This window comes from Chrysemys picta, chromosome 9, assembly GCF_011386835.1.
Source record: "Chrysemys picta bellii isolate R12L10 chromosome 9, ASM1138683v2, whole genome shotgun sequence".
NCBI lineage: Eukaryota > Metazoa > Chordata > Testudines > Emydidae > Chrysemys > Chrysemys picta.
Genome location: NC_088799.1, coordinates 99,931,824 through 100,071,979, shown reverse-complemented (window position 1 = coordinate 100,071,979; position 140,156 = coordinate 99,931,824). Strand labels below are relative to the sequence as shown.

Sequence of the window (140,156 nt, the reverse complement as noted above, 5' to 3'; positions counted from 1 at the left end):
TATGAGGAGAGATTAAAGAGGCTAGGACTTTTCAGCTTGGAAAAGAGGAGACTAAGGGGGGGATATGATAGAGGTCTATAAAATCATGAGTGGTGTGGAGAAAGTGAATAAGGAAAAGTTATTTACTTGTTCCCAAAATATAAGAACTAGGGGCCACCAAATGAAATTAATGGGCAGCAGTTTTAAAACAAATAAAAGGAAGTTCCTCTTCACACAGCGCACAGTCAACCTGTGGAACTCCTTCCCTGAGGAGGTTGTGAAGGCTAGGACTATAACAGGGTTTAAAAGAGAACTGGATAAATTCATGGAGGTTAAGTCCATTAATGGCTATTAGCCAGGATGGGTAAGGAATGGTGTCCCTACCCTCTGTTTGTCAGAGGGTGGAGATGGATAGCAGGAGAGAGATCACTTGATCATTACCTGTTAAGTCCACTCCCTCTGGGGCACCTGGGATTGGCCACTGTCGGTAGACAGGATACCGGGCTAGATGGACCTTTGGTCTGACCAGTATGGCCATTCTTATGTTCTTTTGTTCATCTGGTGCTGACGCTATTGGAGGCTAGACTGAACACAGGGATGATTCAGTCTGGCAGAAAATAACATATTGCCTTTATATAAATTCATGGAACGCTCACATCTTGAATACTGCGTGCAGATGTGGTTGCCACATCTCAAAAAAGATATATTGGAATTGGAAAAGGTTAAGAAAAGGGCAACAAAAATTATTAGGGATATGGAACGGCTTCTGTATGAGGAGAGATTAATAAGACTGGGACTTTTTGGCTTGGAAAAAAGACATCTATGATAGAGGTCTATAAAATCATGACTGGTGTGGAGAAAGTAAATAAAGAAGTGGTATTTACTCCTCGAAATACAAGAACTAGGGGTCACCAAATGAAATTAATAGGCAGCAGGTTTAAAACAGAAGGAAGTATTTATTCACACAACACACAGTCAACCCATGGAACTCCTTGCCAGAGGATGTTCTAAAGGCCAAGACTATAACAGGGTTCAAAAAAGAACTAGATAAATTCATGGAGGATAGGTCCATCAATGGCTATTAGCCAGGTTGGGCAGGGATGGTGTCCCTAGCCTCTCTTTGCCAGAAGCTAAGAATGAGTGACATGGGATGGATCACTTGATGATTCCCTGTTCTGTTCATTCCCTCTGGGGCACTTGCCATTGGCCATTGTCAGAAGACAGGATACTGGGCTAGATGGACCTTTGGTCTGACCCAGTATGGCCATTCTTATGTTCTTATGGCAGTTCCTATATTACTGTTTCCAGTTGGTACAACTGAGGGTCACTTACCCCTTCCTCCTTGGCTTTCTCTATATGTCATTCAGGAATCTTCTCTGCAGCTCCTGCCTCCCATGATACTCACGAATATCCTCAGAGCCCAGCTCAGAGGCAGGTGTGGGAGGATCACTTTGAACCCAGCAGTTGAAGTACTCGGGATGTGGGAAACCGAGGTTCAACTCCACCCCCTTTACCTGAGGGCTGGATGGGATTTTGAACAAGGGTCTTCCACCTTCCAGGAGAGTGCTCTAACCACAGAACCAGGTGATAGTCTGAACTGAAGTGAACAAGGTATTGGAGCTGTAGCTGGAACAATACGCTCTAATGGTGGTTACTCCTCTCTTAACTCCCAGCTCCTGAACAGGCCCTAAATAGTGCCAGAGCACTCTGGTGACATAAACTACAAGTGCAAAGCAATGTGATCTATGTCACCCTGGGAGATTGCAGTCTCACGGCCACAATTCTGACCCAGTTTCCCTCCTTGTGTCCCCTTGTCTGTACCTGGTAACTCTCTTGAATACCGTGCTGCCCGTATCTCCATCCATCAAATCAGATTGACAAACAACCAACTGGAGGGACACCTGGGTTTTTTTTATTGTGCCTAACAATTTGTTTTGAATGACAGTTTTTCTAATCACAAAAGCCATGTGTTTGACTCCAGGGCGTTTCGTGTCCGTTTTATAAGTGGCTAGTGGGGATGTTTGTAACTAACGTAAATCCTTGATTCTGGACTATTTCCTGTTGCCACATTCCACGTCCCCTGCACCAGCTGTATGCTCAAAATCTGTAGATACCTTGAGTGACTTTAGTTTTAGTGAGCCAGTGACCAGCTGCCATCACCGAGGGCTTGGGAAGATTTACCGAGGAGGCACTTTGTACAACTCGCCTGCCTATGGGTCTCCTTAGCAAAGCCACAGACAGCAAGCAAAGTTTTTTTCCTGATTCCCTCCATTTGTTGGAAAGTGGGATTATTCTCTTGTCAGGACTCTGAGCCAACTATAACTCTTACGTCAGTGCTAAGGAGGCAGAAAGGTACACGGACACAATAGCCATATATATATGTATATATATCTCCTCAATATATGTTCCATTCTATATGCATCTGAAGAAGTGGGCTGTAGTCCACGAAAGCTTATGCTCTAATAAATTTGTTAGTCTCTAAGGTGCCACAAGTCCTCCTGTTCTTCTTTTTACAATAGCCATGGCAACAGCCTGTTCAGGGAGATAGAAATAGGACTTGACACGCAGCACAACTGGTCCATCATGCAGTATTTACAACCCCAAGACCCCGGCTAGTATTTGTGGGTACAACCCACGCACAAAAGGAAGCACTTTAGCAGTTGGACTAATGCTTTATTAGATGTTTTTATTCTTGCAGACCCTCTGAAGGAGCACAGCATGTCCCTTACGCGGACATTTCAACTCAACAGAACTTGATTTTAACTGTGTAACATAAACCTGTTTAAAAATGTTGTCAAGGCAAGTCGGACTGAAGTTAGATGTCAGCGGTGTGGGAATACACAGCCGCATTCATGCATACTGCACTGTCTCTCCACTCTCTGTGCTGTTCTGCAGAACAGAAAAGATAATGAAACATACAAGGCTCCTGCTCCCTGAATCAATTTTATTATCTATTTCAGTACCTGGTCTGCATACAAAAGCAGGGCAGCTAGCCACCCAAACTTAGCCTTGGGGATTTGTAAAACAGCCCACATCTCACTAGTTGCAGCTCTTGTTTGGGGGAGGCAGGAGGCTAAGATAACTACCAGCATCAGGAGGGGAAAATGTTAAGGTAGAATAAGTTATTGTATCTTGCCAACTTCCCCTCCTTGGAATTTGCAGTAGCTTAAATAAATAGAAATATATGGAGATATACCTATCTCATAGAACTGGAAGGGACTCTGAGAGGTCATTGAGTCCAGCCCCCTGCCTTCATTAGCAAGGCCAAGTACTGATTTTTGCCCCCGATCCCTAAGTGACCTCTCTCAAGGATTGAGCTCACAACCCTGGGTTTAGCCCGCCAATGCTCAAACCACTAAGCTATCCCTCCCCCTGTAGCATTCCTCTCAGTGCTTGTCTACAGGTGGAGTTGCACTGGTTTGCACGTCAGAGAAGGTATGGTTTTAAACCGATGTAGTGAAACTGGTGCAAAAGGCCGCGTGGATGTTCTTATTTCGGTTTGAACCAAGCTTCTTTCAGTTTAGTTTAAGCTGCTTAGGAAGAAGTTTAAGCTACCGGTTACATAACTCTTAGGCCTGCTCTGTGCTTAACAGTTAGGTCGACATCGCTAGGTCAAAAAATCCACCCCCCTGAGCGATGTAGCTATGCTGACCTCACCCCCAGTGTAGACACAGCTGGGTCAACGGAAGAATGCTTCTGTCGGCCTAGCTACCATTGCTTAGGGAGGTGGAGTTCCTACAGCAATGGACACACCTGTTCGGTCACTGTTGGAAGCATCTACACTGGGGGCTCCAGCAGAATAGTTACAGACCCGTAGCTCTGCCCCGATAACACCTGCAATGTAGATGTGACCTCAAACCAACATAATAGTTTCCATATAAGGGTTTGCACTGGTTTAACTAAACTGGTTTAATTAAAGTGTTGCAAGTGAGTGTGTAGACGAGGCCTTACACTGCAGATTAAGGTGCCTAGTGTTTGCTGTCTCAAAGTTATTCAGGATTATTAATCAGAACACTCCTGTATTTTAATGCTCAAGCAGTTGGCAATCCTGAGAGCCTGCGTCTCATCTTGTCTACCAGGCCAAAAGCCTTTGAGTGGAGCAAAAAAAATCAAGCTACTTAATCATCTTGCATTTCTTGCCATTTCTCTGTCTGAACTGTGGGCGTCCTTCCTGGGTGCACTAGATGGTGCTCTTGCAACAGAGACCAACTGCACAGACCTCGATCTTCCCCTCCCAATCCTGGGCAGGTGTGTGCTTCGCAGGTCGTGCCCTGCATGACGAGAAAGCTGTGGGGAGGCAAATGTATGTCCCTGCTTTTGTCCCCGAAACTCAATTCCATTGGCATCCCTGTCACAATGATTGTGGCGGTAGCATTCACAATGCCTTATGCCCTGAGTGGCTAAGACATTTATTACTTTCCCATCAATTAGCAGGTGCTCGTTCTCCTGGCCTTTGCGTTTATGGGAAGTGCGATGCACCACCCCCTGACTACAACACCTATCTGCCTATACAGTTTGCCTTTCTATGGAGAAGCCTGTTGAAATCTGCTATATTGTGAGTGATACATTTTCACAGTGACTGCCCCTTTGCTTTTTGGGGCTGTGGTTACATTGAGTCAGTGGGTATTTTTCCGCAGATAACTAAGGAACAGAGGCCAAGGCCTTAGTGCAGCCTGGATCTGGTTATTTCTGAGCTGGGTGCCTGTGTGTGTGTGAGAGAGAGAGTTTATGGAGGGTTCCAGGCTGGATCAGCACCTGATTTATTTCTCAGCGTTCTGCACCTGTTTGGTGAATCTTGCCTTTCCCTTCCCTCATCCTGCTGCTTTTCTCACTTGGGCTGGCTTTTTCTTCTAGACCAGAGATTAAAAAAGAAAGAAACCAGCAGTTTGTGAATGGGCAAGACAAGCTGATGGTGTCACCAATTTTAACCACTTACAGTGGGATTTTCAACCGCACTCCGTATTCGCCAAACTCTGCTCCCATTGGCGCTGCTGACCAATTGTTAGCTCTTTGACCACCTTGGACGCTTTCAGAGAACTATCCATGGTGACTCCAAGATCCCTTTTTGAGTGGTAACAGCTAATTTAGACCACACCATTATATATGTTAGTCTTAAAGGTGCCACAGGACCCTCTGTTGCCTTTTACAGATTCAGACTAACACGGCTACCCCTCTGATACCTGACACCATTATATATATGTACTTGGGATTATTTTTTTTAATGTGAAATACTTCGCACTTGTCAATGTTGATTTTCATCTGCCATGTTGTTGCCCATCACCTAGTTTTGTGAGCTCCCCTCTTCACAGTCGGATTTGGATTTACTATCTTGAATAATTTTGCATCATCTGCAAACTTTGCCACTTCACTTGTCACTCCCTTTTCCTGATAATTAATGAATATGTTGCACAACACTGCTCCCAATACAGGTCTCTGGGAGACCCCACTCTTTACCTCTCTCCATTGAGAAAACTGACCATTTATTCCTACCATTTGTTCCCTGTTTTTAACCAGTTACTGATCCATGAGAGGACCTTCTCTGTTATCCCATGACTGCTTAATTTATTTAAGAGCCTTTGGTGAAGGACCTTGTTCAAGGCTTTCTGAAAGTCCAAGTACCCTATATTGACGAGAATCACCCTTATCCACATGCTTGTTGGTACCCTCAAAGAATTCTAATAGATTGGTGAGCTATGACTTCCCTTTACAAAAGCCATGTAGACTCTTCCCCAACAAATGGTGTTTATCTATGTGATAAGTCTGTTCTTTACTATAGTTTCTACCAATTTGTCCGGTACTGAAGTCAGGCTCACCACCCTGTAATTGGCAGGATCACCTCTGGAGCCCTTTTTTAAAAATTGTGTTGCATTAGCTACCCTCCAGTCATGTGCTAGAGAGGCTGAGTTCAGCAATAGGAGTTCCATAATTTCATACCTGAGTTCCTTCGGGACTCTTGGGTGAATACCATCTGGTTCTGGTGCCTTATTACTGTTTAATTTATCCATTTGTTCTAAAACCTCCTCTATTGACACCTCAGTGTGGGACAGTGTTTTAGATTTGTCACCCAGAAAGAATAGCTCAGGTGTGAGTATTGCCCTCACATCCTCTGCAGTGAAGACTGATGCAAAGAATTCATTTAGCTTCTCTGCAACGGCCTTGTGTTCCCTGAGTGCTCCTTTACCACCTTGGTCGTCTAGTGGCCCTACTGCCTGGTGGGCAGGCTTCCTGCTTCAGATGTACTTAAAACATTTCTTACTGTGGGATTTTGGATCTTTAGCAAATGGCTTCTCAGATTCTTTCTGGGCCTGCCTTATTATACATTTACACTTAACCTGCCAAGGTTGTGCTCCTTCCTCGTATCCTCACGAGGATCTGACTTCCAAATTTTAAAAGATGCATTTTTCCCTTCTACCGGCCTCCATCATTCTGCTGTTCAGCCACCGTGATCCCCTTATTGTCTTTTCCGATTTACATTTTGTGTGAGCCTCTCTTATGGTGTTTCTAATAGTCCCCAGGCTGCTTGCAGGCACTAACCCTTGTGACAGCTCCTTTTAATCTCCATCTAACAAGTGTCCTCATTTTTGTGCCATTCCCTTTTTTAAAGCTAAATCTCACCATGGTGGGGTTGTTTGTTTGTTTGGTTTTTGGTATTATCCCTCCTGTGAGGATGTTCAACTGAATTCTATTATGGTCACCGTTACTGAGTCACCTCTTGGACCAGACCCTGTGCTTCACTTAGGACTAAATCAAGCATGGCCTCTCCCCTTTCGTGGTTGGAGGGGCTGTGTTGGTTCTGTTTTAAGGTTGCTTCCCCTCGCTCCCCTAAGCTCTTGGGCAAATCAGTGTTTGTCACAGAGATGGGGAATATTTAGGAGGAAACATCTTGACAGTGTCTCTCTAACACAGCAGTGGGGGGAAATGTGATACTGTTTCAGATATTTAGGGTGCTGAGTGTATTTGTAAATATAAACTGCAGGAATGTCTAGTTTCATCTATCTGTAACTAGGAAATAATTGGACCATGAGATGATGGGAGAAAAATGAAGAGACTGAATTCTCACTAAGTGCTGTAATGAAATCTGTCAGGCGAGTGAGATAGTGCAGACAAGCTGGGAATATTTGTGTATTCTGTGTGTCCAGTGCTGACATAGCAACAATGCATAGTAACAGGCCTGCATTTGGTTAGACCCAGAAACACCACATTTCCCAGATGTGCAGATTGGCCATTACTTGACAGGATTCCTTCGGCTTCCTGTGTGAGCCCTGAACAGCGCTGTGGCCACTAGCATAGCACCTTTCAGCTGAGGATCTCAAAGTGCTTGACAAACATTAAGTAATTAAGCTTCTATGTACATCAGGTAGATAAGGACATGGAGACTAGGGGACTTGATCAAGGTCATTGAGCAACTTGGTGGCAACATTAGGAATGTTCTGGACTCCCCATCTCCTGTTCTAAGCCGTAAGTGACTCTGCAAGAAGAATTTTCCCATTGACCCTCCACCCTTCTCTATTACAGTGCCCCAGTTCTGGTTTGCTTATGGCAAAAAATAACCAATGCAGCGCTGCTGTGAATTTCTGGGGGGAAGGGATAGCTCAGTGGTTTGAGCATTGGCCTGCTAAACCCACAGTGGTGGGTTCAATCCTTGAGGGGACCATTTAGGGAACTGGGGTAAAAATGTCTGGGGATCAGTCCTGCTTTGAACAGGGGGTTGGACTAGATGACCTCCTGAGGTCCCTTCCAACCCTAATAATTCTATGACCTTTGGAAAGTCCCTCCCATCTAGGGTGACCAGATGTCCCAATTTTATAGGGACAGTCCTGATTTTGGGGTCTTTTTCTTATATAAGCTCCTATTACCCCCCACCTCCATCCCGATTTTTCACACTTGCTGTCTGGTCACCCTACTCCCATCTCAGAGGAGCCTGATGAGAAATGAAGTAGGCTCTCAGCAACCTGGCTGCTTCAGAGAGGTGAAACCCCACAAGTAACCCTGAACCATGGGATCCTTCAGTGGATTGAGAGAAAACTAGCTAAAGCCTGGGAGACAAAATCAGAGCTTGTTCCTGTTTGGGGAATAGCACCAGAATAGCATCAAATTTGTTCCTGGGTTCTTTCCAGATCTAGCTCCAAAGACCTTCTAATCTATAAATAAGAGTTTGGGGAAGTGATTTCACCATGGGGTAAGTTCTGCCCCTGGAGGTTCAGGAGTGTAACTGAGGCCCATGGTATATAGTGCTTCCTATAGTTGATAGCTGGTCATCCTCCTGAACAGAGACAATTCAATACTTTAATTTGTCCTGGAGTTTTAGTAAATCTTGGGCATTGAGGGCATGATCCTGTGATATGCTAAATTTCTGCAATTCCCATTAACATCTCTGGAAGAACCTCTCAGGATGAGGCCCTTTAGAAAGTAAAGTCTTTTTAATGCATCATCAAATATTTAGACAGACGTTTATACAGGGAATTTTGTGTTTCTTAATCACCCTTTTGTAAGAAATTCCACTAGCCTCTTCCGTTACGAGAGAGGTAGGAAGATGCAGCCAACAATCTGGAGTGCCATATATGGTCATAATCCCCTGGGTGTTTCATAGAATAGTATGGTCATTGGTCACATCCACTTTTAAGGTTGTGTGTGAATATTTCTTCCCTTTATGTCTGCTTAAGCACTCGGGAATGTAGAACTCAAAATCTTAAAATGTATAAATTAAAGTAGTCATCTTTGTGCATCATGTCAGCTTTATTAATGGCTGTGACTAGGTTCTTTATTCTTTGCTATTACTATGTATTACATCCAACTGGAAGGGCAGAGCAATGCTGAGGATAAAATGTCAGTGTTATGAAGAAGAGAAAATCAACCTGCTCTGACTACTGAATTGGGTCACATAGAAATGGAGCCCAGTCTTAGACAGTAGAAGACGGTAATAGTTGTGGAATTCCCCCCACCAATACTGTATGAGGCCGACGTTTTGCCAACTCTTAGATGCATGCATTGGAGGCCTGTTGGATTGAGAGCTGTGCCCATCCTAGCCTCCTGTTGGGTCAGTGCACATCAACCCTGCCATGCAGCACCCTGTGCTGTTCCAGTCTTGGGCCCCTCGCACAGCTCAGTCATGGCCTATCCCCCCTGCTGTCCCAACGAGCCCCCAGCCCAGTTCTGCATGTGCATCTCCTTTGCTCTTCCTGTTTTGGGAACACCAGCTGTCCCAAGGCACCTCATGTCTGCCTAGTAGAACTTCCTGCTGCTCCATTTGTGGGCCTCCCAACGCAGCTCTGCAAATGCACTTCCCTCCTGGCCTGCAGGCCCTTGTTCTGCACAGCATGTTGGGGGTGTTTTTATGCAATATGATCATGGATGGCTAGACCAGTTATTTTTGTTGCTGTTATAACTTCTAGTTAACACTGGATGAGCTAGAACAGATGAGGGGCATTTTAAATGCAATGTCTTTGGGGGTGCGGGTGGTTTCCACCCAGACAGTTGCAGGGAGATCATTGACATTTTCAGGACATCTTGTGCAAATCTTCCTATACTTTGTAGGTCCCTCTGCAATCTGTAGTAAGAAAGAATTGAAAAAACGGCTGGCATGGGCCACTGGATATCTGTGCAGAAGGTTGTCAGATGTAATGGAAATTTTCCCCTCCTCCTCAGATTTTATGGACACTTCTGGAAAACCTGCAGGAGTTTTTTTTTTGTTTAAACAAATACCCATGAAAACTCAAATAAGTTGTGCAGTTAAATTATTTGTGTCTTTGAGCAGTTTAAAATAACGGTTTCATCAACACATATTTGCCCTGGTCTCTGCTGTGAGAGGTGGAGACAGAATTTCTCCAGGACAGAGTTGTTCACAAACTGGGTTTTTCCAGAATTAGTGCTGGGTGGATCCTACGAAGATGCAGTCAGGAACCCTTCAGTAGAATTACACGAGGGATAAACCTGGCTCAGGACTTCCAGGGTCTTCATTCTCTGTGGCCAGTATCTCCCAGTTTCTCTGATGCGGGAAACACAAGCCTTGATCCTGTATTAGGATACATAAGAGAATTGTGTAAGCCTCAAAACTAGAAGGCTTAGCGGGATGGAACTCTCAGCTCCCTCTATAGGGAAGAAGTGAAAAACCAGCTCTGGCCAGCACCATTGACATGAATTATACTGGTGGTTACCCATAGTTCCACACACTGTATTTTGTTGCATTAGCTGGGATTTGTCAGTGTTCCAATTGCACAGCTAATAATAGATTGTTACTATGAATATATTTGTGAAAGGGCATTGGAATTGTGGAAGATACATCCAGAGTAAGTGGGTCACCCTGACTTTATAGGAAGTGGACCCTGGTTTGGGAATGGGATTCAAACTCAACAGAAGAGAGTAGAGAGGTCTGCTTTAAAGAGCAGGGGCTCTTGTCTCAGGGAGCAAAGAGGCTAGCCCGGTGTCCTGTTCTGCCCCCGGAAGGTTCTGAAGTCTGTGTGGAATAATTCTGACAGGGAGGGTGGGCCACCAGTAATGGACAGATGGCTTCAGAGGGTGGAGGTGATTGGACCTGCAGCAGTAATACACAGCTGTCTGTGCAATGAGGCCCTCCTGTCCACTTGACAGCTGCTTTTGTAGCAAGGTTCAACTGGACCAGCAGCAGTGGTGCAGAACCAGCCAGGTAGCTGCTTATCGGAGCAGGACCTAGTGGTGCGGCTGTGTCTAGACTGGAGGAGATGACTCAGAGCTGTGAGTTGGCTTTTCGGTGGGTGGCGATTATTGTGCCATTAAGAGTTCTGGACCTCAACAAACCAGACAATTCCTACCTGGCCCTGGGGTTAGTCACTCTGCTTGTACACTAACAGGGTTTGCTCGTGCTGGTGTATGTAAATATTGGCAGTGTGGTTCTCACATGTCTCTTGTTTGTTTTTTCCTTTTCCTTCTAGCCGAAGAGATGTGTGGTTCTGTGTTCCCAAGGACTCTGGGTGCTGGTGAACAGGGAAGAACCATCTTGATCGGGGACCAGGGAGGTTCTCTTTTAGTTCCCCAGAGGCAGAAGTCGGAGTTTGGCTCTGCACGGGGGCTTGAGCCATTGTTTTATTTATTGTAGACGTGGGCCCTTAAACCGACTGAACCAGGCCCTTGTTGCTGCCATTAGCACCTAGCCGAAGAGTCACAGTTGGAGGTTGTTCTGGGTGTACAACTGAGACCTGTGTGCACCAGAACCCAGAGGGATGTGCTGGCATGAATTTCCATGCCCTGTGCTCTGTTCTGACCAGTGGTCAGTCAGTCTTTGGTTGTAGCCTCCCACCCCTTCTGCCCTCCCTCTCTGCCTCTAGGGTCCTTTCCTCTGGGAGGTGGGGGGTGGAAGGGAGACCAGCCCCAATGGTCAGCTCTAGTAGCCCAGCTGGCCTGTGTGTGGGTGTGAGAGGGGTTAAGACCTGGCAGAGTCCTCAGCGCCCTGCACACCTGCTCCCTTACTCGCAAAAGAGGGGGGCAGGGAAGGGGTCGATCTGAGGAGACAGGCACAGCCGAAGTGCAATTCTCATCTCAACAGAGAGGCCTCCGCTAGATGCGCTCCACTTCAGCCTCACCTATGCTACCCTAGCTGGCAGTCTACCCCGGTGCTCCCACCAGGGCGGTGCCCACAAGCAGTGCAATGGTGGGAGAAGTTCAGAAAATGTGTAGGCCCAGCTTCAAGCCCTACTCCTGCACTTAGGCAGAATCATATTATTAGACTCACAGAATCTTTAGGACTGGACCTTGAGAGGTCATCTAGTCCAGTCCCCTGCACTCATGGCAGGACTAAGTGTTATCTAGACCATCCCTGACAGGTGTTGGTCTAACCTGCTCTTAAAAATCTTCAGTGATGGAGATTCCACAACCTTCCTGGGCAATTTATTCCAGTGCTTAACCACCCTGACAGGAAGTTTTTCCTAATGTCCAACCTAACCCGCCCGTGCTGCAATTTAAGCCCATTGCTTCTTCCCCTATCCTCAGAGGTTAACGAGAACCATTTTTCTCCCTCCTCCTTGTAACAACCTTTTATGTACTTGAAAACTGTTATAATTCTCTCCCCCCGCCTCCCTGCAGTCTTCTCATCTCTAGACTAAGCAAACCCAATTTTTTCAATCTTTCCCCACAGGGCATTTTTTCTAAACCTTTAATATTTTTTGTTTCTTTTCTCTGGACTTTCTCCAATTTGTCCAAATTCTTCCTGAAATGTGGCGCCCAGAACTGGACACAATACTCCAGCTGAGGCCTAATCAGCGCGGAGTAGAACGGATGAATTACTTCTCGTGTCTTGCTTACAACACTCTGCTAATACATCCCAGAATGATGGTTTTTTTTTTTTTGCAACAGGGTTACACTGTTGACTCATATTTAGCTTGTGATCCACTCTGACCCCCAGATCCCTTCCCGCAGTTCTCCTTCCTAGGCAGTCATTTCCCATTTTGTATGTGTGCAACTGATTGTTCCTTCCTAACTGGAGCACTTTGCATTTGTCCTTATTGAATTTCATCCTATTTACTTCAGACCATTTCTCCAGTTTGTCCAGATAATTTTAATCCAATTCTCCAAAGCACTTGCAACCCCTCCCAGCTTGGTATTGTCCACAAACTTATAAGTGTGTGCCATTATCTAAATCATTGATGAAGATATTGAACAGAACCTGACCCAGAACGAATCCCTGTGAGACCCCACTCGATATGCCCGTCCAGCTTGAGAGAACCACCGATAACTAGTCTCTGGGAATGGTTTTCCAACCAGTTATGCACCCACCTTATCGTAGCTCCATCTAGGGTGTATTTCCCTAGTTTGTTTATGAGAAGGTCATGTATCAAAAGCCTTACTAAAGTCAAGATATACCCCATCTAACGCTCCCCCCATCCAAAAGGCTTGTTACCCTGTCAAAGAAAGCTATTAATTTGGTTTGACATGATTCATTCTCAAGAAATCCATGCTGACTGTTACTTATCACCTTATTATCTTCCAGGTGTCTGCAAATGGATTGCTTAATTATTTGCTCCATTATTTTTCTGGGTACAGAAGTTAAACTGACTGGTCTGTAATTCCCTGGGTTGCCTTTATTCCCCTTTTTATAGGTGGTGTCAGGGTTCCCTCCCTACTCTGAACTCTGGGGTACAGATGTGGGGACCCGCATGAAAGACCCCCTAAGCTTATGTTTAACAGTTTAGGTTAAAAACTTCCCCAAGGCACAAATCCTTCCTTGTCCTTGGATGAATACTGCTGCCACCACCAAGTGAGTTAGACAAAGATTCAAGGAAAAGAACCACTTGGAGTTCCTGTTTCCCCAAAATATCCACCCAAGCCCCTTCTCCCCCCTTTCCTGGGGAGGCTTGAGAATAATATACTAACCAAATAGGTTAACAAAGTGGGCACAGACCAGCCCTTTGGTTTTTAGGACACTAAAAACCAATCAGGTTCTTAAAAGCAGAACTTTATCATAAAGAAAAAAGTAAAAGAAGCACCTCTGTAAAATCAGGATGGAAGGTAATTTTACAGGGTAATAAGATTTATAACACAGAGGATTGCCCTCTAGGCAAAACTTTAAAGTAACAAAAAAACAGGAATAAACCTCCCTCTTCGCATAGGAAAATTCACAAGCTAAAACAAAAGATAACCTAACGCATTTCCTTCCTATTACTTACAATTTGTAATCTTAGAGGCCGTTAGTTCAGGTCTGGTTTTGGGAGATGTATTTTCCCTGCCCTGCTTCCTCGCTGACCCAGAGAGAACAACACAAAGAGACAAAACAAAAACCTTCCCCCACAGATTTGAAAGTATCTTCTCCCCTCATTGGTCCTTTTGGTCAGGTGCCAACCAGGTTATTTGAGCTTCTTAACCCTTTACAGGTAAAGGAGGGATTTTATGCTACCTATAGCTGTATGTTTAGGACAGGTGGGCACTACATTTGCCCTTATCTCACCTGTCTTCCATGACTTTTCAAAGAGAATCGCTAATGGCTCTGATATCTCCTCAGTCAGAAGCACTCACTGGCTACCTGGCAGCACTCTCACCAGCGCAGGATCCTCCTGTCACCACCCTTCCCCTGCTGCTACCCGCACTGGCCATACTCAGGCTCACAGTTAGCAAAGGCAGAAGCATGTTCTGCTTCAGCTAATCCTTTGCCATGTGGCTTTACTCATTCCCAACGGACGATCATTTGTCAAAATCAGACCAGACTGTACATAACTCCTGCATTCTTCTGAGGGCCTCAGGCCTCCACTGCCAATCTTCTTTTTCCCACTGTTGGTTCTGTTCTTTCCTCTCTGCCCACATTCCCAACCTTGGCGTGGGACTGCCTGAGGAAAATCACCATTGTCTATTTTTATCAGCGACAATTTACTCCAGTAAGTGGCAGGGAGAGGTGTTCTCTGTATCCACAGCCAGATCTCAAGTCAATCTCTTTGGCCTTGTCTATACGCAGTAGTTCCACCAATTTAACTTCAAATTATTTTTTTAATTGGTTTAGTTCAGACACTGAAAATCACTGAGTGGACCCTGTTACTTCAGTTCCAGAGCATCTTATTTCAGGTTAGTGTAAGTCTAATTATTCCCAAAATGAGCCTGGTTTAAACCAATGTAAGAATGTCCACTTACCTTTTTGCTCCAGTTAAACTAAAGCAATTTAAAACTTCACACCTGAAGTTAAAATAGAGCAACTTTCACATGTAGACAAGCTCTTACACAAGGTTAAAGAGGGTTGCACTCCAAGTACCTTCAGAGCCCATTGTTACAGCGCCAAGAATGCTTTAGCCAGGAAATGGCATTCATAATTTCTTTTGTGCCAAATCTTCTGTAGTTTTCCCACGGCTATGTATTTTTTGTATGTGAAATAAAGCCTGTGAAAAGCACAAACAGGTTTAGTTTCTGCATAACTATGAAACTAAAATGAATCACGCTGTTTAAAGAGCCATGGTCAAGTTGATTTGTTTGGAACTAATGTGTGGTTTTTTTAAAATCCAGTTTCTGATTACGGGCTTCTGTAAATAATGTTTGTTATGTGATTTGTATTATTTACAGGAGGTGCAGTCAGAGACCTGATTTTTTTTAAATCCAATCATTCTTTTTTGTAAAATGATATTTTTAATAAAGGCTTTTTGAGCAAGGGAGATGTTGACTCCAGGGGAAAGTGAAAGGACTAGACACAAAGTGCTGTCGAATGCAAGAAGTAAACAACAAAAAATAAGAATTTTCCCTCACATCTTTCAGCTGTAATCATCTTAGGAGTTACATTGGGTACACACAGAAATGTGATTTTTTCAAGATGATGATTATGCCCCTTTAGAACCTAGCAATCACTGATTGTGTCTCTCTTCTCCCAGGTAGACGCCCCTTCCAGGAAGGGGGTCACCCATAAAAATCATGCAATGATGAAAAAAACCTGAGAAGAGTTACAAAATGCTTTGAATTGCATAGACGCTGCAGCCAATCTGACACCGGGTCAGTGGAGCCTATTTCCTCAATGCCCGTGTCTCTTAAACTAGCATTCAGAACCAACCTTGCCCCTCAGAGACTAGTGATCTCAGTTAATGCAGGCAGCTACCTTATGTTTGGGTTAGGGCAATTGTGAGGTAGATGGCATGGACCGGGAGGAGTGACAAAAGAGTAGTCTTCTTTATTATCATTCTAACATCAAAGACTTTGGGGCTATTGCCATACTTTAGCAAAAGGCAGCGTGGTCTAGTGGATCGGGCGCTGGCCTGGGAGTCAGGAGGCCTGAGCTGTGTTCCTTACTCTGCTACTGATCTCCCGTGTGACCCTGAACAAGTCCCTTCATTAAGCCCACGGCCAAATTTAATTATGTGAGTAGTCCCGTTAAGTCAACTACCTTAACTACCTCACTGAATTTGGGCACTAGACCCTTGGATTACTGAGCGTGGAAGTGTGAACACTTTCCTCATAGTTAATACCAACCTAATGCCACCTAGTTGGTTGGGATTAATAGTAAAATGTTGTTTTAAGAAGTTTGAATACTTAGTAAAGTGGTTGATTTTGAAAAACATCTTGGTGCCTAAAGTTCATCCATGCACAAATTCAGTGACAGTGTGCTGCAGGGGCAAATCAGACCTGCTGCTTAGATCCCGTCCTTCTCCTTGCAGGATCAGGGCCTAAGAGCTTCCTACAGTAATGAACATCTGCCTGTCTGAGTTGGGTGTCTCCATCAAGGCTATAAATCTGACACTTTTCCCAACTTGTTGCTATCTATCTAGATATCTAGATTGTTATGTGGTCTCCATTACCATGGTATCTGAGCACCTTGTTTTATTTATACTCCCAATACCTCTGTGAGCCGCATTGTACAGCTGGGAAACTGAGGTACAGCAAAAGTAAGTGACTTACCCGTGATAACCCAGGCAGTCCATGGCAGAGTCCAAGCACCCTAATTGCTGGATCAGCCTTCCTCTTTCATGCCTGTTGCTCATTTCAGTTTTCATCCCAGTTGTATTTGTTTTTCCACCATCCTCAGTTTTTGAATTGATTTGATTTTAGCTGAAGACTAAACAAAAATACATTTGTCATCCTTTGGAACCTTCTTTGTTCCAATATTTATTATACATAAGTTAGCCCCGGGTGGTACCTTGCAGCAGTGTTGTCCAAAAACAAAATCTAAAGCAAAAGTTAATAAAATAGTCTGTTTAAATTTAATTTGATGCCTGGAAGTCCTCTTTTCAAAACCGGATAAATGAAGTTCGAGTGGAAATATAGATAGTAATGTATAGGCATGCTGTTAGGGTAAAATCATACCGTAAGGCTAAAAAGCAACGTATGAATAGATTTTTAAATCCCTTATCTGTGTTAACAGTAAAACCTTAGACTAATAAAACTGGTTTCAAAACATTTCATTACCTTGTCATCATTAATACTCTTTTTTTTACTTTAACTCTTTCAGACAGGTGTCCATCCAATAATATAGCTTTGCAGATAACGATCAAGAAGTGATTGGGTAATCATGGGACCTTATGCTTTGTCTACTTTGCATATTCAAATATTTTATGGAAAGTTTTAATTATTCAGATGACTGAGATGTTTGCTGAAACCAAGGGCCCAATCCTGCAAACATTTAAGCATGGGCCTGATCCAGCACTTATTGAAGTTAATAGAAAGACTCTAGCTGACTTCAACAGACAATGGATCAGGTCCTAGGTGCGCAACTTTATTCACAGGGGTAGTCCTGTGTGTGTAAAAACTGCTCACGTGCTTAAGAGTTTGCTCGATCAGGTCCTAAATTAAAGACATTAATTACACTGGCTGCTCCCCCCCCCCGGGTTTAGTTTGTGGGGTTCTGCCAGGCATCCCAGGATTGTATAAATTGTCTTGGTCCAGCAAGCTCCTGTGGGTATCTGCTATCTTAATCTCTCCTTTTAAGCTAAGGGTTCTCAAACTTCATTGCTCTGCGACCCCCTTCTGACAAATAAAATTACTATACAACCCCAGGAGAGGGGACGGAAGCCTGAGCCCGCCCGATCCCTGCCACCACGGGTGGGGGGGGCCAAAGCCCCACTGCCCCGGGGCTGAGGGCAAAGCCGAAGCCCTTGGGCTTCAGCCCCAGACAGTGGGGCTTGGGCTTTGGCTTTAGGCCCTGTCCCCAGCAAGTATAAGCCAGCCCTGGCGACCCCATTAAAACGGGGTCCTGACCCACTTTGGGGTCCCGACCCACAGTTTGAGAACCGCTGTTCTAAGCAGTAACCTGGTCAGAAATGCTAGGACTCTAATGACCATATAAGAGAAACCAAAAAAACCAAACCTTTGCAGAAAATCTGTAGAGTCTGAATAACCTCCTGGAGGTTGGGAGATGAATAGTTGGGGAGACTGCCAAAATTCCCTGCAGATTTATATTAACTTGGAGAGCATGGGTGGAAACCTGGGTTTGTGTTGCCCTTTCAAAATGTAGGATAGCTGAGGCAAGAAAGATACCAGCTGAGTAACTCTTTGTTGGGGGTCTGATGCATCATCATCTTTATAAGTGGAGGTCATTTTAGTAATTTTCCATGCCCAGGGAGAGCAGCTTGTACTTAGAGAAATATTTATGGCATATGCCAAAGGGTGCCACATACAGGATACTGCTGCTTCCATTAATCTAAAATCTGAGCAATCCCTGCCTATTGTTTTTTTAGGTGTGAACTATATCCTTTCTTGCTATACAAATGTCCATAATGATGTGATCAGATTAATAGCTCAATGTATTAACTAACCCCCTTAATCCTTTTAGCTGGTGACTTCCCAAGTGCTCGGAAAACATTTGCCCCCGGAGTCTGGGATTTCTCTTTAGTGCATTGTGTAGGTAATGCTACACTACATTTGTGTTTTGACATCATGTGGTAGGAAGTTGATTTATTTTATGGGCAGACCATACCTTTACTTTCCATGTATCTTTTTATTTTGCCCAGTAAATACAGGGGAACTTCATCAGTTCATCCTGTGCTAATTACACACTTGTGAGCTTAGGCAGAATCCTTTCTTGGCTCCCCACTTCTCGCCAGAGTTTCCAAAGCAGAGCGCTGCAGTGAAGTTTGATATTAATTATTAATGTCCCATTCCTGCAATGATCTCTATGCGGACAGATGCCTGGGGCTCTGTGAGGGTGCAGGAGTTCATATGCATGGAGCTCATTGCAGGGTTAGGGCCGGCACTACTCTTCTAGACTAAATTAGAGAACTTTCACAGGTGAGGTCTGTCCTGACCTGTTACCCAGGGTTTTTCAGAACGCAAAGCAGTGTCAATTTAACTGTTTCTCTCCAGTTGGTGTCAGGAATAAATCAATGGGAATACAGCACTTCTGTCTAATCAGTGATTGATACAAGCAAGTGTGCTCTTATCTAAAACTACTATTTATTAGATATTACGCACACACATGCACACACACACACACACACACACACACACACACACACACACGCAATAGGTTTAGGACATCCCAGATATAGTTACCCACAGTCTGAGATGGTTTCCAGTGACCACCAGCCGGGCTTCCAGCCGGGTGCTCTTTCCATCCAGCTGATGGGCAGTTTAGATGTCAATTCCTTGCCCGAAGAAAAGCTTCCTCTGACTGATCCAAGGTATTTATTTTCACCTACTCATTTATAGCTAACTCTAACAAAGCACATACCCTATAACGACTCCTAGTGGGTCAGCATAATAACCTCTACTGGGTCACCAATTCTCCTAATTTCAACAAACTACTCATTATCTCAAAACATTTCTAGTATTTCCAGCTATAACAATGATGTATCAGGGATACCTAAAACCAAGGTTGCTAGTCACTCACTCTCTTCCCTAACTTTCTGTCCCATCCTCCCATTCTGATTAACAAACTGCAAGTATGCAGCCGTCTGACTTTGTCTCACAAAGGCCGAAGATTATTCCTAGCTATGTGATGTTTGGTTTTCAGCGGGCAGTGGCTGAACATAGAAAATGGCTGACTGCAGTACTGTCAAGTTCTGGGGTACATGCAGGAATGTCAAATTACGGGGTAATAGACCCACAATTATGAAAATTATGGGGGTGGGCTTTGGTGATGTGATAAACTTACTTTTATAATTGTTTGCTCCCTTAGGGTTAAACCCTACTTTCATTTGCAGCCAGTTACACCCTACTGAAGAGAACATACAGGGTGTTGTTGTTTTTTTAAATCCCAGCTCCTGGAGTCATGTGATGACTTGAGACTCTCAGCTTTCATTTAAAAAAAATAGTACCTGGTGGTTGCAGAGAAAAGCTTGAGCATGTCAATCCAAAGGGCTCAGATACCAGAAGGCAAATAAAATGAAACCCAATGTTTATTTAATTCTTAGGATTTTCAAGAAGCCAATCTCTTGATTTTTAGCACTGGAATGTGGGCAAGATACGATTTTAGCTCTGTCTAATTCACAAACGTTGTAATTTGTGGTGCATCACACAGACATTATTGCAAACTAGCAAGGTTCTGCCAGTATCATGGTAACTGCTATTATAAACTTACATGTGACATGATTCCTTAGCTGACTGTGGGGGGTGAAGGGGGTGGGGTGGAGGACGGAATCTTGCTTCTCTTGCCTATGCTAAAATTCAGGGCCCAAAGCAGCTCCCATTGAAATCCATGCGTATTTAGCCATTGACTTAAATGAGAGCAGGATATGGCTGTCCAGTCTCTGCTTTGCATTATCCCCAGGGAAGATGTCACCGAATTGCCTTTGTTTTACAGGGCGCTGTATGTCATTAAATCATAGCGAGGTCATCTGGGTATTTCCAAGGGTGAATCTATATCTCTTAAATAGGCTGAATAGTCAAAACTGAACATATAATCTTCATGATAGTAGTTCTTTGCACTTAGGCAGTTTAACCCCTCTCATTTGAGGATCACAACATCCCAGTAAAAAGCAACAGAGGGTCCTGTGGCACCTTTAAGACTAACAGCAGTATTGGGAGCATAAGCTGTCGTGGGTAAGAAACTCTTAAAGGTGCCACAGGACTCTCTGTTGCTTTTTACAGATTCAGACTAACACGGCTACCCCTCTGATACTTAACATCCCAGTAATACATGATTTACAAGCTGTGATACACTAGCTTAGAACAACCTGGGAAACAGTGTGCTTATGTGTTTAAGCTCCATGGAAAAAGTGTTACATCACTGATGCTTTAACCACAATGTCATAAAACCAAACAACCCCACCCTTGGTCCCTGTGAGAAATGACTCTGAAATGTTTCCTTTCAGCTTTTCCAGCAAATTGCCTGCTTGGTAAATTTGGCTAATGACCTGAAAGGTAATCAGTTTGTCTCCTAGGAGTTTTGTATATGTATTTCCATGGCAGTGTGACTTAGTCCACAAATGTTGTCATGTTGGCTATCCTCCTCTTCCTGCAATAAAGAAAATGGCAGGATAGTTCAGGGGTTCACTGGTTTTATTCTGATTGTCCCTTGAGCCTGGTCAGTGTTTGATACCGACCAGGCCAAAAGGAAGGTGGTACTGTGGTTTTGTCCTGGGCAGGTTTGGTATTATAGGTAGGGTGACCAGACAGCAAGTGTGAAAAATCAAGTCACCTTTTTGGGGGGGTATGGGAGGGACAAAGTCCCTAATATTGGGATGGTCCCGATAATATCAGGACGTCTGGTCACCCTCGTTATAGGAGGTCTGAGAAATAAGGGTGAAATTCCTGAAGAAGTGCAGAGACAAAGGGAAGTTCAGATTGTTTCTCTGAGATCTCAGGAGACCAGGTGGCACGTGCTGCTACTTGGGGTTCCGTGTAACACTTTGTAGAAAAGCAACTTCCTTTGCCATCTTTCCAAGCTCCAGGATTTCCAAATAAAGTGTTCTCCTGCAGTTAGCACCTCAGTGACTCAAACAACTGAATCAGTGTCAAGTCGCTGTGCTCAGAGCTCATTCTTGTTTGGTTAACAAGTCAAGGATTCATTTGTCTCCATTTTTATTATGTTGGCCAAAAATCAGTAAACACAACGAATGATTATTTTTCGGCACCATAGCACCAGAGTGACTCAGAGCTGTCTTAATACATCTGAAATCTACTGTGCAGTTTTTACTATTTATTCCTCTCGAGTATAATTCACTTACAGAGGTTTCTCTGGCATCATAGTGTATGTGAAACTGTAATAGGAAAATATTTCCTATTTAAAATTAAAAGATGATTCACCTACCTGCCTTTTCTTTATTTTAGCTGTTTGCTGTCTCTCGCTAAATCAATTCGTGTCTTGTCAAAAAGCAAATTAAGATCACAGGAATAGATTAATTTATAGTATGAGTATTTAAATATTTCTTCTTGTCAGATCTATTAGCTATTTCAGCTTACAGATTTAGGGTCAGATCCTGCAAACCTCCATTTACAATCACAAATTGTCCAACTCAAGCAAGTGAGTGGGGCTACTGGCAGTTGTACTACGCCTGGGCGTAGGTGGTTCCGGGACTGGATTCGTAGACCTTGCAATTGTTTCAGTGTGGGTGGGCCCTCACACCAGTGACGCTGTCCAATCAAATCAATGGGAGTGGATGTAGGCATCAGGGTCCACCCATGTGCATCTGATTTCAGGATTGGGGCCTTAAACATAAACCTGTGAGGAACAATGAATAAATCAAAAGTAACATTTCAATCAGAGGTAATCACCAGCAAGCTGTGATATTAACATCTAGTATGTTACGTAGATCCCCTAAATAGCTATCTGTTATCCCATTACTCCAGCAAATATGATTTTAAGTTAAACAGCTGGAAACAGTTCTGCTCGATATAAAGACAGGATTTTACTCCCCTAAAACTACAAATCTGATGTATAATACTCCGAATAAAGCAAAGAACCCATCAACAGGCCAGCTATGCCCCCCACACTCACAGAGGTAACTCTGAATATGTTGCGAGCATACTGAAGATATCTGCTGAGCAGACACATTGTGTTACGAATGGAATCGTCTACAGCTTAACATTTACAATTTAAGATTGCCATCCAGAGATGATGGAGGCAAGGGAGCAGGGAAGGGTATAATGAACTGAGACATGAGATTCTGTTTCATATTGGTTTTTATACCACACTCATGACGATAGTGTCTGAGTGCATTCCAGTCATGCATTGAGCAAAGTGATTAATATCTGTCACTTATTATTTGTTCTCTCATCCTTTTCCCAGGATGAGAAGTGTGTGGAGTGGACTTTCTTGTTTTTGTGGGTGTTTTTTTTTTTCATGTACATGCGGCTATGTATTTATGTTAGAGAAGCCAAAGTCAAAGCAATGTGCCTTGAACTTGGCGTGGAAGGTGGTGAGGTTTGTGATGGTCCCTCATTCCTTGGGGAGTTCATTGGACCAGCCCTCGAGAAAGTTCTGTTTCCCACACAGACGAGTTTTACCCTTACAGTGGAGAGTTCCATGGTGCCAGAGGAGGGACATTGTTCACCAGAGTTTTCATCCCAGAGATCTAGCTGATCGTTTAGATAGCTTTGGCCCAGGTCATTGGGCGACCTGAAGCTAAGGACCGAGACCGTGAACTCGATTGGATATTCTATGGGAAGCCAGCATAAAGAGAGGAGGACAGGTCTGGTGTGCTCATGGTAGCCTGTGTTGCTGAGGAGATGTGCTGCAGGGAACTCAGTTTCCTAAGTGCTGCAGGCTTCATGCCCAGCTATATCGCATTGCTGTAGTCCAGCTGAGAGGTGACAAAGGAGTGAATAAACGAGGCCAGGTCATTGTCTGCCAGCAAGGAATGGTGTCTCCTAGCCAATGGGAGATGGTAGAAAGCATTACTACTGAATGCTGCTATGTGAGAGCTTAGTGTCAGTAAGGAATCCAGGAGCACCCCAAAACTATGGCTGCGAGACCCTTCAAAATGCTTTCCTTTGTCCACCAGCATCACCTCTGTCTTGCTCGGGTTCAGTTTGAGCCAGCTGTTCTTCATCCACAAGCTGATCTCATCCAAGCATTGGGACATCTTGGTGGTACTGATATAGTCATACGTGGTGAAGGATAGGTAGAGTTCTGTGTCATTGGCATATTGCTGGCCCTGGAGTCCGTGGTGTCTGAACCGTTCAGCTAGTGGTTGTACATAGATGTTGAAAAGGGTGGGAAAGAGAATTGAGTCTTGTTGGATTCCATAAGTGAGGGGTCTGGTTGTGGAAGTGCAGTTTCTCAGCAATACTCATTGGGTGCTTCCTCCCAGCTTCGCACGTGTTAACACTGGGTCTAGACAAGCCCACAGTCGGGATTCTACGTTATCGGTAGAGCAGGTTCGAATATCTTCAATGAAGTTTTGATTAAATGTATTGGTTTTGACAAGGTTCAGGGCAAGTCTACCAGGGAGTGACTCCATAGTGCAGTGATTAGGGCACTGCCCTGGGATGTGGAAGACCCAGGTTCAAGTTCCTGCCTGATCTCGAGTGATTTGGGATGGGAAAAACTCTGCTCTGATTCAATCATGAAGTTGGATCAGGCTAGTACCGTAGCAATGAGGCTGGGCTCTTGTCTGAAGTGACCCAAACCTGGAAAACCTCCCTGAATGGAAAAACTCAGCAGTTAGTCTGAAAACAGATATTTTGACACAATTTCATTTCCGTGAAAATGTTGGAAAGGTTTTTATTTTCATTCCACATTGGAATGAAAAACAAATTTTGAAACCTTGAAAATTGTTGCTAAATGGGATTGTCCTGCAGACACTGCGGGTCACCGAGTAATTTTCCTGTACAGCATCTGGTGTAGATAATCTTTTGGTGTAAGTATGGAAAAAGCTAAGTCAGTCGGGGAGTTCCCTGTATGTAACCCTGTAAGAGTTCCAGACTGGTTCTTTGTCTGCTCATTGACCTCGCCAGCTGGGACACGCCTTCTGCCAGGGGATCGCATATCTTTCCAAATCCATTAACCAAAGGATAACAAAGCATTGCCTTCCATTTCAATTAAGGGTCTGGTTCTGCACTCCTTCTGCACCCAAAACATTCAGTGACTTCGGAAGGAATTCTGGGTGCACTAGGAATGCAGCATCCACTCCGAAATGTTTCATAGCTTTGTGACTCAGGCAGGGTCACTAGGTGGTCTCCGTGAAACAAGGTGTTAACCTCAGCTCAGTTTGTGCAGATGTCCATGGGGAAGGATTATAAACTGGCCGCATGGGAGACACAGCGATTGCTGTATTGGATCAGACCAGAGGTCAATATTGTCCACTGATGATGGCCAGTGCCACCAGTTCAGAGGAAGAAATGCTGCCAGCAGTGGAGGCAGTAATGGGATAAACCGCCCATGGAGAAAGAACCTAAGAACGGCCATACTGGGTCAGACCAATGGTCCATCTAGCCCAGTATCCTGTCTTCCCACAGTGGCCAATGCCAGGTGCTTCAGAGGGAATGAACAGAATAGGTGATCACCAAGTGAGCCACCCAACTCCCGTCCAATAGCTAGTTTGGCTTATGCCCCAAAACTTGAACATTTATATCCCTTCCAGCGTGAGTAGGTGTTTTTTTTATCTTATAACCCTGGATGTTCCTGTTGTCCATTTAGATGTTTAATCCTTTTTTAGAATCCCGCAAGGGTCTTGGCCGCAGTGATATCTTGTGGCAGTGAGTTCCACAGGGTAATTGTCCATTGTGTGAAAAAGCAATTCCTTGTAGTAGTTTTGAGTGTGTCAGCTGCTAGTTTAATGTAATTGTCCCCTTGTTCTTGTATTGTCAGGAAATGTTCCCCAACTACCAGAGAGATAATGGAGGCTGCTTTTGCCTGTGCAAAGACAGCCGGGGTCATAAGATGGCATCGTGCCCCAGGCTATGGGAGTTTTCTGTTAATTTTTTTGTTTTGTTTTGACTTCTCATCAGCCAGTAATCGTTGAGAAAAGCCCCTTGCTGACTACATATTCCTTTTGTTCCTGCTGAGTTATTCCACCGTGTTACAAGTTAAAATACAAATTTTTGACCCTACAGAATATTAAATTTCAACTAATCTATGGTATGAAAAATGTTGGTATTTCAAACACTTGTATTTTATGTATGTGTGACAAAAGCTTTTCTCGGCAATGATAATTTGGGCCTTGAACCATCAATCATCACAACCAATGCATGTTCTCTAACATGCTAGGCATCGTTAAATCGGGACTGTGTGGGTTAGTAGACCCTGAGAAAGTCCCCTGCTTTTATGGAGAATTATAGTAAAATGAAGAAGGGCTTGGAAAATGCAAATGCTACTCTGAGGAGTGTGTTTTGACAGTATGGCAATGTTTCAGTTTCCTTTTCCTAGATGAACAAACATCCCTCCAGGGAAACCTGGACCCTGATCCTTGAATGGTCCCCTGGGTCCCAGCCCTAGCCAACAGGCCCCCCCTGCCATCCTCTTGATTTGTCAGAAGGCCCATGACTCCCTGTGGCACTGAAAAAGCTTTTTCAAAAGGATGAAACACTAAGTTCCATGCACCCTGCCACCCAGCAAAATGAGATCCACAAAGGGAAGCTTTCACAAAAGTGAATGTGACAAATGTATTTTTATAGCCCAACTTGGGTGAAAGGCAAGTAGAAAACAAGCAGAATAAATAGCAAAAAGCAGATGTCGATATTTTCAGATTTAACGATCAAAGGTGGTGTCAGTAACATGGGTAAGGAGATTTGTTTAAACAGACACAATCTTTTTAAACCTGATACTGTTCCTTTTAATGAGCTAAGTATACCATTTGAAATAATATCCCTTCTTCTCAGAGTTTTGTTTATGCTGTACTCTCTTTTGTCTGGATTTGTTCATTCCCTACAGGCTTCTTATTTAAACAACACATATTTCTCTGTACTGGAAACTCTGAATACCAATCCAAGGATGAAACATAATGCAACTACACCATCAATAAAAGCTTTAGTGTATGTTTGGATGGGCAGTGGAGGCTGATGGCTGAGACAGATGAATTCCCCTCAGAGAGGGAATATGCTGTTTGTTTGCACTGCATCTCCTTGCAAAACAGTGCTAGGAAAATAAGTACTTGGGAATAGTAGAAAATTAATGTATTCCAGTTCTAGTAGGACCGATGGGTTTGACTCCTACTGTAAGTGAATTAGCTAAATGGTCCCCAGCGTTATGGCCAATGTGCCTGTGCTACCTTGCTGAATAACCAACCTAGAATCACGCAGCCTGAGCACAGATGCCGAGACTGTGTCTGTTAAATACACGGAATCTGTTTAATGATATTTAATGCCTGTTACAGCAGCCCGGGCAGACACGCACAATCTAAAACACCAGCAAGTCACGGGCATATTCTGTGGCAAGCAGGTACCCAGCAGCGCCCAGTGGTGGGATGGGCTTCAAGGCTGGCTAACTTCCCCGATCTGGCATGATGATGGGTCAGCAGGGAACCTGTGTGACTTGGGGCCAGGACCGACTGCCACTTTATTTGTCTTGTGGTAGCATCTAGGCGCCCTAGGCAGGGAGCTGGTCCCCACTGTGTCAGGTGCTGTACAGAGGCAGACCTAGCTTGCTTTCCTGTGTCACTGCTCCTGGAGGCTGCTCACAGTTTAAGCCTGTGAGGAGCCCACTGCTCCTCCCACCCAGCACCCTGTGCCCTCTCTAGGGGGTGCCCTCCTTGCCCCCCCCATCTAAGGGTCACTGACCCCTGCTTGCAGCCTGCGCTCCCCACCACCACCACCACCCCCCCACGGCCAAGGGGAGCCTGCTCAGAGCAATCACCTCCTTAGCCCTGCGCCTGGGGGTGCAACCAGCCCGCCCCGCCCCGCGCCCTTTGCAAACCCCGGGGCTCCCCGCGCGCGCCTGGAGGCGGCACCCGGCCCAGAGCAGCCGCGCGCGCGCCTCCCGCCCTCCCCTGGCTCCGCGCGCCCCAGCGCTCAGTCCCACCGCCGCCCTCCTGCAGGCAGCCGCCGCCGCGCGCCGCTCCCGGGCTCTGCCGCCAACCAGTAAGAGGGTGCACGGGTCTCTCCCATCCCCGCGGTGCAGAGGGGCCGGGCGCGCTGGGGAAGGGACTAAAGCAGAGGGGCTGGGGGAGCTGGGAGGTTTTCTGCCTAGGCTGGCTGGTTTCAAGCGCAGGAGCTTTGTGGGCTTCTCTTGAAAGACTCTTCCGGGCAAGCAGGTCCTTCAGCAGTAATAATCACCTGGGAAAGGTTTCAGAGCCGCAGCCCTGTTAGTCTGTATCCAAAAAAAGAACAGGAGAACTTATTTGAGCATAAGCTTTTGTGGGCTACAACCCACTTCATCGGATGCATGCAGTGGAAAATACAGTAGGGAGAGAGAGAGAGAGATACACACACACTGTATTTTCCAGTGCATGCACCTGGGCAAGTGACTCCAAGGGTCTCTGTGCTGGTGGTGGGTTTAGGCAACTGAGCGTTCAAACATTTGCTGCTCTTCTCCCCGTCTCCTGCGGCATCCTTCTTGTCTCGTAACTCAGGTCAGCCTCTTGCGAGGCGGTAGCGTTGCAAGCCAAGATCACGTTTGTTGGGTATCAAGCTTTTTCTTGATTTGACAGTAAATTGTGTGTTTAGCAAGTATTTCAACCTGCTGCTTTGCAGCAATGCCTGGCACATAGGGCTGGCTTCCTTCGTTTCTGTAGGAAAGGGGCAAAAGGGTGGTTGACTTGCCTGAAACATCTAATCATACCTGTGTGTGGAACCCCAAACCCATTGTCTTTTCAGGGATGGTATGATAATTGTTTTTGTTAGATACAGGGTAATGCAGCCGAGTGAAACCTAGAAGTAAGTTGTGAAAACTAGACCTGGTTATATATGTGACTATATAATTGTGATGCTAATGCAGGTAATAATTTTAAAAAGTCAGTCAATGTCTGTTGTACCCCCCTTTCTGCTCCCCACATTATAGAGGTAGATACTTACACAGTCCGGCTAATTGGAGACATGTTCATGGTTTTGATCCTGCAAACACACCTGAGAATAACTTTACACCTAGGCAGTGTAGTCCTAGCCGTATTGGTCCCCGGATATTAGAGAGACAAGGTTTGTCATCTTGACTTCAAAGGGATTACTCACATGAGTAAAATTATTCATAGATGTATTTGCAGGATTGGGGCTTCTATTTCCAGTCTTTAGTAAGCAGGCAAAAGGTGTGTTAATGAATATGATTTCTGTCTTGTTCACATTTTATGGCTGCAGCATCATGTTTTGCTCAGGAGTGCAAGTATGAGTCTGTTTGCCATCTATAAATTGATCTTGCGGTTGTGTTAATATATAACCAACTTAATTTGAATTCATCAGACTCTAGCCTGTAACAAGAACATTAACAAGTCAGACTAAAACTGTTTGTTCACCGATCTATTTTTTTACCTTCATTCTGAAAAGTTCTTACTAAGAGATGGATTTTTACAGAAGAGGAAATTGATTACATTGTTAAGCCGTGATATGTGCAAACCACCTCTGAGTAAATAGATGATACATGTAACCAAATATGGCTTCAGAATTTATAACTTCTAAGTTGTTTTTTTAAAGAAGTGAGACAACAGCCTTTTTTTTCAAGTCTGCATTCCTGAATACAGCCCAATTCCAAATTTCTGCTCAAAAACTTCAGTAAATAAAAATTCAATCTTGTGCAATAACTGCTAAAAAAATGCAGTAAGGGGTTTCTACAGCTAACATCATACATGCAAAAATAAAAAAGCCAGTGGAACCAAAGAATGCCTTGCTCAGTTCTTAGCATGAATCTGTTTAGGCTTACGTGCCAATTCTGGGCTTGACGGTGCAGTCCATTTCTTATCCACACTACCATTGTCTTCACTGGGAGATTCGGCTGAGCAAGGACTGTTGGATTGGGCTCTTTACGTGTTTCTACAGAAGTGCTATTTTTGCAGTGAATTATGGCAACCATCCATATATGCTGGTGCAAGTCTCCCACAGAGTGTAAATATTGGCACTTGTCCAGAAAAGAGATAATGTGTAAGGTTTTCAAGCTCTTGAAAATAAACACACTAAAATCTGTCATTTATTTTGGAAACTGTATCTTAATTAAACCATACCCACCTACATTATCCAGCTGTGTGGCATGAACAAGCTCAGGAGATGTGTCGTTAAGTGTAGCACTGAACAGCTGGATACTATAGGAATAGACCTGCCTGGGACTGATGCTGATATGAATTTTAGGGCAGTACTTTATAAATTGTCATGTATCTGTTTTGAGGTAGTGCTGATCCACCAACCCCTATCGCACTAGGGTCTGTAGAAAGCTATAACAAATGTACACTTTTGAAAAACTCCCTCTCTCGCCAAGAAACTCCTGTTTCGGGCTCCGAATGCTTACGTTAAAAGGGGCTTATTCCATCTTAGGGTGTACAGCTCCCATCACTGTTTCTGTGTGACATGTGAATTGCTGAGAAACTTGTGTCCTTTAGAAAGGACTTCAGGGTTCTGAAGGCTGTGGACACCCTTCCCCTGAAAACAATCATTACAGGGACTGCTAATGTGCTGTGTTTGTAGTGCGCCTACTGACTTGGGGTGCTGATCTGGGACTGTGGATTCTAGACTATACTGCAATATAGATCTCTAATGCTGCAGGCTGGATATGGTCTTGGAGCCTAGATTGTACCCTCCCATCAGCAATAATTTAGGCTACTGATGCACTTTTAGGCTGGGATTTTCAAAGGTGTTTCCATGGGATTTAGGCACTTAATTCCCCTTTAAATTCCTTTGAAAACTCCAGCCTTAATCACTTGAGTTATAGTCCTTTGCTGAAGTTTTAATATCCTGGGTGGTACATTATTCTCTCAGCACTTTCCACTGCAGTGGGACTGGGATCCCGCGGGTCCCACAGGACCCATTGCTATAATAGCAGAAGAGGGTAAAATGTACTTTATTCTGGGTGGGATTGAGTGGGGGGAAAAACCAACAGACGGTGGTAATTTGCAAGAAAACACTAAATCTCTTGTCAGTTTGTCATAAATAGAATTGCAGCAACATAAATCAAGTTTTTCTTGTTTCTTTTTAAATAAAGTTTTTAATACTTACATTTAAGCGAGGAATATAAAGAGATTAAATGTCTGTTATTGCAGGAGTTAAAGTATTTTTTACATGGTTTAAGCAAGATTTGTGTTATTCTTTTAGTGGTAAAAATTGTGTCTGAATTCTGTATATATTTATATAAACTTTTTTAAAAATAACATGGGGGAATCTGTGTCTCTTATGGGATTTGTGGGATCTAAGGTTTTTACAGGTGGAAGTGGGATAAACAATGCAGGAGCAGGTGGGAGTAGGTATTGCGGAGTGGGATTAAAAAAACAGTCCTGCAAACTGCTCTACTTTCCACTCTCATCGTGATGGACACACACTGAACTCACAAGACAAGTGCGTATTACCATGCACATTTCATACGTGGGGAAACTGAGGCATAGACCACACAGTGAGTCCATTTCAGAGCTGGCATTAAAGGAGACTATGTTGCCTCTTACAGCAAGTTGACTGAACTGAATAGACAGTTTATAGCTGGAATCAGGGTGGACCCACGGCTCTGGACCCTACGTGCCACAGGAGTTCTAGGGAACAGCATTTGTATCGCGCCAGGATATTGAAAAGTTATCATGTGGCATCCTGTTGAGATGCAAACATTGCAGCATCGTCCCCTGTCCTTGTTTAAGGTGACCCTGAGTTAGTGCGTTGGCAGCTTTGAAAGCATACCCCTTATCCCGCCATGCTCCTAGCCCATAGACTTCTCTGGAGCTACTGTAGTTATGTATAGAACTTAAAAGCAGTGATGTTTTGTGTAGCTCTCCGCTGTATTTATGTAACTTTTGGATACATGGCAGCATTTTTGTTTGCAAAGGTAATGGAAGTACTTTTGTTATTGTAAACCTTACCAAATTGGGGCTTGTGATGTTGCAAAAGGAGACATTTTATGCTTTACAAACAAAACCGTTGAGTTCACGTTATTGATGTGTTTCATCTAGTTATAAAAGAAGGGGCTGGAGAAACCACAACAGAAATGTCCAAGTTCAGTCGCTCCCGTTCTGATTTTGGCAGAGTGACTATGGGAGGAAGAAACACCTCATGTTTCATTTAGATTACTTTGATTTGGAAAGGAATTTTAACCAGATGGCTCTTGAGATGCCAGGATTCTGAAGGATTAAATGTTCAGATAAAAAATGCATGTTTCTATTTTCACCGCATATTTCTGGAGGGCGGTGCCATATTCTAGCCTTGATCCAACTGTCCCTGCTTCCACAGCATTGCCTCTGAAGCCAGTGGATGCTTTGCACAAGTAAGGGTTGTCACCCCTCTACCCCATATATACCGAAATCATGTCATTTCTGGACCAATAAAAGCACCATATGATTTCACCTGGAGTTAGATCTCTCAAAAGTCACCATGCAATTGGGGGGGTGATTTTGAGGGAGGAAAGATTGCCTAGTGGTTAGGATGCTGCTCTCAGGCTTGGGAGACGTGAGTACAAGTACCTGTTCCACCAAAGACTTTCTGTGAGACCTTGGGCAAGGAATGTAGCTTCTCTGGGCCCTCAGCCCCCACCCCCGATGGGGATAATAGCACTTCCCTACCTCACAGGGGAGAGGTGAGGATAAATTAAAGATTGTGAGGTGTTCAGATGCTGTGGGGTTAAGGGCCAGATAAGTACGTAAGATAGCTAGGTTCTGCAAAGCTTGGAATGCCCCCAACTGCTATTGCCTTTAAAGGAACATAGAGGTGCCCAGCAGGTTCGGACTGCAGATTCCCTAAGGCCCTGAGCCTGCAAAGACTTACTCATGTGCTTAACTTTACACCCCACGTGTTGTCTCATTAAGTATGTGCTTAAATCTTGCAGATTGCAGGTTAGCGAGAATAAGCTATTCACCAGAGATCTGAACTCTGGGGGAAAAGACCCTCCAGATTCTCACTTGGCAAAGGTCACCAACTTCCTGGCACTCACCCATAAAGTTCAGTGTGAAAAGCAAACCTGGAAGCTGCCAATGTTTATGCACTAATGTTTGGCGAGTCAGATACTTTTTCTGAGAACAGCCAAATGTTTACTTTCCTTTACTTTGGAAATTTATGCCATGAGCTAATTAAAGTTGCAGGAATTTCCCTTGTAATAGAAATTCACTTTCACATCCCGGGCCCTGTTCTGCAACCCCTGCATGTGGAGAGCGCCTGTAGAATTTAACCGTTTGAGGGATCAGGCCCCAGTTGGGAAGTGAATGACACAATTATGCTTTCCAATTATTTTCTCCTCTCATGGGCTTACTGCTATTTCAACTCACTGAATGATTTTGCTACTTTGCACTTTCCCATAATCTAAATAAATCAATCTATATTCCTTAAAGAGAAAAATGAGCCCCTCCCCCCAACTGCCTCATGTTAAAATCAACTTCCTGACCCAGTCTCCTTCATCCTCCACATGCACTCCCACTTGTGTGTATGCTGCTTCGTTATTGTAGGATTGCTAATTGTTTTGAGGGAGTGGGCATTGATTAAAAAAGCGAGACATTAAATGACCCCAGAACAATGCAAACACCAAGAATTAAGGGCCCAGTCCTGGGCACTGCAAATCCCATTGCAGTCAATTTATTCAATAGGAGTTGCGGGGGCTCAGTACCACTTTGGGGGTGTATGGCCCCTGGCGGATTTGGCGCTTTAATGGCCTTTTGCAGATCCATAAGATAAAGCTCTGAGAAATATTGGCCCTAACTACTTGGATGGCTAAGCTGGTGAAAAAGGGTTCAAATGAGCAGAGAGGCTGTCTGCAAAGCTCCCCATCTGCAGCTTGTTCTTGGTTCCCACTTAGTAAATGTTTTACCTCTTCTGCAGACTCCACTTGTCTAGCTCATTGGCCTCAGAAGCTATATCTGACCCAGTGCTTATTTTGTAATGAAAAAGGTGCCAGAGCTCAAGCAGTTTTTTTACTTTCTAACTGATGTGGCAAGCCCAGAGGTGCTGGGCTCTGAACTGCCAGGCCCAGAGGTGCTGGGCTCTGAACTGCCAAGCCCAGAGGTGCCGGGCTCTGAACTGCCAAGCGCCAGAGATGCCGGGCTCTGAACTGCCAAGCCCAGAGGTGCCGGGCTCTGAACTGCCAAGCGCCAGAGGTGCTGGGCTCTGAACTGCCAGGCCCAGAGGTGCTGGGCTCTGAACTGCCAAGCCCAGAGGTGCCGGGCTCTGAACTGCCAAGCGCCAGAGATGCCGGGCTCTGAACTGCCAAGCCCAGAGGTGCCGGGCTCTGAACTGCCAAGCGCCAGAGGTGCTGGGCTCTGAACTGCCAGGCCCAGAGGTGCTGGGCTCTGAACTGCCAAGCCCAGAGGTGCCGGGCTCTGAACTGCCAAGCGCCAGAGATGCCAGGCTCTGAACTGCCAAGCCCAGAGGCGCTGGGGCTGTGAACTGCCAAGCGCCAGAGGTCTTGGCGTCAGATTGCGGAAAGAAAGTGTATTCCTGTGTGCACATGCACTTTGCAGGTATTCAGAATGCAGTCTCCCTGGTTGAATGTGTATGACTTGCACTTGTGCTGGCATTTATCTGCTGATGGGCAAACTCAAATCCAGTTCAGAAAATCAAAACGTGGGCTAAAATTTAGTGTGGGACTAAAAGACAATCAGATATTGATGCATGCTTCTCAGCCTGCCGTGCCCCGTGCAGAACACAACGTGTGACAAAGACCAAAAATGAGGCTCACCAAAATATTCAAGCAGGAAATTTATTATGCTGTGTGCTTCATCCCTTTTTAGTGTGTATAGATCTCTCTCGTCCATGAGTGTTTATTTCTAATATAAATGGTTTCAACAGTAGAAGCGAGGAGACAGAAAACTGGCATGGAACCTAAGTAACTTTACATAAGAACGGCCACACTGGGTCAGACCAAAGGTCCATCTAGCCCAGTATCCTGTCTTCCGACATTGTCCAATGCCAGGTGCCCCAAAGGGAATGAACAGAACAGGTAATCATCAAGTAATCCATCCCCTGTCACCCATTCCCAGCTTTTGGTAAAACAGAGGTTAGGGATACCATCCCTCCCCGTCCTGGCCAATATCCATTAATGGACCTATCCTCCATGAATTTATCTAGTTCCTTTTTGAACTCCATTATAATCTTAGCCTTCACAACATCCTCTGGCAAGGAGTTCCACAGATTGACTTTGGGATTAAGCTGAGAGGCACTTGAGAGGCATGTGCAGGTGTTTAATGGCACATTTGCACAATAAATATTTTACAACCAAATTAATTGTGGACAGAGTGAACTGCAAAGCTAAAATGCGACTGAAGTCAGTCCTGACTTCTGCACTCAACCTTCCCTGCTGACATGGCAGAGCAGGGCCCATAGGAGCATGTTTTAGCTGATTTTTTTTTTAAGTATTTTTCTCATTTTGTAAAACCCTTCTGGTTCACCGCATCATTTTGTGACATCACATAATACCAAGCTTCTAATGATATAGTGACTGGTATCCATGATACCTAGACTGATGCATTCTGGGATAGGAAGTACCAAAGGATTTAATGAAAAAAGGTAATGTAAAAGTTCTGTCTGTGCTGAAATGTTCCTGTGGTCTAGCTGGGGGTGGGGAGGGAGGAAGGGAAGGGGGCATTCAGCACAGAAATCTAGATACACTCCATTTTCATGGGAGCTTTGTTGTTTTCCTTAAATAAGACAAGTGGCTTGGTTGGTGCATGGATTTGTTTGCATCACACAAGAGTTTAAATAGCAGAGAATGCTAGCCAGTTGCTGTTAAGTGTTTGTTTTGCGGCACAATTGTCTGGGCAGAATCTAGAAACCACTCAACAGAGCCCCAGTGCCTACCTCAAAAACAGTGTGCGGCGGTCGGCCTTGCTGCCCTCCAGTGAAACGCAACCCCGTTCCCCCCCCGGCCCCCCATGGTGTTCGTTGATTGGCTACCAAGCTGGGATCTGGCTTTGGAATCTTCCCCAGTACTCTGATTTGGGAATGATCAATCTTTGGGTGCTTCCAGCAGTCTCAGGCCAACCCCCCACTTCCTACTATGAGTAGCCATAGAGGGCACCAACACTGTAGCTTATCCATGGATGAAGGGAGATTGGAGTAGGAGGGAAGAATTAATGCAATTTCCTTTAAAGAAAAGCCCAAAGTTGTGGGAACCATTCAAACTTGGCAGGATTATCAGCAAACAGCCCCTATTTGTTTAACTTGGGACTGGCTGTCCCTGTCAACTAGTACTCTATCAGCCGCCTTCTTTATCTGTTTTTTACATGAAAAATTAGATGAAATTTGATAAGGACAAATGTAAAGGAAGGAACAATCAGTTGCACACATACAAAATCAGAAATGACTTCCTAGGAAGGAGTACTGTACTGCGGAAAGGGATCTGGGGGTCAGAGTGGATCACAAGCTAAATATGAGTCAACAGTGTAACACTGTTGCCAAAAAAAGCAATCATCATTCTGGGATGTATTAGCAGGAGTGTTGTAAGCAAGACTGTTCCTGCTAAAGTGTTGACATTTCTATTGTAATCAATAGGGTTTGAGCTGCTGTTAGGTGTGTGTCTTGTTACGGTCAACTAGCTTTCTTTCCTTCTCCCTTCCTACCAGCCCTCTGTCTTCCCCTCTCGCCACATACCCCAGCCCCACTCCCTTGCCTCTGCTGCCCCCTTTCCACCTTTCCCAACCGCTGGGGTTTATACAGTTTGTTATGGGGGGAGTGGGACAGCCAGCTGCATGGAGCCCATGTTCACGAGAATGTCTGCAGGCTGTGTGTGTGTTGCGGGGGACGGGGAAGGGGTGAGGAGCACTTCCACATGGCCTCTGATCCTCCTGGCATTGTCAGTTCCTGCTAGTCACTCCCTCATCCCCTTGGTGGGTGAGACACAGAGGGGACTATTTGGTTCAAAGCTAGCATTAGTCCTCCCCAGGTGACCTCTCAAGTCTGAGGCTTGGTCTACACTAGAAACTTTTGCTGGTGTAAATCCACACCCTTGAGCAACTCAGTTATACCAACCTAGCTCCAAGTGTAGACAGCGCTGTGTCGGCAGGAGGGCGTCTCCCCTCGACATTGCTCCTGCCTCTCGGGGAGGAGGAGGACCTGTGCTGATGGGAGAAGCTCTCCCGTTGGCGTAGTGAGTGGCTTCATTGAGCACTCAGCGGTATGCTGCAGCACTGTGAGTGCAGACCAGCCCTCTCTGAACTCTGACACCCATCCCCAGTCCTGCTAGAGCGTAGCGCCTACCCCTGAGACATACCCGCAGGCAGCCTGCGCCTTGCTAGGTGTGGATTTCAGGCAGAAGTATGTAGGCAGACTTACTCGAACCGAAACAGGACCAGGCCAACGAGCAGCAGGGGAAAATGGGAATTTAAATAGCTATAGATCGTTAGCACACATCTTAGTAGGGAGAAGCACAACAGCAGGGCGTGGGGAAGGGAAGGCATTTGCCCTTCATTGAACCATCCAGCTGCTACAGTGGAGGAGTGAGGAGCTGTTTAAAAAATGCCTTTAACAGGATGCATGTGCAATCGGAATCCTTCCCGCACTGTCAGAGATCACTTACGGGATGGGTGAGGTTCTGCCATCCCTGTCTGGCCTGGGTCTGGCCTGGGTCTCGCCTCAAATTCGGAGCTAGAGCGGCAGTTGCCAAAGTCACGATCATCCTGCTCATTGAAACATGTTGTCCTAGGACAGGGGTGGCCAACCTGAGCCTGAGAAGGAGCCAGAATTTACCAATGAACATTGCCAAAAAGCCACAGTAACACGTCAGCAGGTCCCCATCCGCTACCCCCCTCCAGCCCCCAGCGCCTCCCGCCCACCAGCAACCCCGTCAATCAGCACCTCCCCACGTCTCCCGTCCGCTGTAATCAGCTGTTTTGCAGTGCGCAGGAGGCTCTGATGGAGAGGGGGGAGGAGCGAGGGCATGGCAGGGGTAGGGGTCTTGGGGGAAGGGGTGGGGTGGTGGCAGGACCTGGGGCACAGCAGGGGGTGGAGCAGTGAGCACCCCACAGCACATTGGAAAGTTAGCACCTGTCGTTCCAGCCCCGGAGTCAGCACCTATGCAAGGAGCCGCGTATTAACCTCTGAAGAGCCGCGTGCAGCTCCGGAGCCACAGGTTGGCCCCCCTGTCCTAGGAGGTGGACATTGCCGTTGCATGCACAATAAGCAATGCACAAAATAGTAACAGATTTAAAAGTCATCTTCAGGCACAGCTGAGCCTCTTGACAGCCACCTAGAACAAGGAAGCCGCATGAAGTGAGCAAAGGCCTGTAGGGCAGGGCATTGACTAGTTCACAGGGATAGCTCCTGTCAATAGACCTGCAGGCAACACTAGGTGTCACTAGCACCTGCAGTAGTGAGGGGAAGGAGCAAACTCTGCTTTAGTTCACTTGTGCTGAGATACCCGAGCCCTGCCTTCTGCTCTGCCTACCAGAGCCAGCCCACTCTGAGCTCAAGAAGAGCAAAGCAGGACAGACCTAGAGGGTCCCTCTGTGGGGAACGGAGTGAGGTACTGCTCATCCCTCCCCGTTGGGATAATGTGGGGAGAAAGAAGTAAGGGCCTCAGGGGGAGGGATAGCTCAGTGGTTTGAGCATTGGCCTGCTAGACCGAGGGGTGTGAGCTCAATCCTTGAGGGGACTATTTAGGGATCTGGGGCAAAGAATCTGTCAGGGATGGTACTTGGTCCTGTTAGTGAAGGCAGGGGACTGGACTCAATGACCTTTCTAGGTCCCTTCCAGTTCTATGAGATAGGTTTTTTCTAAGATGACATTGGTTGGGAGGGGGAGAAAGAGAAGCTGCAGGAGGAGTGGTCAGTTCCTTTGTCGCCCTCCCCACTTGTTTTGACACCCCACTCCCCTGTGTGCTGCTATTGCATGCTCTGTTGTAAAGAGCACCGCAATGCATCACAATACATGACTTCACTGGCAGTTGTCCCAATGAAGCAGATCAGAGGGCTCATTAGTGCATTCCACCGAACTCCTGGAAACAGTTACCCGGTGATATAAAACATGCAGCAATGATCATTGGTGCAGCTGTGGACAAAATCTGGACACTTAAAACAGATGTCAAGGAATGTACACTCACTGTCTATAAATAAAATGACTTCTTTGGATAAACTGCCTAGCTCATGCAAACTCTCTCTCAGCAGCACCAGCGGGGCAAAGATGGTTTCTATGAAAAGTGTGCGGTTTCAGCTGTGCTTTTTGGAAGTGCCGGTCTTTTATTACAGTTCATAAATATCATAATGCTCATACCTTGGAATTCCTCCAGCTGGCTCCCTTCTACAATGAACCATTTGGCAAAATGAGCAACATAATCCAGTACAATAACCCCCCGGTTAACGATGAACTTCATATACCCAAAGGCCTGAACAGGGATCGTCCAGTGCACAGTGAGGGTTATGTGAAATGAACATAAGCTTGAAGTCTGTCAATATCATGTATTATAAAGAATGTTTATGTTACCAAATTATTTTCATGCAAGATTTATAATTAATGATATGATTGTAAACAAAGATATTTGCTAGCCTGTGCGTATCACCCTTCTATATCTGATGAGCTGGGGTGATGTTTTGGAAGATGTTTTCTTTAAAAGGCATAATAAAATAACATCCCTTGCTGTGTCTTTTCATGAGTTCCTGAAGCATCCTGGTGAATAACATATATTGGGGATTGTCTGAAATCTCACTCTTCTTTCCTGTGGTTCCGTGCATGCCTTCTAGAGAACAGCTGAGCTCTCCTTCGATAGGGTTGGAGTGTCTTTTTTTTATTGTTGTAAGTTAGGTTATTTATTTCATATCTGTTTTAGCTTTTTGCCTGTTTCCTTTGGCACTTGCAGGGCTGTTTTGTCACACGCAGCTGACTCTAACAGATTGATTTGGACAGTAGTTTGAGAGCTAGCTGCAGTTGTGTTTAATGAGTTTGTGTTGTTTCCCTAATGTCCCTCTCCAGTCTATGCCTGTTCTTTGTCCCTGAATTTACTACCCCGCTGCTCTCCATTCTGGTGACTTTTTGGTCATGTTACCATTTTAGGCCCCGATCCAGCCCTGGAGAACGGGTTTAACTTTCAGCACATGAGTAGTCTCATGGACCTCAATGGGATTACTCATGTGCATAAAGTCACGCATGTGCTCCCGTGCTTTTCTAGCTCTGGGATCACATGTAGTAATTGCTACCATTCCTGCCTGGTCTCTTCTCCAGAAGCCTGTCCACGCCCTGTGGTTGTCCTGTGTCTTGTCTCCGCGTGGTTTGTGACAGCGCCGGGGGGATTGCTGGCAGTGAGTCATGAGAATAATGTGCGCGCATGAGATGCTCTGTACAAAGCATATATTGACTGGTGCTAGCAGAGGCTGCTTACGACAATCTGCTTCCATCGGTCTAACCGCGGTGTGCCGCCCCCTCCTACCGCACAGTGTGCGCCCTGCACATCTGAACCGTTCCGTCACGTAGGCACTGGGTTCGTAACATTTTGGGGGGGACCTAGGGGTCAGAGGACAAACGGAGCCCCTGAAGTCTGATCCCACTGACTGGCTCCAGCTGTGGCACTAAACCTGGCTATGGCCTGGCCTGGGTGGGTAAGTGACCCCCCCCCCCCCGCCTCCCAGCATGGGTGGGACCTGAGCAATTCTTTTAAATCAGCTCCCATATTTCAAGGGGATGCCTCAGGCAGACAAGAGAGACCCCCTGCGACTTCCTCCTCTCCTCCCCCAGGTCAGTTCCCTCTTTGGGGGGACAGAGTGGCAAATATAGCAGTGTGTTCCTCCATTAACAGGCTTCCCTGGAAGGACCCCCTTGAGCAGCATCTGCTGGGACTTGCAGCGTGGGGCTCCATCTGCTCCCCCAGTTGGGCTCTGCCCTCCCCATCCCAAGCAAACCCCTCTGGGTGTCAATCTCAGGGGGTGGGGGGAGCTGCACCAAGCTGGGTGGGGGATCCCTAATATGAGGTGGGGGGAAGGAAGCATACTCTATCTGGTTGGAACAGTGGGGGTGGATTATACAGGGGACTGGAAATTGGAAACAGGGTGGGGATGGGGGCCAGGACTCAGGGAGAGACCAGGACACAGGGGACGGATGGGATAAGGTTCAAGACATTGTGGAGGGACAAATAGGGTGGGAGGACTAAGACATGTGGGGGAAATAGGGGACTAGGAAAACAGGGGGAAGACGGGGCAGGACATTTAAGAGGGAAGCCGTGGCACTGGTGGAGGCAGGACCCCAGGGGCAGATAGGGTAGCAGGCAGGACATGGTCGGGTAGGAGGACTGGGGAAAGAGACAGACCAGGGGCAGATGAGGTGGGAGATAGATGGGGAGCAGGACCGCATGTGGCAGATGGGCTAGGACATAGGAGGGAGATGGGGGGCAGGAACCCACTGGGAAGGGACAGCTTGTGTGGGGTAGGATTTGGGGGACAAAGAGGGGCAGGAAGACTAGGCAAGGGGCAGATGGAGGGCTGGGGGTCTCACTTCCACGGTCGCCAGCCACCCCAGAGGACCCTTGTCCTCAGGTTTGTCCAGCAAGAGGCCGCTGGTGGCCAGGTTATGGGCTCCCACTGGACCGGGACCTCCAGCTGCATGGTCCATGCTGAGGCCTCTGCAGGGATGTTAATGCACACGAGGGTACGCACCGTGCGCACCCTGCTGACACACACTGAGTTTGTTAATGCACTTTGATCTAGACCTGTTTCAAAGAGAACGACTTCGAAGCACATGAAGGAATGGCTCATGCACGCAGGGTGCACATGGACAATCAGCGGGGTACATCACGCTCCACAAATCTTGCCAACCTAGACAACTGCCTAGCTTACCTATCCCTAGAGCAGCCTCTGGATGACTGACTAGTTCTCTATTTTAGCTCTTCTGCTGTTTCTTTCACCGACTGGAGGAGTCCATGGCGCTTGACAGCTCAGAGCAGAGCATTGGCTTTGATATTTGAAGGAGACAGTCCTGTTATGTGCTTCTCCTCTGGAAATTGAGCCCCACACATGAGGTGAAGGCAGAAGGACTGGGTCCCTGGGATGGATGGTAGGTGTGCTTCACCCAGTGCACATAAAAGGTCAGATTTTTCTTCACTGGTTGCCCAAGTTTTATTCTCCTCTGACTTGACGGAGGCCCATGTATGTGATCCGTGAGCGCTGGGTTTTGCATTTTGGGGGCTGGGAGGGGAGGGCTGGAGCCAAGGGAGTTGCAAACTTTGCTTCATCTCCTTCCAAGAGAATGCTGACAGTCTCGCTACAAATGTAGGAACATCAGTGGGTTTCCTGGGCCTCGCAGTTTTTCTGTGGTGGGCGGGGTGTAGCCAGTAGTTTTTGGTTGGGAGCTAGAGGGGTTTTTAATAGAAAGATGAAGCATGAACTGTTTTGAAAAAAATGCTCTAAAATAAAATTTAAGCTAAAATTATTACTCGGGGTCAGAGTGCAGCGAAGGCCCTTTTCAACACCCGGAGTCAAACTTGTGAAATGTTGGTTTGTTGTGTTAACATTTTCAGCTATAAAGAAGGCAAAAATATTCTCTCATTTTGTAATCCAGATTAGGGTAATGCTTTAATCTGACCGGTCAAATTAAATTTAGCAACGTCAAAAACTCTGGCACTCTGTGAAACTGCTGTCTATGCCGTGGTTTATCTACCACAGATCTAGGTACAATTTCCAAAACCGCGGAACTGCTGCAGCAATTTAAATCCTCATTTCAAAAGTCATTAAGTGCTTAGGAGCCTAAATCTTACTGAAAGGCAGGCTCCTAAGAAGGCAAGTATGTTTTGGAACTGGCTCCTAAATCACTTGGACCCTTTTGAAAATGTAACCCCTTCTTTCTACTAAAAGTTCACATGCATTTTAACCCCTTTATTGGAAATTTAAACTTCAGCATTTCGCTCACTTAACATTGTCCTGTATCCTGTATCGGTCTGGGGATTGGTCCTGCTTTGAGCAGGGGGTTGGACTAGATGACCTCCTGAGGTCCCTTCCAGCCCTGATTTTCTATGATTCTATGATTCTATATCGGGACTGTCCCTATAAGACATCTGGTTACCATACAGCTGGGTAAAGTGTGGGATAACCTTTGGGAAGGTTACAGTAGCAAGGGTCTGAATGCAAAAGAACAGCTGTAGGTCTGGGGCTCTTCAACACTGTAGCTAACAATTGCCAAGTGTCACACGATTGTGAAGATTGTGTTTCTGATTCCAGTTCCCATGTCCTATTCATCCAAGTACTCATGTGCATATGTTACATGTTTAGAGGTTTGTTTTTTAACTAACAAGCACAGGGGTCTAAAAGCAGGTGAGCATATACTTAAACCACCATAAAAGGGAAAAGTTGTCGAGGGGATCTGAGCTGGCGTGAGATGATAGGAAGGTGTGATCAGCACTAGGAAAAAAAGGTATGTAGCTGGACTAGGAGACCTTTCTAAAGGTCTCAGCTGCTGGCAAGCAGCCCAGCTATGCAGCCCATTGCTACTGCAAGCATGCTTCATAAAAAATGTAGTGGTTTATGGCAGGCTTTTGCGATAATATGGTCTCCTCCGTGACTGTGCATGAAAACTTTTCAAAGCAGCCGTACTCCTTGTCATTGCAAACAAAAGCAGGTTATTTTTAAAATCTGTTCCTCTTCTGAACTAAAGGAGCCAGGAAATGAGTCTGCATCACGGTGCATTTGGCTTTTAACCCACAAGATGTCTTGCATCTCTGCCGTTGTCCAAGTGATAATCCATAAGGGGAATTATAGGCATTTACCCTCCAGTGGTTGGAGGGTTGGGAATTCTTACAGGAACTCCCCCTCCCACTCCCACCCCTGTCCAGGATAGAGACATTAAATACAAACGATGCTTGCTGAATTGCTCGCTGTTTGTTCTGCACACCCTTCCCTTTTGAAGTGAGGCTGTATTTCCCCTCAAGCTCTTGAAGCCCTGTGGCCTCCCGTTTTGGCTCATTCTCAAGCCCTGTTGGGCAGTTGTTCTCCTGGTGAATGGGTCTGCACCTGGCTCCCTTCAGAGCCTCTCCTCACCATCACTGACTCTGCTGGAGGGATCAGTAAGGAGTGGGAAAGGCCCTCGGTCCTCCTGTACTGGCTCCAGAGCTCTCCATAGGTGCCAACTTTTACTTTTCCCCGGGGGAGGGGGTGCTTCATCCCTGCTCTGCCCAAGGCCCTGCCCACACTCTGCTTCTTCCCGCTCCCACTCCACCCCCTTCCTGAGACCTCCGCCTGCGGATTGCTCACCCCCTCCACCCTCCCAGCTCCCGTTGGACTGGCGTGAGAGACCCGGGCTTCAGACCCAGCATGGCAGCGTGTGGTGTTCCTGCTAACCACACGGAGGTGTGACAAGGCACTGGGAACTTATTTTGTTAGGTAATTTTCTGCGGGTATTAATAGAGTGAATGGGAAATAAAAACAATTCACTGGCAGCATTGCCTCTCCAGAGTACATCCCCCACCATGGAGCCAGACAGCGTTTTTCAGAGGCTGTGGCTCTCAAGCGTTCTCATAGGGTGGACCCCGTCTTGTAAGGGAGTGTGTGACTCATAGGCCACCGCTCTGCCCGCTCAGGACAACGCGGACCAGCTCCTCTCCTAGTGGCAGTGCCGGAACACCCCCATGGCGCCTACAGTACCTGCTCACGTGGTGGAGTGATGCCAAGGAAATATTCATGTACATTTAGCTTCTTTAATTGCAACTTGGGAGGAGCCAACAGCAGGTGATCAGGTCTCGGTGGACCCAGACCACAGCTTGGGAACCACTGGCTCAGATGATACCAGCCTAAAGGAAGTGTCTTCAGGCTGCATGTATGATTCATTGATTTGTGTTCCAGTAAGGCCTAGGGCAACCGATCGTAGGCCAGGCCCTCATTGTCCTAGGCACTGTACAAACCCAGAGCAAGAAGATGGGCCCTGCCTCAAGGAGCGTACAGTATAAGGATGAGATGAGATGAGGGATGCATACAGACAGATGGGGGGTACGAGGAAACAGTGAGACAATATTGGTCAGCATAATAGACAGCAGTCTCAGTACACCAGTGGCCTACCTGTTGTCAAGTTTTTTGAAGGCATCATAGCTTGTTTTTCCTGGTGCAGGAATCTTTGCACAGTTCTGTGGTAGAAAATCACGTTTTGTTGACTGGAGATAAGCTTTTGTGGCTCACTCACATACAGCAGTTAAATAATACAGTCGTTATCACTTCCAAGTCGGTAACAAAAGACTGAATTATCTCAGCTAAGCCGCTTAACAAGCACCACTGAGTAGCATTGAGGTGCCAGAGCAGTCTGGAGAATGAGTTCAGTTAGTAATAACGAGTTATTCATGAAAATGAAATGCATGACCCGGTAGGCTGCTCTAGCGCTGGTAGAAATAAACACTGGTATTTCGGTTTAATTACTCGGTTTGGACAGCAACAAGTCCAGGGGCAATTGACATTTGATCTTGTTCTGTGTGTTCTAAGTTACCATCCGAACACCATGGAAATTAAGCCCCTGCGCTGGCTGTGTGACAAAGGGATTAGTGCCCTTCTTCAAGTTGTTACTAAATATTAGCCTGTCCTTTATCGTGAAAAAAGGAGACCGCCTAGTTCATTTCAAAACAAACTTCTCTCAAGTTAGAAATGAAAGCAGCCATATCCACCCAGGGAGTGACCTTTGCGTCTGATCCACCCAACTGGGTCCCACTAAGGTGGGCTTTGCAGCTATGTTTTTCCTTGTAAAGAATGCAGGACATACATGCTGACAATTGTTTAGGGCAACCAAAAATACACTGTCAACCCTGCAGGCTGATCCCTTTTGACTACCGGAGCAAAGATAGCCCAGGATACATATGGTGAGGCTTTGGGGCTGGTTATTTTTAATGTGGAGTCATAACTTCCAGTCACCACTGCTACCTAACAACTGAAAATATAGTCATCAGAGGGCTAGCTGCCTTCGCCTTGCTTGTTCCATTGGGCCAGTTCCAGGCTGGCAGTACAGTACTCAAGTGCTGCTCCACTAAAGACCGTGGCGTGGGACCTACGTATGCCAGGTCTGAATAACAATAATTTATTATTGATATGGTGGTAGCAGCCCTGATGATAGACCAGAGCCCCAGCGAGCTAGACACTAGGCAAACACAGAACATAAAGATGGTCCCTGCCTATTGATTATTCACATAAGCCAGCAGGATTCGGCCCCGTACGTGATAAAGTCCTTTTGTAAATTGTAACTGTACAGTGATAAGTTTAATGAAGTCCAAAGGGGTGTGTCTTGGGGAGGGGGAGGTGCCAAAAACAGGGGGAGGCAGATGCTGCACTTCACAGATGCACCAGGCATATGATACGGTGCTGAAATCAATGTAGATTTATGAGCCAAGAATGGTGGAGAATTCTGTCGTTAGACTGTGGTGCCTTTTCTAGCTTGGGGCTCTAAGGTCAGTGCAGTGACTCAGAGCAGTGCAATAGATCTGTGACATGCATCAGATCAATGGTACCAGCAGAACAGCATACAGTGCCCTCGCTCAGTTTATGTGACAATTACAGAGACCAAATTGCACGAAAAGAACACGGTTAAGGCTGCAATGTCAAGCCCTCAAAAATTAGCAAATGCCAGAATTAAGGTTGCCTGTGCAATCCTAATTCTGACCTCTTGGGTGTATGCATGTTCACACAGTCGTCTTTAATTACATGAGAACATGCTGTCTTTTCCACAGGACCCCACCCTCATTCAGGATTAGGGTGACCAGATGTCTCAATTTTTTAGGGACAGTCCCGATATTTGGGGCTTTTTCTTATATAGGCTCCTATTACCCCCCACCCTCATCCTGATTTTTCACACTTGCTGTCTGGTCGCCCTATTCAGGATGGATGGTGCTCAGGGTCTGAATCAGGGTTGTATGGTTAATGAGGCTTCTCTCTCTAGGTGCCCTGCTTATCCCAGTCTCTTTCACAAACCACCTTGGCTCCTCATCCCAGGCCCAGTCCACAGCCCGCTTCAGCTTCTTACCCCATTCTCATCTGCTGCCCCTAGGCTGAGATCTTCATCCGTCTGCGCTCCAGTATGGCTGCCTCCTCCTTCTGTTCCTCCCTGCCTGGGTACCAGCAGGGGGCACTGTGCTTAGGACAGAGGGCATCTTTAGCAAATGTAGCTGGAAAGCTCTATCAACCTTCTACTGAGCATGTGCATGTTGACATTGTTAGAGGCTCATAAATTGACCAGATTTGGGCGTTTCTTCACGGGGACAGCAAGAGGCATATCCCGGACACCGTGGACTCTGCTGCCAAATTTCAAGCCTCTGCTCTAAAGCCTGGGGACACTAGAGCTTCTCAGTGAAATGGTTGGAAAGCCATTTAACACTGGGAAAAACAGTGTATTTTCCCCTATCCTCAGTCTGAGAAAAGACTAGACTGCGTTGGACATTTTCCAAAAATTATTCAGCCTGACGGAGGCACCCTTGGAAAATTTCAGCTCCAACGATTAAAATCTGGCAAACTTATATTAGCAACTCAAAATAGGGTTTTATAAATAGAAATGTCAGGCAACCCGAACTATCGGTAGCGCAGCCTGCTCCACCTGCAATAACCAACCCTCTGCTGAACTCCGTTGGTCCCAGACTGATAAAACCAGAATGGATTTTAGAAACCTAGAAGTGGTTGTGTCCTTCCCTTTGTAGAGGCCAAGGATTGAATGGGCATGGAGACTTCTCATCCCTAGAGCAGGTCTCTCCATGTCAGAGGTGACACAGCGTGGGGGAAACTTGCATGGTTCGCAATTCTTCTATGGAGAGAGTAATTGCGTCTTCAGAGCTCAGTTTAACCGGAAACCCCCCTAAGCCCAAAGTGTTATCCTACTCATGGAGGAAATATATGGGCAGGGCCGCCCAGAGGATTCAGGGGGCCTGGGGCAGAGCAATTTCGGGGGCCCCTTCCATAAAAAAGTTACAATACTATAGAATACTATATTCTATGTTCTACAGGCGGCCCTGTATATGGGAAATAACCAACATCAGCAATTTGACTGCCGCGACCTTCATATGATCACACTCTGACCGGCTGGTGTGGTACGGGAGCAGCATTGTGTACTGACACATGGGTTTGTGAGGTTAGGAGAAGATGTAATCCCTGAATCTTATTGCACTGGTGTCAGTTCCCAAGGAAACTGACTTGCCCAGTTTTCTATTTGAATATAAATTCATATCTGAACTTCCTTCATTGACCCTTTCAGTGAACTGTATAAATCCACCAAAGGGAAAGCCTTATACAGCAGGCACACATGCTTATGAAAATTAACTGAATGCAGTTAAGAGTGTGGGGTGTGAATTGGGAGGCATGATAGATTATTTCAATAACCGTTTCAGTAGTAACATGTGTGGTGGGAGCACACGAGTGGTTCTGTGGCTGCACATCAAACCTGCTTCTCCTGTAGGAGATTCCCCTGGGGGTCGTCCTGCCAGGATCTGTGTGTTACTGGATTGACAGGGAGTCATGCCACTTTTGCTGATCCCGGAAGTTTTAATTTCCAAAGGTAAGTGGAGCTGGTGGCTGGGTCCAGGGGGACATGTAACTGATTAGTCCCTCAGCCCATGGCTGGGCTTCCTGAGTCTTCTACATGTTAATGCAGCTAAGACTCAATCAAGGATCCTTGTAATCTACTGCATTAGCTCTGCGAGGTGAGTCAGAATGGAGCATTGTCCCGGCTAAGCCGTAGGGCGCTGTGCTGCACTTGCCTGTTGCCTCTGCAGGAAGATATCTAACAATGAAGGGCACAGTCTGCAGGCACCAAGCTGTGCTGTGGTCACATCTCAGCAGAGTGGAGTTGGTTTAGTCAGGGGATGGGATAGCTCTAAGGAACACAGTGCAGGCGATACAGAAATTGGCTCTCTTCTCTCTCAGTCGTTTCAAAGCTGCTGCCTTGGCGTGGGGTTGGGGGTGCTGTGCGGCTGAATTTTTTTGGGTGAGATATAAAGCTCCAGTCCTGAGCCTTGTGGTAATCAAATATCCCCTGGCACTTCTCTCAAGCAGAAAGTGTTAAATCCCATGTCTTGGTCAAACAGAAACTTAGGTACAGTAATTGCATCATTGGGGACCCCAAGTTGCTAAATGACTCTCGTTCAGATTTGCTCAGGTTACTAGTGAAAACATGACTTTTGGAACCCTGTGATCTGAAAGTCAAGCTGGGTTTTCTCTGCCTGGCCCATCATCCCCAGTAACAGACCTTCTGCAGGCCAGCCTCTACCCTCAGCTGCTTTGAACAAATCCACAGTGTATTACTCTCTGCGAGGAGGGATAGCTCAGTGGTTTGGCCTGCTAAACTCAGGGTTGTGAGTTCAATCCTTGAGGGGGCCACTTAGAGATCTGGGGCAAAAATCAGTACTTGGTCCTGCTAGTGAAGGCGGGGGGCTGGACTCAATAACCTTTTGAGGTCCCTTCCAGTTCTAGGAGATAGGTATATCTCCATATATTATTATTATTATTACTGTTTGCTGCAGGGTTTGGTGGTGCCCTTGGGTGGCATGCAGGCACCCTGCCTGTCTGGGGCGCCGGAAGGCACAACCCCTCCTGCGGCTCCCCAGGACTCAGTGGGAGCATGCAACTACAGCCCTGGCAAGGGTTCAGCCTGCTGGCCCCTGTGAGTCCAGCCAGCTCCATGGTGTAGTGCAGAAGGAAGTGGAGTTGTAGTCCTGCCCTTCAGGGCTGTAGCCACTGTGGGACAGGGAGCCTGAGAAGGGAGGACTCCTTTTACCATGGCCTCCCATCCCTCGGTCAGAGCCGGGGCACATTCTGGGCTCTGGTGGTCATTAGAACAGGCCACGCTGGGCCTGCATGTTGTGAGGCATGTCTGGCAGCGGGCAATGTTACCAATGCTCGCGATTTTATTGCACTCTGTGACAGAGTGCCAGGAGTCGAGAGCTCCTTAAGGGACCAGCTATGCTCCCGGGAGTGGACTTCACTGGGAGATGGTGCTCAATGGCTTAATTAGGCTGGAGGCTGCTGAGCTAATGAGAATGATCAGCCCATCAGCGGGACACAGGTAAAGGCAAGGAAGGAAGTGCAAGAGAAGAAGGCTGACCGGGGATACAGGATGAGGAGAACTTTCTTCTTCCTCCCTGGAGAAGTTTATGTCCACTTGTATGTTGCTGTACAGGGCTGTCCTGATGGAGGGGACCTAATAAAGAACACCCTGGTGGTTCTCAACGTGAAGGCATCCAGCCTCTTTGTATCCAAAGGCAGAGAGGGGAGCCCTGTCACATGCTCTTATGTCACTCAGTGTTTTCCTTAAAAGCCCCGTCTCCCGGAGGCATTGGGTTAGGCAAGAATCGTGGCTTTCATTTGAAAAACGTAAGTTTCCAGGCCTCACGGTTGCAGAGAAAAGTTTGAAAAGGTTCCCTGAGTTTAAATTAAAGGCTCAGAAACCAGAAGGCAAATAAAAAGAACGCCACATTTATTTATTTATTTTCAAATCTCATGATTTTTCAGTCAGTCTCGTGATTTATTTAGGGTGGTGATTTGGGGTGATTTTTAAGGCTTGAGATTGACAATGCTGTGCCTGACGTACCCGAGTCCTGCAGGTGAATCCTCCTCACGCACCATCCTGCAGACTTATATCCTGAAGTGTAAAGGGTGCCCATAGGCACACAGCTAGTCCTGAATCTGTTCCAGACACAGTATCTGGGCAAGCACTTTGCAGAGTTCCATTCTCAGTGCTCCAGAACTGGGCATTGAGGCTCATTAACTAACGATGCACTTTAAGCAATAAAAATAAACTATTTTAAAGCGTGTACTATACAGCAAACTCATCCTCACCACACAGACCATGAGCTGTACCAAGTGGCCTCGCTGGAGTGAGATGACCACTATTATTTGTTCTTTTTGAGTCTTTATAAAGAGCCACTGGAAAGACATAGTGCACTGGAAATCAAGAGAACTTGACTCTCTTGGTTCCACTGCTGACTTGGGGCCCGATGTGAAGAATTACATCAATGGGTGTTGGATCCAGCCTTGCTGTGTGACTCTGGGTAAGTCACTTAAATCAGAGACTTGCCTCTCGTTGCCTCGGTGTCCAGCTCTGAACACTAAGGGTAAAAATATGGCCCTTTGCCACGGGAGCATGTTCACGAGAGTTCACAATTCAAGCAGTTCCGTTTGAGATCCTTGAGTGGAAGGAAACAATGACAAAAATATCAAGATGATCAACTAAAAGGAAAATCTTAATGATCTTTCTGGGCTTTGTCTTATGTAGGCCTAGAGCCGTGGGGCGGGTTGTGGGTGGTCCCAGGGATGGACAGTCCACCTGCTGCCCTGAGGAGAATTCTTAGGGGAGAAAAGTAACCGTAATACAAATGAACAGATTTCAAATGCACTGTCTTACATGAGTGTTCTCAGTAACTACAAATCCCTTGATTCAGGGTGGGTTTGCTGTAGTGTTTCCCTCCGCCCCACACATGCTCTGCTTTATTTGGGAAGCTCTCCTGGCTTTGGTTCTCTTCTCCAAGCCCGAAATAGAAAAGAGGGATTGAACAAAAACTTGGATGCACAAAGCAGCATCTGATTTATAGCCCCCACCCGAATCTCTATGTCAGTCGGCTATCAGCAACCAGTCAAAGGTTTGCAATGTCCACAACAGGTGGAGCGAATGGGTGCCGGGCGGAAAGCGTGCTTGGAAAGGGCTTGGGAGCAGAGCAGGTGGTGGCATGGAAGTAAAATGGGACTATCTCCGCTGGCTGAGGGGCAGAGTCCTGACAATATTCCAGTGGAGTAAGACAGAGGGATAGACGTTACAGTTCCCCCTCTTTCCATGTTTGCTATTTTTCCACTTTCCACGCTCTTTCCTTCCAATGTCCCGCCGGCCCATTCCATCCTTACTTCTAGTCACGTCCCATCCCAGTTTGGCTTCCCTCCCTTTTCCTTTGTTCTTACGTTTTTACTCTCCCCTCGCCCCAGTACTTCAAGTAGTTTGAAAAAAGTGTGTGTGGGGGGTCCTACCGTAATCCAGGAGTAGCAGATTGTTGGTGAACCAGCGCTTAAAGTGCGTCCCAGCAGTCCGGCTCAATTTTTACTGATTTATTTATTTTGCCGGCCCTTTGCAACCCCTCCTGCACCATTCCCTTTAAGCACTGAGTCTCCCACATTCATATCTAGGTTCTTAGATGGCATCTGACCCTACAGTCTTCCGGTACCTCCCCCAGATTTGGTTCTAAAAGCATCCCGTGACTGTCTTGGGTGCCTTCTGACTCCCTTCACACAGCCGGCCACGCTCTGGATCTAGTGGGATTGGAGGCAAGGGAAGTGTCATGGGCTGATCATTGCCTTCTGCCATGGGAGGTGAAGCACACCTGTCCTGCAGATGTGAAGGAGCTGTAGTGTAGGGACGCTGTCCTAGCTGGATGGAGTCTGAAGGATTCCAGATGGCTCAGAGGAAGAATGTAGTCTAACCCACAGACTGCTCTATTCGTGGTTTAGTACAGCTGTACAAACATCTGTACTGCAGCTGGCTTTGCTCCCATGTGTCACCATGGTTTATGTATGGCTTTCTACGGCTGAACAGAGGGATAGCTCAGTGGTTTGAGCATTGGCCTGCTAAACCCAGGGGTGTGAGTTCAATTCTTGAGGGAGCCACTTAGGGATCTGGGGCAAAATCAGTACTTAGTCCTGCTAGTGAAGGCAGGGGGCTGGACTTGATGATCTTTCAAGGTCCCTTCCAGCTCTAGGAGATAGGAAGATAGATGGCAGGGGTGGATAGCTAGGATTGAATCGGATTGAGTGCAGCATAGATAAGGTTTATAGTGGGCTGTGGAGGAGGCAAAGAAATGCAGTTTTGCCTTTGCTGTATCATCCACAAGGTCTCCTGCAGCAGGACTCGGACTAGGTGGTTTTTGCCTGGTGAGTCTGCGCTGCCTCTGGTCTGTTACGGAGTCCAGTCCTCATTCTCAGGAAGAGTTTTCATGATACTTTGTGGCTAACACCACTCACAGCTGGATTGATCTGGCTTCTTCCATGTTGACCGCACATGGAGACACCACCATTGTGCCATGACCATGACAGGAGAAGGCTAGTTCTTGTGCTAGAGCCCCCATCAGTCTGTTCACTGAGGCTCCAGAAGTGCTAGGTGTGTTTTGTGCCACACCCTTTGGAGTTGGGTGCATGTTCTCCTGGCTGGCGAAGGCCAGCGGGGAGGTGCTGGCTTCTCTTTTGGTGGGTTTTGGGGTAGGCACCGCATTGGCTGCTGGGGTGGATGGTCTTCTGCTAGAACTGGATGAGAACCAGGAAGGCGTCACTGCTGGTTCTGTGGGATTGGGCAGCCTCCTTTGTGGCTGCTGACCATGAGATTTTGTTGGGATGTTTGCAGTTCCTGGTAGGGCTGGGTAAGTTACTCTTGAGTGGTTCTGTTCAGCCCTTTCTGGGAGTCACCAAAAGGAAGTTTGGGACAATTTTCCCTCCACTCTGGAAGTCCGTGTGGGGCTCTGCAGAGGTTGGTTTTGTCCCTCCTCCTCCTCCAGTTCAAGGCCATAGGAAGAATCAGTCCGGACCCTTGGCTAGCAGTGAGCTCAACATACCGATGGCACTCAGTGTGTCCATCACATCCAAACTGGCTGGGGCCGTGGAGGGAATCACCCAGCATTTGATGGCCTTGCAGAATGGGCGAGGGTGGGCTGGCTGCGAGAACTGTGCTGCTCCCCTCACCTTTTGGGTGGAGTTCAAGGGGCTGAGCTTATACATCCTAGACTGGTTTGGAGCCCGGTGACTGGGAGGTACCCCACTGACGCAGCTGAGATTACCAGAGATGCCCTAGCTGGAGCTTCTTCCATTTGAGTGAGGGGGAGCTGCTGGCAGGGCAATTCCCATGAGGGCTCCATGACCCTGAGCACCCTTCCCTCTTCCGGAGCCCTGGTCCTTTCACCTTCCAGGCATGCTGCAACGTTCATCTTTCACTGCAGCCGTAAAAGGGATGTGAGGGAAGGACTGAAAACTGAAGGGATGTTTCCCAGGAGATCTTTGGCTGAAAGATGTGTTTTCTCTTGTGGGCGAGTATAAACTGGCCTTTGTGGCAATGGCAATTTGAATAAAAACACTGCATTGATACATATTTTTGTTTCAGTTCTGTGAGTACATTTTGGGAGGCACCAAGCACTGTGCATGGGCCCCTGATACACTGAATAAAGAAGCATAATGTTAAGCACTAAATTCCCTCTTAAATGTTCACTGCCTGAAATGACAACCCTCGGGCACGTTTACTGCACCTGTCCTCTGCTGTCACAGATGATTCCCAATCAGGGGGCAGAATTCCAAAAACTAGCTGGAGGGAAGAGAAACGATTGTGGGGCAATATGCGATTGGAGGAGGCTGAATTTGTCCAGGAGTCCAAGCCATCAGTGTATCCTTATTTGTTTATCAGCCACTTCGCAGTACTCTGTGTAGCGCAGTCAACCTACACGGAGCTTTAAAGTAAAACGTTACTCTGAAATGTAGGCATGATGTCCTGCCACCTCTCTATATTTATTGCTGCTCAGTTGTCTCTGATGATGGTGACTAATAGTTCATCAATGCCGGGCTATCTCCTGTCTCTATTTAAGTGGCTGTTTCTGTCATGTCGAGTGACAGATGGACATGTGAGAAGCCTGAAGCTGCTCAGGCCTTTTCTGGCAGGATGATTCAGGTCAAGAAAATACTCTGGAAAACACAATGTTGAATCACTCTTTATTCAGGTACATGACACGATCCCGTAATCCTGCTGCCTGCTCGACAGCCACCACGCTGATAAAAAGTTAACTTTGGGGGAATGTCTCTTTGAGTAACTCCTGTATTAGCTGAAAAAAATAAAGAAATTTAGGACGAAACTACCAACGTTAAAAATGCCTAGGGTGCCCAGACAGCAAGTGTGAAAAATCAGGACGGGGGTGGGGGGGGGGGGGTAATAGAAAAAGCCCCAAGTATCGGGACTGTCCCTATAAAATTGGGACATCTGATCACCCTAAAAATGCCACAGGTGCAGCTCAAATCCTCATCCTTGCGCCAGCAGACCAGTGCCTAGTGCGACAGTTTTCAACTCTTCCTGAATTCAGCAGGCAGGATTAATACACAGAAGGAGAAAGAAGTGCCCAGGGCTGAAGGTGAACTCAGAACTCCTGTACCATGAATTCCGGCCCCTGATTGCTTTGGGGTGTAAGGACCTGCGTCCACTGCCCTTCGAAATGCTGCTGGTATTTGATTCTCCTGGCAGGATTGATAGGGAACGCAGGTTGGACTGGCTTCTCCACTTTTCAGTGTAAACGCCAGTGTCTCCCTGGAGCTTAGTATAATGTGGCCTTCTGGGCTCTATCATAATATACATAACAATAATCATAACAATAATACCAGAAAGTACCAGAATAGCAGTAAATGAGGTGGAAAGGGGTCCTGGTGATCACTGGGGCGAAACACGGGTCTGGAGTGAAGTGTGAAATTGCCTAAGGCCCGCAGGGATCGTCTGGTCTAACCCCCTGCCAAGATGCAGGATTGGTTGTGTCTAAACCACCCAAGACAGGTGGCTCTGTCCAGCCTCCTTTTGAAAACCTCCAGTGAAGGAGCTTCCACAGTCTCCCGAGGCGTCTGTTCCATTGTCCTGCTGTTCTTACAGTTCGGAAGTGTTTCCTGAGATTTAATCTAGATCTGCTGTGCTGTCATTTGAACCCTTGTCCTGCCCTCTGTGGCAAGAGGGAACAACCGTTCTCCATCTTTTTTATGGCAGCTTTTCAAGTATTTGAAGACGGCTATCGCGTCCCCCCTCAACCTCCTCTTTTCCAGCTAAACATAGCCAGTTCCTGCAGCCTTTGCTCGTATGGCTTGCATTCCATCCCGTTGATCATCTTTGTCGCTTGCCTCTGGCCAATTTCTCCACATCCTTTCTATACATTGGTGACCAAAATTAGACACCGAACTCCAGGTTAGGCCTGACCAGCACCAAATAGAGCTGTGATTTGCATGCTGTGCCTCTGTTAAGGCAACCTAAAATTGCATTTGCTTTTTTTGCAACAGCATCACATTGCTGACTCCTATTGAGTGCTCCACCACAACACCCAGATCCTTCTCAGCAGTGCTGCTGCCAAGCCGGTTATCCCCCATTCTGTATTTGTGCATTTGATATTTCTTCCCTCAGCGTAGCCCCTTACGTTTGTCTTTGTTGAATTTCATGTTGTTGTCTCTAGCCCAGTTATACTAGGACTACCAACCAGGGAAACAGCTATGCCACCACCTCTAGAGTGAGGGAGCTGTGCTCCAGACCATGTTGTTCTGTATTGTGCCACATAAGAGGCAACACATTGGGGGAGGGGTCACGTCTCCTCTCCCCCCCCCCCCCGATTTGCTGCTTGGTTTGTATTGAGCATACTCTGACCCCCTCCACCCCCAAGTATCGGTAGACATGGGTCGTCTCTGTGCCACATGGTGATAACTTTACATTTAGGGGCTTACTATTATACACTGTTGCAAACTACACTCCTGGGATGAAATCCTCTGGCCTGTTGAAGTAAATGGCAAAACTCCCATTGAGTTCAGTGGGGCCAGGATTCCACCCATTCTGTTCTCCGAACCTCTGCCTGTCCCTTTCTCCCTGTTTCTCCTCTTCTCCCTCTCCATTGTGTGTGTGTCTCTGGGTGCGAAATACTCTCACACCCTCACAGTCTCTCTCGCTAGTATACCCACAGAACACTTCCGTGTGTACATAATGCTTGTCCCATCCCATTCATGAATCTCTTCACGCCCATTGAAATGCAGCCATCTCTGGGGTGGAACGTGATAGCTGTTTAACATTGCACAGGAATGTTACACAGCTCTTTAGGCCAGGAAGTGAAGAATACCAAATCTGTTTGAAATTACAGAGGACATTTTAGGGAGGCTATAATTACTCAAGCTGGAATGTGGCAAGAACCACCAGCACTCACATACCCTATGGGGAGTGGTATGCCAGAGAGTTACTAAAACAGTAATAAGAATGGTTATCCATGTGAACACCACACACCTTGCCAAAACAATCTCTCTGTATACTGTTTATATGGAAGGAGACCGGCTCAGTTAAAAATGCCAATTGTTCTGATTCCCACGGCGTCGTGAACCACAAGAACAATTTGCTAGAGTTTGATATGTTGACTGGGAGAATTTTCTTAGCCAGAGCATTTTAGTTTCTTATGAACAATCTGCTGGATCAACAATAAGAGGATCCACTCTTTTTGCCATTCTGGAAATGAATGTTTTCAAGCCTGGTCATTTCAAGCAATCTGATGAAACTTTTAGACGTAAATGACAGTTGGGAAGAAGGCTGGTTACGGTACTGTATCTTTGCAGCCTGGAAGCTCCCGGCAGAGGAGAGCTGACTGGTGTGACTATTGTACGCATCAGTGTGGTACTTGGCCAACCTTCCTGTAGTTAAAATAGGAGACTTTCCAGATATTTGCAGCACACCTAACAATACCGGCAATGATACTTAGCACTTTCTAGTCCAATTGCTGTGCAAAGTGCAGGGGCCACAGAGATGGGCCTTGTTGAAAGGAATTGCAATGTTAGCTCCCTGATACTCACAGCTCCCTCTGAGTAGGTGAGAGGGGAAAGTTGAGCTTGAGAGGTTAACAGACTTTCCCACGGCCCCGCAGTCAGTCAGTGTCATAAACAGGATTAGAATTCAGGAGTTCCTGGCTTCCAGCCCCGAGCTCAGACCACTGATCACCCTGTCTGTCTGCCATGCCTGGAAAGAAACAGCTGTTCCTGTGGTGTTCGGGCCTCTGCTAATGTAGCTTCCTGCCACTTCCCACTGTAAACTAGTGGGTAATACTTGAGAAATGGGGCTTATTATAAAGACAGTAGCAGGCCAGCCTCAGCTGTGGTTGTGAAAACTAATTGCATTAAGTTATGCAGGATTTTAAATACCAGAAGTAAATCTTCAGTGCATGTAAATTCCCCCTATTTGTGCCCTATTCACTGTTAAGGGGCCTTGGGTTCTGGCATGCCTAACTGTGGTTTCCCCCCTCGACCTAGCAGAGGTAATGGGGATCTACGAATGGCATTTTTAACTAATTCTGTTTTTTTAGCTGGCCCTTAAATATTTTGCAGTCAGCCTATTTTTTTTTTTTTTAAATAAAGAACAACTCAGAATTAGTATAGCTGAGGCAGCATGGCCCCAAACCGTTTGGGTCTGTACATTAGGTTAACATGTTCTAACAGTTGTAAGCTATTGCTAAAGCCAAGGCCAAATTGTACTTTAGCAGAGAGGTCAAGTTCCTATAGTGCTTCTCTGCCTTTAAAACTAATTTGGATGCTGAAGTAGTGGTGCAGGTATTTATATGTTGTTTATGGTACTTTCACTAGATCCTATTCTTCTCCCTTGGATCACCTAAAATGGTAAGAGTTTTTGACTGGGATTAATCTGTGATCTCTGGGGAGGGGACAACTGCGGGTGGGTCTTTCTGTATTAATAGCCTCCCCTTAAATGTATGTTATCAAACGAGACACATTCTTATCAGCCGAGAAACTCTTGAACTCAGTTGTCTAAGGGGCTGCCTGTGAATTTGTTCCCGTAATAATGGCTTACCACAGACATTCAGGTAAAATGGAAATATCATAGGCTATTTAATAAGTGCCAGTCCTGTGTTTAAAATACCTTTATATTGTGCAACTTGTTTTGGTAGCAGGATATTGTATCATAACAGTGATTCTTTATTTAGTACATTCTTAGTGGTTTGAACAATTGGCAAGCTGTAATTAATGATAACCATTTAGGATTGCAACAATAGATGTTATTACACTGTGTAGCCAAAGATATTGTTGATTAAGCTCTTTTGAAATGGTTTAAAATAGTAAATGCTTTGCTATACAGTACAGTGGGCAGCCTGCGGTTCGACTGTGATTTTAGTAAAGCTATCAAATGATCCCCAAATGTGGGGCGGGAGGGAGGGGAATGGCTTGTGGATATTAACTATGGAATGTGCTGGCTTTGGCATTATCATTGGTAGTAGGGGAAATGTATAGCAGCGGAGAATGGAGGGAGGTAGAGAATATAACCACAGATGGGTTGCTACACTTTAGGGGAAGGATTGTTTTCTTTCAATGCTTTCAAATACTTTGCATTTCTTCTCTGTGTTAGTGGTAGCCTCCTTGATCAAACAGAGAGACCCTCTGCATTAGCCAGAAAGAGTAGGGTTCTCGCTCCCATGTACATTGATGGGAGTTAAGCAAGCACGTTTAGTGTGTACCCCTTAGCATACACATATTTCATGGCTTACAGCCTGAGGTGAGGAGCTCACTGAAAATGCCCTACCTAAACCGGCTGGCCGCTGTTTGGGATTTTGATGGGTGTTAGACATTTTAATAATTTGGTCAATTTCCTCAAGTTAACTGATTTTTTTTAATGGTCCAGTGCATTGTTACACCCACAGTCTAAAGATGACAACTGCTTTTACCATTCTGACTCTCATCGTAAGTGGCTCGGCTCTGGGAATATATTGTATTCTGTTTGTAGCCCAGCTCCTGTTGACACCAATCTGAACTGCACACATGGAACAAATGGAGTTCACGGCCCTTTAAGAGTTAATTCGATGAGAATACAAGATCCTTTCAAACTTAGAGGGGAAAGGTATGCAATGTAGCCCAGCTCATGCCCAGAGTCTCAGCTGTCCTTTGTGTAGTACACGTACAATATTCCTACAGAGCGAAGTATTGGTACTTCGGATTTTTTATACTAAAGTAAAAATTAATGTAGGTGGCATCACTTTGAGCACCTCTGAGTTAACAGAGCCACTTGTTTCATTTAGATTTTAGCAAGACATTTATATTTTGTTAACTAGCAATTTATTATTAAAACACACACTCAATAGTGAAGACGGTTCCAAGTATGCCACATGTTACTATATGGTAGGTTCTTCTTACTGGGCTTGTGGACGAGAGACACTGGTGTGGGACTCAGGAGATCTGGCGTCAATTTTCTGCTCTGCCACAGATTCCCTGCATGACTGTGATCAAGCGGCTTAGGTCCTGATCCTGTAAGTGCTTGTGCATGTCAGGAGCCCCATTAACTTCAGTGGGGCTTCTCACATGTCCAAAGTTAAGAGTTTGCAGGGTTATGGCCTCAGTGACTCTGCCTCAGATCCCCATCTGTAAACCTGGGTTACTAGCACTTCCCTACCTCAGAGAGGTGTTGTGAGGGACCAATGTTATACCTGTGAGGTGCTCAGATCCTGTGGTGATGGGGCTGCATAGATCTTGCAAAATGCGTGAGGAACTTGCAGTAGCCCATGTCTTAATAAAAGCACCTCTCGTTTATCAACATAGTAGCTTGTAGAGTGTGCTGGGTGAGAACACACACACACACACACACACACTTTGAAATGGAAGAACGCTGCTCACACACACACACACACACACACACACACACACACACACACACACGCTTTGAAATGGAAGAACGCTGCTTTTGGCTAGTCTCCTTGCACAAATGAACCTTAAGTGCTTCTTTTCTCTCTCTTTCCGGTTTGCCAGGGGTCCGTACCACCAGCCTGCAATCCCCTTTTACAAGAGGAGCTATTAACTTCATGCCTCATGACCGATGAAGGGAAGGGTCCTTCCTTTCAAGTGTATTCTTTTGGCACCTTTGCGGTTCATAGCAAACCAGATGGCATTGCATGAAGGGATTCAGAGTACAGTAGCTGAGATCCTACACCTGGGGCCAGATCCTTAGCTGCCGTACCTCAGCCTAGCCCCATTGCCGTCATTGAAACTGCACTGATTGACGCTAGCATTGAAAGAAAACATCCTCAGCAGCCAGAGAATACTGTTTGCAGTGTTGTTATAGCGGTGTTGGTCCCAGGCAGGTCAGGTAATATCCTTTATTGGACCAGCTGCTGTTGTGGAAGCTTTTGAGTTTCACAGAGCTCTTCTTCAGCCTCCTTTGAGAGCCTCAAGTAATAACAAGAGTCCAAGATATCCAGTGACACCTGTAATCCCCTTCTTGTTACTCTTCCAAGAGCTCAGACTTCACTGGGAGCAGCAGCACCGATTTTCCTAAAGCAGCTCCAGAAACTAACCCCGTCTTAAGCTAGGTATTGAGTTCCCAGCAGCTCTGGCAATGTAATGCCCAGACCTCGCTCCCTGGTGAGCTGGGCTACTGTTACTGAAGAGCTCTGTGAAGCTTGAAAACTTGCCTCTTCCATCAACAGAAGTTGGCAATAAAAGAACTGAGACTATGTCTGTAATGTATCAACATACCAAGAGAAGGTTAGTAGGTTAAGGTCTCATCTTCCTTCCTAAGTGGCAAACAGGTTAATAAAGTTTAAGCGCAGTTTCCCTATTCATTTTTACAGCCCAACCTTTGAGTTCCTGTCTAAAGCTTTATCACATGTGTACATGCTCCCTGGAGACATTAACACACCTCCTATGCTAAGTGCTCTGCTTATCGGTTATGCTTAAGTTTCCTCTGTTAAATGTGGTCTGCAAATCATTGCTATGACGTGTTGCTTTATATAGCCAGACTGAATTCCAGGTAATCAAGCTGGAGGCCAGGAAAGCCAGGAAAACGAATGTTCTTGTGTTTGGGGGGAGAGAGAGGGCCTTGCAGAAGGGTTTAGAAATTAATGTTCACAGAGAGAAGTTGATTACCCAGCCCTGGATATTGTGTATTGCTCGCAGATAGAGCTTGTTTATTTGTAGGACTGCAATCGTCCTTGCACCCAATTTCAAACGACGTTGTAAGTAATGCTTTTTGGCGTTGTGTCCTTTGGAGGGAACGTATTAAGAAATACAGAGCTGTTTACCGTATTGTAGAATTATTGCTGATGATAAAGCCAAACAGAACGCTCACCCTGGAAGCTGAGGCATGCTTAGCACAGTGACCAGGGCCGGCTCCAGGCACCATCTTACCAAGCAGGTGCTTGGGGCGGCCACTTCGGAGAGGGGCGGCACGTCCAGCTGTTCGGCGGCAATTTGGCAGACGGTCCCTCACTTCTGCTCGGAGCAAAGGACCTCCCACCAAATTGCCGCCGCAGATCGCGATCGCGGCTTTTTTTGTTTTTGTTTGTTTGGCTGCTTGGGGCGGCCAAAACCCTGGAGCCGGCCCTGACAGTGACAGTGCCCAAGACGTTCTAGAGGGTGAAAAGGATTGGTGTGTATGAAATGAGGGGTGGCGGTGGAAAAGGAGCAGATGCTCTTTTTGCACAATCAGCTAATTGGCACCTTTTTGGTCAGGTGGATTTACAGCTGAATTGTAACTTGTTTTCACATCAATTTGCTGACATGTGAGAAGGTCATTGGTGTGGCCTGCTGCCCTGCAGCGGTAGCCCAGCTCATCAGGGAGTGAGGTCTGGGCATTGCATTGCCAGAGCTGCTGGGAACTCAATACCTAGCTTAAGACGGGGTTAGTTTCTGGAGCTGCTTTAGGAAAATCGGTGCTGCTGCTCCCAGTGAAGTCTGAGCTCTTGGAAGAGTAACAAAAAGGGGATTACAGGTGTCACTGGATATCTTGGACTCTTGTTATTACTTGAGGATCTCAAGGGAGTTTGAGGAGTTGGCAGGTAGTGTAGCAAATCCTCTTCTGGCAGTTCACACCCCCACACGTCTACACATAGCTTATCCCTCCCCTCATGGAGATCAGCCCAGGTGGGAAAGTCATTCAAGTCAGGTTTCAGAGAAGCAGCCGGGTGAATCTGTATCTGCAAAAAGAACAGGAGTCCTTGTGGCACCTTAGAGACTAACAAATGTATTTGAGCATAAGCTTTCGTGGGCTACAGCCCACTTCTTCGGATGCATGCAGTGGAAAATACAGTAGGAAGATATATATATACACAGAGAACATGAAACAATGGGTGTTACCATACACACTCTAACGAGAGTGCCTGTTTCCCAATCAGTATTTTCTTGCCTCAGTGATTGGTTTATATGTAAAGCTGAAGGAAAATATGGATTGCAATATATTCTGATGATGCGTGTGTGATACTTCTGAAGTTAAACAATGCTGCTCAAACCCCCTTCAGCTAGACACCATGGTCAGCTTGTAGAACAGTTGCATCCCAAGAAGACATGTTCGAGGTTATTTCAAGCTAGAACATATTTGGGATCGGGAAGGAATTTTCCTCCAGGGCAGATTGGCAGAGGCCCTGGGGGTTTTTCGCCTTCCTCTGCAGCGTGGGGCATGGGTCACTTGCTGGAAGATTCTCTGCACCTCGAAGTCTTTAAACCATGATTTGAGGACTTCAATGGCTCAGACACAGGTTTGATACAGGCGTGGGTGGGTGAGATTCTGTGGCCTGCGTTGTGCAGGAGGTCAGACTAGATGATCATAATGGTCCCTTCTGACCTTAAAGTATGATTCTATGAACACATGCACCACACTGTCTTGCTCTTGAAGTATGTACTGCGCCTGTGACGTTATTGTATCCTGTGATTAGTGCTTGCTTTGACGTGTGGAGAGCTACTTTGCATTGCTATAGGATATGTGTTGCCCTGGCATTGGTCCATACTGTACACTGGAGAGCCGCTGAGCAACTTGTGTAATGCAACTCTGTGAAGCTGTGTGCTGAAATAAAGACAGGTGAAGGAAGACAGAGACCAGGAGAGGAGGGAATCCTGGTATTTCCCTACATCCAGCCTGGGGTTTGCGATCGATGACATGGGATTACTTTCCAGACAACAGGGTCAGGGTTGAAGTCCCTGGAAGTTCGGGCACCTTTAGTGGTGGGGATTGTAATGGGGCAAGTGACTAAGGGGAAACAAATCTCTCTTCTCCAAAATACTGAACTGCTGTGGCTGCTGCCGAGTCTCCAGTCGAGTACGGGGCAGGGCGGGGGTGGGGGGTGTCGGTCATCCATGCTATGGCACTGTGCCTCCTCCCAGAGCCCGCCAGCTCCATGGCAGCCTAGGAGCCATGCTACTGGGGACTCCCTCGGTCCACAGTGGCCCTGGGGAGTGGGGACTCCGTGGGAAAGGTCATACAGCCTCAGGATAGGCCCAGTTCCACACAGAGAGGCTCTGCAGAGGTGCCTGGGTTTCTTTCTGTGTATGTGTGTGTGTGCGCGCGCATACGCCTGTGCACAGGGGATGTGCTCCATATGTGGGTTGGGGGATGGCTGGGAATGCTCCAGGCCATAAATAGTCCCTCGGTTTACAAAAAACGGAACCTCTGGTAGCTAGACTCTGGCAGGAGTTGTGTGCTGGTGCCTTTGCTTTTGTGTGCCAGGACTAACTGGTGCCGTGTGTGTCGTTTGCAGACACTAAAGCTGGGACGGGAGCACTGTTGTCTGTTGTTAGTACATGATGCATTAAGGTTCAGCGACGCGGTTGCAAGGAAGGGCCATAGGTTTGTAGTTATGTGGTCTTGCTCAAGGGGATCATAAAACTAAGATCAAGAAATGATCGAATGCTGCCTGCCCTGGACTGCACTTAATTCAATTTCTTTCAAATAAATCCTGTTCGGCTGACAAGGCCGCACATAGTTGGCCATTGTCAACATAGTTCCCATATTTCTCATCGGTTTACAAGTTTCGGTTTGGCTCAGTTCCAGGATGTGCATGGGCTCGACGCTGCATTGTCAGCAGGAGTTCGCTGTCCCTCTGACCTTGGCAAGGCAGTGTTTCCAGACAGGAAAACTGGCCTTGGTCCCAATAAAAAGCTGTTCGCCCAGTTACTTGGGCTTTATTTTATGAAAATGGAAAGAGAACAGAGACGGGGGAAGCTCTCTTGTAATCACTGCCACTGGCTCACTGTGCAGTGCCCATCTCTCGGTGTGCATCAGCTCCCCTCCCCTCTCAAACAAGGGAGGGGACTGTCTGATGGGAATTCTCGGAGCGCGCCGCGCATGCGTCATGTGTGTTCTAGATTAGTCAGGGGGGTTGCACAGATGGGACTGGGAGCAGAATGTTACCCAAAGCTGGAGGAGCCCAGAAACCAAATAGGAGACAAAAAGGAGGTTTCTCCCTCTTGAAAACCTAGGCAGCACGAATGAGTGCGAGCCCACCCCCTCCGCCTCCTACGTTTATATTTCAATGTGTTAATAACATCAGAAGAAATTGAATCCAGTGTGACCCGATGGCCACCTACATGAATGTGCGGCCTGAGCAGGGAGCATCAGGCAAGGATGAAGGAAACAGCAGGTTCACTCCAGAGAGGCCCCTCCGGAGCTTGGCAGCCAAGGAGCGTTCCTTTCAACACTGCTCTGTCTCCTTTGGTGAGGAAAGTAACTTTTGCTGCTGGTTGGTTTGTAGTTAATGAGACACAACAGACCAACCGACCTGCTGGTGTTAAGCTGATGTTGATGGCTAGGGCCTGCTCCTGCTCCAACCGAAACCAAAGGCAATGCTCCCTCAGTAGACTAGGATTCAAGCCCTTAGCTTGTCATTTCTGATAGTGCAATTAGTGGAAAATTACCAGTCACTTGGGACTGGCGAGTGGCCAGAGAGAAAGGGGCACAAACAAGTCCTCTAGCTGTCAAAACACTGTCATCTGCTGCCCTCAGAGCACTTCAGCAATAAATAGCAAGGGTCAAAGGGACCCCCTGCTGCCTGATTGCCATGGAAACTCCACTGCCTTGAAGGCTTGCACCAATCTGAGAGGTTTGCCTACCTCTTCTGCCCCCACCTAGTCCTGCCCGCTCCCTGTGGGCCCCGTCTGTGACCCAGAATAGGAGCAAAGAAGCCATAAGGGAAGCTGGGTCTGTCCCACTTCCTGCACATGGCACTGAATGTCATGAGGCCTAGGGATCAGGCAGGCTGTGCATCCAAAAACATCAGTCAAAAGCCCAATCCCTGTTTTTTCAAAGGGTAACTGCAGCTCGGAAGGTCTGACTCTACACCGCAGTAGTAGAAGGCTGCAGAGCTCACCCCAGTACACCGCAGTAATAGCAGCCAATGCATTTGCCTTGCACCGTTGCAGTTTCTTTGAATTGATGCACATTATGTGTAACCCTGTCCTACTTGAATTGGTTCAGTAGATGACCTGTGGCAGAACTGGTACTGGGAGCGCTAGTGTATACTTCTAGTATTGGGTGCCTTTTTCTTCAAAGAGGTAATTTCAGAGTATGGTAAATTAGCAGGCTCAAAGCTTGACTCTCTTAAGGGTTTCTAGGGTGCCCACCACCATTGTATGTAAGGGCTTCCCAGGCAAAGTAGAGCTGCATAGTGGGGTCCCTAAGGGTCTGTCTACACTGCATATAGGAGCCAGCCTCCCAGCCCAGGTCCAGGGACGTGCGCTAGCAGGGCTCATGCTAGTGTGCTGTAGATGTTGCCTTGACATTGTGGCTTGGGCTGGAGCTCGGGCTGTCAAGCCCCTCCTTCCCTTTCCCCCTCCCCAGACCCAAGAGCCCAAGCTCCAACCCAAGCCATAGCGAGTGTGAGTCCTGCTAGCACCAGTCTGAGGACCCGGCCTGGGAGGCTTGCTCCTAGATGCGGTGTAGACATTCCCTAATGAACTTCATGGAGTCTCTCTTCCCTGGTAAGAACCTAGGAATAATCAGGCTGGATCAGACCTGGGGGCCATCTAATCCAGTATCCCATCTCCAGCAGGGCCCAGGTGCTGAGAGGAAGGTGCCAGACGCTCTGCCTCCCAGGTTAGGGCTCAGTTTAGGTCTTTAATTTAGGATCTGATCCATGTCAGGGCATATTTACACGGAGGCGCCACTTGGGATGTACATCCATCATTTCCCTTTTCCCTCTGCTGTCTGTCTGGGGGATGGTGGCAAAGCTTTCTCAAAGAAGGGGATTTCGCCACAGGCCCTCAACCTGCTCAGATTCTGAATCAGTCCAACTTCCTCTGTCCTCCCACCACCAAGAACACCGTGTCTGGCCCTCACGTGTCTCCTAGGGCCTTTGAAAGAGGCATTGGCCCAGAGGGCATGGATGGAGCTGCAATGACTGACATCCTGGCTGTGATGCCCGAGAAAGTGCCTTGACCTGCCAACACAGGCAGAGTGGGAACCACCACCAGAGGGGTTGCAGCACAAGGGTAATATGCTCCAGGTGGCTTTTCCCATGGAGGAGGCAAGCAGCCACATTTTGCAATAGCTGGAGCCTGTGCGTTGCAGCCACATTCAGCCCCAGCTGGCGTGAGCTCTGGAGGGATGAACGTGTGCCCCGCAGTGGCCAGGTTCTTGCCTGGCAGGAAGGGGCAGTTTCCAAGGACCCTGGAGCTGGAAGACCATTTATGCTACTTGGCCTTCCCAGGTTTAGGGCTCAGTCCTGCAGATGCTGAGCACCGTAGCCCTGATCCAGCGAAGCTCTTGCTTTAACCTCAGGTGTAGCATGTGCCAGAACGCTTTACTGAATCGTGGCCAGCGTGAGCAGCACGCTGCAGGATCAAGTCCCCAGCCAAGAACTGAGCAGGCCCTGGAGGCTTTGCACCATAAGGTCCATGAGTGGCAGCTGCCTTTGATGGAAGCGGGGGAGGGAATGACGCAGCGTCCCAGCTCGTTCTGTGAAGCGTTTCTCTCTTGCAGCTAGATTACAGGGGGCTTGTTTGGGTTTCATTTGAGCCGCCTGCTCTTCGCCTAGCTGCTGGGCTCTTGCAGGCCTCACGACATCCTTGTGATGGTCGGTGGCAACTGTGGAAAGGCGAGATACAGCTGGGTGTAGCTGGCAGTGGAGCCCGGGCACCTGGCTCTCTCTGTGGACTGGTGGATAATAGAGGGGGAATAAGACAGGTCCCTGGAGACTCAGCAGAAGGTGCCTTCCTGGGAGGGGGGGAGGCTGAGCTGGGCATTGCGCCAGTCTCAGGTGAGGGGCCTAGCCCCTGGGCCATCCGTACTTCCAAAGGACTTCTGGAGTCCCATCCTGAGTAACGTGGCTGAACTCCATGGGGGGGGGGGGTTAGTGCCACGTGCTCGGGCGTAGCATTTTTCTCTCTCTGAGTATTTTTCCCCTGTAGCATGCTCTTCATGGCCCCTGAAAAGCCAGCATGTGGGGAGCTGAAGAGGCAGTGAGCACAGACTTCGGCAACAACAACAGGAAGCGTTTACGTTGTCTAATCTAATTCTGTTTTCCTGCCGCCCCCCCGCTTTAGGGCTATCAAGAGCCAATAATTGAATTTCCTCTTGGCGTTGTCTGTTGACAAGACTCAGCCTCATCTCTCTGCCCAGCTATTGCCAAGGAGAAAAGTTCTTGTTTACTTCACACTTCCATTACAGCAAGCTGAAAAAACACTGCTGAGTGTAACTGAGGGAAGCAGCCCGTCAGGATAAATTAGCAAAGACTGTTTTACGTCCCCATGGTCAGAAGACTAATTGTTTTGGAAGGAATTTTCACATACACCCCTGCTGACCCTGGACACATGACTACAGGGAGTTGTGTCTCAGTGCAGATGCTTATATGCCATGGTGACAGAAACCTTCCCTGGCTCCTACCTGTGGATAAGTATAGGGAACAGGAACACAAGTTGTCCTTGGGGTATTGAGCAGGGACCCACCAGCCAGGGTTGGACATCTATGGTGGGTGAGCCCTGACTCCCAGCCAAGGTGCAACTCAGCTGCAAACGTTACTTCCAGTGGAAAATTCTACAGAGTCATGAGAGCATCACATCTGCCTCCTGCAAGTCTGGGGCCAGGGTCAAAATGTAAGCTAGCAGCCAGATTTCTATTGCTGGATCCCTGTAACGACAAAGAAGCAGTCACACGTTAGCAGAGCTATGTTTCCTTTACTTTGGGGCAATTTCTCGCTCATTTTTTCTTCATGTTAAACCTAAAACCAATGCAGGGTGCAGCTGGAAACATACTCAAGTACCCCTTGCTCAAGTCCTCACTGAAATAATGACAGAGTCAGGAATTAACAGATTGCCTGACTCCTGCTTCTGTGTCTTAATGCCAGGCCATCCTACCTCTCACACATCCCAGCCAGCTCCTGAAGGGTGATATAAAACGTAGGAGGGGGATGATCAAGGTGTTTTTTTCTCTCACTTTTTATTGTTAAATTGTGAAGAACTCCTTGAATTCTTAAATTACCAGGTACAAGCTGTAGGAATCAATCTGTGTATGTTCGGGTTACTGTGAGTGAAGTACCTTTCTTTTACTGGCTTAAACTTAGTCCCCCTCCTCCCTCCGTCCCCGGCTCCCCAAAGATCAAATATAAAACTGAAGTTTTTGGATTCTGCTCCCACTGGCAAAATTCAAATTTTGGAGCAGAGGCACACAGTGGCAGATTAGCCACATGGCGGTGTGCAGGGGCCCTAGGCGGGTGCAGGGCGGGGAAGCCCCCATGCCCCCGGACCCCGTCCCTGGCAGAAGCTGTGGGATAGGGGAAGCCCCGCAGAGCACCCCCCTCCTGACTCTGGTTCCCTGCAAAAGTGTGTGTGGGGGGGTGGTGGCAGAGGCAGCCCCAGCACCTGGACCCCTCCTGCAGCCCTAGGCCTGGAGGAGCTCTCACTCCCTGCTGTGGCATGGGGACAGAGCTTTTCCAGGCTTGGGGCTGCAGTGGGGTGGGGCGGGGGAGTGTAGAAAAGATCAAACGGGTTGTGGGGTGGGCGGAATGGTGAGGGGGGGAACCCTGCATGGAACAGGGACCAGGCCCCGGTGAAGGGGCATAAAGGGTGGAGCCACAGGTGGAAGGGGCGGAATGGAGGCGAGACTGCAGGTGGAAGGGCCCCCCGCCACTTGCTGTGGCCTAGTGCCCCAGGAAATCTTAATCTGCCCTTGTGTGCAAGCCCATCAGTAACAATGGAGGGGGTATCAGTGGCTCCTTGATGCAGTAGGGCACATTGGCCTGCTTGTGAAGGTATCACACATCTCACAGGCAGGGTATGAGATGCCCTCTGGTGGCAACAGAGGGTAAGTGTGCCAGTGTTCCCTCAAGAACCCTGTAGCTGTGATAGGAATAAAGTAAGTGTGTGCGTGTGTGTGTGTGTGTTGTTCCTGAGTCGCAAGACCTTACCCTGACTGCATAAATACATGTGCACACACCTACACAATTTTCAACCTGCCATCACCAGGGAGGCAGATGATGTCAGTGAACATGGCTGTGGCCCAAAGGGACAGACAAGGGAAAAACGGTGATGATATAGAGGCAGCTCTGAGTCTACAGTGTCCTGCATCTGTGAAGGGGCTCATGCAGACTTTGCAGCAATCATTGCTGTTAGAAACCCTGGTCCACATTGTAGCACATAAGAAACATTTTCTTTTTCATACTACGGCTGAGTGTGCACACTGCATTACTGCTGGCTGCGCGGCTCAGCGAAGCTTTTGCTTGTGATGATGGGTGTGTAAGAAACATCGGGGGTGTGGTTGAAGTATCCGTTGAGTATACTGCACTAGCACAGCACAATACTGACGGCCTGTTGTGGTGGGGGTGGGAGGAGGCTGTGAGCCAGACGCGAGGCCCTGTAATGCGTTGCCGTGAGCCAATTACTTGGCAAAGCCCAGCCATGACCTGCTGCTGGTTGAAGATGCTCCCAAACCTGTCTATTTTGTGCTGTCTAGGTCAGGTTTTATTTAGAGCCGCTGGCCCCCGACATGAACAGCTCTGTGCCACCTGCCATTAAATGCCCTGGAAGAACGTTGCTGGTGGTGAAATTGCTGCTGTATCACATGCTTCGCCTTGCTGGCAGGCGGCCCCTGGCAACACAAGTCCTGCTGTCACATGAAGGTGTGTCATGGAGAGGCAGGCAGCCGGGGAGTCCAGTGCTAGGGCAGGAGCATCTGACGTGTGTTGGACTGGCGCTGTGAGTACAATTTACCCTCCTTTCCCCCTGCAGGGCCCAGCAGTTACACCGTGGGCACCATGTCGGAGCGCTTTGATTGCCACTACTGCCGCGACCCGCTGCACGGGAAGAAGTATGTGCAGAAGGACGGCCGCCACTGCTGCGTGAAGTGCTTTGAAAAATTCTGTGCCAACACCTGTATCGAGTGCAAGAAACCCATTGGCGCGGACTCTAAGGTACAGTGGGCTGCTGCCCACATGACCCCTAGGGCAAGACAGTCCCCAAGTAGTGGCCAGTGGCTTCCAACTGGATTGTGGTGTGGGGCGGGCACTGTCCTGGGGACAGATGGCAGGCGGTTTGACTGTCCCCATTTGACTTTTTTTTCCACTGACTTTTTAAAATAAAGTGGGGGAGGGGTGTTCGGAAGCCGTGGCTTGGCAGGGTCAGTGCTAGTGGCAGGAGGAACGGCGTTGGTCGTGCAGACATCACTGTATGGCACAGGAATGCCTTCAGAGGCTCAGGACCGGAGCTGATGGAAGGCACTTGGAGAACAATGCCGGGGAGGCTGTTCCCAGCGTAAGGGGTGTATTGAAAGAAGGGACCAGCCTGGGAGTGGGCAAAGGGAGCAGCATGGGGAGGAGGGAGGAGAGTTGGTGGGGCAGACTTGATAGATCCTTTTGGATCGAGTGAGGAAGAGAGGCTAGGTACACGGCGTGTAACATGAGTGGGCCTGGAGAAAGAGGGTCAGGCTTCTGGAGGGACAGCGTAGGTGGCGCTAGATGCCCCAGGGCTAGAAGATCCGTTAACATCCGGCTGAAAGTCCATTCCCCACACACAACTTTCAGCTGTAGTTTCCTGTTCTTACCTGAAATTTTTATTTGAAAAACTGTTATGGAGCATGTGTTCAGCATGTGTCAATCAGCTCTGGCCTTCTGCTGCCACTTTGGGGATGCTTTCTGGGCAATCCAAGGTTCTAGTAAGATGGGCTTGGGCTAAATGTCACTTTCTTTGGTACGTGTGTGTGCAGTGAAAAGGGGCAGAACTGCGCAACAGATACTTTCCCCACATTCAGCCCAGGAAAATGTCACCATTTGCCCAGCAACAACTATTGCTGGGGTTTGCACAGAATAACCTTGTGTTAGCAAGGAAGATTAGCTGCCCACATTCCTCTGTAAGGCAGCGCCAGTAAATCAAATACTTTTCTGTGATTTAGGCCTTGTTTAGAATTTTACTAAGAGGGAAAGTCCAGCTCCCCTCAGACTGCAGGGAGCTTGGTGACAGCAAAGGCCCATGCACTCTCCAAGGGGCGTATATTGCTCTGGGTTTGAAACACCTTCCCTCACTGGAACCTAGCTTCAAAGTGTGCCAGGCCCCACTCGGTGCGTCAGAGAGAAATAGATGAAGCACTGTGCAGTCTACCCCATGTGGACCTTTCAAATGAGATCTTAAAAACCAAGCGCCTATATATTATGACGGCTATTAAAGAATCCAATATTATCCTGGTGTCCATGACCAATAGTTCTTTTTCTTCCACTGGTGTGCTGTTTGGTGGTTGGTTGGCTTCTGTCCTCCACCCCAGAGCTGGCTGCATTCAGTCAGGCTAGACACGTGCGTGTGTTGGTAGACAAAGTGGGGACGTATTTGGAGTGAAAAGGTGCGACAGTATTGTGAAATCTTGGCATTAGAACGTTCGTGCTTTAGGAGATGCGGGCAGTTTATGGCACTGTACAATGATGCATTTTTGTTCTTGTTGTTCCTAGGAGCTGCATTTCAAAAACCGTTACTGGCACGATAACTGCTTCCGCTGCTTTAAGTGCTACACGTCTCTGGTTAACGAGCCCTTCATGCTAAAGGAAAACAATAAAGTTTGGTGTAGCAGCTGTAGCGCCACTGAGGGTGCAAACAAATGCAAAGGCTGCTTCAAAGCTATTATTGCAGGTATTGCTGCTAGTTACCCAGCTTGGTGTATAGTCCAAATCGAGGGTAAACAGATGGCCTGATTTTTGTAGAGGCAGTCCTGATATCTGGGGCTTTGTCTTATACAGGGACCTATTACCCCCACCTCCCATAGGCGCCAACTCCGTGGGTGCTCCGGGGCAGCTCTGCACCCACCGGCAGCTCCCCGATCCACCCCTCGCCCCAGCTCACCTCCGCTCTGCCTCCTCCCCTGAGCGCGCCACCGCATCCTGCTTCTCCCTCTCCCTCCCAGCGCTTGCGCCGCAAAACAACTGTTTTGCGCGGCAAGTGCTGGGAGGGAGGGGGAGGAGAAGGAACGCAGCGCGCTCGGGGAAGGGGAGGGATCCAATAGGGGCATGGAGGGGGCGGGAGCACCCACTGGTGCCAAGGAAAGTTGGCGCCTGTGTCACCTCCTATCCCAATTTTCACACTTGTTAGCTGGTCACCTTATCTGACTAGGGGTCCTATCCAGCACAAGCCACGGAAGGCAGCAGCTAATGGCCGCGCACCAGGCTGACTTGCTCAGGAAGATGGACCTGCTCCTGAAAACAGAGAGAACCATGTCGTGGCCTAACCCCCCAGGCAGGAGCTATGCAAGCCAGTGCTCAAGGGGCAGGGTGACGGGCACGTGCCTAGCTAGTTCCAGCTTTACACGGTCTAATTAAAAATAAGCCCTTGCCTTTTTCTGTCTGTGATTTAGCCTTGTGCTTATACTTTCCCTAGCACTTGGTTTTTAATCCTGGTCCCTTAAAAACGACAATGGCTCCCTGGAGGAGCGCACCAGAGCCAGGATTTTGGCAAGCCCTCAGCTTCCATTAAGGCAGCAGAACCAGAGCCCACATTTTCACGAGCTCAGCCTGGTTGATGCCGAACTTTGCTGGCCATAAGTGTCCCCATTGGCATTGTGGCGCCCCACCCCCACCACTTCCTGCGCCTCCCATTGGCTGGGAGCGGCGAACCGCGGCCACCGGGAGCTGTGCCTGAGGATGGTCAATGTAAATAAAATGTCTCGCGGCCCGCTGGCGAATTACCCTGAAAGCACTAATAGTGACCCACGTGGGCTGTACAAATTGCTTTCTGTTGCAGGAGACCAAAATGTTGAATACAAGAAGTCATTCTGGCACAAGGAATGCTTCACCTGCAGTCAGTGCAAGCAAGTGATAGGAACCGGCAGCTTCTTCCCCAAAGGAGAGGAGATCTTCTGTGTCTCTTGCCACGAACATAAGTTCGCCAAGCTGTGTGTTAAGTGCAAGAATGTAAGTCACCATGCAGTTCTTGGGTTGGGAAGGGGCCCTTTGCCTACGGGAGCATTGAGTTGAGTGGAGGAGCAGGAGAACGAGCTGGACTAACCTTAACCTTTTTTTTTTAATTGAGAAAATCATCAGATTGAGCAAAGATTTCACTGCAGTTGTCCTCGTTTTTCCAGACGCCAGTATTTAAGCAAAGGCATTTGGGCTTAGTCTCTTGACTCCTTCGTCAAAAGGAAAGCTTCCCTGCATAACGAATAACATCCTCACTTGCACGGCTAAAAAGTGGACAGCTGTTGCTTGCTGATGTATTTTACCGGAATCATTAGTGCAAAGCTGGTGCTGTAAAATATCTGTAACACTAACGGCTGAGAAAATTTCCTGGATGTTCCTGGCTGATCAGAGTTCAGCACAGAGAAACTCAGCCAGCTTTGTGCTGGTGTCTTTGAGGCAAAAACCTCTCAAAAGAAGGGAAATCCCTCTGTTGCCCTTTGAGGACAGGGGAACCCAACCCCACACGAGACCTAACCGTAGCAAGCTCCTTCACCCCAGTTCTGAAACCCAGCTGTCCTACCTCTAATGATTGGCAGTGATGGTTACAGCCGAACGCTTCCCTTATGTTCATTTCTGCCCTAGGCCATCACTTCTGGAGGAATCACTTACCAGGAGCAGCCTTGGCATTCAGAGTGCTTCATCTGTACTGGCTGCTCAAAGCAGATTGGTGGGAAACGCTTCACCGCTGTGGAGGATCAGTTCTACTGTGTTGATTGCTACAAGACATTTGTTGCCAAGAAGTGTGCTAGCTGCAAGAACCCCATTACAGGTAGGTTGGTCAGTTAGTGCATACGGAGACTCAGCAAAGGCAGCGTTGTTTTACCCAGCCCTTCCTCCCTCTTAAGGATTTGTCCAGGCTCTTTCTCACCCCTTCACCTTGACCACCCCCAGGGCAGTCTCCAGAAGAATAGGCTTAAAATAGACAGAAGCAGGTGGCCTTCATTTGGGCTAAAAGTGGTGTAATAAATGATAATAAGAAAACAGGAGGCAGGTAGGTGGATACAAAGTGTGTGATGTAGAACAGCAGCAAGAAACCAAACTGTAACACCCGTTTTAAGTAACAAGTGACCTAAATCTGCAGAACTGGAACACGATGCTAGTTTGCTTCCTTGTGGCTAATTGGATACAGGAATGAAGTGGAAAGCAGGGGGTGATTTTTGGACCTATCAGAGCATTCTTATAGCAGGCATGAGATTTGATAGTTCATAGATCTAAAAAAATCCATAGAAAGGAATAGAACTTACTGGAAAATAACTATTTCCCTAAAGCCACCACCTTATCCTCCAAATCCCTCCTCAGCTCCCGTCTCCCACACGGCACGTACAAAACCGCAGTCTGAGAATGGCAACGCAGGGAGCAAGCTGTGTACATTTTTAGCCAGGCAGTAGCTCTGATCCCAGCCTGCTATATTTCTACCATCTCCCTCACTGCACCTGCTCGTTTGCCTTATCCACCGGTTATGTCTGGTCACTTGCAAACTCTGGGGCAGGGACTGTCTTGAATACATTGTACAGCACCTAGCACGCTGGGGCCCACTCTGATGGAGGCCTTAAGACTTGTTCATAAGCAGAACATAAGTCAGAGTATTAGAACTGGGTAAATTGAGCTGCAATTCCTTTGTATGTGCTGGCCCCAGCAGCCTCAGTTAGCAGGATAATTGATGCCTGAGTTTGGGAAGGTGGGTTAAATACTAAGCCAGCTGAGGAGGGATCACAGTTAAGGTCCCCAAATTCCTTAAGTTTAAATTAAGCAGGGAGCATTATTCATGCACATTACTCCTGAGGGAATTCTGTGTCACTGCGCTTGCACAGAATTCATGGCCCCCACAGATTTGTTTGCTTCCCTGCAGAAAAATGACTTCTGACAGGGAAGCTGCAAGAGCAGTCATCTACCCTCCTCCCTGGCAGTACAGGCAGGTTGGTTTGGGCACCCAGAGCAGCTGGTAGAGATGTAAATCACCAGCGGGGGAGGGCTGGGCAGTCACACACGCAAGACAGAGACACTCTGTCCCTCTTGCTTGCTATTGCGGCACACTTGGCGTGGAGGGGCAGGACTTTGGGGTGTTTCTAAAGATGTAGGTGTGGGTCACGCTCTGTTCCCTCAGGCAGAGCAGAATGTAGCAGCCTGCTTGCTTAGTGAATTCCCCCAGGAGTATAAAACAGGTGTACAAATGTTAAGGCTCCTTTACATTGCTAGAGTGGTCTAAAGGATCATATGGCCTTATAAATGATTATTGGTGCTTTAGTGATTAGAACTGGTCTCCACTGTTTACTACTGACCTTTCTGGAGATGATCAGTAGCCAGTATAAATTGTGAGTTTGAGTCCCCAGCCCTCACTTGCTCTTCAGTTGCCTGTGATGTAACACTGAGCATATGGCTGCATATATTTGTTGACTAATAACTAGAAGTAAAGGGTCAATACTAGCTACATTACTATTAGACAAAGGGGGTTGGTGATTTCCTCCAATGCTCCCCACTCCCATTCTCCATCCATTGTATTGTAGTTTAAATAAATTAGCAAAATAATTGAAACCAGCTTGATTATATTATGTTATTTTGACAAAATATGCAGAATTTTAAAACAGTGCGTAGAATTTTTTATTTTTTTGTGCAGAATTCCCGTAGGAGTAGCACATGTATTAAAAGCTGTTTTACAGGGAGATTGGAAAGAGCTGGAGGAAGGCTGGGTTTAGAGGGAAGGACACACAGAAGAAAAGGCTTTTCACTGCAGGATTGGCAAAACTGGACAGGAGACCAGTGCTAGAGGAGGTGGGACTAAGCCACTCAGGGTCTGATTCTGATCTTGCCTCAAGTGTAGTCCTACAAGCTCTAAGTGGTCTGGGAGAAGAGGATTCTTTTTTTTTTTTTTTTTTAATTTTGAAACAAACCAGGTTTAAAAATGGAAGTTGTCAGGACAATGTGGGCAGTGAGGTGCTGCTGAAACTTAAAGGGGCCTGATTGCACCAAAAGAGCTGCATTCCAACTGCTGGGGTTTTCACCAGTCCTTTACCAGCAGAGTTTGAAATGGTTTGCTGGGGTAGACAAGACAGAGCAGAGCAGAGCCAAGCATCTGGGACCAAGTCCAGCTCTTAATAGGTGTGGCTGATTTTATACAGGTGAGGGAACATTGTTCTTTCTTGGAAAGCAACCAACTACTCTATTCTCTCTCTAAGTCACTAAACGTTAAGAGCAAGTTACTGTCTATTGAAAGGAATATTATTAATTACGTTCTGTAGTAACTCCCTCTATCTTTCTACATAGGATTTGGAAAAGGATCCACTGTGGTCAGCCATGAAGGCCAATCCTGGCATGATTATTGTTTCAAGTGTACCAAGTGTGCCCGTCCTTTGGCTAACAGGCGCTTTGTCTATCATAATGAGCAAATTTACTGCGCTGACTGTCCCCATAGACTGTAAGGAGAAGCCTCGGCCTTTGCTGTACAATGGATTGGAGCCTTGCTCTTGTATTTGAGCTGCTTCAGAAAGGCCTGCTAAAGGAACTTGCATATTAAACCTGCCTTCTTCCATTTTACAGACTGGTTCAGACCTCCAGGCCCCGCATAGTGCAGCTTGTTTGATTTTAGATTTTAAGGTTCTGCAGTAACAAAACTTACTCAGCTGCAACACTAACTTTGCTTTCATGACCACCATTAACACAAGCTTGAGGTGCCAGAATTTTAGGTCCTTAAATATTGCCTCTTCTGCATGATGAGTAGCACACAGTAAAACAAAAGCTGATTTTGTAACTTAAGTTGAAGTTTGACGCTTAATGAAGTGGTTTTTGACAAGGAACAAACAAATCTCTGCACCCACTAAAACAAAAACCCCAAAACCATCAGTAAGGAGATGTAAAGATCACACCCAGGATCATAGACATGGTGCTTCGCAATTATACATTCATGAGTACTTTATATACAGACATTAAATGCCTTTGCTTATACTAGCATATAAAGCAAGTTACCGCAAGTATATGGTGTGGCTTTGTTTATAATGTTTTGCTATTGTGGTTTAGCTAGGGAGAATGCTAAAACAGATTGATGGCAATTTTAACTTAAGGTTTAGTCCTGAGTTTAAATTGGCTTGTCAGAGGGTTTTGCTTACCAGCTTTTTTACTTTAATTATACTGTCTACACCTGGTTTACTAATTCACCACCTTCAAGAAGTTATTCTTTGAAGCATAACATACAATGAATGTATATGCATTTTTTCAAACATGGTAGGAGAGCTCTCCTACCATGCCAACATGTTATTTTAAGACCTAATAAAAATTGGATTAATGCTTGTTTGGATTCATGAACTCTGGACGATTGTTTCTCTTCACTGGTTTTTGTAGGAAACAAATATCAAGGAGTGTGTGTCAAAGTCATTAAGACCCTCCTACCCCCCATTACACTGCAAAACTGAACTTACCTGTTTTGAGGACCCCTCCTTCCCCCATTGCAGTTAACACTGAGTGCCAACACATTCACTGCCAAGAGCGTATTTAAATGTACCTGTGGCCAACAGAGTTACTGGAAAATTAACCTCAAATTGGTGTCTGTCCCTCTGAAATCCCTCTTCCAGATGTAATCGATTTTTAAATAAACGGAGCAGCCTGAGCAACGTTAAGCCATCTCAACTCCCTGAATTCCCATTGTGATTCAGGGGGATAGAAGGAGACGAACAAACACAAGGTTTTGAGGATGACCGCTACAGTGGGGAGATGGAGGGAGCTGAGCAGTGCCTCAAACACACAGGGATGGGGTATGACTATTCCCTCCTCTGGAGTCCAAAAAGAATATTTTGTTGTTCTCTATGCTCTGCTACAGGACCTTATTCAAAGCTCAAACCATTGCCTTGTATTGAGCAGCGTAATCAGTATTAGCAGAGGCAAGATAAACCGGAGCACAATTAGTTTCTTCAGACCTCCAAAAACCATGGAAATTCGAGAGCCATTCTACGGCCCCTTTGATCTTTGAATAAAACAAAAGACCTATGGACCTGAAATACTCAATTTTTTGAAACTTTTTTCAATTTCACAGCAGCGATAAGGTTCACTGAACTTTATGATGAAAGACAAGCGTCACCTCAGAATTTACCAGATTAATGTAGAGGCCAGAATTTAACAGTCTAATAAAAAGAAAATAGAAGCTGTGTTGCACCACAAAGTGACTCTAAACAATACTGAAGATGGGTTTTTGTGACAGGATTTATACTTGGAGAAAGGAAAGAGTGTCAAGTTTAACAGTGACAAGGTACAAATTTATCTTCTCCAAATCCTATTGTTTGGCACTTCATTAAAGGAAATGATTTATCCTCTTGGTAATTAAACTGGTGTTAATTTGTAAGATGCCATTATTCATCCAGGTAATGATCAATGGACCTCAGACATTCAGACTAGTAATAGTTTAGGGCAAGGGAGTTGCTGATAATCACTTACCTATGAGACTTCTAGTCTGTCAATGTTAATTTCTACTTAAAATGGCAGAAAAACTTAATGGCAGGACTATCCCCTTGTATATTTTAATTTTACATTGCAGAAGAATAGCTCCAGCCACAAATACTGGAAGTCGCAAGAACCATGATTAAGTAAAAAACATTCAGTTCCAATAACTGCTTTTCCCTATCGATTCGTGTGAAAAAACACGCTTGAGTTGAGTGCATTAACAGGAAGCATGTGAAAGTATAATTAGCATTAGGGCATCACATCTTCCAACCCTCCTACAAACTAAGAATTCTCAGACTGTTGGAGAAACTACAATGCTAATTGAAACTAAGTCACTTTGGCAAGTTCTTTGCTTCTTCCTTATGGCAGTGGCCTCCAAACTTTACCTTGCGCCCCCCTCACCTCCACCACCACCCCACAGAGATAGGGCCGGGAGCAGGGCCATGGCTCGGAGGGAGGGGGAGGACACGAACAGGGGTAAGGGAATCGAGGCAGGGACCACAGCTGGGGGAGGGACCAGGAGCAGAGCCAAGGCCAGGCCCAGGAGTGGAGCTGGGTGGTGCTCTCTCCCCGGACCCCGTGGGGGCTGGCCCAGGCCCCTGCTGCACCCTCCCACACTTTGGGGACTTCTGCCTTATGGAGTAGATACCAACTATAACTAATATACTAAAAAGTATAACAAGATGAAGACTGTAGATCTGATGCAATACAAGAGAGATTTAACAAACCGAGGTTACTCAAACTACTATGTGTGTGTGTGTATCTATCTCACAGCCATTTGGAAAAGCAAGACGTATTGTCCAGTAATGTTCCCAGCAGTCACTACTTTCCTGTACTGAGTATAAAGTGCTGCAAAAAAGGAAGTCAGAATGTAAGTCACTGGCTTCCATGAACTTATTCTTTGCTTTTTTAAGCATCAATTATTTTGTACATGTGCCTTTCCAGCACCTAGCACAAGAGGCCCACCAGGACTACCCAATACAAACACTCTAACCATTCACATTTTATTTTAATAGCAACACTTCATTTATGGAGTCTATTGTATATTAGAGTGGTTGTTTTGGTCAACATTTGACTGCATCTCCAGGCAAAGCAGTTGGGGAAAAGTTTTGAGAGCCCTAGTAACCTAATGTTCAGTACTGCAAAAACCAACACATTGTTCAACTGCAAAGTTTATTTAACAGTGCACACATATTTACATACAGCTGTAACAGAGCATTCGACAAATAACATCTGCACAGAAAAAAAATATCAGCATCTTGTTTGTTAGAATGATTGTCTCTGCCAGAAACAGCTATTATACAAAAATACATTTTTCTTTTTACCTAAGGCACTGCTCTAAGTCTAAAACAGTTCTACGATACTTGGAATAGCAAAGGGTTGAGAAAGAAGGAAGGATGAGGGTTTCCTGTTTTAACCGTGGTGTCAAGAAAGGAACACATTTAGATCCAGCAAGAACGTTTGCATTTTAACACTGAAAACGCAGCTGCCATTCAGATGATTAATTGGTACTGAAGTGTCAGCTAAGGATTTAAGCAGGGTTTGAGAAAGCAATTCTTTAAAGAAATTATCCCGTATCTCTTACAAAGGCATACGAACAGCACTGCACTTACACTTTTTTGTAGCAGCCCTTTGCAAAAGATACTCAGTTAATCTCTTCATGCTGTAAAAAGCAAGTAACTGTAGATTAAATTACTTAATGCAGCCTTTAGGAAAGGGAATACATATGCTATTTGCAGTCATTGTTATAAAGCTAGCACAGGAACATGTAGAATAATTAACATGAACAAAAACCAGGACTTGAATGGCCTAATACTGTTATGTACACAACATAATACTTACATGAGTGTAGATAAACTTAAATATGTAATTCAAATGAAAACATTTTAAAAAGCATGACAAATGTTAAACTGCACTATAACAAACACGTTTAGGTACTCAACATTTTCGCAGTGTATATTAGTGCATACATACTCGTGTATATTGTAAAATTTTAGGACGTTCCAGTAACATTAAAATGTATGAATGATTGTACAATACTGTATTTTGAAGCTACTAATATTTTCATATTAGAAATAATCCAAAACAGTTTCTTAACCCAGTGTTGGATCAAAGAGATAACTGACCAATTTAGCTTTTCTTAAATAGCCTATTAGTATCACCAACTGTACAGAGATGTTACAGGAAAACAACAGATGGGATTTGGTTTTGATATGCATGGAATGCATAATTTTTATTTTAAATTTGCAAACTGCCACTTCAACATGCAAAAATATTTGTCAGTGGCCAGCTGGTAAATTTCCAATGGCACACAGGGACTGTACATCACACTAATATGAAAATAAAAGGACCCGGAGACAGGTTAGCGGAGATTTTGTAAAAGGAGAGCAAGTGATATTTAACAAGGAAAGCTTGTCACACAGTCCGCTAAACAAATGGAAAAGGAACAGCAGCAAGGAAGGCTCCCTGAAAGTTTTCAAGGTGCAAATTTAGAAGTTTATTATCCCTTCCCTGCTGGTCTTTTTTGCAAGCTTGAAGACAGGTAAAGGTTAACAAGCAGCTTTTCAAAACAAGGCCTTCGGTACTTGATAAAACACTGGATTACTGAAGTGCAATCAGGTTATTTCCAGGACTCTAGTGTTCACAGTTCTGTCCAAAGAGCAAAGAAGAGGTGGTTAATGTTCTCATGCTGTGCAATATGTACTGCATACAAGACGCCAAGTACATCTAAGTATGTAAATATATTAGTTTGTAAAATTATGTACATACCTGCTACATCACACTACCTCAAAACATATGTAGCTGAACAAGGCCCAAAGCCCAGCCCAGAGACTATGGTTTCTCTAACTAAATATACTCGTCTTCTGTTTAACTGCTTTTGTTATTAACAGGCTCAAAATACGGTCATTCTATTTAGACTAACTTTCAAAATGCAGTAAGAATCTGGGGTGAACATTTCAACCCTCACTGGTGTCTATGGAAGGAGGTGTGAAAGCACCCAAGCCTGAAGTCCTCCTATTACCCCCAGAAGCAATATAGCACTGCCACTGTGTACCTAGCTACTGTATCTGAACTCCAATCTGGAAGGACCATAGCACGAGCAAGCCCTTCACTCCATTTCCATGGCCCAGTCACAATCTTTGGCCTTTCACCTCAGTGGTAACAAGGGTGCACACTGCAATGGCATATATGGGACAAGTACATGAAACACACACACAAACACGGACATCTATCCTCTGGGAACTGGACAGAGCAGACAGCTGTCAGGAGTTTGAAATGCTCTAATTTATGTCATGTCTGAAGAGATGACTCAGGTAGTCTAACCATCCCATTTCCACTACACAGCTTCTCCATTTAGAACACCTGTCCACATGAGTCCTTGTCATGTGGGTGGAGATCTCTTGTTAGGAGCACGTTTTTGAACTGGTGTGTTGGAGATCCTAACTTCCAATGTAAAAAAATAAAAAAATAAAAGTCAGTCCTATACCAGCTAGTTTCACTCAAGTCTCTGACCCACCACCATAGTGATCAGTCATGGACATGGATAACTACAAATGATTTGTGATGAGACAACAACTTTTGGAGGATTCCCACTATTAGACTGGTAATTCTTCTCTCCCTCACACTTCACACTCAGGCCTGCCAGCTTGATGTCTGTAGACTCTTGTTTGGTTTTTGTAAACCTGCTTGTGCAATTAAGATTTTTGTTTCAATAACCTCAGAAGTTTTGCTCGGGATGAAACACTGGTTTTGATATACTGTTCTCTGCATTACAGATCTCGAACCAACAGCTTTTAAAAATTAATGCATTCTGTACTGAGTTTACCAGGAAGAAATCACAGTTCCTTTCCAGCAAAGCACAATACAGTTAACATTTCCTCCCTACTGCTTATTGTCTAGCGTTTAGAGGGGAGGACTGGGAGTCAGGACTCTTGGGTTCTTTTCCCACCTCTGTCACTAATTCACAGTGTGACCACGGGCAACTCTCAACTTCTGTCCACTCATCTGTAAAATCAGTACAATGTCTACCTCAGAGGTGTACGAGGCTATTCTTAAATGAAATGCATCAAGTGCACAATATTAATTAAATAATCATTTGCTCTAGAAGAAACCATGTTATTCATTTTATCCCCATATTAATGGAACATCTTTCATTCAGCACTAGCACCAACAGTATGCCTATTGTCATGTCTAGTCAAGCTCACACAGCTTGCACAGCTTCAAGCTCGCACAGTCAACTTGTGGAACTCCTTGCCTGAGGAGGTTGTGAAGGCTAGGACTATAACAGCGTTTAAAAGAGAACTAGATACATTCATGGAGGTTAAGTCCGTTAATGGCTCTTAGCCAGGATGGGTAAGGAATGGTGTCCCTAGCCTCTGTTTGTCAGAGGGTGGAGATGGATGGCAGGAGAGAGATCACTTGATCATTACCTGTTAGGTTCACTCCCTCTGGGGCACCTGGCATTGGCCACTCTTGGTAGACAGGATACTGGGTTAGATGGACCTTTGGACTGACCCAGTACGGCTGTTCTTATGTTCTCACACAACATGAAGAATTAATATTATTATTTTACAGTAAAAAACAGGTGTCAAGTGGAAGATTGTTCTGCCACAAGTGCCGAGTAGCTAAAAGCCCTACAGCCTTAGAAGAGGTAATTTTAAGACTCAGAACAGCTCAGCCCTAGCAAAATGCAAGAATATACTTAAGTGGAAGGGCTTAAGTCAGAGAGGTCTAGCTCATGAAGGGTTTTAATAGTAACCAGCAACATTTCAAAAATTATCTTAAAAAAAAAAAAAAAAAAAAATCACAGTAACCATTTAGGAGATTTAAGAACAAAAACAAAAACCAAACCAAACCAAAACAAAACTAGAAAAGTTTTAATCCTAGGGAGAGGTACAGAGGCTTCATAGTGATTGAGCTGGACTTTGGGAAGAGCACTCAGTGGTTGTGTTAACTAGCTGTAGTAGTTAAGTCCCTTCAAAAGTCATCGACTAGTTACTCCTCTGACAAAAGGAAAACAACAAGCACAACAGTAAGAGCCTGTTGCTAGTTTAGAGAAAATGAGCGATTCTCAAAAAAAAAAGGCACAAATATACAGTAAATATTTAACAAAGCTACCTTAATTTACCGGGAGCAGGGGGTAGAAGGGAAATCAGCATACATTACCTGATGCCGTCTCGATAGGTTTGGTCAAGGAATTCACTGTGCCATTGTCCTCAAATGCCAATTTTGGACTAGAGGGAACTGTAGCAGCATCATTCAAGTTTTCATTACAGTTATCAGCAGTGATGCTGTCTGAACTCAGTTTGGTTGACTTGGAATGTACTCCAAGATCAATAATTTCTTCAAAAGTCCATGCATTAGATTTTCCATTGAGATTCTGTATAAGTCCAATCGTACGATCAGCTTCATTAACGTGCAATATTTCTGAATTCTGGATAACCATTTCTTTTGCTGAAGGACTGGAGAAAGAACAAACGCATTTGTTAAGAGTGCTGGACACCTGACCCTTACCAATAGAAAAGGAGGTCAGCCAATGAGAAATCCCCATATTCTCCCCAACGAATATTTTTGGGGATAAGCTGCCCTACCTGCCATGTGATTGTTATAGAAGTCAGATCAGAAGGAACAACTGCATCAACATCCATTCAGTCACTTCTGCACCAATAACCATCAGATAAGAGCACAACTCCACAGAATTGGTATAAAAAAGTCACAGGCTCCGTGTCCCTGCTTTAATAGTCTGTGTTTCTGCTTTGTTTTCAGATTCATTTTTGACAAACACATGCATTTACTGAGTCACAGACTACTCTGTAAAAGTGTTATATTCAAACCATCAGTTTCAATTCATTTTTGAAGAAGTTATGAAACATTAACACTTCATATTCAGTCACTAGACACATGTGGCAAGAACAGAAACTTTATTTAATATCGAAGAATTTTCACAGTGCAAATTCTAAAGCATCATTAGGATTTGGACAAGCAAACAGAATTGCCCATGAATCTAGAGATTTTTCCTAGGACTGGATGGAAATTCTCTCTCTTAAAAAAAAGATTAAAATGAGCAATCTATTGTTAAAAACCTCACTTGGTGGGAATTTTAGTATTAGTTTTTAATATTGTTTTAGCTGAATTGAAGGTGTCTTAGAGAATCCTGTAGATACTCTCCCTTCTCTCTATCTCTTGTTTGGGGATTTAGTATCAAACTGTCATCCAACCTCAGGGAAAACAGTTTAGGTTGTTGCCTTTGTTTACCAGTAAGTTCAGCATGTTTCTGTTTGTTTGGCAACATCTCAGCCCACTTACCACCACCACTGTTATTGACATGGCACTATCAAAAACAAGAGCTTATGCATTAAAGAGCAAACTGACAGTTTGATCATGTAATGCACTTGAGGCAGTGGGCACTGCTTCATAATGGAAACTTTTAAACTGATATTTTTCTTTATCAAGATACTGATGCTTTAGTAAGTTCTGAAGCAAACTAACAAAATCTCTGGATTTAGTTTCTGTACATTAAATTGGGTCTGTTCAATTTCACACCAGATTTACACTGAGTATATCTCCACTGACTTCATTAGTGTTACTCCAGACTCACGTTAGATTGAGAAGAATCACAATCAGCTCCAAAATACAACAATGTATAATTATACAAGAAGGAATAATTTATGTTTTATTTTATAATTTAATGTTACATTGTTTTATATATTTAAAGTGGCATATATCATTTTTTAAATACTAACTTGTAGTTGTCAGGAAACACTTGATTTACTCTAGGGAAAACTTCAACAAAACTGGACAGCCTCAAATTAAATTTTTGGCAACCTATGATCAGTACTAAACACAAACTATATGAAGTGTATTTAAGGATTTATTGCATAAATTACAATCAGATGCAACTTTTACATTAGGACACCACCACACAGGCTCACCTGTAATCCTTTAGCTGCATACCATGCAAAGACCCCTCATTATTCTTCTTCTGATAAATGTCTTGCTCATCTCCATTCATAAGTACTTCATCCGCCTCCATTTTTGACATATCTTGCATTGAAGATTCTGTAGAAGTCAAACCACATGCAAACTCAGAACTATACTGTGTCTGCACCTTGATTTCTTGAGACAGATCAACACCATTTATCTTTTCTGAAAGAAAGAGAGCTGCAATATATTAGAGTTGCTATTTCAAATTAACAACACACAAATAAATGCCTAACTGGTCTCTCTCCTAGCTGGAATGTTCTGAACATACAGTCTCATAAAATGAGCATCTCTAATGGGAAATTGGCTATAATGATATAGAATAATACATGTATTTTTAAAGTGCCAAAACAAATCTGAAACATTTTTATTGTATAGTCATTCTCAAATCATACATTTTTAGTTAACAATTTTGCTTGTTTTCCACACAATGGAATAAATAATCTATTCTCATTTTTATGCACACCGCTTCCATGGCAATTGTGGAAGTGGTGTACTCAAATCATCATACATCAGCATGAAAATTAACTTACAGTAAATATTGCCAACTGCTGAAAATGGAGTAGGGCCTTTCAGAGGATGAGTGAAGAAACAAAATCCTTCGTTTATTAGGGAGTTCGGATCCCATTGAGACAATGACTACCCCGCTTTAGAGTATAAGCGATTTTAACCATTTTGGACCTAATTTACCGAACATTGTTTACCTGGTTGATATGTTTTTTCAAGGCCCAACTCTTCCTCCTCTTCAGCATCCTCTTCCTCGTCAGCCTCATTAGCAGACTTCTCTTCATTCTGTAACAGAAATCTGTATTACTTACAACAGTTTAAGTTAGCAGTAACACCACCACCACCACCACCACCCAATATTTATCGTGAACTGCCCACATATCACACAGGCCATGATTCAATACATTTTAAAAGATGTACATCCAGCTTACATGCTGTAGAGACCCTCAGGAGTATCTAAGAATTGCCGTGAGTATACCGAGAGTTACTATCTGTCATTGCACAGGATCCTTGTGCTATGACTGGAAGCCATTTCATTTCAGTTGAACAGAACATAAAGATGTATGTTATTCTTCTGAAAGTGAAGCATTTAATGGAAAGGTTCTGAAAGTGAAACATGAGAACTCCTTGAATCTATATAATGTCACATATAAACAAGTACCTTGGCTTCATTCTGTTCTGACTTCCGAGTTCTTTTCATTATTTCTTCAATTCTCTGTTAAAGCAAAACAAAGTGAATTTGTCACAACATGGAAAAGGCTGAACTTTGATCATTTGGCTTCTTTTATTAACTTTTGTATTTAAAGGATTTAAAAATTCCTTACTCTAATTACCATTTTAAATGGTCATTTTTTAGAATAGAAACCAAAATATACATTTAAAAACACAATTTGATTTATTCAAATACATGTGACTGTTCCCAGTTCAGATCGTTTAACTTTATTCACCAGATTGCTTTAACATTAGAGTCTCAACACACTTTAAGCTCGCTTAAAGGCTTGAAAGCAAGAACTATGCACCTTTTTCCTTTCAAGTCTCTCCTGCATATTTTGCTGCATAATCCTCTCTCGCTCCTGCCGTTGTCTTTCAGCTTCTTCTTGGGCTTTTGCTTCAGCTTCCTCTCTCTAAAATTAAGGCAGAGAATATGGGATCCAATACATAAATCAATTTTAAGGTGAGCTATTTTATCATTAGTTATTTTGTAGATGAAATGATTCATACCACCCCTTAAGCATATGGTGTGCAGTAAATATAAATACATATTATCCTAATACTGAAAATCTGAATTAGAAATTTGCCACCTGATTCTGAAATTCACAGAAAAAATATTTAGTTAAATGATTATCCAAGTTCTTTAGATGGCCCCAGAGCTATTTGAAGTTATAGAGTTAGTTTAACCTGTACTTCAGAATGAAGGTCCATTTAAGGAAGATACTTTAGAAACCATGAAGAAAGCAGTTAAATTGCAAATATAGCAAAATTAATTAAAAACCTTTGCAGTCAGATATTTGTATTTAAGATAGTTGGCACTGAATATCTTAGTGCTCCTATTATAACAGAATCTGTTTTTCACTATGATTGCAAGCCTTGATGGGGAGATAAGAGGATTCTTAACACTAGCTTATTTTTATAACAATTGTTCAGAACAGTAAAGTATGATAGACCCTGAGAATGAAAATATATACCATAGATAAATGGCTGTTACAAATTCATCATACATTGAACAAGGTCCATATAGCCTGAAAAATGTAATTTCTTTCATTCATTAGGAAAGATACCTTTTCCAGGTTATATAGACATTCATTATCCATGAAAGGCTATATTTAGGGGTTAGTAGTATTTTCATTCGTAGTATTTGGGGGCCATGGATGAGCATTCATGTCACACTGCGCTCTAGCACCTGGCCCGGGCAAGCTAATGATCCAACCAGTGGACCAAATTCTGTGATGAATCCTGGTCACGTGCCACCTGAGGCACGTTACACATACGCTAAGAAGTACACCTCTACCTCGATATAATGCTGTCCTCGGGGGCCAAAAAATCTTACCGCATTATAGGTGAAACCGCGTTATATCGAACTTGTTTTGATCCGCCAGAGTGCGCAGCCCGTCACCCCGGAGCACTGCTTTACCGCGTTATATCCGAATTCGTGTTATATTGAGGTAGCGGTGTATTTTAAAATCTGCTGTATCAGTTTCTTAGCTAGTAACATTACCTTTTCTAGAGAAGTTAGATCGCACAAGGTGCCCCAGACTCCTTCTGATCTTTTAAAACAGGAAGCTCTGTAAGTGGCCCCAATAAGATTATGAAGAAGCTCTATTATACTTTGGCTTTTAGAGTTCCTTGCATCTTACCTACCAAGCAGCTTTCAGCCACCAGTGCACTGAACATGACTAAAATGGTTATGAAATATTTGCTTCTTTCCCAGACCCAAAAGCCACACAATTCAGGAAGATTTCAATAGTTTTATCTATGGTATCCTATGTCCCTTTATGACTGGGCATTTTCCAACATGAACTGATTCAGGATCTAAAAAGAATTACTTCATAGCTTTTTCAAGGAACAGAGTCATGTTCTACATCTAGCAAGTAAACCTGTTAAACCTACTAATTTTTCCTGCTCCTCCTGGTCTTTGCGAGCTCTCTCTTCAGCTTGTCTTTGCTGTTCTTCATCATCAAGTCGTTTTTCTTCCTCCAGTCTGTGGAGCTCCTCCTCTCTTTGTGCTTTATCTTCAATCATTTTCTTTACCATTTCTTCTTCTCTGCTCCTAGTATTTCCAAGAAATGGATTACAGACTGGCTATTATTTATTTAAAGTGTCAGAGTTTAAAGCTTGTGAAAGATGCCAAGGGTAGGTCTACACTGCAGCTGGGCGCATGCTGTACATAGCAGCGTGGACGTTGCCGCAGGGCTAGTAACACGAGCTTGGACCCAGGGGATCAGGCGGGCTTGCTCTTGGGCAGCTAGCAGAGCCACAACATCCACACTGCTATTTTTAGCACACTACTTTGAGTGGAGCTAGAGCCGGTCTGTCTACCTGGGTTGGGAGGCACGCTCCCAGCTGCAGTGTACACATACCCAAACTCAGTCAGCTATAGTAGATTCCACTTACTGCCAACAACCAAGGGGTTGCCAGCAAAAAAGTTGCCATTAATTGGCAGTTACCAATAAGCTGAAGGCAGGTTTGTGGGGCTGCAGCTAGGAAAGGAAATACTGGGGCGTGTCTTGCCAACCTGGTTGTGAGCAGAGCAGCAACCCGGAGGGGGTTGCAGCCCAAAAGCCAGGACTTGACTTGGGGAGGGGAAGCTGTGGGCAGGGCAGCAGCAGGAAGAGGTACATGCAGCTCCATGGACCCCCCCAGCACCCCTGCTTCCCATGGAAAGCCCTGGCATCCAGGCTGCAGCCACCCCCATTGCCCGGCCACAGCCCCCTTCCCAGCAAACAGAACTGGGACTCCAGCAGAGGTTACCCTGTTGGGTGGAGATGCAGAGGCCCCTGCCTCTTATCTCCTGTGTGGTCCAGGGTTGCACATAGGTTTGTGGGGCTAGGAAGGAAGTGCTGGGATGGGCTGAGGTCCAGCTGCAGGCAGGTTTTCGGGGCTGCAGGCAGGGAAGGCATGTCCCAGTGCTTCCTTGCTGGCAGCCAGGGCCTTTCTTCCAAAAAAGTTTTCAATAAGTGGCATGCTGTTGCCAATATCTGAATCTCATTAGCATTAAAGTCAACAGGACAGGATTGGTTCCCGGCAAAATGTTGCTATTAAGCGGAAGTTGTTAATATCAGGGTTGTTATTAAGCGGCATCCACTGTGTCTAGCCATAGAAGAGATAAAAATAAAGCAGCAAACAATAAAAGTTTACAAATAGCGCCATCCCACCAGTGTCTCTTTCAACTGTGAGCTGGAGGAACAGAAAGGATCTGTGTACAGAAAGGTAATTCATCCTTCCTGGACAGTTAATTCTTTGGACACTACCGATAACAGATAGTAGTCCTGCCTCAGTACAGAGAGCTGGACCACACGACCTATTGAGGTCCCTTCCAGTCCTACATTTCTAGGATACTGTCAAGAAGGGTGCCAGTTGTTCTGGTGATATGGACGCTTGTCCACGGAGAACTAGAATAATAAGAGAAATGCATTGCATATAGGCTGCCAACTATCATATGGCATCTCAGTCATCATCAACCCTGGACGAATATAAACTAGGAACCTAGAAGGCAACATGTCTCCCAAGTTTGCCAAAGAAGAGTTTAAGAGGAATACAGTAAAACCTAAGAATTACGAACTGACCGGTCAAGCACACACCTCATTTGGAACTGGAAGAACACAATCAAGTAGCAGAGACCAAAAAAGGGCAAATACTGTACAGCACAGTACTGTGTTAAAGGTAAACTTCAAAAAAATAAAGGGAAGTTTAAAAAAGATTTGACAAGTTAGGGAAACCGTTTGTGTGCTTGTTTCATTTAAAATAAGATTGTTAAAAGCAGCATTTTTCTTCTGCATAGTCAAGTTTCAAAGCTGTATTAAGTCATCGTTCAGCTGTAAACTTTTGAAAGAACCACCATAACGTTTTGTTCAGAGTTACGAACAACTTCCATTCCCGAGGTGTTCATAACTGAGGTTCTACTGTAGTTTTAAGAGGATTTTAATATCCTATAAAGAAAATTAAATGTAACTGGAGTAAGAAGCATATCTTATATTTTTAGTAGTAGAATCACTGGAGACTTGAAAGGAAGAGAAGCAGTCTGCCTAGAAAGTGACATCCCATTTCACACAGACTTCTGACATTCACAAGGATATTTATTTCCAGCAAACTCTGCCATGTGTACCTGCCTCTCTGCAGATTCTCGCATGTGTAGCTAAAATATATGCCAGCCAGGTTTACATGCCAATCAGATTTGCATCACAGACCGTATTGTTTTCCGGTATTTACAAATTACCTTTCCTCCTCTTCTCTCTGAATTCTTTCCTGGTCTTCACGTTCTCTTTGCTCCCGGGCAAGACGTCGTTTCTCTGCTAAGATTTTAGCTGCTTCTTCGGCTGTTGTGGTTCCCGGAATATTTTTGCTACTAGATTCTGTAATTTGAAAGAAGGTGCTGTTATATAGAACCATCCACTTCAAAACATGCCTTCACCACTGTGATATGAGAGGCAAGTAACACTGCTTTTGTCCAACTGCCCTACCATCATTAACATGAGTATTCAACACATAGAGAGACTGGAAGAAAATCCTAAACAGTTGAAAGAAAGCAACAATAGGAGCCCAGTACCCTATTCACGCTGCAGACATACTACACTAACTCATTCCAACAATACACCTTTGGCTGTTTTCAGATAATGTCACTACTGAAAATACATTGTGATATTCCAATAATTTGAAGACCACTCAGTTTAAATGCAAACAAGAACAAACTTTATTCCAGGGGTCTGACTGGCATCCCCTCTAGGTTTCTCTTCCTCATGACCCCCATTGCGGTGTCTTCTCTTCCTCCTCCTGGTTCCACTTCCTGGTTTCTTAAAGGAACCACACCTCATAAGCAACCATTCCCAAATACTACATGCATCTCTGCTACAAATAATGATGTAATAATCATAACGATTAAAAGAATATTTCCAAAAGCTATTTTAGCTAATAGAATAGTCTTTGAAGGTTACGCAATTAAAATAACCTTCAAAGACTATTCTATTAGCGCTTTTTAAAAAATCTGGAGAAATATTATTATATGAGCAATAAGCTTGTTAGTCTTCTTTATAATAAACAGGACAAACATATTCTGGACCAAAAGAGGAAGTATCGATTTTTAAAATCCATTTTCCAAAATTAGCAATATTTTTAGAATATTAACAACCATGCCTTTGTTTTATCAGTAAAATTCAACTAGAGCACCACACACTCCATTGCTACATTCTCATTTTACATGGAGATCAAAACATCTCTTACTGCCCTTTTTTATATAATATCCAAAGATATAATATATTACAAGGCCTAAGGGCACAGCCAAACTCTCTTTTATATATACACACAAAACCCACACCCATTGCCCTGGTGTCTGAGTACAGGAAACATGTTCATAAAAATATTCTGAAAAGCCACTTGACTAATTTATACTGTTAACAACCCTCTTGTTTTTAGGAAGTATCCCCATCTTCTTGAAGTTTAACTGGTTTTAATGTAACTGATGTCTGATCTTTAGAACATTCAGGGCCTGATTTTCAGTTGCTGTAAATCAGCATATTTCCGCTGAAGGCAATATGCCTATGCCAATTAATACTAGCTGAGATTCGTCCCTTAATTTATTTTAACATCCTTACAGATGGGCAGATAACTGCAGGTGTAACACTGATAAATCCTTCAAGTCCAAATGATTAATATTTGGAAAAGTCTTCAAATGTAACAAAAATTAGACTTATTTCAATGAGCAGCAAAATCAATGTACTGACAAAAGTATTTCTCTTCTAGCCTGAAAAAACACATTACTTCAATATAATGTGCCAATTTATGTGAAATTCAGACACTATTTAGAAGTTTAAGACAGTACAGTGGGAAAGATTTTCCAAGAGTTGGGTATGGACTGTGAATGTGAAGTCATTGTTCACAAACTGTAGAGTGAAAGCATCAACAGCACTTATACAGTTGTAGAGTCAAGACAAAGTTTGTGCACACAAATTGTGCTTGCAAAACAGAGGGGGTGTAAGTGTGTACACAGGATTCCAATTTCCTAGCTGGCATTGCTGGAGAGTTTTTTTCTATGTATTTAAGATTTATACATTCTCCAGGGCCTCTCCAGGGCTTTTACCACCTTTGATTTAAGAAATGCAATCATACCATACAATCAAGAATAAAACTGTATCATCGCCAAACCTAGAAACAAGCCAGTCCAAGGAATATCAAAATACCCAACCTCCCCAAGCAACACCAAACCACACAGGCCATCCCTCTGCACATACCTACCTCCCAAATTGCACAGGAGGGCAGTCAGGACAGGTGCAAAGACTGGTTCTGGTACCAATCATCTACCTCCTCAAATAAAAGCTTTGTGTGCATAGCAGGAAGATTGACCCAATTAAAAACAATGCTAAGGGAAAGTCTTTTCCTTCAAACCTTCTGAAGCTATTTGTTGTATGAAAAATTGGGAAAGACAAAACTTAAGTTGATAACACACAGAGCACAGCATGTATGTGCAAAGAGTTAGCTTTCTAAACCTCACAGAGAAGCTATTGCTTGCATCAGGCATTGACATTTTTGAAATGGACCTGGGGAGGCAAACCTACAGAGGTAGGGAGTTGTTCATTTCTGGTCATGAAGTCTGGCTGCTGCTGTGGGCTAATGTATAGAACACTGGATTGGGAGTCAAGACACCTGGGTGTTAATCGCAGCTCTATCACTAGCATGCTGTCTGACATCAGGCAAGTCATTTCAACTCTGTGCCTGTTCACTTGCCACCCTTGGTCTGCCTCATCTGTAGAAATCATAAGCTGTCTGGGGAAGGTACTGTCTCTTACTACAAGTCTGTACAGCACCTAGCACAATGGGCCCTGATCTAGGCACTACTAGAATATAAACAATAGCAGCAGCTGCTGCTAAGCCAACAGGATTCTTACACCTGCTCTGTTTATACACAAAGCCAAGTCAATAAAACAATGATGCCATCAATAATCAATCATTAAACTTGGGCAAACTGATCACAAAACTGAGCCGGACTATATATTCCCATGAAGAATGCAGGCCCTCAGTGTAAAATCTCTACCTGAGGCAATACCATTTTAGCTACACGTCACCACATAAAATGCTGTCTGAGTACGCAATATCAAAAAAGATCAAGGAAACCAGTCACAGTAATGTTTGAAATAGCAGATTATCGGGATAGATCAGGATGGGGAAGGAAATAGGAAGAAGATGGGAAGCCTGCAGGGTGGAAGAGGCAATTTGTGAAAGATGTATATTTTCTCTCTTGAAGGTGGATTATAGTTTTCCATAAGGATTTCAGCACAGACTAACTCTGTGCACTCAAGATTAGGAGCACAAATTTCTGGGCATGCAAGTAGTGAGTGTACAAACTTTGGAATACCCAAAGTCTCAGATATGCATGTACCAACATCATTTGGTGCACAAGTAAAGTATGCAGACACGTGGGTACCTGAATTGTATGTGGTCAGTTTTGGGGCAAATTTAAGTCTTCCGTGATCTTTGTCTTGCTCAATTCCTCCCTCTGCGCTACTTGGAGCTTCTTGCGTCTGTAGAGCAAAAGAGGTCATCTTCCCACTCAGAAAAGTGCTTCTTTAGAGGGCCTGTATAATCCTCCTCTGTCTTTGTATCAGTGGGGATGGAAGATGATGCACTTTTTATGTTCCTATGTCACATATTCCATCTACTCAGAGCCAGAATTTCAGACAGATTTAGTCGTTAGAGAATGGGCCTCCCAACATGAACACATGCATTAGCAATGTTCTCCCATTGTAGCTTTGTGTGCTGTTCAGTTTTCCTACAGTGATATTCCTGACGATCTTTCATTTCTCAGGATCGTCTCATTCCTTTGCTGTACTTTTAAAAACAAGCTGCTCATGATTTAAAATTATCCCAACAGGACTGCTGTTCAGTTGTTGGTGTTTGGTGTCACTTGCTGTCAGCTTGTGGATTATAAGAAGCACTCCTTGAAAGGAAGCAGAAATTGTGACACTTCTAGCCCCATTTTGTGTGTAGGATTTCTTCAATCAACTCCTTCTCTGAGGATTCACTGTCAGCACTACTTGACCTGTGTGGGTTAAGGGGTGGAAGGAGTGTGTTAAGTAGGCCCGTGGAACTGTTGTCTTGTGAAGAGTTGGTGGTGGTTTACAACTCTAGGTCTAGTGAAGCTACAGTTTCCTGTATGATGGATTGAAGAATGTTCCATATTACAGCTATCTAAGGAGGAGCCTGCCATCGCCTCACTGGAATGTGGTTTTTTACCTAGCCACTAAGATAATGTGTACCTGTGTTGAAACAGTGCGATGTGTGGCATTAGACCAGGGGTTGGCAATCTTTCGGAAGTGGTGTGCCGAGTCTTCATTTATTCACTCTAATTTAAAGGTTTCGCGTGCCCATAATACATTTTAACCTTTTTAGAAGGTCTTTCTATAAATCTATAATATATAACTAAACTATTGTTGTATGTAAAGTAAATAAAGTTTTTAAAATGTTTAAGAAGCTTCATTTAAAATTAAATTAAAATGCAGAGCCCCCTGGACCGGTGGCCAGGACCTGGGCAGTGTGAGTGCCACTGAAAATCAGCTCGCGTTCCGCCTTCGGCACACATGCCATAGGTTGCCTACCCCTGCATTAGACAGGTCATCACCCATACCTCAATGTGGGCTATTTGTTTTATCCTTATGCCCTCGGACTCCTCAACAACCCAGACATATAATTATTACATTCTAGTTTATTACCCATCATAGCACAGAAGGTGACAACTCTCATGAATGAGCATTTCTTATGTTTTTAAGTTGAAACAAGCCTTTTAACTCATGAAGAGAAGTTGTGTAAGACTGCTCCAAGTCACTGAAAAATAAGATGTGTTTTACTGCATAATAGCATATTTTAACTACTTACCAATGTAGACACAAAAGGAAACAAACAAGACAAGGCGTGTTGGACAGGCAATCAAATCCACCATAGGGGGAAAAGTGACATGAAGATCCAAGTGTGACGAACTGGGAGATACCTGCGTTATTGTTATGACTATTATGTGTTTCCCTGTTCAGTTTTGGATGGCTGTCTTCTTTAACTCCAAAGCTTAAACCCAACTGGAACTGGGGGTTGGCTGAGGCAGGAAACAAAACAAGGACTAAGACCCATGACAGCCCCTTAGGTACACACTTTCAGGCCAAGTTAAGTGTTCAGTGGGGGCTTTTACTGGGAGATGCCACTTCCAGATGCCAGCAAAGTTAACAGGACTTGTTTTGCCAAGGCAATCATAAAGTTCAGAAGTTTAAAAAGGCTCCACTGGCAGAAAGGGAAAAAGAAATTGATCAGCAGGCCACAGGGCTGACACAGACTGGGAGAGAGATAGGAGCTGCGGGGTAGGCAGTCTCACCTTAAGCAGGGCCTAAGCATCTGAGCCAGGAGCAGCTAAAAGGCTAGATATGGTCCATTTGGTGAGGTCTCCTTTTCTGTTATTTTTATTGCATGTCTCTGAATTCTCTGTTGCACAGTTATGTTAAACAATACTGTTTGAAGAACAGGAGTACTTGTGGCACCTTAGAGACTAACAAATTTATTAGAGCATAAGCTTTCATGGACTACAGCCCACTTCTTTGGATGCATATAGAGTGGAACCTTTTTGCGGATACAGACTAACACGGCTGCTACTCTGAATACTGTTTGAGAAGCTTGTGCGGTCCTGTGTAACGGCTAGTCACAGCTGCTGGAGAGAAGTCAATACCAGGGTCTAAACCTCAGTTGGACCTGCTGAAGTAGTCACAATTGGTAACTAGGGGGTTTTAACCCAGGTCCTAGTCTAAAAGTGGGTGAACTCTACCCAGCAGAGATAAAGGCTTGAGGTCTGACATCTGTGAGAGGTGCACTCAGTGAGACCCCCAAGAAGGGACAATGGTGCAGCTAGTACAGACACCATGACACCAAGTACACTTAAAGCTACCTTGAAATTAAGGTTGAGCCCAGGACTTGACAGAAACTCAGGTGCCACGGAATGACTCAGTGGTGAAAGCCAGCATCTTTGGGTGGAAGCCTCAGGAGCTGGTTGGGGTATGTTATTGTGCCAACGCAGTGAGTTAGCCTGGCTAGATGGCCACTCACTGCCCTCAGTTCTTGCCCTCTGATTTCAACTCCACAGCAGCTGATTTCGAAAATGTGAAGCAACTTTTCCAGAACAGAGGGATCTGCCTCTATGTTCACAGGTAGGGCAGGTAAGGGGATTATCTGGCCAGGAGTGGACACCCCATACTCACAAGGAAGAGAGAAACCAACACCTCTGTGTTGATCAACTTCCATACTATCTCCCTGCCTTATAAACTCCACAGAGAGTTAGGTAGAGAACTACTCCCAGCCTCCTACTGTCAATGACTGCAAAGAAAGCGATAATCTGGTTAGCAGCAGAGCAAGATGGAAGGAGATGAGCTGGGTAAATACAGTTCTAGAAGTTAGCATGGGAAGAGAGAGAAGAGGCACCCAAGTAATGAGCAGAAGTGGCAACATGAGATACAGGGTTGAGTTCCAAATGCAGTTTAGAAGAGGCAGCAGAGAAGGCAGGTCAAAGTCCTGGCAATGAGAAGGTAAAGCTTCAGAAGATGAGAGGCCCAGAGGTAGATGAGGATGTAGCAGGTGGGTTTGTGAAGAACAAGGATGATTCTGTAAAGGAAAACATGCATGACTAAAGCCAAAGAGTAACTGGTAGATACCTGTGAATGGAACAGACAGCAGGGATCAAATATCAGTGATGTGGATTACTGATCTATTTCTCATGCTTTAGACAGGTCTAAGATACACATTTATTACAATCAAGAGCAAGAGACACTGTTTTAGGATTGATGTACAACTCCATACGACATTGACAATTAGACTTCGACATCTAGCTATCTTTCCACAAGAATGTGTGTGTGCAAAGCACAGTACAACATATGGGATCCCAAAGAATTTCTTGCCATAATTCACACCCAGTTTAAAGTGTTAACACAGGGAAATTTTCAGACATTCCCTCAAACTTACACACATTCAGGAACACACAAGTATCTTTACATGCAGTGACATGCATCAGGCATATGATCCCACTTACCCATGGTATTTGAAGGATTTTCACCCTCAGTATCGCCACCAGTTGCCTGTTCAAACTCCTTTTTCTGTTAAGTTTCCCCTATGACCTTCTCCACAGAGAAGTGCATGTGATACCTCATCAGAAGTCTTTCCCAGATTCTTTTCTGGAGATTGTAGAGGGTGTTCTTCCTGGTTGGAGGGGTAGAGGATGTGCTCTTTTGGCACAATGAATGGGGTCAGGAGATTTATTTCCAACCTGGGAGAAGTATGTCTGCTTCATTCTCCTCTGTGTGGCAGTGTTGCCCATTGTCTCCTGATGCTGTGGCGATTGCACATACATTGGAATCAAAATGTAGGCAGGTCTGTAACCATTTGGAAGCTAGGTCTCATGTATGCTACAATGAATGAGCAGTTGATTTTTCCTCCAGGCTAAGGCATATGCATGCAATTTTTAAAGTGATAGCTGGCTCAATTTCACAGGTATCTGGTTTACAGAACAAGGTTTCAAAGTGTGTGCTTTAATTTGTATGCATTTCCTGCTATTTGAAATCACTTTGCATGTGTGTCTTGGATTTGAGAATCTAATCCAGTATTTCTAATGTACAAAGCTGAATAGGATTTAGTTTAGAAGTTGCACTGTAAACAAGATTAAAAGTCAATACCTTTAGCTCTCTAGTCAAACGAACTGACTACTATATATGGTATAACCCAGCAATTTATAAAGCTACTGTATAATTAACAATTTGAAAATAACATCTTTTAACCTTAAGCATCCCAAAATCCCCTACAAATTGATTTACAAACTACAGTATAAAGGGATTGTTTCACTCATCCCTGAAATGCTGTCAATTCTTGGGTAGAATAACCACTATTCAGTTGTAATTCAGTGAAACTAAAGGAACTGAATATTAATACTTTTCACTTCTATAGTGCCTTCCCTCCAAGAAGTTCTAATATTTTACAAATACTCATAAATCTCCATTTTACACATGTAAAAGTCAAGGCACAGAGACGTTCCAGATAGAAAGGCATAAAGCAAGATCACACAAGAATTTGGTGGAAAGATCAGAAATAGAACCAGATACCCTGACTCCAAGTGCTCTTATTCAACCATAGAGCTACCCCTTCCTCACTTTGAAGAATAGTGTAAGAAACCAGAGATGCAGGGGAAATTTAGGAAGGAGATGGAACTTGGCTAGGACTTTTTCGGGAATTGCCAAGTCATCTTTAGTGTCTACACGCAGTCAGGAACATAATTTGCGTCCATTCCAAAAGATTTAAGTTTCTTCTAGATTGCTTTAATTTTTTTTTGCATATGTCCAAAGATCTCTCTCTCTAATGCTATTTATAGGTAATTACCATAATTAAACTTCAAACTGTAGTGGACCACCATCAAGATAAATGGAATAGACAAGTGGATCACTTAAAGGCTCCTACCTTCTTTGGTCTTTGCAGCAATTGCAACAGTTTCCCTCTCAGAGGTTGGAGAAGTGCCATGCTCTTGTCCTGCTCCTTCTTCGCACTTGTCCTTTGGTTTGCATTCCATTTCAGGTTTCTTTTTGGTAATATTCACAACACTTGGTGTGAGAGGCAGGCGTTGAATAGGTGCTGGTTTGGAGACTGTAGTGGGGGATGATGGCCTTTGTTTCAATACACTAGGTGAAGGTGGACGGGCCTTTTGATTTTGTCTGCAGAGAAAGGAACACTTATTAAGGCTTCACTGAAAGCCTGAAGTATTAACTGATTTTATATACATAGCAACAATATGCCCCTTCTGCATTCATACTGGACAGTATCAGGACACCAAACCTGTGGCACAGGAAGTAGTGCTCATTTTGTTCTGAACGTGGTTTAGGATGAACACAGATTTAAACATACCTAGCTGTAGAGGGAGATGAAGGACGTTTTGCCAAGTTAGCAGGGGACGGAGATCTTCTACGAGCTGACGCAGATGGCGATGGAGGGCGCCTCCCAGCAGGACTTAGGGACTGCTTTTCTGTCGCCGATTTCTGATCAGATACACAAACAGTGGTAATGTACACCTTCTAAAATATGTTGAAGACACCAGAGAAATGTAGAAGTGCTGTCATCACAATATTCACTAGTCACATTAAGATACGCTTGAATTTTCCTTTATCTTCCTGAACGTGGCTCTAGTAATGTTATATTAATGAGGCTTTAGGATTTATAATCAACAGCATGCCCTGAAAATACAGAGGAGCTCATTCCACAAAATTCATATCCAGATTTCAAACATCCCAAAGTCTCAGGATGTTTGAACCTGGGGATATTGGTAAGTAGAATATAAAGATAAATGCACAGTCTAGATCCAGGCTGATTTAGGTTTGGCTTTAAACACCCTGAAATTCTGGGGTGTTTGAAATTTTGGTCTGGAGACACCCTAAAATAAAGCTCTCTTTTTTAAGAAAAAAAAGTGACTCTTAGTATACCTATTCTTCCATTTGGAATTATTTTTACTAACTTGCATAATTAGAAACCAAAGATTATTAAAACTTTTAAAAGAAATGTCAACTTGTTCTTATCATTACAATAGTATTTTGTGACATTATCCAACTATGTTTATCTACAATGCAAAATAAAGAAATTTAACTAACATTTAGGTGCTCTGGTGCAATAAATAGTGCAGCTGACTAGGATTGCAAACGGTTAGAACATGCCCCTAACCTGACCTGTCCAAAAAAAGAAAAAAACAAGCCTTTTGTAAAAGGAACTTTTCAACAGACCTGTGTGGATTCTGGAGAGCTGGTGTCAGATGAAGATACAGTGGTCTTCAATCGGTCGATGCTACGGCTGCGCACAGGCACTTTAGGAGTTTGGATTGGAGAACTGATGGAACTGGCTGAAGCTGAACGAGGACAGAGGTGAGATTCTATAAAGTTAGGAATTTGACAAGACAAAAACAGAGAACCAAGTGCACAGCATCAGAACAGGGAAAAAAGGACAGAGGGAGAGAGAGAGGGAGAGAGAGAGATTGTGTGTGTTAGAACGCATACAGAGAAAACACCACTGGAAGTGCACATTGCAACAGGTCATGGACACCAGACACCATCACCACAAGATAAGGAGTTCAGAAGCCACAGCACCAAGAATGAAACCATTCCGAAAGCTGCAGTCAAGTGTAGATTAAAAAAAAAAAATAAAGTGCTTTTCCAAACAATGTCTACATTAAACTTTCAATACCTAAATGTAGTTTCCAATTTAGTCAAACTATATCTTGTCATGATTATTTCTAGACTAACAGAACTCTGACGGCCAAACCCTTGCACAGGGCGAAGAAGCATATCTCACAAATGCTTCACAATGCATAGATAATGCCGCGCTAGTTATAAAATGTTTTGTTTCGTCCAACCACATGGAATGATTTTTCATAAAACATTGTGTGACAAACTGCAGTTACTATATCAAGTATTTTAACCTTGTTTTATGCACTTCCTTATTATATCAGCTGCCATATAACAGTATTGCTTATTTTTACTTTTCCCCCCAAACCACATACTTTAATCTTGTTTTGTTAATGTGGATAAAGTATGTGAAGAAACTAGAAGTGTAAAGGGTTAATAGACCATTATAATTACTTAACCATCTCCAAAACTGTCAGCCTCTTCACATATATTAAGATGTGATGAGAAAATATGATCACTGTATGGATCCTTCACTAAACAAAGTAGTGCATATATAATATACAACTCATCTATGAAGTGTATATAGTAATGTAAATGGAGATATTTACAAATAGATTAAAACTAGCATATCTAAGATTTTAAAATATCTAGGGATACAAAAATCTAATGACAGATGCTAGCTCTTAATCACTGTACTCTTATGGATAAAACATTTTATTTTAATATCTACGGCATTCTTGTAGAGAGAACTGCACTCTTCTGACCAATAATTGGAACTAGAATAGAGCAAGGAGATGATTACTGAAATTAAGTGTTAATGCTATTGAAAATACGATAAGCTTGCTGATAGTTCAAGCAAAAGTCCTGAACCTTTGTTTGAACAACACTGAGTCAGAGCCACATCCTGGCTATCAGTACAAAACAAGAGATTTCCCTCATATGAAGTGAAGTAAAACATTTTGTGGAAAAATAAAATGCACACAAATAGCTGTGCAAAAACATGAGCATAAATTTTGAATCAGCAAAGGCAAGGATTGATTATATCAGGTCAGCAGTGTAGAAGTTTCGTCACTATTAGTGAGGCCAGTTAATTAGCTTAAGTTATACTAAAAAAATAAAGATGGAGGAATGCATTTGAAAGGATAAAAGGCAAAAAAAAAAAATATGTTGATTGCGAGTTGAAAGATTAAAAAAAGAACAGGGGGAATGAACTCCAGCTAGGTGCGCATTACATTGACTTTACATTGAACATAGTACTTTCACTGGAACTTTCTTAGATTCAATAAACGTCACAGGTAACCTAGTCGTCTTGTTCCACCAACTTTTTAGCTGAAAAATTTGCTCTCCCTCAGATAAGTCAATTTGTGCCCCATGCTTATTAGTCTCTTAGGCCTCCTTTGAAATGTTACTAGTTTTCCAGTTCCTCCTCCTAAGCCATCACTTAAATTCAAATGCAGATCTCAGAGACAGCTCAGTGCAAAAATAAATACCAGTATACAATTCTCTGCAGAATGAATGAACTGGTATTGTAGTTTAAAAGCCAATACTATTCTATGAAATCGCAAAATAAACATGCAACATAAAATATGTATTGCATTTATTTTACTAAAGTAAATGTTAGTGAAGTATTATACATAGTGATGTGTTATCTAAATGTCTGAATTGTGCTGAAAGGTAACATAGTTAGCAACTGTCATATCAACTCTTGCTTTGAAAGCAACTACTATCACTTTCAGGCTTTTACTGCACTCCTGTTACCTGAGGGATCTTGTCCATCAGCCGATAATGTAGCAGCACTTTTACTCCTAGCTAAGGAGGCCTGTGTGGGGGCGAGGAGGCGACTGATTACATTACTCTCCAGAGGACTGATCTGAGAGCGACGAGCTGAATGATGGGAACAAACCAAAAAGGATTCAACATGAAGTCATATAATGAAGAAAGTAAGCATCAAAGAGAAAAGGAGCTTTGGGAGTATTGTTGCAAATCATAACATTTTCAGAAGAAAATATTGAAGTAATGAAGAGGGAAATACATAGTAATAGTATAGCAGGATTAAACATTGCAATCAGATATGATTGCATTTGTTGTCCGTGACTTATTACTAATTGTTACGTGCAGAGAATGATATGCAAACAAACATAAAACACAGATGGAGTGCTGAAATAAGTCAAAACATTGAAAGCTTTGGATTCAGCTTTGCAGAGGTTATATTCATTGGAAGTCAGGATGCAACAGAGGATATTACAACAGACTGGTAGCACAAACCAGAGAAAAACCTTGCAGATTATTGCCAACAGTTGTTAGCTATTGTTAAGTCTTATTTGCACACACAAGCTCACGTATATAGTAATCATTGTCAACTCAATATGAAAAAGGGTTCCAAGGATTCTACTCTAGTTTCTTATCAGGGCAAGAGCTGTTAAGAAGGAAAATTTCAAATGTGTTAATTGAAAGGGAGATGTTTGTTAAAGAAGCTGGCATCCATTAGCTTCAAGTAGAAAATAGTTATTAGAAAGAAGTTTTTAATAAAGAAGTGTCTTGTACTTTAAGGATGGATGTAAAAAGAAAAGCAGAGACACAAATGAGAACACATTTTCCCCCTAAATTGGGGGCACTAAACTCAGTCCAGCAGCAGGAACAGAGAAGTTGCTTGTAAACTGAAAAACTAAGAGCTTTTAAAGCCAAACAGAATAAGATACAGGAAAAAATATTAACGTTTAAAGTGAAATGATTTCTTTATCTTAAATTTATCATTGGATAAATTATTGGAAACCCGAAAGGATTTTTTTGTCAGAGATAAGAAATTTAAAGAGTTTAATCTTTACTACTAAATAACTAGAATTCTCACTAAGTTTCCAGAGGTAGAGGAACCAGAAGAAACTACTCAAGTAATGTAATCCTATCCAATTTCACTGTGCATTGCTTTTAAATAGCAAGATTAGGATTTAGTTTTATAAATAGCTAACCACCTGGTCTTTCTTCCTTTTTCACTTTCTCTAGTTCAGTAGAAGAATGAGGTTTACTACTTATTCTATTCAAAGACGTGCTCCTCTTCTTTTCTGTTCCTCCTAGAGACCAAGTGCAAAGGAATATTATTTTTAACAAGAGATTTGCATAGTTGATTTTCTGAATTGCCCACTCCCTTTCTTTAAAAAATTATATTTTGCCAAAAATACCTATAAACCAGAATTGTTAATCATTATGCAATACTTCAGCCACACAAGTTGTACGTATTGGTTTACTTCTCACCCACCCCAAGTACAGCTTCAGAGAAAACACACTTGCATATAGAAACAGCAGAATTCTGGATACAATATTTGATATAGCTAGTATGTGCGTAATGCTACCAAAGTCCAAATGGTAATATTATATGCACAATAGTCTACGCTGTTCAGAGTGAAAGTATTTCTAAACAAAGTTTAGAAATTTCAGTTTAAACACAATTTAAATTTAAGAAATATTCAAGTTGCGATCCCCTATTAAAAAAATGTTTCCTGCACCTTTCTGTTCCACCTGTGAACCTTTTGGTGGTGGCTGCTCAGACTGCAGAGAAACTTTGTTACTCAGTCTGTTTAATGAAGCACTTCTCTTTGTGGTACCTGTAAGTGAAAGTGCAAATTACGTGATTACATTTGATATAGAATCCTAAAGTATTCCTTTAACCACCTACCCCTCTTTTCTATATACAGTATAAGTCATAGCAGCGTAATCAAATCTGATTGATTTATGAACCATACAGAACCACCTTGTGGCAAGAAATAAAAAGTGCATCCTCAAATAATTGGAGCGCACAAATAATCATTCTGAATCCTTAAATTTCTAATCTATATACCAAATTTCTGTTAACAAGAAATAAAGAGACAGACAGACATGAATCAGTCAAGATTCAATAAAGAAGTATATGATAAGGCTCTCGATGAACTGAAGAAAAATGTGTTTGATTAACTTGTTTTTAAATCAGTTCAATTTAAGAGTATAAAAATATCTATCTGGCCAGTATTATCAGGAATATAAAGAGTGCTTAAAACCGAAGTTCTACATAAATACATATAGGTCTTAAAGGCATAAAACAAGGTTAATCTGAATTATACTATTACATAGAACAAAACCGCTTTGAAAGCACATCTCAGTGTGCAAAATGGTTGTTATATTTTGACAGATGGGTTCTAGTGGTGGGAGGAACTTGAAATCTCATATTTCATATTTTCCCTACATAAGTACAGTTAAGGTAGCTAATAAAGAAAAAATGTTAAATCAGATTAAAAAAAAAAAAAAAAATTTAAACAGCATCTCAGATGACAATGCGTCAGACTGGACCCAGCACACAAGTTACAACCATCCTAGGTGTGCACCTCTCTGAAGCTGTGATGGGACACAGAAGAGCTGCAGCAGAACCTGAAGAGCTGTGCACATTCCATGCATCATTCACCCAAAGACTAGCTGCTCTCTGGAAGCCAGATCAAGAGTGTATAATTGCTCTGACCTGTTCGGCTGGTATGAGCAGAATCTTGGAGTCTTGATCTAAATCTCTCTTCGTTGTTAGAGAAAATAAAGGTGAGCCCTGGACATTTCCCCCAAAGAGTCTGAATATTCACACCGTTTCAAGGCAATTGAACCGGTATTCCTACTCTGTGGTCCATCAAGGGCACCCACTTAAGATTCCGGCTCTCAGCCATCACCTCTCTTGGGCAGAGACCCACATCTCACTCCCTTGTAACCAGAGATTTTGAGGCTATACAGCTCTCTGCCTTACACTGTGATAGCCCCACCAAGCCAGACTCCCTAAAAGGCCAGCATCTGTGCTTTCCTTTTCTCTCAGATGGCTATTACCAATGTATTGCCCACAATTACAAGATACTACACAGCTCCTTCTAGGCATTCATATTTATTCTTAAGGTAAAAGCATTACAGAGAAAACATTAAAACAATACAAGAACCTTCATGCATGTAAAAAAGCTTACCACAGGTCACCCACAACTCCAACCTAGGGCTTTAGTAGGTTTTAGTCCTTCAAAACCCACAACTGGGTTTTCCCTGTGGTTACAAGTTCATCCATCTTAGATCCAGAACCAGAAAGAAGGCCCCGAATCAGTTTAAGCACTGGCTATTTATCTAAAAGTCCTATCTTTGTCTGGTGATATCTGGAGAATCCAGTCTGAACCAGACTATGCAAGCCTCCATAGTACATGATATCTCTCTGGAAGTGTGATTTGCAATAATTAGCCCCTACTGTTTTCATTTTCTGAAACAGCTGTGGTACTTCATTTGGGAAGGAAAAAATCAAATGCACAACTACAAAATAGGGAACAACTGTCTAGATGGTAGTACTGCTTCAAAGTATCTGGGGGTTATAGTGGTCTACAAACTGAATACGAGTCATTAATGTGATACAGCTGCAAAAAAAGGCAAATATGATTCTGGGGTACATTAACAGGAGTGTTGTATGTAAGACACAGGAGGTAACAGTCCCACTCTACTCGGTACTGGTGAGGCCCCAGCTGGAGTACTGTGTCCAATTCTGGGCACCACAGTTTAGGAAAGATGTAGACAAATGGGAAAATTCAGAGGACAGCAACAAAAATGATGAAAGGTTTAGAAAACCTGACCTTTAAGGAGAGATTGAAAAAAACTGGGCATGTTTAGTCTTGGGAAAAGAAGACCAAAGGGCGACCTTATAAAAGTCTTCCAATATGTTAAGGGTGGTGATAAAGAGGATGGTGATCAATTGTTCTCCATGTCCACTGTAGGTAGGACAAGAAGTAATGGGCTTCATCTGCAGCAAGGGAGATTTAGGTTAGATACTAGGAAGAACTTTCCAACTAGAATGGTAGTTAAACTCTGGAATAGGCCTCCAAGGAAGGCTGTGGAGTCCCCATCATTGGAGGTTTTTAAGAACAGGTTAGACAAACACCTGTCAGAGTTGGTCTAGGTTTACTTGGTCCTGCCACAGAGCACAGGGCTAGAATTGATGACTTCCAGCCCATTTGTAGGATTATATGATTTCTCGGATTTCTCTTAAGCCACTTAATATAATAGGGTTTCCCAAAAATACTGGAGAAAGTTGCTCTGTCAGAGTTTCTGTTACAGAACGGCAGTAGGTTTAGTAGCAATCCCTTTTGGCTGATAATTTATTAAATGTGTTTTCCTTTCTGTGTTAGAGTGCATATAAACCAGAATTTCATAAACCTCTTTGCTTCTGGTTCATACCTAGAGCCTAATCCTGCAAACACAGATATATATAAATAATTCTAATTACGAGTAGTCCCAGACTTCAACTGGGATAATCACACGTGTAAAGTTACCCACATGTATATCGGTTTGCAGGATTGAGCCCTTAATCTGTCTTCATGTTAGGCTTCAGAAAAAAATGTTATCCTTTCTCCTCAATTTATGCATGATTTTTGTAACAATAAGGGATAGTAATTTCTGGAAGGAGGGAAGCAGTCCACCACGACTGCCTTCTAAACGTGTTAGCATAGCATTGCAGAGAGTTCAGAGAGATCTCTCTTAGCCTCGAGAACATAAAAGAAAAAGGACGTTATTTGTGGTGGTGGAATTAATTTTTAATTTTCTCCTCTAAAAGCAGATTAGCGACCTTCCTAGTGTTACTATCAACTTTTCGGTCTGGAAAAGGCATTATGACACGTACTTCATAAGAGGATTGCAGTCAGACACAGAACTATAGCATTATTGGTAATATTTTCTGGTGCTTGTTCATTTTTTTAAATTTTTTTTTTAAATAAATCGCTTCTGTCTGAAAACGTACTTAATGCTACCCGTAACACTTATGTTCCCTATAACGAAAAAAGGAGAAAAAATAATTCCATTTTCCCCCGTTTGTTTACTTTATGCATTTGATAGTATTTCCCCTATTGGTATGATTTTACACAGCAACTGGAGAAACCTTTTAAAAATATAAAATAGGACTGTAAATCCACAAAAATTTGCAGGGGGACACTGGAACAAGTGTTATATCAGCAACTAATTTTTAAAAACTGACTGGATTTCAGGTTGATTACGTCCCTCAGCAGTAGTAGGCTGAGCAGTGTTTACCCCAGGGTTTGGAGAGAACAAAGATAAACATCAAGAAAACAAGCAATGCTCTATTCTGGGAAAAAAACGTATGTACATCATTATAGAGTTTGTAAGGTGCAACAGTTTAATACAGTGGTTTTCAACCTGTGGTCCACAGACCCCTGGGGTTTCAAAGACTATGTCTAAGATTTCCAAAGGGGTCCACACCTTCATTCAAAAATTTGTAGGGGTCTGCAAATGAAAAAAAGGTTGAAAACCACTGGTTTAATACATTGGAACTAATGGTATAGGCATTCTGCATGGCTAGTATGAAGATACGTCCCATGAAACCGCAATGCCCTAGGGTCAACGTGAAAAAGGGAACAGCAGAATTTTCACACTTTTTTGCCCGTTTTACAATACAATTCTACATCTTACAAGGTATCAGGACTCTACAATATGTAGAGCATGAGTTCAGGACCATGCTACAGATTTTAATGCCAAGATGCAAATTTTTTGTTGTTGTGAATATGCAACCAAAGATTTGAATCTATTTCACTCAGGAAAATACCGTATATACTCGATCATAAGCCGGTTCGTTTATAAGCTGACCTCCTACCCGCAAGATGGATAAGTAAAAATGGAAATTTTTTTATAACCTGTTCATAAGCCGACCCTATAATTCAGGGGTCAGCAAACTTTTGCTCCCGGGCCATCAGGATAAGCCGTTGCGGGGCCAAGATGGTTTGTTTACCGTGCCTGCGGACGCTCAAGGAGGTAAACCTAAGTAAACAAAGTGTCCCGGCGCGCCAACTGCTTACCCTGACGGGCCGGGAAAGCAACTGGGGGGGAGAAGCTGGGAGTCAGGGGAGTAACCCCTGTGACCACCCCCCACATGACCTCACTCCAGCCCAGGACCCTCACTCTCCCCATCCCATCCCTTCCCACCTTATCTGGGGAGGATGTCTCTGACCTGGCTGGAGCTGCTCCAGCAGGCTGGGCAGCACGGCCGCAGCGTGCCCCGGTGGGCCAGACCGGGTGGCGCAGGCGCACCATGTTTCAGCGGGCTGGGCCAGGCAGCACGGCCGCAGCGTGCTCTGGTGGGCTGGGCCAGGTGGCCACAGCCTGCTCTGGGGGGGCAGGGCCGAGCAGCACAGCTGCGGCCTGCGGAGCTGCAGCTGCTTCGGAGGCTGGGGGGTAAGCAGCATGGCCAGAAGTGGAGAGACCCTGGCCCCGCCTCTTCCCTTCTCTCTCTGCTGGCTGTGCTGCCTCTCCTTGCTCCCTCTGTTGGGGGGAGGGGCTGTGTCCCACCTCTCCCCCTCTATACCCATTCATAAGCCGACCCCCTTCTCTGGTGCTTCCCTTTTTTACTAAAAAAATTCAGCTTATGAACGAGTATATACGGTAGTTGTCTTCTGTGCGATTTAAAAAAAAACCCAATTACTATGTTTAGTATTATCTAAAATTAAGTCTGGGATTTAAGGCATTCAAACCCTTAGAGTTGGTGTGAAATGGTTAATTCATAAATCGTTCACCAAGATTTGGCTTTAATAAAACTGAATCCTAGAAATATGAAAAGTGATCTTTACCATTACTCTCCTGCTGTAACACAAAGATCACAACCAAGGATTGGGTCAAAAACCTGCACAGTTTGCTGGATTAACAAATTGGGTAAAATGCATTTGAGATCACATGAGCAATGAATTAACAAACAGGTCGGAGAAACAGTACACATTATCTACCCCCAAGAAACCCCCGCCAAAAACCCCAAAACACTTACTCCGATCAGGAGAGTTTAGAAGTGCTGCAGACGATGACAAACGTTTGTTCATGACAGCTTCTGTTTGTTTGAGGTTTGCTGTGGATGTGGAACGTTTGCTGGCTGCAGAAAGAAACGTTTATTTTAGCATTTATCTTCAGTCAGAAAAAGTGTCCTTTAACATATTTCTCTGGGGATAAATTTGGAAGTGTAAGTATTACTTCCCAAAAGCCATTTCCAATTCTGCTCCGATTCTTTTACACAGTACTTCCCACTCAAGGATCTCAAAGCACTTTACAAAGCAATTAATAAATCACAAATCCCTTTGAGGTAGGTAAGTATTTCCTGGTAGTGCATGCTAAACATAGCACAAACCAGCATGGTAAAATTCTGCACATTATGTTGCATGCATATCAAATGTTAATGGCAAAGCTGGTTAACTTATTAGCAAATAAAGCCATACTAAAGGGAAAATAGGGTTACTAACCTTGGAAGGAGCTTCTTTTCCCTTTTCAAAAGGCTCCCCAACATGCTATGGCTGTTTCCTCTAAAATCAGCCAATATATGAGAATTTGACTGGATTGGCCTGCATGTATGTATGTGAGTGTACAAACCCCAGAATTGCTACATTGCTACCCTCTCTGATCCACCAAGAAACTGTTTTAAGGAGGTGCGAAAAGACAGCAAAGTAAGAGCAGATTGAGAAAGAAGAGAAGTTTCCTTTTTTAGGACATTCCACTCCCACAGCATGATTTGAAATATCTACTGCATAGCACCTGAATAATAAATGCCAGAAATGAAGATTTAAGTTTGGGATACTTTTTCTAAGGCAGACACAAAGGTTATTTTATAAGGGAAGATGACAGAGAACTGGGATAGCTGCAACAGCTTTTGGAGTTTTTAGATGAATTTCAGGAATTTTCTAAGGGAAATTACATCCACTAATAGTTATTTTCTATCACTTCCTTGCTAATTCCCTTTCCTTATTATTTTTTTTTAAATATAGGATATGTGCTTCGGGTGGGATTTTCAAAAACACATAGCAATAGCCTGACTATTCACATGAACTTGTTATCAAAAAGTCAACTGACTAAGTATGAATGATATATAACATTGTAAAACTAAACCTTATTAGGAACAAGAGATATGTACATGGTATTTGCATTTCCATTTGCAAGAAAGCTTTAAGTTACACCCACTGTTTAGGATTCTAACGAACCCTACTTAACCTGTCTGGCTGACACAATTTTAATGACTTGATAAGATGGCGTCAATTATTTAGTCTGGCCATTAGCATGAAGAATTGCTTCTGAGGTCCTAGGGAATTATCTGAGAAATATTTCATTGTATCAAATCAATGGTTTCTTAATTATTGGTATGACTTCGTTCTGTGTTTGTAGGATTTTCTTTGGAAAAAGAAAGTTATAAATCATTTATATATGAAAAATTGCAAGAATTGAGACAAGCGTGCAACATAATGCCAGGCTATTTTTTCAATGTGCACACGGGGCCTACACGGATACTCGAGTATGGCATCAAACTTAATGACTGGTGACCATCATATTCTCTAATGGCATGCACCTTAGTCTCTCAGGCTAGGTCTACACTACCCGCCTGAATCGGCAGGTAGAAATCGACCTCTCGGGGATCGATTTATCGCGTCCCGTCGGGACGCGACAATCGATCCCCGAATCGACGCTCTTACTCCACCAGCGGAGGTGGGAGTAAGCGCCGTCGACAGGAAGCCGCAGAGGTCGATTTTGCCACCGTCCTCACAGCGGGGTAAGTTGGCTGCGATACGTCGAATTCAGCTACGCTATTCACGTAGCTGAATTTGCGTATCTTAAATCGACTCCCCCCTGTAGTGTAGATGTAGCCTTAGGCACTTCATCATCTGGTTTTGTGATAGGGAACTTCTCTCAATTGCTGGGATTTTGCTGTCAAGTACTCTATGTATTTTATTATGCAATGTTGCCATTTCTCCCAGGCTTCTTGACAACAGAATCTAACCCTGCACCAAGTGGAAAGCTCTATAAACTGGCATTTCTCCTGCACCCAAACTCCCTCCCAGAGCACGCACACCCCCTTCCCCCCACACACACCCAAACTCCCTGCCTCTTCGTTAACCAGCATTTTTCACTTACCGGCACCCCCCAGTCCCTGAACATGCCGGATAAAACAGCTTTTACTGTAAAATGCTTGATTGTGGGGTTTTTTTTGTTTTTTATTAATTTCTAACCACCAATGGGGAGTAATCCTGAATCATGTGCATTATCTCAATGTACAATATTTTCCGTATATAGGATTTGATCTTCTGGATGTTCTTGAAATGTCTGATTATGATGGTTTACTTTTCAGTACACTTGTGAATCTACTGCTATCTCAGCCAGAGATTTACCTTGCTTGATCAAGAGTTCTAAATATTTATATTCACATGAAACCAGTTCTGATCATGACAGAATGTGCCTGGAAAGAAAGATTGTTGGGCTACATTTTCTTGGATCATGAATTACTAAACACGGAAGGCTTTTCTGCAGTATCTGGAATAGCTTAGGTTGGTCCACTTTTAAATATGCTGGGAGACCAATCTCTGAATATGCCACATGAACAGACAGTCAGAAGAGAATATTGCAAATATTCTATAACTCTCTTATAATGATGTTGTTAGAGAAATTGAAACATTATTGATCAATAATGTGATAATACTATAGCAACCACAACGTTAGGCATTTTCAGATAGTGGGAAACAACTGGAATTAATACAAGTACCTCAGGATGACATGTTTAATAGAAGTGAACCAATCCAATCAAACTGGTTAATTTTGGAGAAAACTGCCAATCCATGCTGAGGGGAGCAGGAGAAGAGGGAAAAAATGTGCTATGACTGCCAGAATGAGCTCTGGCAGTTAAATCATGCTCAGTTAAACTTTCATTGAGTTTTCAAGCCTCATATTGTCAGCATTAGGAGACAGCTGGACTAGATTAGTATAGCTACGAGCATGCACAGATTTTTCAGTGCTCATAGACTTAGCTGGGTCTCAGATGAGGGGGCTGTCATTTTAGCCCTCAGTTACAAAAAATAAATATCCCTGATTACACATAGGCCAGGTCTACACCAAACCTTTCCCAGCATAGCTATGTCGCTCAAGGACATGAAGATACATGATCCCTGATGGATGCAGATGTGCCGGCAAGAGTGTCTAGTGTAGATGCAGTTCTACCAGGCAATTATTTTGCTGGAATAAACTATACCAGCAAAAACAAGTTTGGCTGCTGTAAATGGTGTCCACATTGAAAGTGCTTTTGCCAGTATAATATACCACCAAAGCCCTTCAATTGTAGACCTGGCCTTAGAAACCATTTGAATTGCTTATAAATTAGTCTATGAGTGTGTCTCATGCTCTTCCATGGAAGGTGCTAGAAAGTCAATGGAAAATGAATGTTAAAAGTTTGGAATCACTATCACTCATTGGAATAAACTGTCACTCATTATTTTTGCAAACTCCTTCCACAGAAATTAAATGTAGTTAAAGGAAAAGGCTCCCCTATATATTTGTTTGTACTATATCATGAAAATGTACCATTTGTGAAATGTACCAAATTCGTGCACTGGAGAGTTTCTCCAGCTATGGTTTAAACTGTTTGCAAAGTAACAAATCACTGGTTATAAAATTCTGGTTTACAGAGTACCATATTAATATACATTCAGCATATACCCGGAGCCAGAAAGATCTCCCAATTTTTCCCATGCTTTATATCCTCATCCTTGAGGCACTAAACCGCAGATAATACCCTGTCTCAGATTTGCTGATGAGCTCATCAATGGAAAGGCCCACCTTAATTGGCTGGGAGGGATTGTTAAATATGTAGGGCATGCTCTCCACAGAGGACCTAGTGTGCTGCTTCTGCAGTGCTCTGAGCCCTGCTGGCCCAGATCCAGCAATAGAGCTATATAAAAGTAACTCCCCTGAACTCCAGTCAGTGAAAGTGAGAATTCCAGTTCAAAAGGTTAGTGGTTAGCATAAAGTAATAGCAAAAGGCCATTTTGGAAATCAATACTACCAGCTCCACCTTCATCTGCAGTCTGTGGCTCTGTAGAAGAACAAGGTTTGTAAGATAAATCACAAGGCTGGACAGTAATTAATATAACAGAGACACGGGGAAAGTGAAAATAATACTTATAATTAAGGTAATCATTATTTCAACACACACACACTTTATAGGACTTAAGCTCTAGATACAGCCTGACAGCCAATACCACAATTAGTTCCACCTTGAGTATTTTTGAAACAATTCCAACACTAGCGTAGAAAACAAAAGTGAGCTCAGGTATGTTTTTTATTTCTGCACAGTCACTTTTAAAATTCCCATTGACTCGCATGTATCTCTGTCCTTACAACCTCCCTCTCTTCAACTGGAAATTGAAAAAATTATTATTAATAGCTCACTACACCAAGTTTGATTTTCCCTTAACATGTTTTTATTGCTCAGGAAAGTCAGGGCCTGATCATGTTTAGTGCCATGCATTGTGAAGACCTCTTTTCAGTTCCCATTATTTTCAATTCATTTCAGTCATAGATTCCAAGGCCAGAAGGGACCATTGTGATCATTTAGTCTGACATCCTCCATAACACTGGCCATAGGACTGCCCCAAATAATTCCTCGAGCAGCTTTTTCAGACACACATCTAATCCTGAATTAAAAACACTCAGTGATGAAGAATTGACCACAACCCTTGGTAAATTATTTCAATGGTTAACCACCCTCACTGTAAAATGTATGCCTTATTTTCAGTCTGAATTTGTCTAGCTTTATAACTTCCAGCCATTGAATCGTGTTGCACCTTGCTCTGCTAGATTGAAGGGCCAGTTATTAAATATTTGATTCCCATGTAGAACTTAGACCAATCAAGTCAACCTTTAGCCTCTCTTTATTAAGCAAAATAGACCAAGCTTCTTGAGTCTATCACTGTAAGGTTTGTTTTCTAATCCGTGAATCATTCTCGTGGGTCTTCTCTGAACCCTCTCTAATTTATCAATATCCTTCTTGTATTGTGGACCCAGGAAGTGGACACAGTATTCCAGCAGCAATCGCCAAATACAGAGGTACAATAATCTCTCTACACCTACTCAAGATTCCTGTTTACACATCCCAGGATCGCATTAGCTCTTTAGCACACATCATCACACTAGGAACTCTTGTTCAGCTGACTATCCACCATGACCCCTAAATATTTTTCAGAGTCATTGCTTGCCAGGTCCCCCACCCCATAGGAATTGCCTATATATTTTTTTCTATATGTATACAATTAGCCATATTAAAACACATGTTGTTTGCTTACATCCAACTTATAAAGCGATTCAGATTCCTCTGAATCAGTGATCTGTCCTCTTCATTATTTATCACTCCCCCAAGTATAGAACAGAAATATTTATTGAACACTTCTGCCTTTTCTGCATTATTGTTAAGTTTATCAGTTCCTTTGTCAGGATTCTTTTTGTTCCTAATATATTTAAACAACTCCTTATTGTCCTTAACTCTGCTGGCCATAGATTTCTCTGGGCTTGTCTACACTACACAGCCTTGTCGCTAAAAGTCAGCGTGTGTAAACGCTCTCTCTGTATTTTGTCGGCACTTTTGCTGATAAAATACTTCCAGCTCCGCGAGTGGCATTAGCTTTGTCGTCAGGAGAGCGCTCCTGCCGACAAAGCCACATTCACACTGTCACTTGTGTCAGCAAAACTTTTGTCTTTCGTGGGGGGGTGGGGGGGGGGCTTTTTTAAGTACTTGTGAAAGACAAAAGTTTTGTCAACGATGTTGCAGTGTAGACAAGCCCTCTGTGTCCTTCTGCTTCCCTTATAAATTTTCTACAATTCCTAACTTCTGATTTATATGCATTACTATCAATTTCACCTTTCTTCCATTTGTTAAATATTATTAATTTAATTTTTTTAAATAGCTGTCTTCACTTCCCTTCTAAAGCGGATTGGTTAACCAGCACAGCCATCTTCCTCAATTATGGGATTGTGGCTTTTTGTGTTCTTAAATGATTCCCTGTTATCATTCAGAGTTTCCAGATCAAAGTCTTCCTCCCAGCTGATCTGGCTCATAATTATTTTCAAGCTTTGTGAAACTTGACTTAAGAAGGGACCAAGTATACATACTACTAGTCTGGACTTAATTTTGCTTGTATATTATAAATGTGATCTAGTCATGAACACTTGTACCTAAACTGCCATTAATTTTTAGTTCTATGTTCAGTTCATCTTTATCTGCTAGGACAAGGTCTAAAAGAATTCCCCTGTGTTGGCCACAACACTTTTTGAGTTAGGAAATTTTCATCTATAATGTTTAGAAATTCCAAACATGTTTTAATACGTCCAGCATGAGACCTTCAGCATGTGTCATTCAAACTCAAGTCCCCCATGATCATACAGTTTTTTTCCTATAAATTATAGATAAGTGATTAAGGAGGCAGGTCAGCCTGTTCTACTATTCTAATGTTGGGCTTCTGATCAGCAGAAACTGCTAATTACGTCAAATTACATGATGGTTTAATAAGGACCTGTTTGAGACCAAGTACATTTAAAATGTGTAACCTCAGGTGGGATTCAACGCGGACTCCAGAGCTGAAAAGTTTGAGCATTAACCCCTGTGCCATCTTACCCATTTAACCTCTATTTAAAACATGGAGCATCATCAATTAGTATTCAAAGCAAGTCTATTAAAGGATGCATTTTCAAGGCATTTTACATGTCATAGCTGCATATTCATTATATTAAACAATAACAGTATTAAATAGAAATAATTAAAACAGAATTATAAATACTACTTTTGAATTAATCTTCAAGGCATCTTAATTATAAATGCGACAACACTATAAATCAACATAATGCACTAAATTTTAAGCTACCCTTACCAGTCTTGCTGTCTGAATTTGAAGTTACAGACCCTCCCCATGACCATCTCTTTTGTCGTGTTTCCAGTCGTTGGCTCCGCTCCAAGGTACGATGCACAACTGCTTCATATCGCTCCTAGTACAAAATAATCTCTCTATAAGGCTATATAAACCATATTAAGCACAACTATGTTCAACACAAAACAATCTTTCTTCCCCGAAGAGCTTGAAATCTATCAAAAAAACATCTGTTTTACCTGCACCATGTGACCATAACTAATTCTAAAACAAATTTAATGTGCAAAAAGGCTGAAGACACCAATTAATCACTTTAATATAATGCACAAATATTCCTCTAATATTTCATACAGAGATGTGCTACACTGAAGTGAAATTAGACTTTTAGGGTTAACATTCAAAGTGCATTTGATCAAGAATCTGCTGTAGCGACTATGTATCAGTTCAGATATATTATAGAGAACAACAACACTTATCCACAGGTGTCTTGATTATTAGAGACTTTTACATAAATATAAAGTGTGAGGAAGGATTATAAAATCTCAAGTGTTTAAACTGTCAATTCTAGTTTTCCAACAAAGCAACCATTAGGGTATGAAACTTCAGAATTCTCCTGAAATAAATTATAATTTTTTTCAAATGTTCATATATTAAACAATCTTAAAAATATTTGAAGTAAACTAGTAGAGATCTTTCTCTGTGAAAGAAGACCTTTAATTAACATCCCACTGGAAGTTAGAATGTTGGCTAGAAGATTTTTTTTTTTTTTTAGAAAAATAATTCTCTTGTAAGAAGAGAACTCATGAACTTCAAAGCACAACTGCTGACAGAAAATACTGTTGCTTATTGAAATATCTAAATAAAGTACATTTAAAAAAAACTGTTTAAAAGTCTGCATTAACAAATATTAAGGACACTATCTTTTCAAACAACTATACAAACATTAACTCATCTCTCTAAACATGAAGGAATTTTGCCATCGACTTCAATAGAAGCAAGAATGGACCCAAAAGAAGGTAAAACTTAGAAGGAAAACTTTATGACAAGCTGAAAGTGTGTTTTTACTTGTAAACTCTGGACTTCAGCAATAATTGCTGACAGGACTAACATCTGGAACAGCACTGGAGTACAGCTCTCTCCCGTCTCAGGTATTCGTATCAATTGGTGGAGAGGGAAAACAAATCCCAGAACACTAAACTCCAGTCCTATCATATAAAAAGGGTTACACAGTTCACTTTTTAAACAGACTTCCTCTTCACCATCCTCAGGGTTTATATGGGACTGCCTGGCTATGAAGATCAACAACAGAGTCATATCCTGGAATAGCTACGGTTGAGAGCTCCTTCGTCAGTATTTATCACCAACACGCTACAAGATACCAAGGGACCAGTTATCCAAACAATTTTCTCTCCTTGGGACAGAAGGCTTCCATTCTCCCGTAACATGAATTTCATAACAACACAGACTAAAAAGTCTTTGCATGCACTTTGGGGTTTCTTCTGTGACAAAAAACTTGGAAGGAAAGGTTAAAAATGCCCCAAGCTCTGAAGAAACAGGAGGTCTTGTTTGCCATGCAAAGCTTTCCAGAAAAGTATTCTTTGGACTGTAGATTATCTATGTCTAAAGACAGATAAGACAGCAACTCCAATCTGGTTTATTTTACTGACTTTTGGTACAATCTAGGATCCTTATCCTGTAATCACATCCATGTGGACAGATCTCTAAAGTATCAATGACCAAAGTAGCTAGACAAGGATCTATAGAACACACTGTTACTGAGATTCTTTTAATTATTTTTATTGCAGCAGAATTTAAAGGTTCCAATCGGGGATCAGGGCCAATTGCACCAACATAATGACAGTATCTCAAAAAGATTACAATCTAAGTATTGTTGCACACACAACCTATATATTTTGCATAGCTGGTAACAATGTACTTGAGTCTTAATTATTGTCATTAAACAGAATAATATTTTTAAATCTTAGTAATGATACTTTCATGATTAGTTTCATACAGGTCGCAACTAATTCTTCCATCTGTTCTCACTATGGTGATTCCTTTTTTAAGTTACCTGTGGGAGGTGACTAATCAAAAATGATTTGGCTAAAACATGAAACAAAGAATGAAAAAATGTGGTTTGCTATGTCCTTTACCATCCATTGTGCTCGGTAAATCTCGAAGTGGAGGAAGAGGTCTTAAATGATTTATGTCAAACGATCTGGAAAAACGGGTAAACAGTGAGGTGGCAAAATTTGCAGTTGATATAAAACTACTCAAGATAGTTGAGTCCCAGGCAGACTGCGAAGAACTACAAAAGGATCTCTCAAAACTGAGTGACTAGGCAACAAAATGGCAGATGAAATTCAATGTTGATAAATGCAAAGTAATGCACATTGGAAAATATAATCCCAACTATACATAAAATGATGTGGTCTAATTTAGCTGTTACCACTCAAGAAAGAGATCTTGGAATCATTGTGGATAGTTCTCTGAAAACATCCACTCAATGTGCAGCGGCAGTCAAAAAAGCAAACAATGTTGGGAATCATTAAGAAAGGGATAGATAATAAGACAAAAAAATATATTGCCTCTATATAAATCCGTGGTACGCCCACATCTTGAATACTGCGTGCAGATGTGGTCGCCCCATCTCAAAAAAGACATATTGGAATTGGAAAAGGTTCAGAAAAGGGCAACAAAAATGATTAGGGGTATGGAACGGCTGCCATATGAGGCAAGATTAATAAAAATGGGACTTTTCAGCTTGGAAAAGAGACGACTAAGGGGGGATATGATAGAGGTCTATAAAATCATGATTGGTGTGGAGAAAGTAAATAAGGAAGTGTTATTTATTCTCTCTCATAACACAAGAACTAGGGGTCACCAAATGAAATTAATAGGCAGCAGATTTCAAAACAAACAAAAGGAAGTATTTCTTCACACAATACACAGTCAACCTATGGATCTCTTTGCCAGAGGATGTTGTGAAGGCCAAGACTATAACAGAGTTCATAAAAGAACTAAATAAATTCATGGAGGATATTAGCCAGGATGGGCAGGAATGGTGTCCCTAGCTTCTGTTTGCCAGAAGCTGGGAACGGGTGACAGGGGATGGATCACTTGATGATAACCTGTTCTGTTCAGTCCCTCCGGGGGACCTGGCATTGGCCGCTTTCGGAAAACAGGATACTGGGCTAGATGGACCTTTGGTCTGACCCAGTATGGCCGTTCTTATGTTCTTATTGGTAAATATCAAACAGTTTATTTTAAAGTAAAGTATTTTCTGATCATATTTCTCATTATCCAGCCCCTGCCTTCATTTCCTGGTTGAACGCAGTTTGTATGGTTAGACTCTCATCATTAGGCAAAACTAGAAGATACTCTCCCAGGTGCTAGGTTCTGTGTGTGTAGATGTCTGCGTCTGATCCTCTTCTAAGGAGAGGATCTGGTAAAGCTCAGGTTAATATCAGTTAGAGACTGATTTGTCAGGGATTGTTTCCCTGATAATCAAATAAATGGTTTCACCAATAGCCACTGGTGTTGCCTTCGGGCTAAACTTTCTTTGGAGAAAGTCTGAAGCTAATAACAGTGCTTTTGTGTTCCAAGAGATGTAATTCCATTAGACTGCAATTCCATTTTGAATCACCGACAGTACAGGACAAATATTTTTGCTTGTTTTTCAGCAATGTAAATTATTTCTTTAGCTGCTAAATTGAAACACCTGGGACTTAATTATCCTCAAATAACATGAGCGTAACAGCATTCAAGTTAAAGAGTTGCACACAAAACATGCACAAGAGGAACATCGGGTAACTGAAAATGGCACAAAATGTAAGCGCAACCAGTGTAGGATGATGTTTCTAAGAGTGCAGAATGCCCATATTAGGTCAGAGGGAGGACAAAGTGACAGTCATAAAAGGATGGCCAATACATAGTTCAAAGTTGCAGAGGATAACTATATAAGGCAGAAAGAGTAGTCTGTGATCAGCAGCACAAAAGAAGGCACCATGAGTAGTAACATAGGAGAACTGAGACAGTGGGAACCAACCAGAACCCAGTGGAAAACACATCAAGTTAGGAAACCATGTTAGTTTACTAAAAACACAGCAAAACTTGTCTACAAAATCAAAGTTAAAATGTCAGGGATATTTTCACACTCTATGTTAAAAATTATTAAGAACAAACTAAGATAACTAGCTAATGTTCCCTTTGGTACAGGGAGAGCTAGGACTGACTGGAATTAACTGTGAGACTAAATAATGGATCACCATTGAAAAAGGTAACTTGTGTGCTTTGAATACTGGAGTAGGAATTCCAACAACTTTCAAAAGAACAACTGATCAATGTACTTTATACTATCCTTAACTAATCTATTTCATAATAAGGATATAATTTAGACAGTTTTCACAATGTTACAGAATAGCCATGAACAGTACCTTTTCCGCCTCTATTTTTTGTTTTCTTTTTTCTTCTACTGCAGCTCTTCTCTGTTCTTCTTTCTGTTTCTGTTCTTTCAATTTTCTCTGCTTTTCTTCCATCTGTTTTTCATACTGGAGTTTTGCTTTTTTTTCCTTTTCAAATATCTGTGTTTCTTTGGCAGCTATTCATGTTAAAAAAGTTTAAATAAGTAAACTTAAATCAAACTTTAAAAAGTATTCACAAATACTACAATTGACAAAGGTGAAAAGCATATTAGTCCACCTCTACAACATAACATCCTAGCTGATCTAATTCAGATGTATAGTTAATCTTACATTTTAATCAAATAATGTTGCATGTGACCTAACCTTCTATTCCATTGTGTCCCCAACTCTGGGAACAGACTGGAACTTTTTCTGAAGTTTTACACTTTATGATCTGTATGTAAGTTCATAGAGAACATGCCTTATGCTATGCATGCATTTGCGGTGCTGTCATAATGCATTTAATCAACATTGAATTTCAAAGTAATGCACATTGGAAAACATAATCCCAACGACACATATAAAATCATGGGGTCTAAATTAGCTGTTACCACTCAAGAAAGATCTTGGAGTCATTGTGGATAGTTCTCTGAAAACGTCCACTCAATGTGCAGCAGCAGTCAAAAAAGTGAACAGAATGCTGGGAATTATTAAGGGATAGATAATAAGACAGAAAATAACATATTGCCTCTATATAAATCCATGGTATGGCCACATCTTGAATACTGCGTTGTCGCTTCATCTCAAAAAAAGATATATTGGAATGGGAAAAGGTTCAGAAAAGGGCAACAAAAATGACTGGGGTATGGAACGGCTTCCATATGAGTAGAGATTAATAAGACTGGGACTTTTCAGATTGGAAAAGGGATGGCTAAGAAGTGATATTATAGAGGTCTATAAAAATCATGACTGGTGTGGAGAAAGTAAATAAGGAAGTGTTATTTACTCCTTCTCAAAACACACGAACTGGGGGTCACCAAATGAAATTAATAGGCAGCAGGTTTAAAACAAACAGAAGTATTTCTTCACACAACGCACAATCAACCTGTGGATCGCTTTGCCAGAGGATGTTTATAAAAGAACTAGATAAATTCATGGAGGATAGGTCCATCAATGGCTATTAGCCAGGATGGGCAGGGATGGTGTCCGTAGTCTCTGTTTGCCAGAAGCTGGGAATGAGCGACACCTGTTCTGTTCATTCCCTCTGGGACACCTGGCATTGGCCACTATTGGAAGACAGGATACTGGACTAGATGGATCTTTGGTCTGACCCAGTATGTTCTTAATATTAAAGCCTCACTAGGAAGCTGGGCATCAGAGGAAAACTTAATATGGGCTTCTGTGTTACATTTCCCACCCATTTATATGTAATAATAAAAAAAATTCTAAATCACTGAATGAGAAAATGAGAAAACATGGCAGTTAACACATCAGAGTTCAGACTACATGTACTTTCTCAAAAGTTCAGAATCTTCCACAACATACTTCTGGAAATTACTGTACAGTTTAAAGGCAAGCCCACAATAAAATAAATGAGCCCAAAATTGAACACAATGGCAGAGAAGCCTGAGGTCAGCAGGAAGATGTTAACTAAATAGATAAGTCACTGTACTAGTATGCAGTATCTCTGAGCTTTACCAAACTTGTAGATGCATGGCCCACATTTATACAACTTTTCCTGGATGAGACCCTGGATTCTTATCTAAAATGAAGTGCAATATAAATTTCAGAGTAGCAGCCGTGTTAGTCTGTATCCGCAAGAAGAAGAACAGGAGTACTTGTGGCACCTTAGAGACTAACAAATTTATTGGAGCATAAGCTTTCGTGGACTACAGCCCACTTGAAGTACTCCTGTTCTTCTTTTTGCAATATAAATGTATTTGATAAGGACTCAATCCAGGAGCCTTTTATTCTTTCTAGAATCTTAAAAAAGAGATATGTTGAAGGCAATCAAGCAGTTCAGATGGCCAAACGTTTTTGGATCATCAATAATATTGTCTGAATGGTATTCTATACACAATATAAACACAGAAATCTGTCAAAGGTCTTTTGTCTACCCTGATACTTTTCTCAAAATACCACAGCATTGGTGGGTTGTACTAGTGGGGACTGGGTGCTTGCAAAGATTGGCCACTAAGATTTTACCACTATGTAATCTACCCCACATGGGCTGGAAGTGGAAGTTTAAGAAGAATGCCTGTGTACACAAAGACAAGAAGACTTTGGGAAAGAACTAATGTGTGGCATTGTATGTAACTGATACCACAAGCATTAATACATATGATTTTAACATATGATTAAACGTGAATATACCATTTTGCTTTTCCCGCTCTTCTCTTCGCTCCCGGGCTAGTCTTTGTCTTTCTTCTGTTCTCAGAGTGGAGCCATCTATCACTGTCAAAAAAATAGGTTTGTAATTGTCAGTCATTTAGAACACAGATTTAAAAAGAAACAAGCTGTTTTAAATATAGATTACTGAAATGATTATTGAACTCATTCTGAGAAAGACACCCATTCACCATGGTATAATGTACTTTATGCAGGTTAGAAGAGTACTAACAAGCTTTTCCTCCGGTACAGGAAGCACGTACTCTGGAACTCCTACTCCCCCACCCCATAACCAATCCAACAATCTTAAGAGGACCAGCAAATACCAGACATAAGATTAAATGTCCCAAACCATAAAATTAATAGAAAGCCTAAACAAAGAGGTGGGCCCTGCATTATGCTCTAACCACAGCCCATATTTCTGGCAGGTGTAAATTCCAGAGGTGAGAGGCTGTGACCAAGAATGACCTGTCTCTGGCTCCCACAAAGGTTACCACGAATGCAATTAGCTGAAGTGCTACGGTTATAAAAACCACGTGTTGTGAAGAGCCAAGGGGAGAATGGTCTTTCAGTTGAGTGGAGCCCAGACCATGTGGGTCTTTTGTAGACAGTACAAAAACCCTTAATTGCACCTGGAAGTGAACTGGCAACAAGAGCAGAGTACAGAGCACAAAAATTAATTTGTCTTCACTGTTCTGCCCTACTCAGAGTGGGCAAGCTGCACTAACTGAATCCTGGGAAGAGCAAGAGTGGAAGCCTGAGTGATGTCCGAAAGTCACTGAGTTCTCTAAAGGGAGAAAGCAAAGGCGCTTCAGAACAGTCCTATCCAACCCTGTCAACTCAACGAAACTTTTAAGATCAACAGTAGTCAGAGATTACACCTGGTTTAGTTGCAGTCTGTAGGTTTATTGCAGTTTGGACTGGAACAGGGCTAATACCACTTTGGTTTCTTCTTTCTTCTGCTATTGCTTGGGCTGCAGCAACTGTAAAAACAAAAAACAAAACAAAAACAAAAAAAATAGTTTAAAGAGACAATTACTACCAATAAGATTGTCATCAACAGGGCTCATTTATTTATTTTATTCCTGAAATCTCTGGTCAGGTTTTTCTCCCCCATCATTTTGCATGGATATCCTGTTCACTATGGTGTCATTTTACACTTAAACTAGTCACCCTCTTCTTCCCGCTAGAGTGAAGCAACTGTGAATGGGAAAGTAAATGCAAGGGGAGAAATATTCAAGGTTAAGGACAAACAACCTATCCCCATATCTCCGCACACAATTAAGAGGGAGAGAACTCTTTCATGAGTGATCTGTACAATACTCCCAATCTTCCCTCCATGTAAACCCCTTCAGCCAAAGTAATGAACATAAAGCTAGAAGACCGTTTGTCCTCTTTTGTTCTTAAAAGAACCCAATATCAAGAACCACCACCAAGAAACCAAACACAAAACATATAAGACTTTATATGTACTAAAATGTTAAAAAAAAAAATCTAGACCCATTTGTAGCAAAAGTTATCCTAGTCAAATGATTTAAAGTTTATAGTTAAGGATGGAGGATTATTAAATTTGGTATTTTTCCTGAAAGAAACAGCGTTGTCAATGGTCTATGGCTTTCCTTTAATTGGGTAGTACAAAATGCAAAGGAAGGAAGGAAGAACATTTCTCTTCTCCATGACAACTAGTTCTGTCATGGTAATAATCCTTCCTAAGGCTGCGCCCAGGAATATTCACCTCAAAGTGTGTAATCCCATGTGATATGAATGATAAATGCTGATTATGATACTTATTCAGCAACTCTCAATTGTCACCCACAGCTGTTGCCATGGCTTGAATACCTCACTGCAGCACCAAACAGCCTTCTTCGATCCTACCTATGTACTCTATTACATCTTTGAGGGTCTTTTAATATAAATAAATGATATCACATATTGCAATGTGATATTCTGGTCAGTTGGCAAAGTATAAAAATAAAGATTTAAAAATTAAAAAGCTAATTTTGTACATTGTGGCATTTGTCATGCAGACAATATTAATCCAACTCAAAGCAGTGAACAGAGAACACAATTTTTCCAACCTCACAAGGACTAACATGAGAAAGAGGCAGAACACAAAATAGGGTATAGCAGGCATATCTGAGTACAGGCACAGATGCAGCACTTACTGCACCAGTGAAAATGAACAAAAAAGCCTTCAATGAATAGAAGACTAGAATATGACCAATCTTACAACACAATTGAAGAATAAAATTGAAAAGCCTTTTGATAATGATACCAAGCTACATATCCTCATCTCTCCAGAGACAAAGGTGAGGGGGTATGACGATTTGTAAGAGGTAGATCAAGAGAATTCAAAATTAGTACAGATGGGAAATGAACACTCCAGACCAAATTCAACCCTGGCACAAAAGGTTAAACATCCTATGACTTCAGTCACGCCAGATTACGTACACCAAGACTGACATTTTTACCTCAAGACTCCAAAATATATTTTAAACAATCATTCTGCTGTGTTTTGTAACAGAATGCTTCTTGCATGATGCAAGCTGTAATATAAACTGGAATAAAATTTTGAGGATGGAATTAACTATATGCAAATACTGCAGTACTTTTAGTACTTAAAGTCATGACTTGTTGATTTACTATGCAAATGAAATTAACTGTTGCCTTTGGTTTCAAAACCTCATTAAAGATACATCTTAAATGTTTTAATGTTAAGTATTTTCCATAAAATCTATTCATATACTTAATTTAACTTTTATGAAGCTGAAATTAACATATGTAGTCCTATTTTTACCAGCTTTTCTCATAAGTATTACAAAGTCATTAGTTCTACCTTCTCCAACATCTTTGTATTTGCATCTTTGCAAGTGAATTGTGTCAAAAATCTCTTGAACTGGTATTTTTGTCTCTCTCCACATGAGACACAAGAAGTGCTGTTTTAACTTTTAAAGAGGACTATTTGGGGCCTACCTACAGTAATGCCACATTTGTAAGTCTCCAATGTGCACATTTAAGAGCCTATCCACCTCACCAATTTATTTGCATGAGCTTTTGGGGGGAATGTGAGGAAACGTGGTTATTGATCACTGGTATCTTAGAAATAGAAAGAAATAAAGAAATAAATGGAGATATCCCATCTCCTAGAACTGGAAGGGACCTTGAAAGGTCATTGAGTCCAGCCCCCTGCCTTCACTAGCAGGACCAAGTACTAGTCTTTGTGCATTTCTTTGTTTCATTTCTTTGTGCATTTTCTTTTAGATTAATTTCTTCTGGTTAGTTAACACTGGTTAAGTGGCCAGTGCCAGGCTGCTACATTTGGGAGACAGCTTGGCATGTATTTCTAAAGGTTTGACTAGGGCATACAGAACACAGGATAAGCACTTTTAGTCCTACATAAAAATCCAATTAAATGTATTCCCTAAATGGTTATTTTTAAAAAACACTTAATTGTTTAATTTTTACAATAATTATCCTAGTATTTTTCCATGGCACCTATCACCAGTATTCTAAGCATATTTTAGCCATGGCAAACTACTACCCAAGATTATCCTCTTTTTTCCCCAGTATGAAAGGCATTTCAGTACAATACTCCCTAATAATGAAGGAACTAGAGACAATTCTGCTTTTTCACAAGTACAAATTCCTCTTAAGAACAGTCTTAACAAGTTTTCCTTAGTGCTAAATAAACAAGAGGCTCCAAAACTATCAACACTCCCAAAGTATTTCTAAAATTTCAACTTAAGTCACTTGTTTTTAGAAATGTGTAGTTTAATTTATTGCTGGTGAAGGTACCTGGGGAATAAAGCCCTCTATTCCACACAAATTTCCTTACACTGCCCCACCAAGTGTCTCCCAATTATGATCTGGAGCCACCACTTCATACCCATTCAGCGTCAAACCACCTCAGCAAAGTTGTCAACCATGTTGCCATTTACTATCAGTGGAGTGGTAGGTGAGTCTCTGTGCAAAAGGGCCACTTTTCCCATTGGGAAATGTGCAATAATCTAAACTATCCGAGATTATAAAAGCAAGGATCGGAGTATCAAGGTTTGCATCTGAATGAAACAGTGGCAAAAACATCATCCCGGTGAATGCTGCTATGATTGTCTAACACAGGGGTTCTCAAACTGGGGGTTGTGACTCCTTAGGGGGTTGCGAGGTTATTACGTTTGGGGGCTGCAAGCTGTCAGCCTCCACCCTCAAACCTTGCTTCACTTCCAGCATTTATAATAGTGTTAAATATAAAAAAAACTGTGTTTTTAATTTATAAGGGGGGAGGGATTGCATTCAGAGGCTTGCTTTGTGAAAAGCTTGAGAACCACTGGTCTAACAGAAGCTATGGATTCAACATCACTTTCAGGTTAGAAATTAGTTACAAATGGTGGGGAAACATTCTCAATTAAAGGAGCATATATAATTCTTGCGCCGTCTTCCAATTCCCTCCTCCATCCTACCAGCACAACTTCGTTCTTACTCAGATTACGCATCAGCTAGCCCTCATGCGTGCTTCCCTCTCTACCAAACAATAAGTAAATCATTTTCCAGCACTGGCTGGGCCAAGACAGAGAGAGAGGTAGGTGCTACCAAATCTGCTGCAATTACCAGAATTCCATGCTGCTTTACTAATTCACGTAGGAGTCCCATATAAACACTGAACAATGAGGTGACAAGCTAGAACCCAGCAAGAGAGTTTTCAGCACAGAAGAGTAATTGACCAAGCTCTATTTGGGGAAACTCTCCAAAATAGGAGTATGAAGCCACTGACGGGCACCCTGTCTACATTAACTATGGTTCTCAGGCAAATTGTTGCAACCATTTGCATGAAGTAGAACTGCAGCAGACACTCTTCCAGTTGTTCCCAATTTCCTTCTTGGCTCTGCTTCAGCCCATCCAGTCTCTCTACTGCTGCCACATCCACCCCAACGCCTTTCCCAAATTTAACACTGAGATTGCCTCCAATACTGCATTTGGAACGTGCTCCACAGTTTTTCTATATTCTGACATTAGACCAAGTGTCTTAATCAGATTTGATTTAGAAAGCACCAGCTTTTGCTAAGGTATTTTGATATGATAATGCATATAATAAATAAAATATATAACAAAGCATTTTAAGAGGGCAATGTCTTCCTCTCCAAATTCACACACAAATCTTCTAAAGGATTGGGGAATATGTAAAATAAGTCATTAATTTCCCCTCTCACTTTGGCAATTTTTTTATTAAGTTGTTTATTGCATTCTGTTTACAAACATATTTATCTATGCACCAACCTTCTGCTATAATTGAAGTTGCCCACAAAAGAATACTCAGCCCTACAATCCCAACAGTGTCAACAGCAAATGGCCATGCACTATATAATGTTTCTTCTTTGTCTAAAAGCATAGTGTGAATTAGACGATGTTACAGGGAAGCAGGGAGAACTGGACAGGTTGACATTGTTCATTGTGCTTTGTGAAAGAGTGATTCATCAAGAAATATTTGTACTCTACATGAGATTCTTCACTAGCGCATACCAATATTAACAAAAATAAAACATTTGATCCAAAGAGGATGCTGTCCCACACAGTTTCCATGGGCCAAAACCCACAGAAGCCTCTTGCTAGCTAGAAAGCCCCCACCAAAAGCCACTTTCACCTCCCCCTAAAATTAACAAATCAAATAGTCACCTTACATACTTTGAAACATGTCTTTTTAAAACAAGATACCAGATTCCAACATTACTATCCTTGCACAACGAAGTTCAATTCAGTTGGGATACATCTTCATTACAACTATTTAGGTCATTTACATACAAAAATAAGCAAACTCTAAAATGCCCTAGTTCATTAATTAGTGTGAAACCAGTTCATACACTAAAACCACACATGTTATTACATCATTTCAAATTGCTTTAAAAATAAAAGATGAAAAGTTACACCCTACAGTACAATAACTTTAAGGGCAATATACCCACAGAAGTGGATCAGACCCCTCAATACTTTGACACGGTAAGACACCAACTTAACAACAAGTGCAAGGAGGAGCAGAAAGTTAAACTGCAGAGGTTTAAACCTCAACTCTGAGTGTGGAATTATTTTTAATATTTTTGGAGGTTGTGTATGCACTCAGATTCACTTATTACCAACACTTATAGATGTTTCAGGCTCCTAATTTTATTCTCTTTTCAACACTATTTCTTTTGCATATTCTCACAGTATGAGCTTGTCTTCAGCCCAGCATGAGCTCAAGTTATTTACACTCAAATTAACTTGAGTTAGGCCAAGTGAGAGCAGTCACAATGCAAAACAACACCTGAGCCACACAGAATGACTGAATTAGCAGCAAAGAGTAGCCTGAATCCCAACTGCATTACTACGGTAGCTCAAGTGTCAGCAGCACTCAACACACACACCAAAAAAAAAAGTCAGCTAGCTCCAGTTTAAAGCACCACTTAACTCAAGCATGAGATTTACATACAGCTGCAAGTCAGACTGGGGAAATACTCAAGTTATACCCCGAGCTAACAGTGCAGTGAAGACAAGCCCCATGATAACCTTCTGCCCTCCTTTTCATATCTACTTTTCCTTTGTAACATACATTTACATTTTTCTTCCCCATAGCATTATCTTCAGCACAGGGAAATGGGCTAGCTTCCTCGCTTTCCACCTTCTCCCTTTCCGAATCATCTGTCTAGTTCAGTGGTTCTCAAACTTCTGTACTGATGACCCCTTTCACATAGCAAGCCTCTGAATGCGACCCCCCTAATAAATATATTAAAAAAGTGTTTTTAATTTAACACCATTATAAATGCTGGAGGCAAAGCGGGGTTTGGGGTGGAGGCTGACAGCTCACGACCCCCCCATGTAATAATCTCATGACCCCAAGGGGTCCCGACCCCCAGTTTGAGAACCCCTGGTCTAGTTTCTCCTCTCTTGTTCTGATCATCCCCTTCTAAAATGTTGTTTGTATGCTAGCTATTGTTTAATACTTCAGAACTCAAACAAGAGCCATCTGTACAACAGAGCCTAGCACTGCAAATCACAAGTGATTCAAGTCAAATTCTGTGAAAGCCCAACTTTGAACTATCTTTAAAGAGAAAACAATGGCTCCATTATGTGATAGAAGTGAAAACTACTGCTAGTGCATTTTTAACCTTTATCCCTTCTTCTCCTTCCTTATTAGGGTGACTACACTACTTGGTAACGTTATTTCTCCTTCTCAGCAAGTGAGCACGAGGGTGCTACACAAGCAGTGCATCCAAGATGTACAAGAAGAGGCCAGATCCCAACACTCTTCTCCATGCATGCAGGACCCATGGGCTCAAACCCAGTCATGCATCAGTACCTCCTCCGTGCTGACCTGTTATCTTTTTATAGTTTAGATTGTCCTTTTGCAACACCAGAATAAAACATTTGCTTTTCATTGCCTTCTGCAGAAGAGAATGGTATGAAATTTAAAGAATTAAACTCCAACATTTATTAAAACTGAAAATCACTGCACCCTAAAATCTTTGTTAAGGTATAGTTTAGGTTGCAGACACATCTTATTTCTAATACAGTTACATTTACAGACCCCAAACATGTAATAAAGAGATGGTCTCCACGCCAGAGAATTTATAATCTGGATGTGTGAAAAGACAACAGGAAAATGAAAACTAACAAGCAGAGTAAAGGCAGGAGAAGGGGACAAGGTAACACTTAAAAAGAGTATGTTTTGCATAATAAATCAAAGTCTCAGTTCACCTTGCCTAGCCATTGTCAAATGGAAGAGATGAGTCTTAAGGAGGAAAATGAAGGAGAATAAGGTGATGTCCGCCAGTTCGGTCAGGGGATTGATAATCAAGGCATATCATATCTAGAATGTAATACGGATCAATAATCTGTCATTTAAGTCACAGCATTACATTTCTTTCAAACAAACTTGAGAAAGCTAAGTGAAAGCTGAAAACTTTTAACTATAACAGGAAATCTGTTTAATTCCTGGTATCTACAGATATACATCTCTGTAGATTCCAACTCTTGGGTCTGATTCCAATGCAAAATAAGTCAGGGGTTCACACTGTTTTAAATTGCAGAGCCTCTGAGGCACCTTAGCCAGAGAATGTAGTTCTATGGCTACTGCAATACCTATGCATCCCCCTGAATTCTTAGGGCAGCTCATTTCAATAGCAAAAGGTGGTACGCTCAAATTAAAGCCCCGTAAAAAGTACTAGGAGAAAAATATTTTCAAAGTTCTCTCCAAACTCTGAAGGAAAAAAGATGGAAGAGCTGAAAATTGGAGATGGGGCATCTTCTAGGAATAACTACTATTGCTAAACTAATTGCAAAGATAACTCTCTCTGTGGATCCCTCTCTTGGATACTAACAGCTCAAAGAACATTTGAAAAATAAAATTCAACAGAAAACAGATGCCATGCAAATAGAAGGTTAACTTGCTTTAAACAGAAAACAAATGTATGTATATAATAAGTTACACACCTATATACCACATTGACATTTATCATGGATAATGAGGGCATTATTACAGGTATTTCCAATGCCAACTAAATTATTACAACTTTCAAATAAAAATACACCAAGTGATAACTATGATTTCCCTTTTCTTTATATATAATTGGCTGCCTGTGCTCAGACTCAACACTACCGTTCTCACTTACAGACCAGATATTACTACAAAGGTCTGTTATTGGATGGTCATGTGTACACCCACCAAAAGCTAACCACGAATTAAGAAATTATCTTTCGTATCCGGTCTGAAGTATTACCGAACCTTAAATTTTAGCTGTGGTAAACTGGGAAATTGAAATGTATGCATCTACTTTATGTTTAGACTTCTTGATGAATGTAGTAAAAAAACCCAAATGAAACGTGCCATCATATTATAAAAACATTTTTTTTCATGCTTCGCATTTTAGACTGACAGGTGTTGAACTGTACTATGAAAACATAAACAGGGACTTTTTTTTTTATAATTTAACCTATGGTTTCTGAAAGTCTGACAAGTATTAGTATTTACTCATTTTAGGTAATGACTTCAGGAAAACAAGATCTCACTATTGCACTTCACAAGCCCAAACCCCTGGCAATGTACAATACAAACAACTAATTTACTTACATGGGTATCATTAGCTACTGCATAAATATTGATGCTACAGGTAAACAGGTTAAAAAAACAATAGCTGTGTGATAACTATGGCATCTTCTGACTATTATGTAAACATCACCAATAATAGGTTATAGAAAGTATAAAGTTCTAATTAAATGTTTACAATAAAAACATCAATGATGTGAACATATCAGAGTCCAGGACATACTGAGAACAACCTGGCAACTAACCTTTACATGAGGTTTTGAAGTGCGTAAAATTATTGACTCAAAAGACGACTTGAACAGTACTCCACTGCCACTTCCCACTGAACTTTAAATTAGACTTAGCTAGGCAGTTAAATTCCATGTTTTGTTTAGTAAAGGGTAGCACCCCAACAGATTTGCAAATTGGAATAAAACCAGATATATTTTTAAATGGTATCCAGCACAGCTTTCTATGGTATTTTTCCTCACAACTGCAACAGCTTTTAAATTCTCAAACAGAAATGTAATAAATTGGGAGGATAAAATACTTCCCAAATGCTGTGAGGTTTTTAGATAGTAAATGATAGGCATGAGAAGCAGATGGAAACACTGGAACATACAACTGATTTACGTCTTATTTATTCTAGGCTATTTTGGATCCACAATTCCCAATACCAACAGAGGCAGAGATCCACCAATGACAACACCAGCAGAATGTACAGTTTAGACAAGATGAGACCAGAGTCTTGTCTACACTACTGCTTCATCAAGTACTAACACCAAGAGACCCACTGGAAATTATGGATCTGAAAATTCTAGTATAGATGAAGCCTTATGTGAAGGCAGAGTGGTTTTGAGAAGATCAGTTAAAGAAAAACAAAATTAAGATTTAAACATTGTTAATATTTTCACTTGTCACTGAAGAGCTATTTTAAGCCTTTATTTTTATTTATACTCAGCTGTGGTGGAATGTTATGAATTCTGTCACTTTGAAACTATTTTTCGGTCAGGCAAAATAAATAGCCTTTCATAATTCGGAGCAATTGAGGGAAAAATTTTCTATTTGCTAATTAAATAAGTCCTATTTAAAAGATAGTTAAGTGATCTAACCTCTGGGTAGACATTGCTAAATTCTACCCTGTGCATTTCTGAAACATGTACTCAATTAAGCAATTGATGGGCTTAAAGCAATCTGTGCACAGTTTGCAAGCTGTTGGTGTTTTCCCTACCTCCCAGATCTCCAAATCTGCAATCTACTAATACTCTTACAAAAGCGGGTGGAGTATGGCCTGCAAGGTGCAGATTTAGCTAGACAGGTTAATTCTGTGTGCAGCTCCTACTGAAATCAATGGAAGAAGCTGGCCACCAATAGATACTATGGTGATAGATGTGCTAAATTATAGAAAAACCTGAAATTGAGTAAATTTACTCAAAGTTTTCCAAGTGTTTGGGACCCAATTCTGAGGGCATACTTCATAAAGTTTGACCTTAGATGGAACAATCTGTATTTGAACTGCATTCTCAGTATTTTACCCAACAGGAATTGTGTCACGTGTGTTTTAAATGCCTTTCTGATTAATCAAATGCACATTTAAAAAATTAAGTACTCAGGGATATCACTTTAATATTGACTGCAAAGGGATATTACTGTACATATACAATATATCTCCTAGAACTTATCATCCAAGTTCTCAGATCCCATTCATGAACATTTGCTCTCAAACACTCTGTTTTGCTCCCTCCCCCCCCCCCCCCAAAAAATGGGAGGCTTGAATATCACCAGCAGGAGGCTGGCAGAGGGGTGCGCTAGATCTGGGAGAGGAGCACAGAGAAAGTTTTGGAGACTGCTCCTCACTGCTCTGCAGAAACCAGCAGGCTCTGGACAATACAAAACAGAAATAGCTCCTTCCCTCTTCAAGCAGCAGCAGATTGTGTGGAGATTAATTTATCGAACGCCAAATAGCCAGGGATTGATCTGTAAAATAGTGCCCAGAGCCTAAGACAGAACCCAGGTACAAATCCCTTCATCCTTCCATTTTTCAGTTGCAGTACTTGGACAGCTCACCAGAGCACTGCCCTTGGAATTCACCAGTACCTCTTTCTCTTTTGTATATACCTCTGACTTGTTTCCACGGCAGTAAATTTTTTAAACCCAACTGGAAATCATAACTAAGATATGAGAATTGGGGTCAAACAGTGAATTTGATAGCCTTATATGTTCTGGGCTACCTATCTGAGCACTGCGGTTTTAAGACTAGTTATACATCCTTCAGACAATTATCTGCACTATAACTACTGAAGAAGTTACTAGAAAGTTTGTTCTGAGGTAGACAGACAAAACCAGGCACATGGTAGACACAACAAAACCATTCTTCTGTGCTTCTGAAGTACAGTTCTATTAAAAAGGATTATGTAAAAGTGACATTGTGAAGTTAAATATTTGTCAGTGATTCCTGAGGAAAATTGGTCAAAGCATTTTTTTTCAACTAGCCACACTGCAAACTAAACCTAAGATCAAAGTTAAGATGGGGTGTCTTTCTTTCTCACACACCTACAATAGTACCAAAAATGTGCTGGTTAAGTGGAGCTGCAAAGTTATAACTAATTTCCTTCAGTGGGGCTGGACAGATAATTTGACCTTGCAATTTGAATACAGGCCCCAAGTCTGTAAATTGTTCCATGCTGGTGTATCCCTTCCTGCGCCCACCGACTTCTATGGAGGATCCATTCACGTATAACGGGGTCAGCAACCTCTGGCACGCAACTCTCCAGGGTAAGCACCCTGGCGGGCCGGGCCGGTTTGTTTACCTGCTGTGTCTGCAGGTTTGGCCGATCACGGCTCCCACTGGCCGCAGTTCGCCGTCCCAGGCCAATGGGGGCGGCAGGAAGCGGTGGCCAGCACATCCCTCAGTCAGCTTACCCTGGCGAACTGTGTGCCAAAGGTTGCCGATCCCTGACATAGAACAACCTGCAGGATCAGGACCCTGGTTAGCAATTCTGTTGATAGGTGAGAAGCAACTGTGCTGTTCATTCTCCAACTGTGCTGATTCTGCAGTGGTAATTGGAGGGGGGGAAATAAACTTTATTTTTGTGTCACTAACAAAGAGATAACAATACACAAATGGAGCATATTTTAAATAATATGCTATTTTTATTCAGTCACTTTTCTGATTAGAACCTCACATTTTATTAGAGATCCACATGGAGAAAATTTACGGGTTACATATTGAATGAATTTACTAATTTTTTTAGTGGATATAATCTCTGACCATATAGGTCTTGACTAGCCAAGAGATGGAAACTATGCCCACAGCAGATCTGTCAAAATGTATTCACAGGAAGAAGGCACCATGCTGCTGGCCTAACTCAAATTTGCAAAGATTTCCCACTTGAGCATACAGATCTCTGAAAAAAGTAGGATTTGGCACTTAAAACAAACAAACAAAAAACCAACAACACAAAACCAATTTAATACCCATGCACACAATGATCCGATATACATCACGGAGGGACATCTCCCAATGAAGCAGAAGTGAATGGTGCCAAGTTCTTGCAATGTAACAGCCAGTTGCTAACAAGATTACAACAGTCAAGATAAAGCATTTCATGACTCTAATAGACTAAAAAAGTAAAAGCAGCCTATTATAACTTAAAATAATTTCAAATATTAATCTGATTACCATATTACTGAATAAGTAAATGCCTTCTAACAGACAAACGCCCTCTCTCAAATCTGTGTGTGCTCAACAGTGTTTACAGAATTAAAATATCAATAAAACCCTTTTGTTCCCATAATAAGAGGCTATAACTTTGAAAATATCCAGAGATCAGATCAATGGAGTTAGGTGGTGCCATTTACATGTAGTTGTTTATGAGTATAAAATCATATTTTAGATCTAGGTTTAATACATTTCCTGGGCAGGCATCATTCACAGAAGTGTTAACCAAATTCTGTTTGCAGGACAAAATTCTGCTCTCATGCTGTCTGGCTGAAGGCAATAGGCTGGACAGATGAAAGAACTTGAACACAATGGAATTGCAGACCTGTCATTGAGGGCATGATTTGGCCTGCATGACCTCTTTATTACAGGCGATGCATGAAGAAAAAGCACACTTTCCCTCAGATTGAGTAGGCATGGTTGAGAATGAGAAAACCCATCTCTTTACTTTAAACTTAGCAAATGTGATAAGGAAGCTATTGAAAAATAAGAAGAGCAGAACCCTACGATGCCAATTTTCAGAGCTTGAAACACTGACCAGACTTCTACCAGCCAGAAGACTAAACCTACATCCAGAGGTTGCTATGAAAGACTGGAGGCACGGAAGAGGAAGCCAGTAAGGTCCAGAGTAAATGTTCTGCAAAGAAACCTAGACTCCATCTCAGCAACTAGGAAAGAGGAGGCTCTTTGGTTTCTTGGCAGGATGCTGTCCATACTGCATATTAGTATCTGGCTACCAGGTATTTGATAAATCTGTAGCTTCCCTCAACCCGCTGTCTATTGGAAGGCAGAAAGTTACATTCCTGCATTAGCCCCCCCCACACACACACACAATCAACGAGCCTCTTGAGGTCCTTTTTGTTGCTGTACAAATGCTGGAATGAGTCTTCATTACTCTATTGCTCCTATAGCCTCCTTTTTTTCAGTCCTCATCTGCAAATAGCTTGTGTGTCTGATTTGGTTGCAGCTCACAACTTTGCCAAACAGCAGAAATAAAGTGCTATGATTCTTGCCAATTTCACTGCTTTCCACAGGGTCCTGGAAATAGGCTCTGGAACTGACCCTCCGCAATATCACTCTCTGGTCACTTGGAAAAAGCCATATTGGAATTGTCTGTTTGCAGACTCAAAAAACACAGCACTATATTAATTCATGTTAGTTATCTTTGTAGCCAAAGTACTAAAATATGTTTTAGTTAAAATTCAGATTCTGCTCCATCAATTTTCACCTCCTATTGGGAAAGTAAGAAGAGGATTTTTCAAGCCCTGTCATTTTTAGTGTCACTTTTTATTTTGTTTTTTTTTTTTAAAGAAGATCTTCACTTTAGAAAGGGAGATGGGGCTGGATGGCCCTTCCCTTCTGGTTACCTGCATCTAGTCCAAGACAGCTCTTAACAAGAGTGGATGCCATCTGCTTGGTGGTCTCTGGAAAGATTTAATGGTCTCCAGTCTAGTTTATATCAGATGAGTGTCCAACTCACAAAGCGCCATAAAAATTAGTAATTTCAGCAGAGAGAACAAAAACAAAGTGGGCTTATAAAATAAGTGACCCTTTCACTCTTAGTTAAGGTCCCTTCAGGTCAGAACTGAGTTATGCTGGTGAAGCTGTGTTGCTATTATCTGTGCTCTCTCTAGTCTGTGGATAGGTCTTGAGTCTGATGTCTTCTGTCAAATAATTATCTTTCAAGAGCACTAAATTCATCTTAAAAAACTGGAAAGGGGAATCAACACACACACACACACACACACACACACACACACACACACAGAGTCCATATCTGACTTCTGCATCAAAGGAGGAAGAAAGACTTCCAGATCTGAGCTGAAGACTCAAGACCTTAAGACCATTTGTAAGAGTCACCAGAACTCTTACATCAGTAATTGCACTGGTACATAAAGAGATCACAGTCACAGAAACAGACTGATAACTTTAAACACTGACAAAGTACCGGTCAGTTTGCACACAGTCTAGGTTAGTTAATTTTTACATCAAACCAGAGATCATAACTCTTTCTTTCCCTTAGTCTCTTCGTTATGCTTAGTCTGGAATAATCAAAATGTTTTATCTGTACTGTATCAGAGGGGTAGCCATGTTTGTTGCTTTTTACAGATCCAGACTAAGAGTCCTGTGGCACCTTATATACTAACAGATGTATTGGAGCATAAGCTTTCGTGAGTGAATACCACTCGTCTGACGAAGTGGGTATTCACCCACGAAAGCTTATGCTCCAATACATCTGTCAGTCTATAAGGTGCCACAGGACTCTTTGTTGCTTTTATTTGTACTGACTCGCCCACAAATCTATTGTGTGCACATATGCACCTTGACAAGCATAACACTCACTCTACACAGAACACAAAATGGTTAAGTATACTGAGGTCCTTGTTAATCCAAGTCTCAAACAGGAAAGAACAAACCAAAGCAGTTTTTAACAAACCAAATTTAAATATTTTTAGCCTTTACTGGTATCTTAATTCCAAAAAAGTGTTAAAGTATTATTAAGAGTTTGATTTGGAAACAACATTTCAGAATTCAGACTGTCACGTCATCCTTTGCAAGATATTGCAGCAAACACTGGGCATGACAACCGTGAGGAGCAGTCTGCAAAAAATCTAGAAAATTGAGACAAGACTCATTAAAGAAACATAACGGTTTGGACTTTCAAAGGATCACAAAAGGCAGACATTTCATTTTAAGATGAAGTCCTTAAGTGGCACTCATTCGTGTCTATGTATTGCAGACATCTCAAATCAGCAGCTAAAATCTTGTAGGAAAATTACGTGCTGCAGTTTTATAGGCAAATCAGGGTGAGTGTAAGGCAGAGTAAGGTTTTTTTAATGTAAGTCAGACCCTGCATATTAATGCAACATCTATGCATTGGAAGGAAGAGAGGAGGGGAAGAGATTTGTGTTTCATATTCCACTCAAGAAAGATTTTGAAGTTAAAACCCAGACGTAGGAAGGCCTGGGCATTTAAAGTTGTGAGAGACTCAGCAGAAGCCCCAGATTTCTTTTCCAGAATCCCTTTCCCATTGCAAAGCCAGCCCTGAGGAAGGGAGCCAGACAAGCCGCACAGAGAAAGGAGGCGGGCAGGGGGAGATCAGAGGCAGGGTGGGGGCAGCACAGACAAATAGAGGGGAGGGGGAACCACAAGAGGGTCATGGTGTGGGGGGTGGGAGAAGGGGAGTTAGGCTGGGACAGGGCGCAGCGTGTGGGGCTCAGGCCAATGAGCGGAAGGGGGGCAGACACGATCTCCCCGAGGCCCACTGCCCCCCATTCACCCCAGGGCCCAGCGGGGGGCTGGGATCGCGGCCCCGGCTCTCTGCTCCCGGGGGGGCTGGGCCGAGAGGAGCCCGCCTGAGGGCCGCGTCCCTGGCCTGCTCTCAGGCCGGCCCCACAGCATCAGAGGGGACGGCCTCTCCAGCCGGGGGCCCCGCTCCCCTCTCACCCTTCCCCGGCTACAGCCAGAGCCCCGGGCCGCGAGGTGCCCTGCCAGCTCTCACCCATCTGCTCCCGCAGCCCCTTCAGCGACGAGCCGCCACCCTCCGCCATCTTCAGCCGAGTGAAGGAACCGCTGCCGGCAGAGCCTCGGAAGAGCGGGAGGCGCAGTGCGCAGACTCCGAGCGGCCCGCGCCCGGCAGCGCCGCCGCGAGGGGGGGAATAGCGCCCGGAGCCGGCTCCTCCGCTCCGCCCCTCAGCGCCCCGCCCTCTCCAGCCGCAGTGCCTCTCAGCCCCGCCCCCGAGCTCCAGCCCCGGCCCCGCCCACCCAGCTCCCGCCCCTCCTCCTCCCCGCCTCAGAGCCCCTCAGCCCCACCCACGCCCGCCCAGCTCCCGCCCCTCCTCCTCCCCGCCTCAGAGCCCCTCCCCCGCCCACCCAGCTCCGACCCCGCACCACAGCCCCGTCCACTCAGCTCCCGCCCCTCCCCCTCCCCGCCTCAGAGCCCCTCAGCCCCTCCCACGCCCGCCCAGCTCCCGCCCCTCCTCCCCACCTCAGAGCCCCTCCCACGCCCGCCTAGCTCC

General features: G+C 43.6%; 2 protein-coding genes and 1 long non-coding RNA gene across 10 annotated transcripts; 1 reads left to right on the top strand and 2 right to left on the bottom strand.

Moving 5' to 3' along the window:
• Window positions 1-8,380: 8,380 nt before the first annotated feature.
• Window positions 8,381-13,830, bottom strand: LOC135973549 (uncharacterized). Its single transcript, XR_010590446.1, has 2 exons — window positions 13,614-13,830; window positions 8,381-9,991 (listed from the first exon to the last, which is right to left on the bottom strand). It is a non-coding gene; the product is annotated as an uncharacterized LOC135973549 (long non-coding RNA).
• A 13,368-nt stretch (window positions 13,831-27,198) lies between these two features.
• On the top strand, window positions 27,199-77,381 carry FHL1 (four and a half LIM domains 1). Of its 8 annotated transcripts, none has more exons than XM_005301055.5 (6): window positions 27,199-27,303; window positions 69,891-70,072; window positions 71,597-71,774; window positions 72,879-73,048; window positions 73,676-73,862; window positions 76,355-77,381. In XM_005301055.5, exons 2-6 carry the CDS (start codon window positions 69,917-69,919, stop codon window positions 76,507-76,509), a joined length of 846 nt encoding a protein of 281 aa, XP_005301112.1. In that variant the 5' UTR covers window positions 27,199-27,303; window positions 69,891-69,916; the 3' UTR covers window positions 76,510-77,381. The 8 variants fall into 8 exon arrangements, with proteins under 8 accessions (XP_005301112.1, XP_042707100.1, XP_065413412.1 ...); XM_042851166.2 differs by having other exon boundaries at window positions 27,241-27,311; XM_065557340.1 differs by lacking the exon at window positions 27,199-27,303 and adding an exon at window positions 57,329-57,578.
• A 2,295-nt stretch (window positions 77,382-79,676) lies between these two features.
• Window positions 79,677-139,804, bottom strand: MAP7D3 (MAP7 domain containing 3). The gene is made up of 21 exons (XM_065557337.1): window positions 139,640-139,804; window positions 124,249-124,350; window positions 123,353-123,433; window positions 121,013-121,176; window positions 116,580-116,694; window positions 113,723-113,752; window positions 109,682-109,783; window positions 104,388-104,486; window positions 103,857-103,955; window positions 102,646-102,771; window positions 100,489-100,634; window positions 99,623-99,753; window positions 99,182-99,432; window positions 90,939-91,074; window positions 88,613-88,772; window positions 87,025-87,129; window positions 86,667-86,720; window positions 86,203-86,290; window positions 85,450-85,663; window positions 83,684-83,979; window positions 79,677-81,957 (listed from the first exon to the last, which is right to left on the bottom strand). Exons 1-21 carry the CDS (start codon window positions 139,686-139,688, stop codon window positions 81,872-81,874), a joined length of 2,634 nt encoding a protein of 877 aa, XP_065413409.1. The 5' UTR covers window positions 139,689-139,804; the 3' UTR covers window positions 79,677-81,871.
• Window positions 139,805-140,156: the final 352 nt, after the last annotated feature.

Bases quoted from the DNA above. Each gene is read 5' to 3' on its own strand.
- FHL1 (XM_065557338.1), top strand. From the start codon at position 69,649: ATGAACAGCTCTGTGCCACCTGCCATTAAATGCCCTGGAAGAACGTTG. The intron at 69,782-69,890 runs GTGTGTCATGGA...TTCCCCCTGCAG, and splicing joins AGTCCTGCTGTCACATGAAG to GGCCCAGCAGTTACACCGTG. The intron at 70,073-71,596 runs GTACAGTGGGCT...TGTTGTTCCTAG, and splicing joins CCATTGGCGCGGACTCTAAG to GAGCTGCATTTCAAAAACCG.
- MAP7D3 (XM_065557337.1), bottom strand. From the start codon at position 139,688: ATGGCGGAGGGTGGCGGCTCGTCGCTGAAGGGGCTGCGGGAGCAGATG. The intron at 124,351-139,639 runs GTGAGAGCTGGC...TTGTTTTTACAG, and splicing joins GGGGCTGCGGGAGCAGATGG to TTGCTGCAGCCCAAGCAATA. The intron at 113,753-116,579 runs GTAAGGGTAGCT...GTTCTTCTACAG, and splicing joins AAATTCAGACAGCAAGACTG to AGCCACAGACTGCAGATGAA.